The 144,179-nt window shown below is 41.8% G+C and overlaps 1 protein-coding gene across 3 annotated transcripts; it reads right to left on the bottom strand.

The window, feature by feature from the left end:
• Positions 1-28,061: 28,061 nt before the first annotated feature.
• On the bottom strand, positions 28,062-137,310 carry LRGUK (leucine rich repeats and guanylate kinase domain containing). Of its 3 annotated transcripts, XM_019452784.2 has the most exons (20): positions 136,958-137,309; positions 129,610-129,717; positions 127,026-127,107; positions 123,522-123,622; positions 119,885-119,966; positions 109,517-109,641; positions 104,815-104,958; positions 98,721-98,801; positions 96,996-97,082; positions 95,339-95,445; positions 89,143-89,262; positions 83,151-83,247; positions 79,284-79,397; positions 76,189-76,390; positions 75,238-75,333; positions 53,015-53,154; positions 41,272-41,360; positions 39,061-39,183; positions 32,207-32,358; positions 28,062-28,360 (listed from the first exon to the last, which is right to left on the bottom strand). In XM_019452784.2, the coding sequence occupies exons 1-20, from the start codon at positions 137,252-137,254 to the stop codon at positions 28,215-28,217; spliced, it is 2,493 nt and encodes an 830-aa protein (XP_019308329.2). In that variant the 5' UTR covers positions 137,255-137,309; the 3' UTR covers positions 28,062-28,214. The 3 variants fall into 3 exon arrangements, with proteins under 3 accessions (XP_019308329.2, XP_053753551.1, XP_019308328.2); XM_053897576.1 differs by lacking the exons at positions 28,062-28,360; positions 32,207-32,358; positions 39,061-39,183; positions 41,272-41,360; positions 53,015-53,154 and adding an exon at positions 58,269-58,853 and having other exon boundaries at positions 136,958-137,310; XM_019452783.2 differs by lacking the exons at positions 28,062-28,360; positions 32,207-32,358; positions 39,061-39,183; positions 41,272-41,360; positions 53,015-53,154 and adding an exon at positions 65,067-67,265 and having other exon boundaries at positions 136,958-137,310.
• Between the last annotated feature and the right edge of the window lie 6,869 nt (positions 137,311-144,179).

The raw sequence follows: 144,179 nt of genomic DNA, 5'->3' as shown, positions 1-144,179 counted from the left end.
AATTAATTCTCCTTTTAAAACAAAACAAAAAAAAAGTCTCCTTCCTTCAATCAGTGTCAACAGCCAATTGCAATCTTTCATCACCCAGTGTAATAACACAAATGTTATCAAGGAAGAAAACAGTTGGACCGACAAGATTAGCAATTCACCCCTTCTTTCTTAATCTTGTAATCACACGGGATGCAGTTTACAATAATATACACCCAAGTTTGCCAGTAAATTACCCCATAGAGGCTGTGCGTAAATTCCCCATCATGTCATGTCTACTTTTGGCACAGAAGCACGTGTCTTCCTGTAGGAGACATGGGATAAATTAAGACCAACTCCTCAGAGAGCTTTTTCCTCATCCATTAACCACTGCGGAAGGTTGTTAATTATGTAAAGAGGGGCCTACTTGGGGGAATATATAACCATGGATGACATTTAGGGGCAACAGAAAACTGAGGCATCTGACAGTGACAGAAGGTATTTTGCCACTGATAAGATTAGCACTTTGCTGTCATGTGCTAGAAGACAAAAGGCTTCTTGCCTTGTTGGGATTAAACATTTGTTGACATGATTTGGGGTTTTTTTCCCCCCCTGACATTTTGGTTATCACTGCTCAAAAACCATACCCCCTACCACCCCAGCGGTTGTGAGTGTAATGGGCGTGAATTGTAGACCACAAGCTGCATTGTGAAAGCAATGTCGCTTAGAACTGATCTAAAGAAATTGACTTAAAGAACTGATTCCCAACCCCATTCCTGTTGGGCTGGTGGGTGTGTCTCATTCTCCATCTTGGTTATGGCTCCTGCATCTCCTTGGGGTTGAACAAAAAGACCCAGGAGGCTTATGTGATGTCTAGAGAATGGATGAGGGGTTCTGATCTCTGTCCATCCTTGGGTGTTGGGGTTCCCAAAGCCCAGTGACCCTACGGTTCCAGTGCCTGCCCTGGAAACACTGTCTTCTTTTCCCCTTGGCTATGTTACTCTTGGTATTTCTCGGGGCCAAATGCCTAGATTAACCTCAGGCGGGGGAGCACAGGACCTGGAGGGGTAATGAAGGAAAAGACTGGGAAGGCAGAGGCGAACAAGACTCTGTGAAACACTGTGAAAGTGCAGATGCTGTTTCTCCCACCTTAGGAGAAGAAGAGCGCTTGGTTTAGAGCCCTCTGTCTGCCCAATACTCTCTTAGCTTCCAAGAGAACTCTCACCTTCACCGTCACCTCAATCAGAGCAGGGTGCAGCTAGTGCCCGGTGTGGTCCGGGGGCCCCTCGGCTTCCGCTGCTGCATCCATACTTGACTGTAGACCTTGAAGGAGCATTTCTCCTTCCTGAGCAGCTAGAGGAATTTCAGATCTTTTCTGAGAGCCACACTTCCTTCAGACCCCCTGTATCGGGGAAACTAGAATACAATTCCTACTTTCCCAAAGTCCTCCTCCCCATCATTTCTGCCCAGAAGGACTTGCGATCTGTAACTGAAAAGCCCAGGAACGCATGAAGAAGCCGACCCCACAACCAGCCACCGTTGGGAGTCACACGCTTTCCACACAGGATCAGATCCTAGTTGTGTGAAAGAAACATCAAAATGGATGGGGCGCCTGGGTGGCTCGGTTGGTTAAGCGCCCGACTTCGGCTCAGGTCACGATCCTGTGGTTCATGGGTTCGAGCCCCGAGGCGGGCTCTCAGTGCTGACAGCTCAGAGCCTGGAGCCTGCTTCAGATTCTGTGTCCCTCTCTCTCTCTGCCCCTCCCCTGCTCATGCTCTGTTTCTCTCTCTCAAAAATATATAAATGTTAAAAAATTAAAAAAAAAAAAAAGGAAACATCAAAATGGAGTCAGCATTGCTAAGAGAGCCATTTAAAATGGAGCCAGGAAGCTATTCAGGAAGCCGAGTTTATGCACATCCTCACCTGAAAGAAAAGATAAACTTCAAAATATAGGTCGCTGCCAAACCACAAAGATCCCAGGGCACCAGAGGCAATGCTGCCATGTCCAGAAACGAACTTTTTTCTTCTACTTAGAAACAGACTTTTTGCTTAGTGATAGCCCTTAGCAACCAACCACGTAGAGATAAGAATAGATTCAGCTTGTCAACACCAATCGGAATTCCTGACATACAGTTCTACGTGGCTTTAGTGAAAGTCTCCTCGTTGCCTTTATAAGCCCGCCTCTTTTCTCCCTGCTTTGGAACAGATTTTCAATTCCTGCTCATCTGGGTGTCCCAAACTGCAATTCTCGGGCCCCAAATAGAAGCCTTTAGTTTGCCTTCCAGTCTTGCGGCATTTCTTGTTCTACAGCAGTCAACGGGTAATACGACAAAATCAGAATATTTCTTAATGAAAACATATGTCCCCAATCTCCAAATCATCCTTAAGTAGCCAAAACGCCATCACCATAGATAATTTATGGAAGGCATTGCAGAGCTCAGCACGCTTAGTGCCTTGTGTTTGACAATCTCCCACCAGAAATGAATGGAAATATATCTATTTCCAATCAAAGATGCACACGCACCGCATGCTGAGTTCATTTCACACAACTAAAGCATAAATTCCACAAATACACTTTGTGGTGACAGCCTGCAGGCATTCAAAGGCTGGTGAAAAGTATGTGATGTGCCTCTGTGCCTCTGCCATTTCCAGGATCCAGAATGCCTGGGTAGATGTGCCTGGCATGGCCCACCAACCACCTGTCTGCAAGCAGAAATATATGATGAAAAATGAAGTTTAAGAATACGTGATCAATGACAAGTTATTGATAATGGGCTCCAACGGATTAAGAATTCTTACTGTTTTTAAGTGCATTATTCTAATTAACCGTTGAGTACCCTAATTCACAAGTGCAGTGCTTAAACTAGAGCAATACCAAGCTGTTAGAAACTTGGTACTAATTTTAAGGCGTTTACAGTCTAATGCGGTAATCATGCTTACTGGTGATTCTCACCACCCAAGACAACTACTGAAAAATATTGGTATATTTCTTTCCAGTTTTCTCTATGCCTGCATATCATATACCAAAATGAGGATCGTGCTACATATGCGGTTCTGTGTTCTGTGTTATTTACTTAACACTGTTTTGTATGCATTTCTTGTATTTTTTTGGAAACATGAGTTTTAATGACATCATGACGTTTTATTATGTGGATGTCCTGTAACTATTTGAACAAATCCCTTATTGTTGAACATTTCACATTTATGTTTCCAAACTTCTCAATAGGGACTGTATAAACATCCTTGTACATAAATCTGCCCGCGTTAATCAGACTTCTTTCTTAGGATACATGCCTTGAAGCAGATGTATTGGTTCCCAGCCTATGAACAGTTTTAGATTCTAAAAGATAAATGGCCAAATTTTTGTGGCTCTAGACTGCACATAGTTGATTAGGCAAGGATTTTATAAACCAGCTATTATGTGCTGCAGCACGAGGAATACATTAGTGAAAAAAATCAACAGGGTCTCTCTCCTTAGAGAATTTATAGTTCACTGAAAGAGAGTTTAGATCTAACCTGAGAACTGAAAACAAGAATCTTTGTAGATTTCATGTTAAATTTCATGCAGAATTAAGAACTTGTCAGAAGGAAAAATAAGAACAAAATGAAAACCTTGACGCTCAGAATGCCACTTATGCAAATGACTCTAACAAATGTTATTAAAATTTGCTAAGCATTATACAGCTGTCAAATCGCCCAAAAATTATGCAATCACCCATAAGTTATGTGTTCAGTTAGTTAAGGTTTTAGAGGAGTATTAGAAATTGGTTTAATCCCAAATGGTACTCAGCGAAATAAAAAAAATAATTATTTTACTTCCACAATTTAAGAATGAAAATGAATAACTCACACACGTCCAATAAGTTGTCTAGTTTTCCAAAACGTTATCTAGGAAAGGCTGCCCAAAATGCTAGGAATGGGAAAATTTAAGAGGCAGAGTCTACTGGGAATTTCTGTATAATGTGATGGGTTGAGCTGACATGGACTGTTTCCCCTCTTGTTCCAAACCCGTAGATATTTTGGGGAACAGTAACAAGGAAGGAAGGGAGGGAGGGAGGAAAGAGGAAAAGGAGAAAGTAGGGTAGAAATGAGGAGGACATGTTTGTAATATATTTAACCGATAATGGATTAATATCCAGCATTTATAAAGAGCTCTTGAAATCCGTAAGGAAAACACAAACAACTGAATAGAAGAACAGATGACATGAACGGTATTTCACAGAATAAAAAAACACCCAGTGGCCCCTAGACATGAAAGGATGCTCAATCTCATTCCTAATTAGGGTAATGCATCCTAAAAGCAGACTGATATATCATGTTACATTTATCAGACTGACATTGAAAAGTCAGAAAAAAGCCAGTGTAGACAAGGGTTGGTACAGCTGCAAATTGGTACAGCTGACTTGGAAGATAATTTGGCATTCTCTTTTAAATCTGAAAACGTGTCTATACTAGGACCAGAAATCACTCCTGGCTATACCTATAGAGAAACAGAATAGCTTTCCCTGCCTTTACTGTGTTTCTTTTTTTTTCTTTTATCTGGCTTTCTGAATCAAATATTGATTGGGTTTTTAAGAACCTGCCTCAATTACAAGCGAACAGAGTTCTTATTGAGGTAAAATTAGTGGCCCAAGCAAAACCTTTATTTAGCAAAACTCATGGTTAGATCAAGAATTTTGCCACAATTTACAAGGACTGCAATTTCAGGAAAAATTAGATTGGATCTCGGCACCTAATCTCAAAGATCCAGTAAATATAGAACTTAAATATTCCACAGTGGCAATTGAGGATATTTTTGACTTTGCATTTGGTAGGAATTGCTATTTCTTATAGGAGTTAGAGAATTAGAGGTATGCATTAGGATAACAGAATTTTCAAGAGAACCCTATAAACTAGGGTGAAATTAGATTTGGGGCTTTAATGTCTCGGATTCTAATTTAACATGCTGCAGAATTCACCTCATCAAATTGCTGAACTAATCTCTCATGCCAACAACTGCTTGGGTTAATAAAAAACCGGGAGCTTTTCACATGTTAAGAAATAAGAGAAAATATAAAATCGGAGACCTTTCTCCTCCTTAAATGCAAGCAAGTGGTACGTGACCTTAGCTGAGCCACTGTGATTTGATGGAGGCATTCTAATTAGTGGATCAAATTGCTCTCATTTTACATAGTTCTTCTTCAACAAAACTTGCTGCGTATGCTTTTTTTTTTAAAAAGCAGCGATACACCATAGACTCTGTCTGGTGCTAGGCGGATTATTATACTGAGGAGTTTTTCTTTATGTGTCAATTTCACCATCTTTGTAAACAACTTCATTATCAACACAGTTTGGGATTGGAATGCTTGCATTAATCAGACACTTTAGGTTTTTACACACGACCACTTTTCAAAAAAGTCTGAAAACAAAACCATACGATACCTATGCATTTGGAGATCAAAGCAACATATATGCAAATATGCAGTGTCTCACCAACACCGTTATGAGAAATCTTTAAGATGTTTAATGGAATTGGGGAGAAGAGACCATTTGATTCATGTACAGCCAGGGAATTTTATTCTGCCAACTATGCCAACTGGTGAGGAGGAAGAATTTCCTCTGCCCTTCAAGGTCCTTCCAGCTGGATTAAGTATCAGATTGACATGAGACAGATTAACAGAAGAAAATCAAATTTAATTTCCTAAGTGCAGGGACTCCACACCGACATGAGATTCCAAAGGCAGTCAGACAGAATGAGGTATATGTGTCATTGTGAACTAAGGAGAAGGGGGCAGAGGTCTGGGACTTTAAAGGGAAGGAATATAATACATACACAGGAAGAGGAAAAAGAATAAATGTTTGATGAACACATGTTTTCTGGGGCATAGAAGACTTTGACCAGACAGGCCTTGCTAGGTTCCTCCCTGTCTGCCATAACCTAGTTTTATATCATAATGTAGTTATCTATGGTAATGGCTGTCTTCCTTGAGCCAGTCCTTTTTTTTTTTTTTTTTTTTTTTTTAATGTTTATTTATCTTAGAGAGAGACAGAGTGCAAGCAGGGTAGGGGCAGAGAAAGAGGGAGACACAGAATCCAAAGCAGGCTCCAGGCTCTGAGCTGTCAGTGCAGAGCCACGCAGGGTGGAACCCATGAACCATGACACCATGACCTGAGCTGAAGTTGGACGTTTAACCCACTGAGCCACCCGGGTGCCCCAGAGCAGGTCCTTTACCTAAGTTATTTTTACGCAGTTGAGGGAGAGGTAAAGAGCTTTTGCTGAATCTTCTAGGTTTTGATTGTTTTTAACTCAAAAATAATCTTCATGCCAAAGTGGCCCATCTTGGGGCAGCCTTTCCTTGACCCCTACAAGAGCCAGGTCATTCTCTGGGTGCCCTTATGCTACTTCTCCCCCACCAGGGACTCTGCTTGGCCCCTGCACTGTGAGAGAGCCCCCCTGACCACAGAGTTGTTTGCTGTTTGCTGACTTCCAGTAATGCCCTAGTTTTTATTTTTTCCCCATTCTCTTTTAGTTTTTGGCTTATTCTACTAAAGAGAAAAATATGATGTATATATAAATATATTATAAATATAAATACATATGTGTGTGTTATGTACCAAGATATGTATTATTTTAGTGACTTTTTCTGGACCTATTTTTATTGTTTTGTTTTCTATTTATATTCTTACCCTGTTTTACAACTTATTTAATCCTTGGGTACTTTGTCTTTTAATATTTATCATTACATGTCTTAATGTAACACTTTAAAAACACTTATTTTGAAATCTTATTAAAATTTTTTTCTTTTAGTGTCTCAAATGCTTTTCATTTAACAAGTCCAATGTGAAAATTTGTCTACTATGGTATTTCTTATTTATTCTTTTCTTTTCAATTTGTTTTTCTTATTCCCAATTTCCTGGTTTTGAAATTCTTGTTCTTAAACTTTTAAGTATCTTCCTAATTTAATTTTTATCCTTCTATATTTAAATTATTTTATTTCTCACCTTGTATTAATGGAAGTGGAAAAACTGACCCCACATAACCCACATGTAGAGTGATCATTTAAATTAGTATCTACGCTAGGATGATTTGAGAGTGAAGGTGTGCCCCACTTATAATTTTGCTGGGACAATAGGCATAAAGTGAGACTGCCCCAAGCTGAGACACTTGATCACTCAACCCACAAGGGAATTTTTAGGTCTTCCCCTACCCCAGCACTCCCAGGCACCACGAAACAGAACAGTATTTCTGGTTTTCCATAATAGAGCCTTCCTATCTTCCAAACTGTCTTACCAAAAATACTTCTAGAAGTAAAAATAGCTATGTTTATAGAGCATTTATCATTCGATAGACACTTTACGTGGACAATTCTGGAGGGAACAGGGTGTAAACGTCCCCTGAAGGTAGATATAGCCTCTTTCCAAACTGAGACGTATAGCTATTCAGTCTGCCCTTCCCCTGCAATGTGGGGTTTTGTGTGCTTCAACACAGTAGTCTCTGATATTCTTCCTGTTTGACTTGGGGCCAGCCTTGCCAACAATGTGATACCACACAAGAGGGAAAAGTCAGAAGAAAAGTCTACTGGCAATGACTTCTCAATAGTCCTGGCTGACTATATATATATAAATACACACACACACACATCCCACCATAGGGAAGTGACATTGGAGAGGACCCAAACAGGCTGTCCACTTGCTCTCTACCTTCCTCTAATCACATATTCTTGTGTTTATTTGTGGGTTGGCTCTCCTCCCTTGTTGACAAAAGGAGTTTCCTGGTACATGCAATTCCTTCCCTTCATTATGAGGGGCTTGGAAAAGATGGACAACACACGACTTAGCCCCAGCAGGGCTTCTTCATAAAATGGGAGAGCTATGTTTCTGAACACCTTCTCTGACAGAATCCTAACTGGACAGCTGCAGCCCTCTTAGATTGCCAGAAGTGAAGAGGGATCCATTCTACCTCCCCATACAGATCTTGGCTGCCTCTGAGGAAAAGCTGGTCTCTTACAATAATTATTACTACCATATTTTATTGAATCTAAGATGTTATAAATTATAATATATAACATCATTTTATATTCCACCAAGAAAGAAAAATAATGCTGCCAATTCAACAATGGCATGCCATCAATTTTAAAATGTGCTTTATTTTAAAGATATTAAAATGCAAAAAATGTGCCTCCTAGAATCAATACTTTTTTTTCCTTCAATTTTCCACCACCTGATTATTAATTGTCTTCTAAAACCCACCATGGGGGATTGGGGACTTGAGGCTGGAAACCTGCAGTTTTGTACAACTGATTCATTACATCCCTTCACCCTGCCCCCATGCCACTCTCAGTTCTGTGAAGTGACATTTCCCTCAGTCCCTCCATGACTGAGCCTAGCAGTTGAAGAAACAGAGTTGAGTAAATTGTCTAAGGTCAAGATGACTTCACAGGTGAAAAGAAGAGTTAATACCTTTTCCTCTCAAAGTATTCCAAAAATAGAAAGAAAGGAAGCCTTCCAAATTCATTCTATAAGACCGGCAGGACCCTGATACTAAATCCAGACAAAGATACTACAAAAAAGAAAACTACAGGGCAATATCTCTGAATATAGATACAAAAATCCTCAATAAATTATTAGCAATCTGTATCCAACAATACATTCAAAAAATCATTCACCACAATCAAGTGGGATTTATTCCAGGGTAGCAATGGTGGTTCAAAATTTGCAAAATTAATCAATACAATATATCACATTACAAGAAAAAGGATAAAAACCATATGATCATCCTAATAGATGCAGACAAAACACTTGACAAGTTACAACATCCATTCATGACAAAAACTCTCAACAAAATAGGTTTTGAGGAAACATATCTCCATTCATACCTACATCCCTTTTCTACAAAAAAGAAATACAGAAGTCATCCAAACTGGAAAGGAAGATGTAAAACTTTAACTATTTGCAGATGACATGATACTATATATAGAAAACCCTAAGAACTTTACTAAAAAATACTAGAGTAATAAATGAATTCCATGAAGTAGTGGGATACAAAATTAAAATATATAAATCTATTGTATTTCTATACAGTAATAATGAGATGGCAGAAAGAGAAATTAAGAAAACAATCCCAATTACAATTGAGCCAAAAATAATAAAATACCTAAGAATAAACTTAACCAAGGAAGTGAAATACCTGTACTCCAAAAACTAGAAAGCCTTGATGAAATAAATTGAAAATGACACAAATGGGTATTCCTTATTCATGAATTATAAGAATCAATATTGGTAAAATGTCCATACTACCCAAAAGAATACACAGATTTAATGCAATCCCTATGAAAATAACATTTTTTACAGAGCTAGACCAAATAATAGTAAAATTTGTACCAAAGCAATAAAGGAGAACAAAGCTGGAGATATCATTATCCCAAATTTCAATATATCCTACAAAGCAGTAGCAATCAAAACAGTATAGTACTGTCACAAAAACAGACACATAGATCAATGGAACATAATAGAAAGTCTACAAATAAACCTATGCTTTTATGGTCAATTCATCTACGACCACGGAGGCAAGAATATGCAATGGGGAGAAGACAGTCTCTTCAACAAATGGTGTTGGGAAAAGTGCTCAGTTATATGCAGAAGAATGAAAATGGACCACTTTCTTACATTGTACACAAAAATAAACTCAAAATGGATTAAAAATCTAAGCATGAGACCTGAAACATAGAAATATTTTCCTACATATGTCTCCTTAGGCAAGGGAAACAAAAGCAAAATTAAACTATTGAGACAACACCAAAATAAAAAGCTTTGTACAGTGAAGGAAACCATCAACAACACCAAGAGATGCCTACTGAATGGGAGAGGATATTTGCAAATGATATATCTGACAAGGGGTTAATATCCAAAAAATATAAAGAGTTTATACAACACTACACCAAAAAGACAATCTGATTAAGAAATGGGCAAAGGACCTGAATAGATATTTTTCTGAGGAAGACATACAGATGACCAACAGACACGTGAAAAGACACTTGACATCACTAATCACTAGGGAAATGCAAACCAAAATCGCAATGAGATATCACTTTACACCTGCCAGAATGGCCAGAATAATAAAAAAAAAAATCATTAAAAAAAAAAAAAAACTGTTGATGAGGATGAGGAGGAAAAGGAACCTTTGTGCACTGTTGGTGGGAATGCAAATTGGTGCAGCCACTTGGAAAACAACATAGAGGTTCTTCAAAACATTAAAAATAGAATCATCGTATGACCTAGTAATTTCACTACTGGGTATTTACACAAAGAAAATGAAAGCAAGAAATCAAAAAGATACAGGTGCCCCATGTTTATTGCAGCATTATTCACGACAGCCAAGATACGGAAGCAGCACAAATATCCACTGATAGATGAATGAAGAAAATGTGGTAATATACATACATCTATATGTATATGCATATACATACACACACACATGTATTACACACACACAACACTCAAATACAGAGCATAGAGAACAAACTGGTGGTTGCCTAAGGGGAGCTAGGTGAGGGAATGGGTGAAATAGATTAAAGGAGATTAAGAGTACACTTATCATGATGAGCACTGAAAAATGTATAGAATTGTTGAATGATTATATTGTACACCTGAAACTAATATAATGCTGTATGGTAATTGTAATACAGTAAAAATATTGCCTAAGGTCAGAACCTAGCAAATGGCCGAATCAGAATTTGAACTCAGGAATTCTGACCGCAGTCTCACATCACTGTGCCAGAGTGCTTCCCTACATATTTAGACAACGCTTCTAAAAATATGTTTTTGTTCGAAGGGGAGGGTGGCATGCGGGCTTTATGATTCTGTATTACATGGTCTACACTGGAGGATATCACAAGAAATAGCTGCGTCACATTCAAGACTATTTAATGCCTGGAAACCTGGAGGATGTGGCCCACGTTTACACAGTGCCCCCTTTGGGAGAAGTGGGGAGAAATGTCTCTGAAGTCTCACTACAGAAAAGCTGTGCTCCCCCAGGCAACCATTTGACTTCATCTTAAGGTCACTGCGAATCCTGACACTATGGAGGTGATCAGGCTTCCTTTTTCACAGTGACTACTGGGAAGCTTACTTTTGTGACCCATCTCTAATAATGTGGGCTTGCATTTGATGCGTTAAACACGGTCTCTTTTTCTCTTTGCCCTAATATCCTTACTTTTTCATGTTCTGTTGATGGAGTTGCATGTACCACGATTTTCATGGCCTCAAACCTTTTTGGAATGCAGTGGTATACAATACCGACAGACATTCTCATGAGCTCTTGAAAAAGGTAATGCTTTCTAGAAATGGAAGTGCAGGTGTCCAGGTTAATATGGTAGCATATAAGCAGCCACCTATTCTAACTTCGCATTCAATGGATTCTGAAAGACGACCCCCTTATAAAATCCAAACAAAACAACAATAACAGAAGTAACTGGCACTAGGAATAAAATCTAAAGGTAAGCCCACATGCCCAAGTCCTGTTCTTATCCACTGCATGCAGCATCCTGGGGAGACCAGAAAGAAAAGAGAAAAGAAAATATACCCCGGGAATAGAATAAATGTTAGCAAAATGTTAACAAGTTCAGTCACCTGTCACCTCTCATTTCTTCTACTGGAATACAGAAATCAAGCAGATTCTTCCATTACTGGAGGACTATTTTCTGAAATATTCCCCTTCCCTCACTTTCCCTTTGGGCTTTAAGAATTCGACAAGGAGAAAATCATCATATACAACAACTGGTAGTAAATACTGAAACCCCTGAAAAATCCAGAGAGAAATAAAAGAACATAAATACTGAATATAAGGCCGAAACAGCTCTTGAAGATTTATTTGGCAAAAAGAGGGGTCATCGCCTGTAAACTGAGTCCTAATTAAATTTATAATTATGGGGATAGTAAAGGACGGGGCGAGGGGAATAAAAACATTTTAAATTCCACGAATCACGTCAGAGTAGTGGAAAACATACCTTCCAAATCAGTGTAAACGGAAAGAGCAAAATAAATAGCAAAAGACATAAACCCACAAGTGAAACAGCAAAAACACACAGTCTCAAACTCACCATAAAACATATAAAATGAAGTGACAGAAATAGGACTGCATTTATCTGCATTAAAAAGAAATAAAAATAGCTTTGCTTCATAACTGAAGAGTCAGAGACTCCAAATGAGTTAAAGAACATCCAACTGTGTGGTTCTTACAACAGTGAGACTAAAATCAAATTACATAGAAAAAAATTAAAAAGTGGAATAAAATGTATCAGGCCAACAAAAATAAGAGGTGGCACCAATATTGTCAAAGGAAAGTTCAAAGCAAAAAGGATTCAATGAAACAAACAAGGATCCCCTTATATTGTAACAAGTTGAAACCCGTAATAACATAATAATCCTGAGCATTTATGAGTTGATTAACGTAACCTCAAAATTTACGTAGCAAAAAACTATTTGCTAAGAAGAGACAGAAATAAAACTACAGTGACATGGTAAAATGCCAGTATCATCTATGACAGAGCAAGTTAATAAAGAAGATATATCTTAGTATAAATAATGTAATTAGTAAAATTGAATGTGTAAAGGTAGCAAAATTTTATACCACATTTGGGCTCTTTCCATACTTTGGCTATTGTCAATAGTGCTGCTATAAACATTGGGGTGCATGTGCCCCTTTGAAACAGCACACCTGTATCCTTTGAATAAATACCTGGTAGTGTAATTGCTGGGTCATAGGGTAGTCCTAGTTTTAATTTTTTGAGGAACTTCCATACTGTTTTCCAGAGTGGCTGCACCAGTTTGCATTCCCACCAGCAGTGCAAAAGAGATCCTCTTTCTCTGCATCCTCGCCAACATCTGTTGTTGCCTGAGTTTAATTTTAGCCATTCTGACTGGTGTGAGGTGGTATCTCATTGTGGTTTTGATTTGTATTTCCCTGATGATGAGTGATGTGGAGCATTTTTTCATGTGTCTGTCAGCCATCTGGATGTCCTCTTTTGAAAACTGTCTACTCATGTCTTTTGCCCACTTCTTCACTGGATTATTTGTTTTTTGGGTGTTGAGTTTGATAAGTTCTTTATAAATTTTGGATACTAGCCCTTTATCTGATATGTCATTTGCAAATATCTTCTCCCATTCCGTTGATTGCCTTTTAGTTTTGCTGATTGTTTCCTTCACTGTGCACAAGGTTTTTATCTTGATGAGGTCTCAATAGTTCATTTTTGCTTTTGTTTCCCTTGCCTCTGGAGATGGAGATATGTGTTGAGTAACAAGTTGCTGCGGGCAAGGTCAAAGTGGTTTTTGCCTGCTTTCTCCTCGGGGATTTTGATGGCTTCCTGTCTTACATTTAGGTCTTTCGTCCATTTTGAGTTTATTTTTGTGTATGGTGTAAGGAAGTGGTCCGGGTTCATTTTTCTGCATGTTGCTGTCCAGTTTTCCCAACACCATTTGCTGAAGAGACTGTCTTTATTCCAGTGGATATTCTTTCCTGTTTTGTCAAAGATTCGTTGGCCATACGTTTGTGGGCCCATTTCTGGGTTCTCTATTCTGTTCCATTGATCTGAGTGTGTTTTTGTGCTAGCACCATACTGTCTTGATGATTACAGCTTTGTAAGACAGCTTGAAGTCCGGGACTGTGATGCCTCCAGCTTTTTCTTTTTCAGGATTGCTTTGGCTATTTGGGGGCTTTTCTGGTTCTATACAAATTTTAGGATTGTTTGTTCTGGCTCTGTGAAGAATGTTGGTGTTATTTGATAGGGATTGCATTGAATATGTAGATTGCTTTGGGTAGCATCGGCATTTTAACAATATTTATTCTTCCTATCCAGGAGCATAGAATCTTTTTCCATTTTTTGTGTCTCCTTCAATTTCTTTCATAAGCTTTCTATACTTGTCAGTATGTAGGTTTTTTACCTCTTTGGTTAGGTTTGTTCCTAGGTATTTTATGGCTTCTGATGCAATTGTAAATGGGATCAATTCCTTGATTTCTCTTTCTGCTGCTTCATTATTGGTGTATAGAAATGCAACGGATTTCTGTGCACTGATTTTATATCCTGCAACTTTGCTGAATTCATGGATCAGTTCTAGAAGTTTTTTGGTGGAATCTTTTGGGTTTTCCATATAGAGTATCATGTCATCTGCAAAGAGTGAAAGTTTGACTTCTTTCTTGCTTATTTGGATACCTTTTATTTCTTTGTGTTTTCTGATTGCTGAGGCTAGGACTTCCAATACTATGGTGAATAACAGTGGTGAGAGTGGATATCCCTGTTGTGTTCCTAACCTTAGTAGGGGGAAAGCTCTCAGTTTTTACCCATTGAGGATAATATTAGCGGTGAGTCTTTCATGTATGGCTTTTACGAACTTGAGGTGTGATCTTTCTATCCCTACTTTTTTTGAGGGTTTTTATCAAGAAAGGATGCTGCATTTTGTAAAATGCTTTCTGTGTCTACTGAGAGGATCATGTGGTTCTTGTCCTTTCTTTTATCAATGTGATGTATCACACTAATTGATTTGTGGATATTGAACCAGCCATGCATCCCAGGTATAAATCCCAATTGATCACAGTGAATAATTCTTTTAATTCATTGTTGGATCTGGTTGGCTATTATCTTGTTGAGAATTTTTCATCCATGCTCATCAGGTAAATTGGTTTATAGTTCTCCTTTTTAGTGGGGACTTTGTCTGGTTTTGGAATCAAGGTAATGCTGGCCTCATAGAATGAGTTTGAAAGTTTTCTTCCATTTCTATTTTTTAGAACAGCTTCAAAAGAATAGGAGTTAACTCTTTTTTAAATGTTTAGTAGAATTCCCCTGGAAAGCCATCTGGCCCTGGACTCTTGTTTTTTTGGGAGATTTTTGATTACTAATTCAATTTCTTTACTGGTTATGGGTCTGTTAAAATTCTCTATCTCTACCTGTTTCAGTTTTGGTAGTTTATATGTTTCTAGGAATTTGTCCATTTCTTCCAGATTGCCCAATTTATTGGCATATAGTTGCTCATAATATTCTCTTATTATTTTTGTATTTCTGCGGTGGTGGTTGTGATCTCCCCTCTTTCATTCTTGATTTTATTTATTTGGGTCCTTTCTTTTTCTTTTTCATCACACTGGCTAGGGGTTTATCGATTTTGTTAATTCTTTCAAAGAACCAGCTCCTGGTTTCATTGGTCTGTTCTACCGTGTGTGTGTGTGTGTGTGTGTGTGTTTTATTTCGATATCATTGATTTCTGCTCTAATCTTTATTATTTCCTGTCTTCTGGTTTTGGGTTTTATTTGCTGTTCATTTTCAAGTTCTTTAAGGTGTAAGGTTAGGTTGTGTGTCTGAGACCTTTCTTCCTTCTGAAGGAAGGCCTGTATTGCTATATACTTCCCTCTTATGACTGCCTTTGCTGCATCCCAGAGGTTTTGGGCTGCCGTGTTATCATCTTCATTGGCTTCCATGTACTTTTTAATTTCCTCTTTAATTTCTTGGTTAACCCATTCATTCTTTAGTAGGATATTCTTTAAGTTCCAAGTGTTTGTTGTTTTTCCAAATTTTTTCTTGTGGTTGATTTTCAGTTTCATCGCGTCTAAAAATACACATGGTATGATCTTGATCTTTTTGAACCTGTTGAGGGTTAATTGGTGACCCAGTATGTGATCTGTTCTGGAGAATGTTCCATGTGCACTCAAGAAGAATGTGTATTCTGCTGCTTTAGGATGAAATGTTCTGAATATATCTGTTAAGTCCATCTGGTCCAGTGTGTCATTCAAAGTCATTGTTTCCTTATTGATTTTCTGTTTAGATGATCTGTCCATTGCTGTAAGTGGGGTGTTGAAGTCCTATACTATTATGGTATCACTATCAATGAGTTTCTTTATGTTTGTGATTAATTGATTTATATATTTGGACGTTTCACATTGGGAGCATAAATGTTTATAACTGTTAGATTTTCTTGGTGGATAGACCCCTCAATTATGATACAATGCCCTTCTTCATCTTGTTAGTCTTTATTTTAAAATCTAGATTGTCTCATACAAGTATGACTACTCCGGCTTTCTTTCGGTAACCGTTAGCATGATAGTTCTCCATCCCCTTACTTTCAATCTTAAGGTGACTTTAGGTCTAAAATGGGTCCCTTATGAACAGCATATAGACAGATCTTGTTTTATTATCCATTCTGTTAACCTATGCCTTTTGATTGGAACATTTAGATCATTGATATTTACAGTGAGTATTGAAAGATATGAATTTATTGCCATTGTGTTGCCTGTAGAGTTGGAGTTTCTGGTAGTGTTCTCTGGTCCTTGCTTTTGGTCTTTTTTTGTTTTGTTTCATCTTTTCTCCTCTCAGAGAGTCCCCCTTAAAATTTCTTGCAGGGCTGACTTAGTGGTCACAAATTCCTTTAGTTTTTGTCTGGGAAACTTTATTTCTCCTTCTAGTCTTAATGACAGTCTTGCTGGATAAAGAATTCTTGGCTGCATATTTTTCCATTTCAGCACATTGAATATATCCTGCCACTCCTTTCTGGCCGGCCAAGTTTCTGTGGATAGGTCTGCTGCAAACCTGATCTGTCTTCCCTTATAGGTTAAGGACTTTTTTTCTCTTGCTGCTTTCATAATTCTTTCCTTGTCTGTGTATTTTGTGAATTTGACTATGATATGCCTTGTTGATGGTTGGTTTTGGTGAATCTAATAAAAGTTCTCTGTGCTTCTTGGATTTTGATGTCTGTGTCTTTCCCCAGGTTAGGAAAGTTTTTCACCATGATTTGCTCACATAAGCCTTCCACTCCTTTTCCTTTCTCTTCATCTCCTGGTAGTCCTATGCTTTGGATGTTATCTCTTTTTAGTGAGTCACTGAGTTCTCTAATTCTTATATTGTGCTCTTTGCCTTAGTTTCCCTCTTTTTTTCTGCTTCTTTATTCCCCATAATTTTGTCTTCCATATCACTGATTTGCTGCTCTGCTTCATCTATCCTTGCCACTGTGGCATTGATTGAAGATTGCATTTCAGTTATGGCATTTTTAATTTTGTCCTGACTAGATTTTACTTTTTTTAAAATTTCTGCATAAAGGGATTCTATGCTTTTTTAAACCCCAGCTAGTATTCTTATTATGATTCTGAATTCTAGTTTAGACATCTTGTTTATATCTGTGTTGATTAAGTCCCTGGCTGTCATTTCTTCTGTTCTTTCTTTTGGGGAGAAGTTCTTCATTTTGTCATTTTGGAGGAAGAAAAATAATTAATAAAATAAAAAATGAAATTTAAAAAGATTAAAAACAACACAAAAAATCAAATCAAATACCTAGATCCTAGGTATATTTTGGTCTGGTTGTTAGAAGAAGTTCAACTGAATAGAGAAAAAAGGCAAAGAAAAGAAAAAGAAAAAAAGGTAAGAAAACATTTAAGAAAATGTATACAATAAAACAGAATGAAATGAATTGGAGAAGGTAAAATAACATAAAAAATAAATTTCTAAAAAATAATAAAAAATATAGTAACAACATTTTTAAAAAATTTTTATATAAAAAAAGAAAGTAAAAATAATTTTTCTCTTTCTATATCAAAAAATAAGAAAAGAAAAAAAAACACAAAACAAACAAAAAACCCCAAATAGATGGCCCAGTGAACAGAATGAAATCTGAATGAAATTACATCCAGTTTTCCCTAGAAGTCAAACTTTGAAGCACTTTATAGTCTATACACTAAGCAGACGGAGAGACTTGTGGTGGTCCTCTAGGGCTTGGTTGGTGCAGGTGGATGGCGCTTGGCGTAATGGCTCTGTTCTCCATTAGGTGGTGCTGCTTAGCTTGCTGGGACAGATGGGTGTGGTACACATGTGCATGTGTGCACATCTGCAGTAGAGGTGAAAATGGCGTCTCCCAGCTTCTCAGTCTCTAGCATCAAAACTCTGTGGTCTCTCCCACAGCAATCAAGCACCCCTTCTGTTTATCTGGCTTCCGTCCACTCCCCACTTTTACACTGTCTGCCTCTAAGCAGTCAGCCTGTCAGGTGGCACCTCCCTTCTGAATTTTATCTCAGATGGGGCTGTGTTTCCAAACTCCTCACTTCTGAGGGCTGTGCAACTTGGGCTCGCTCCAACCCTCTTGGGAAGGGACTCGCTGAGCAATGATGGGACAGGATGCTGCTGGCTTGCCCCCAGGAACATTCCTGCAATCACGCTGCTGTAGAGGCTCAGAGGTTGTGGCTGGATGCTTGCCCCAGAATAAGTTCATGAGATCGTGTAGTGGCAGAATTTCAGGGATTAGGGTAAATCACAACACACAACTCAGGTTAAGTTTCACTGCACCCTGGCGTTTTTGTTCCAATACCAGCAATGGTGTTCTCAAGGGACCACTGAGACCTTTGCCTGTGGGGAGGCCATAGGGCCTCCACTATCTGCCCTCCTAGCAGAGTAGCAGGGGAACTGCTTCTCCCTGTGTGGCCAGTGGGCCCCTCAGACCTCACTTTCAGCTCCTGGGGATTTGCCTCTCCCACCAGAGCCCTGCCAGGTATTGGGCTGTGGATTTTCTGATGATCTGCCCTGTTCATAGAATCCTAATGATATTGAAACCCTCTCCTTTCTCCTTTCTCCCTTTCTTGTTCAGGCACTTGTGGGTGCTTCCACTCTTTGTCTCCAGCTACTTTTGGGGGGAGTACTTTGCCTGTATTCTCCCCCCTTCTCTGTCCTCCTTCTGCAAATACTGCTCCCCACCCTCCGCAGTTTCTCTCTCTCCCCATTTCTGTGCCATGTACCTGCCGAGTTCTGGGGCTCAAGTTGTGCAGATTATTGTGTTAATCCTCAGATCAATTTTCTAGGTGTGCAATATGGTTTGATGCTGATCTAGCTGCATTTCAGGGATGAGAGAATCAGAGAACTTCCATGCTTCTCTGCCATCTTGCCCTCCCCCCACCCCCCCAGGCTCATTGATGATTTTTAAAAATTGAGTACACGCCAGGGCATAATGAACATGGATAAAGTTTGTAAAATATAGTAACATAAAACATATTTTCATTTCTTCATTATAATTCACTGAAACTACAACTTCTAAGGGAAAAAAAACCTCTCAAAATAACTGTCAGGCCAATAAAACCCCAAAATGTGATGATAGACCCTTTTGAACTGTACTATTCCATATGATAACCACTAGTCACATGTAGTTATTTACATCTAGATGAACTAAAAGTAAAATTAAAAATTCAGTTCCTTAATCACACTAGCCACATTTTAGTCTTTAACCATATCTTAGTCACTCCATAGCCACACGGAGCAGTGGCTACCATATGGGACAATGTATACATTTCTGGGCCTTTCCATCATCACAGAAATGCTTTTAGAAAACAGAATTTATGATAATTAATGGGGACCAAATAGTTAATATTTAATAGACATAGCTCTCACAAGAATATAAAACACTAACATCTCAGGATAAAAATGTAACAAAGGCATGAACAATAATTCATAACAAGGAAATACTAACCAAAAATAAGCATACGAAAAATATTAAACATAATCCAAATAACAAATCATTTGGCAATTATCCAACGAGTAGTGATAAAAAATTATAACACACTTTATACTAATTAGAGTGTGGTAAAACAGTCACTTGTAAATGGATGAAGGCAAATAAAAACTTTTGAGAAAATCATTCCAGAAAGCACCCCCCCCCCCCCATACTCCTCAGTCATTCTAGAAATTATCACTCTAGGAGCAGTGGTTCTGAAATCTGGCTCCACCTTAGAACCACTCTGGGGACTAAAAAAAAAAAAAAAAAAAAAAAAAAATACAATGCCTGAGCTTCCATACCCACAAATCCCTATTTAAATGACTTGAGATGGAGCCTGGGCATGAGAGGTTTTCAAGCTTATGGCAAGTAAGCAGACCATGGTGTAGAGTTATAGAGATATAGAGTTATATAGAGATATAACCTCAGGGTCTGGGATGTAATAAAAATCTCATTTGAGTGCGAGGCACTTATGCCCACTGTTTGGTTTCCCATTATGAGCTGTACCAGGTAGCCTGTCCATGGAGTCTCTAGTATCCCCGTGTGGTGGGAGCTCATCAGGAAAAAAAGACTGTGAATGTCAAGGCAGAGAAGGCCTGAGACAGTCCTCTAGCCCCGGAATGACACAAGGAAGAAGCTGGTTTATTACGTGCTTTCATGAACACAACAAAGTTACATAAAAAAAAGATGGCTGACATACCTGGAGCGGCCAGAATGAAGGGTTTCAGCAGGAGATACAGGCGTGGACGCTGGAGAGCAGGTAACAACCAAGGCTTTCATATTAATGCAGGAACAGATGCCTCCTCCCATGTCTTGAAACTCTGTAACGTCTGGAAGTGGGATGCAATCCCAGGTTAAAAAAATAAATAAAGGGGCGCCTGGGTGGCTCAGTCAGTTAAGCGACAGACTTCAGCTCATTATCTCATAGTTCGTGGGTTCAAGCCCCACGTCAGGCTCCGTGCTGATGGCTCAGAGCCTGGAGCCTGCTTCAGATTCTGTGTCTCCCTCTCTCTCTGCCCCTCCCCTGCTCATGCTCTCTCTCTGTCTCAAAAATAAATAAAAAAACATTAAAGAAAAATTTAAAATGTTTTAAAATAAATAAATTTTAAAGAAGCAAAAGAGGAGAAATGGAAATGGTTGACAGTGTTCTGATCTGACTGAGAATAAAATAAAATTTCTTTCGCTTTGGATGTGGGCTTAAAATGAAAAGTTTATGGTCTGAGATATTCTTACTCAGTACACATTATCTAGTTTACTCATCACAAGAATCCCAAACAGGCGCTCCTGCTTTAAGATGATAATGGTTTGATTCAGATAGAAAATAACTTACATTTCTAACACTTTTTGCTTTATATACTTTGATGTTATGTGATTCAGTTCATAAGGACTCCTGACTGTTATATCTTAGTAATGGGATGCACCTGGTTTAATGTAAAGGGTGTTTTATGTATCATTTAATGATTTTTATCCTGACTTCTTACTTTGATTATAATATATATATATTCTGATTATTTTTTTATTTGTGGGATGTTACTTTTGATGCTTCTATAAGCATTTCTTTTATGTACCACTAATTTTTTTTTTTTTATAGTCAGCAGATAATCCAGGAAGGGAAGGAGGGAGGGAAGGAAGCGACAGAAACCCAATCACTGTAGGTTTTTTTTTTTTTAAACATCTCAGTAGGAGTAGAAAAAAACTAAAAGGAAATAAATGGTTTGAATAATTAATATCATTAAATCATTAAATCATTAAATCAATAAATGGTTTGAATAATTAATATCATTAAATTAATACATTTCTCATTTTTTATACTCTAAAAAGAAAACTTCTTTCCTATACTTCTTCATGGTAAAATTCATAGTAAACCAGGAATTAAATGAGGAATTAAATGAAACATTTTTTCCAAAAAAGTTTATCTGCCAAAAATCTAAAGCAAATCTCATACTTAATTGTGAAGCATTAGAAATATACATATTTTAAAACCAGAAGTGAGATTAGAATGCTCACTATCAATGTCTTGTATTCAACATTGTATTGAAGATCCTCTCCAGTGCAGTTTTTTAGAAGAAAAAAGAAAAAGGAAGAAGAGGATTATAATAGGAATAGAAAGAAAAGGGGGACAAACGTCATTTTTGATGATGCTATGTGGATGGAAATCCTAAAATAATCTACAAAAGTGTTGTTAGAATAAATACCCATGATTTCTATACACCGTTCACAGAAAATATAATCAAAGGATATTCGAATTACAATAACCAGAAAAAAAAAAAGGTACCTAGGAATAAATCTCAATCTCACTAAAGATACATGTGTCCTTTAAAGAGAAAATGATACAACTTAAAGAAATTAAAGAAAACCTACACAAATGGAGCATGTTTATAGACAGAGATATCCAATATCATAAAGAAGACAAGCTTCCTCAAATTTATGAATGAAGTGTAATCAACTCCAAGCCAGGGCATTTGCAGACTTTGAAAAACAAATTCTAAAATTACTTGGAAAAGCAAAATGCGAAGAACAGCCAAGATAATTTTAAAGAATATGAATATTCTTATTGTCCTACCATGTTGTAAGCCTTATTACAAATACATAGTAAATACAAGAGTAAGTTAGAGCAGAGAGCCCAAAAAGAGACCCAAGCATTTATGAAAACAATATATGAAAGAAATGGCTTTACAGATTAGAGAGAAAAAGGGATGGGACAACTGGGAAAAAAAAATTCAATCCTACCTCATATCATACACAAAAATCCACTCCATGGAAAGTATAGACCTAAATGGGAAAAGCAAAATTAAAATAAAAAGAATTTAGAAGAATATCTGGGAGATTATGACTATGGGATTGGGAAGGAATCCATAAGATATAAAAATTAAACATGCAAGCCATATAGAAAAACACAAATTCAACCATATTAAAAACCTTTATTCATTAAAAGATACTATTTTAAAATGAAAAGACAAGACATAGCTTTGGAGAAAGACACCTGTAATACACATAGTTAACAAAGAATGAATAACCAGAATTCTGAAATAAATAAATCTTGCAAATTGATAAGAAAAATATAGTAATCCAATATAAAACAGGCAAAACATAAATAGGCAATTCACAGAAGAGGAGCCATATGGGGCCACTAAACTTACAAAAAAATATTCAACTTCATTAGTAATTGGAGAAATTCAAATTATATACAAAAATGAGTTAACATTAACAGTCAATGGACTAGCAATAAAAAGACTGTAAGTTCCACTTACTAGTGAAGATGCAGGAAAATAGGAACTCTCTTAGATGTTGGGGAAGGTGCATTAGAGTAACCAACATGGGAGTATCTGGTAAAGTTAAAGATTTGCATGCCATCATTCAGCAACTCACCTCCTAGACAAGAATGTTTTTAGCAGCATCTTTTGTAATACGGGGGAAAAAAAGAAAAGAAAAGGAAGCAAATTTAGCATTAACAGGGAAATGGATAAACTGGTGTAGTCTTACAGTAGGAAAAAATAAAAGTCTTACAGTCAGAAAAAAATTAAAACTAAAACAATACAATCTACATGGATTAATTCCACACATATAACGTTGAGTAAAAAGTTAATTGCTGAATATATACAGTATAATATGAAGTGTAAAATCTTAGTGAACAAAAGTATATATTGTTCAGGATAGATACATATGTACAAAAGTCTTTATCAAGTTGAGGAAGGCCTCCTCGATTTCTAGATTTTTACAAGAAGGTGCTAGACTTCGTGAAATTTGATTTTTCTCATTTAGCCTCTTATTACAGTGGATTCCATTGGTTGCTTTCAACTACTGAACCAAGCTTGCATTCTTGGGATAAACCCCACTTGGTCACGGTGTATAATTCCTTTTATGAATTGCTGAATTTTATTTGCTAATATTTTGTTAAGGATTTTTTCATCTATATTCATGAATGTTAGTCTGTGGTTTTCTTTCTTTGTACTGCCTGTATGATTTGGTACCAGGGTAATAATAGCCTCATAAGATAAGTTGGAAGCCTCCCTTCCTTTTCTTTTTTCTAGAAAAGACTGCAAAGAATTTGCATGAATTCTTCTGTAAATATTCGGTGGAATTCTCCAATGAAACCCATCTCCAATGAAGCCTGGAGATTTCTCTTTCAAAATTTAATTATAATTCCTCAATTCAGATTAATTCTTCAATTTCTTTAATGTATTTTTAGGATTATTCAAATAATCTATCTCCTAGTGTGTGAGCTGTGGTTTGAGGAATTGGTCTGTTTCATTTAAGTTGTCAAATTTATGTTTGTAGAGTTGTTTGTAGTATTATCCTTTTGATGTCTGCAAAGTCTGTGGTTTCATCCCATTTTACTTCCAATGTTGGTAATCGTGTGTGTGTGTGTGTTTTGTCAGTTTGACAAGAGTGGGGCTGTCAATTTTACTAATCTTTTCAAAGAACCACCTTTTTATTTTACTAATTTTCCTCTATTGTTTTCTGCTTTCATTTTCAATTATTTCTGCTCTTATCTTCGTTATTTTCTCATGCTTACTTTGGGTTTATTTTGCTCTTTTTCTAGATTCTTGAGGTAGGATATTCTTGATTTGAAAATCTTCCTCTTTTCTAATGGATGCATTCAGTGTCATCAATTTCCCTTTCAGCACTCTCTTAGCTGCATCCCACACATCTTGATATGGTGTATTTTCATTTAGTTTGAGGCAGTTTTAAATTTCCTTGAGAGGTTCTCATAGACCCACGGGTTAAAAAGGAGTATGCTGTTTAGTTTCCAGATGTGGGAGATTTTTCTGTTATCTTTCTCTTACTCTAGTTTGATTCTATTGTGATCAGAGAACATACGTTGTAGGATTTCAATTCTTTAAGTTTGTTAAGGTTTCTCTCATTGTTAGGTAATAGACCTCTCTGTCTCTGGTAGAAATCTTTGCTCTGAAGCCTACTTTATGGGATACTAATATCACCACTCCTGCTTCCTTCTGATTAATACTTGCATGATATACACAAACATCCTTTTACTTTTGACTGACTTACCTTGTTAAGTTTCAAGTGAGTTTTTTGTATAGCATATAATGGGGTGATGTTTTTTAAAATCTATTCTGTCAATCTCTACCTTTAACTGGTTTATTTAGACCATTTACTCTAAAGTTAATTGTTATTATATAAGGGCTTAAGGCTGCTTTTGGTTTTTTGTTTTTGGTTCTCTATTTTCTTTTTCCCACCTTTGTGTTACTAAAATGTCTTAAATTCCATTTTATTTATCTATGGTGCTTCTTGAATGTAACTCACAAAGTAGCTTTATTAGGTAAGTATTAAGTATTACATTATTCATATGACTTACACAGTCTATCAGTGTTAACATTTTAAGAGTTCCAGAGAAATGTAGAATGCTTACCTCCATAGGTCCCTTTACTCCTGTTTATAGTTGCCTTAAATTACACATAACTTCTACATATACTGGGAACCACATCAGATGTTATCATTTTTCCTCAATCATCCAACCTAATTTAGAATACTCAAGATGAGAAGAAACTTCTATTGCATCTATCCTTATTTTTACTCTTTCTATTGTTCCTTTTTCATTCCTGGTGTTCCAACTTTCCTTTTATCATTTTCATTGTTTCAAGAATTTTCTTTAGCTTTTCTTTTAGGATAGGTCTGCTGGCAACATAGTCTCTTCATTTTTCTTCACCTGAGAATGTCTTGATTTCTCTTTCTTCCTAAAGGACATTTTCACTAAATATAGAATTTTAGATTGATGGGTTTTTCCCTTTTAGCACTAGCAAATGTTGATCCACTTCCATGGTTTCTGGTGGTACTGTGATTTCTAATGAGAAATCCACTATTATTTGACTTGTTATTTCCCTATAAGTAAGATATGTTTTCTCTCTCATTGCTTTAAGATATTTTCCTTTGTCCTTAGTTTTCAAAAGTTTTATTATGATGTGCCTTGTTGCAAATTTATTTGGGTTTATCCTGTCTGGGTTTCATCATCTTCTAGAATTTGTAGATTTTTAGCTCTTGCCAAATTTGGGGAATTTTCAGTCATTATTTGTTTGAATACTTTTTTAGCCCCATACTCTTTTTTGCTCCTGGATCTTTAATGAGATAAACATTAGATCTTTTCATGTAGTCCTACAGGTCCCTGGGGTTCATTGTATCTTTTAGTCTATTTTCTTCCTGTTGTGCAGATCAGGTAACTTCAATTGCTCTGTCTTCAAGTTCACTGAATGTTTTTCACCTCCATCCTTTCAATTTTACTGTTGAGTCCATCCAGTGAGTTACTGTGTTGTTCAGGTATAAAATTTCCGTTTGGTTCTTCTTTATACCTTCCATTTATTTGTTAAGATTTTCTATTTCTTTGCTGAAATAGTCTTTTTCATTTTTTCCAATGTTTATAAGTGCTTCCTTCTTGAAGCAGTTACATGGTAGCTGCTTGAAAATCCACCAGATCATTCCAGCGTCTGTTTCACCTTGGCATTCACATATGTTGATTCTCTTTTCTCATTCAGGTTGAAGTTTTCTTGATTCTTGGACATTTGGGACAGTATGTTATGAGAGTCTGCATCCTATTTAAATCTGTCTCAGCAGACCTTCTCTGACACCATGACTCATTCCTGCCAAGTGGGCATGGAAGTCTAAACTCTCTACTTGGCCTCTCTTGACACTTAGGGTGGAAAAGGGGGAATTATGCCTTATTGATACTGGGGGGCGGGGGTAGAAGTTTAGGGTCCCCACTAGGCCTCCAGTGACACCACCTTGGCTTAGAGGAGGTGGGCACTCTTTACTGTTCTCCAGATAGCCTCCTCCACTGATGGTGCAAGAAGACAGATCAGTGGTAAAAGTCCTGGATATCCACAGGAGCTTCTCTGATACTATCCTCCTGGGAAGGGAAAGAAGTGCCTCATTACTATAATGTAGGGAATGGAAGTCCAGGTCCCTATATGACCTTCAATGACACTGTGGGAGGTGGCTCTCATTAATATTGGGTAGTCATGCAAGGGCTGGCTGTCCAAAAGAACTTCTCTGACATTATCACAGCAGGGAGGAGAGGAGCCTCATTATAGCCAGAGAAGCCTTTGCTTACAGGGTAGGGAGTAAGGGTGGGGCCACAGTTTTATCCAGGGTGTTAGACTAAAGTAGGCAGTTACTGTCTAAAAGTTTTCTGTCTTGCTAGGCTGCCTGTGTCCTAGTCCTTTAGCTAGAGAGAGGGAGCTTTTTGCTGGAGATTTTGTTGTCTTTACCATTAATGTTTTGGGATTGTAGCTTCTCCAGCACCCAGTTCAGGATATTTGAGCTTAAAAAAAAAAAGAAAAAGAAAAAAAGAAAAGAAAAAGAAACCCAAGGAACTCACCACTGTGTGTTACTCAGGCCCCAGGCTCCGCAGCTCATCTGCCTTCTTCCATCCACCTCTCCATCTCCTAATGTTTGTTTTAGATACAATTTCTAGGATTTGACTGTACTTTGTGGAAGAAATAGGGACAAGTACATCTCCTCCATGTTGTCTGAAATTGGAACTATTATTTTTATATCTTCTGGTATGTCTAAAATATTTCATAATAACTTTTTAAAAGATTAGATGATCCTGGTGAACATTAAAATATCCCACTCTCTCCCTCCTTACTTCTTCAGAGAGGATTGACTCCCTTTTCCTGCTCAGCCTGTCCTTTTCTTCACGTTCTGCCCTTCCCTCCCACCCCACTCCTGTCCCTTCCCACCAAGCCAGAAAAGAACTTCAAGCGGCTTCTGTTGAGACTGCTTAGGGCTAGGTGGAAGACACGCCAACAGCAAATCATGTCACATCCAAATGTGATAATGGGAGAAAGGGTTATTAAAGGGGGTTTTGATATTTTTAAAAGGGAAGTCATTAGAGGGTTTTTGGTATTTTAAGTATGTAACAAATAGTATAGTACTATATGAAAGCTCCTGTTCCCGTGAATCATCATGTACAGAGGATTCAGAGAGGAGACAATATACCAATCCAAAGATGTGTTTCAATGTTTTACGAACCAGGATAATCTTACTGGCACATTTCAGCTGAATACTAGCCTTATCTATAAGTACCCAATGTTTTGTTGTTGTTGTTGTTTTTCTTTTTTTTTCTTTCTTTCTTTTTGCTGCAAACAGTAGGTAGTGAAACTATACAGATGATGAAAATTGTTTAGAAATATGTCTAATGACGAGAAGCACATAATCAGAGTCAGGAAAGGGTGAACTAAAATAAATATATGATAGTTCTTATTCCTTCATATTGCTAAAGCAAGTCAAGAACCATGAACCATGAAAAAGACATGAATTAATTCCCTTTGAGAGATGCAGTCGATATCCTATTGGTCACAAGTTAAATGGAACTCTACAACACTTTCATAATCAGAAGAACAAAATATTTCAATCCCCCTAGAGTATACACTAATGTTCTAAATGGGCGCATTGAAATTTCAAAAGCAGAATCCCAGTTGGATATATCCAAAAATCACTATGTACATAGCAATGCAGAGATCTTGGGAGATTTTGCCACCTGATGTTTCAGAGCAGGAAGCAGCTGGAGAAATCATTAACAGCTTAGGAGAAAAACTGAAATTACATTTCTAAAAGCTAAGAATAAATAATTTACATGAAAAAAAAGACACTACTCAGAGAATCACAAAAGAAATTGATTGAGAGAATTAAGGCATACAGAACATTCTTTTGTAGGTAATTGGTTGAGTGGGAAACAGGATCCATGGCCAGGTAAGACAAAGGGATTGGACATGATCAGAACAAGTTTTACGTGTTAAGATCAAATGTCAACCACTGGTCCACTTGCAGCCCTGAGGGATTGGAGGGAGGATGAGTTTGGTGTTGAGACCTGGTTGACTGACAACTGAGGTCATCATGTGTCTTCTGTGTTCGACAGACGCTTTTTCATGTGGAAATGACTGTTTATGTAGCACTGTAAAACATTAAGAAAATAAGACAGTACATGTAGTTAACCTCTTGGTACACTAAACAAAAGAAAATAAACATTGCAATGTTGTAAGCACCACAATATTGTTTAGAGTTAATTCAAAACAAACTACAGGGAACAAATGATATCCAAGCAATAAAAAATCAGAGTTTTAACATATACCCTGTGCATGGTTAGACGAGACTGAGGTTGTGTAGACTTGCCCAATGATCAGAAGGTTGCCAAAGCAAGTAATTCCTATGCTACTCTTGTATCCTGCTCATACCCTCTGTAACACTGCCTGGCATCATATTCTTTTACAATCATTCTTAACCAGACTTGGCACAGACATACAAATGCAGACATGCACCTATATACCCTGAAGTCCTTCCTAGTAAAATCTCATATACTGTGCTCTAAGGTTGGTCTGTTCACCAAGGATGAAGACACCAAGGATGGGCCACGGAGCTAGGTTCCACTGGAGACTGTGGGAAGCAAGAGGACTTTGGAAGATAGAGACTGAAGGTTGAGCATGGTGGCTGCTGGCCGAGGAAGCTGAATTTTCACTGGGGAGAAGCAGCATAGTGGGGATTGAGAAAGTGAAACACGGTATTCTACAGAGTGAGAAAAATGGTGTGATCTATACCAAAAGATCAAGAAGACTATCTATGGGGCATATGGAAGCAATCTGAATCACTGAAGGGAAATGGGCCTTTTTAAGGTATATTCACAGCAAGAATGTCATGCTCTCTGAGATACTATGTTAGCAGAGGACCAAAAAAAAAAAAAAAACAAAAAAAAAAAAACAAAAAAAAAAACCGGAAACCTCCCTCCTTGTTTGCTGTTTCTTCTTCTTCCCCACATACCGCCGCCCCCTCTCCGCCTACGTGGAGGTATTTTTTTAAACTGGAAAGGGTGACAAAAACATCTTAAGAGAAGAAAGGCCCTGAAGAAGAAAGAAGACAGTAGAAGAAGCCTCCTTTCTAAATCAGTTCACATTTCTACACGCAGGTAAGTTGTATCCCACGGTGCTGAAATAACTCCAGAAGTGCTTTTGGAGTGTTTGGTCTCAAAGAATGCACGAACAGTGAGAAAAGTACTGGAGACAAATAACATTGCCATTTTTAAAATGGGAAGGAACCAGGATTTATAAACCAGTACACTTGACTTTAAACCTTAAGCATAACCTCAAGTTTATGCAAGAAATGGTTGGTGCATTTAGAAAATACCAGAGTGAGTAGTAAGTGCTGGAAGGGATTTGCAAAAAAAAAAAATTATTTCAAATTAACTTAATTTCCCTTTTACTTGGGCAGGGGTCAATATATTTATAGCCCACAGGTCTGCAGTATGTTTTAGCAAATAAAGTTATTGGAACCCAGCCCATGACCATTAGTTTGGTCCATACTGTCCATGGCTGCTCTCACACCACAACGGGAGGGTTTAGTGCTTGCAGAAAAGTCTGATCCTTTACAGAAAACTTGCTGACCTCTGAGTTAGAAAACACCACTGAGATAGTCTGTCTTAATTTCTGCAAGGCATATATCAAAGTTTCTCACATAAAGACACTAGAGAGATATGATTAGGAATCACATGCCAAGTAGAATTGAGTCTCCAGACACTTGTCACAGGGCACTACCCTTGGCCAAGTCCTGGATCCTATTGTTGACAGAGACTATGACAAAGGCATAGAGAGCAAACATGCTGGTTTTACAGAAACCCATGAAGTAATAAATATGGAAGATGAATCAATATCCAAAATGATCTAATTAAACTAAAATGTGGGACTGAGACCAAGATTATAAAAAGATGAAAATAGAAGTTGCATCCACGTAAGAAAAAAATAGATTAGATAGATTGATTAGATGATGGAAACCTGGTTTGGCAGTTTGTGTGGAAAAGATATGAGAGCTTAAGTGACCCAGAACCAGTCGTGTGATGTATTGCTAAGAAGACCACCCCAGAGAGACAATGGCAAGATGGCAGGCTGGGAAGCTCCAGGCCCTTGTTCCCCCGTGCAAACACTGACCGACAAGACGAACGAAAACAACCCTGTAGGAGCTCTGGAAATCAGTGGAAGAGCCATAGCAAGCAAGTGAATGCCCAATCAAGAAAAAAGCCGCATTAAGAGCAGGAGGGGGGCACCTAGGTGGCTTATTCGGTTAAGTGTCTGACTCTTACTTTCAGCTCAGGTCATGATCTCAAGTTTTGTGGGATTCTGCTCCGACTTGGGTTCCGTGTTGACACCACAGAGCCTGCTTGGGATTCTCTCTCTCCCCCTCTCTTTCTCTCTGCCTGCCCCCACCAACACACACACACACACACACACACACACACACACACACACACCCCAGTAGGAAATTTCAAGGTTGGTCTGTTTGTTTTAATTCACCTTTGTCCCACCCTCCTCCTGCGAAAAAGAGAGAGTAGACCAATGTTCTGACCTGTCTGGGTCACCTAACTCGGGTTTCAGAGGGCCAAAAGTGGCACAGCTTTTGGCAGATCTCACACAGGTGAAGCTGCAGGAAGCAGTGGGCATGGCTAGTTAAAACCCACAAGGTGGTCGTGGGGAAGACAGACCCACGTACGCCTAGCGTAAGAAATTACTACTTGAAGAATATAATAGAACATCTTCATTAGGCCCAAGAAGAAGCTGGGGTGAGACTCTTAAGGGGTGAGGGAAGTTAAGACTTGAAACAGTACCTGTGTACAGCGGAGAATTGGAAAAAAAGTACACACACTGGTCCGGGAAAGGTACATGCCCGGAAAAGGACTGGAAGGACCATAAGCCTTCACACTGGGCTGACCCCGGGCTCAGAACACGCCCTGCTAATTAGTGACGGTCTTCTCTGGCCCTCAGTGCAATGTGCAGAGTTGGAGAGGTGGCTGTTTTTTTCAAATGCTCAGTTTTCAACCGAAGATCACGTGGCACATAAAGAAAGAGGAAAACATGGCCCATTCAAAGGAACAAAAGAAATCTCCAGACACCATCCTGCAGAAAATTACCACAATCTTCTGCTCGTGTGTGTACAACGTTATAATCATAATGCCTGGTATCTAGCACTTGACTTCTTTCTCACACCACATCCAGAGGGCTTTCTTCTGGGCTCAGGCAGAACTTGGCCACCTACCCCGGGCTACAAATGGCGGCCCCGTGCCAGCTTGCAGGTCCTCCAGAATCCCCCAGTGTACTCACGGCCCTATCTGCTGCTCACAGAGTATAGCCTTCTATCCCAACCCTGGGTTACTCTCTCCCTTTTTCACATCCCCTCTAGGCCTTCAGTCTCCTCGCACCGTTCAGGGTCTTTACTCGCTGTCATTCACGAACACTGCTGCTATGCCCACAGACAAAAAGGCAACGCCCATCTTGTTGGTGCCTGCAGATACCCGTTCACATGTGTGTTGAGGAGGAAGGGGCACAGACGGGGTGACGTGGGTAGGCCAGAGCCTTAAAATCTAAAACCATCGGGATTCTGCCAGGTTCCCAGAGCAGGAGATGGGCCGGCAATCTGAAATCTTCCAGGTTTTTCTTCACCTTCGCTGAAAGAGGCCTAAGTCATCAAAGCCCTGCCGCAGAGAGCACAGGCCCCTTGGCCCCAGAAGACCCCTGCGGGCAGTGTATTCTAAGCCCATTCTGAGCAGCCTAAGTAAGTGACCCTGGACATATTCCCGACCTTTCTGAACTTTGTTTCTCATCTCTAACAATGGGAGACAAAAACCCAGTCCACCTCAGAGGAGAGATTCTGACTTAAAACACTCATTTAATTAAAAAAATAAAAAGCAGGAAACAATGGGAAATAGATATAATTATAACATTAATATTTATATGAGAACCATACGTAAAATGACTCATACCTTTTAGGGTCTCATCTGCCTCACTTTCGCTTATTCCTGATCCTACGTATGAACAAATGCTGCCCTCTGGAGGCTGAAAAGACATTTCTTTGGACCACGGATAGGCACGAAATAATGTAGAATAGCTCTTGATGATGTGGGACTCCTTGCCACTGAAAAATGAAAAGTGAATGATATCTTTGAGATGAGAAACTACCAAGGGCCATACAATCTATGCCTGTGGCTTCACTGGGTTACCGTTACTGGGTCCTTTCAGTAGTCGGTGCACATCCCTGTCGAGCTAAAATTTTCAGCGGTTTCTGTAGTAGGAGGAACTAGATGGCAGAGGACAGAGGAAACACTGCGCGTATCAGCATAAACTTCTCCTACAATCTACAAACATAACCGAACACCTGTTAAGAGCAAGGCATCGTGGTGGATGCTGGGGTGTTCACAAGATGAGCAAGACACAGATACTAATTGCTAGGGCTTCGGAATCAAGTGCAGTTTGTATATGGCGGCTCCTGCTACTTCAAGGATAGAGGAAATGAAAGTGTATTAGGGGGCCTGATCTGGATCACGCAATGGGCACACCCAATGCTAGTTTTGGGGGGCTGTGATTTTGTTGCCCTTTCCGGGATAAGGTTGGGTGGGATTGGGGTGTCCGATGTTCCTGTCTTTGGGCCAGTGCACATCCTGCCACCAGGTTACCCCCCTTTGGGGTTCGCCTGCTTCTTGGCTTCCTCCCAGGGGAGGCAGGTCCATGGAGGGGAGGGGAGGGGCTCAACATGCAGAGCACTGGGACGTAGCTGGGCTTTGCTGCTTTGTTCCCACCAAGATTCAACAGTCTTTCTGCATTTTAAAATTTATCCATTTGTGAATTAGTTTGTCTCCTGTCATTTGTAAACTGTCTTCTCCTCATTGATCTTTGGATGATCTATCTTCCCGTTTGCCATATCAATTTGCGTGAATTCTACAGATTGAATGTTAACGCTTGTGTTATATTTTAAAGAGTTTGCTGTTTCCCTTTTACATTTGTTTTGGACCTAGAGAAACTCGAAATGTTTATAAAGTCAAAATGTACTCATCTTGTCCTCATTTTTTTTCTTATTTCTCCAAAAACATTTCCTTAACATTTTAAGCAACTTACTACAGCTGACCCTTGAACAATGTGAGGGTTAGGGGTGCTGACCCTCAGTGCGGTCGAAAATCCATGCATAACTTTTAACTCCACAAAAACTTAACTACTCACAGCTTACTGTTGACTGGAAACCTTACTGATAACACCAACAGTTGATGAGCACATAATTTGTAGGTCTTATGTATTATGAACTGCATTCTTACTCTTCCAATAAAGGATCATAGAGTAAAGGTTATTAAGAAAATTATGGGGTGCCCGGGGTGGCTCGGTCGGTTAAACGTCTGACTTCGGCTCAGGTCATGATCCGCGGTCTGTGAGTTCAAGCCCCACGTCCGGCTCTGTGATGACAGCTCAGAGCCTGAAGCCCGCTTCAAATTCTGTGTCTCCCTCTCTTTCTACCTCTCCCCTGCTCACGTTCTCTCTTAAAAATAAATATTGAAAAAAATTAAAAAGAAGCTAGTAAGAAAGAGAAAACACATTTACAGTGCAGTATACTGTGCTGCAAATAATCCATATATAAATGGGCCCATGTAGTTCAAACCTGTGTTGTTCATGGGTCAACTGTATATACATATAATTAAAACTAAGTGATATCATACAGAAGGACTTATAATAAAAAGCGACAATCCAAGCCCTACCTCTCCCGATATCACTTTTACTCTCCTGAGAGCCAACCATTTCTAACCATGTCTGTTTTTAGATATTCTGACAATAATCTTATTGCTAAATGTTACTGACCTCTTTTGACTTACTGGTTTTAAACTTATCTTTGGCAGATACGGATTTCTGCTATGATCGGAAAGGATTCATCCTTTCCCCTATTTTCCCCCCAAATAGCTCTACCACTATTTTCACTTCTCCCGTCTGTCAGAACTACATCTCCATGTACTGAATTTAAAATCTCCATTTTCTTGTTCCATCAACAACAGATGATGCATATTAACTTTCCACCCCACCTCCTCAACTGTCATTAGAGCTCTACGTTTCACTGCCAATGTTAATGAGATGAAGTTTTATATTCATAGTTTTGTATTTTTATGATTTAGCCAAAGAACAATTTAAAATGTTGAGGGGAGCCTGGGTGGCTCAGTCGGTTAAGCTTCAGACTCTTGATTTCGGCTCAGGTCACGAGTTCATGGTTTGTGGGTTCAAGCCCTGAGTCGATCTCCATGCCGAAAGCATAAGCCTGCTTGGGATTCTCTCTCTCCCTCTCTCTGCCCCTCCCCAGCTCATGCTCACACACACACAATCTCTCTCTCTCTCTCTCTCTCTCTCTCTCTCTCTCTCTCTCAAAATAAAATAAACTTAAAAAAAAAACCCTAAAAAATAAATAAAATGTTGAAAACTAGTAGGTAATTATTTACTGCAGAGCCTGGTAGTTGGCCATGATTATGCTTTCTTCTCTGCAGTTCCAACGTGATAACTACTATCTTAGCACAGAAGTACATTTCTAGGATCAAATGTCAAATTCAGGGTGACCTCCACTCATTCACACGTCACATTTAACTTACGTTCACATCTGGTAGTAGCAAAGGCTGACGCAAATTGGGTCTATTCAGGACACAGCTTGTCATTTAATGAGGGTGCCTCTGTCTACCAGGGTGATATTATGATAGTAGCAGAGATCAAAAGTGTAGAAGCGAGTTTTAATGAGGTGTCCCCAGGAGTTCAAGGCCCCCCTTCCTAGGAAGCGCAGTCCAATTAGTTGCCTGGGTGTGTCCCTGACCCAGGAGGAAATGTAGTGGGTGACGTAGGCATACTGAGGGACACGTCCAATGTGAGGACACTCATGCTGTCTGTGTTATGTTTGAATGGCAAGCAGAGGCTGTGGCACTTGGGTGGTAGTCCACGGCTGGAATCCAAAATCAGCTTTCCCACCCTGGGCACAGACACCGGCCTTCTGCTTAACCTTTCAAACCACAGCTGGGGCTAGATGGCCCCAACGTTCCCAGGCAGAGACAGTCCAGGACGGAGCAATGTACCTGCAGCCAGAGTTCTGCTTAGAAGTGTTGGGTACTTGTTATCAACAGATAGAAAAGTTGAACTCTTTGTTTGAAGGAGCAGGTCCCTCTTATCAGCTTGGACTGAGTTCTTGGGTTTGTCTTTTTTTGTTAGACAACAGTTTTTGGAATCCCTTCACAGAATACTAGTCCCCCTTCAGGTAGATACCCATGCTCCTACAAGACTTTGTTTTCCAATGTCTTGCTCCCACATAAGGTAACTGAGCTTATCTAAGAAGCACTCCCTAAAGAATTGAGATCAATACTTTTGGATTTCCCAGTGACTGAGCAGTTCTTTCCTCTTGCAGTGGGCAAGTGCCATTATTAACCCTGTTTGGGCGCTTCTGTCTAGAAGTATAATAAACTGAGTATTGTTCTCCTAAATACAATGTTAGATGCATTTATGTTTTATAGGCTAGATCTTCTATTCCAAACTATAGAAGCATAAAGATATTCTTCCTTCTTTTAGGAAAAAACACAATAATCCATAGATCTTATGGCCAAATCTCTAAAGTAATACAAATGTAGTAAGTTGAAGGAAGCACAGAAAGAAAATATCAAGAAACACATCACATGGATTTTTAATACATATCATATTAGTTTGTTAGGGCTGTTGTAACAACATACTGTGAACTGAGTGGCTGAAATGCATTGTCTCACAGTCCTGGAGTCTAAAAGTCTCAAGATCAAGGTATCAATAGGACTGGTTCCTTCTGAGGGCTGTGACAAAGAATTCTAGGCCTTTCTTCTAGCTTCTGGTGGTTTTCTGGCAATCTGGTGTTCCTGGGCTTCTACATCACCCAAGCACTCTTCTGTGTGTATGTCTGTGTCAAATTTCTCCTTTTTATGTGGCCATATTGCATTAGGGGTCTACCTTACTCCAGTATGACCTTATCTTAACTAATTACATCTTCAACAACCATATTTCCAAGTAAGGTCACATTCTGAGGGGGTTAGGAATCCAGCAGGTAAATTTGGTGGGAGGCAGGACACAATTCAACCCATAACACATGTTTTGGTCTCTTATTTTTGAAAAAGAGTATGTGTACATTTAAAGCACACACCAGGGGCACCTGGGTGGCTCAGTTGGTTAAGCGTCTGACTCTTGATCTCAGCTCAGGTCTTGAGTTGTAAGTTCAACTTACAGGGTTGTAAGTTCAAGCCCCACATTGGGCTCCATGTTGGCCATGGAGCTTACTTAAACACAAGTAAACCTTTTTAAAAAAAAAAAGGGGGGGGGGGGGTTACAGAGCAAGTTCTGTCTCTCAACAATTACTCTTCCTTTGTATCAAAGAAAGCATTAAATGAAAATGCTTTGAAAGACAGATGTAAAAGAAGTATAAAGAAATATCAGAGTTGAAAGACACACGTCTATTACCACAAGTGAACATTCAGACTTGAGGGTAGGCCTGACCCACCCTTTTCACCTGGGGGACAGACGATGAATAAGCCCAGTGCAGCCTGTTAAGTACTCTTTTTCTCTCTCTGTCATGGTCTGAACGTGTCCACTCCCCTCCCTTCAATTCATATGTTGAAATCCTAATGCCAATAAGATGATTTTGGGGTGGGGTGGGGGTGGGACCTGCCGGAGTTTGTGAGGAATTGGATCAGAGCCCTAATAAGAAGAGACACAAGAGCTCTTGCTTCCTCTCTCTGCTCTCCACCACGTAAGGAAGAGGCAAGACGGTGGCCATCTGCAAACCAGGAAGAGGACCCTTACCAGAATGTGACGATGCTGGTCCCCGATCTCAGACTGCTTAGCACCCAGAAGTGTGAGAAATGAATGTCTGTTGTTCAAGCAACCCAGTCTACAGTAATTTGTTACAGCCGCCTGAACTAAGACCTTCTCTTTCTCACTGGATTCTCATCAACCTAGTGCACTAAAACTTCAGAGCTTGAATAAATCCTCACAGATCCACAGTTTCAACACTATCAAAGAAAGTTAACTTGCTAATCATAATACTAGGTCCCCAGTATCTAGCGAAATGTATAGGCTTGGAGGAACCATTTAGAAGGGATGGTTGTTTTTCATCATCAAGCTTATGAAAGGACATCCAAATGGTACAACAATGGAACTCAGAAATAAAGGAAAACATCACTCATTCTTTAAACTGTCATTCTTATCATGATACATGCCCTTATAAAATATCCTTTGCTGTGGGCAGAGTTTTAAAATAACTTTTTAAAGTTATATTAACACTTCAAAATTGATTAAATGTTCACCATTGAAAATAAGGGAGAAGAACAAAGAAAATAAAAATTGATCATAATCTCATCACCAGAAGATACTGTTCGGATATTTTCAGTATTTGTTTTCCTATACATACGCATGAATATCTTTAAACCTAATTATGTTGGATATACATATGCATTTCAATTTCAACACTTATTATATCATAGGCATTGATTTGTATTTAACTCCTTATACCTTAACTAACATTTGTTTTAACATGTGAGAAACTTAATCGTGTGTAATGGGCCAATTTTTTCCACTGACGAAATATTTCATCAAATCATCATGGATTCTTAATAGTCTTTTTAGGATATAAATATAAAATACATATCCAGTGCACACAATTTAGAAGGTACGGAAAAAGGATAAGAAGAAAATAAAAATAACTGATAATCTTAGAGAAATATCCACTGTTAATGTTTTAGTGCACTTCGTTCCCATCACATTTCTTGTCTATACATTGCCATGTATTCAGACACTCCAGAGAGACTGCCAAACCCACACACCCCGTCTGAAGAGTTCTCTACTTGGTTCTCTGTCATTGGTCTGTCTGGCCCGGCCACAGATAATCGGATAAAGGGTGGGTGCTTGATATAGGTGCAACCAATGTGTAGACCAGCTTATTTCCTACAGATCTCTATTCAAGAGTGGCACCCCTGCCAGGTGGTTATTGACCCAACCAGCCAGATCTTTGCTTGGGAAGTTTGGATTCAAGACCGATGGAGAGATGGTCAATTGTAGAAATAGACGTGGCTGAAGAAGCAGCTTTATTCTGTCTATTACAGAATATAATAGAATGCTTGCTAAGGCCAAGCATTGAATTCAGTGGGGGAGTGTCTGCTGTGGTCTATATGTAGTCTTCACCTTAACACATATTCAGCTTTTGAACCACACTTTGACGCATTAAGCAATGGAACCCTGAAATGCCCCCCTTTTCCTTTAATGTTAGACATCGGCTGGTAAACATTTAGAAACACAGCACTACATTAATCAGAGATGTTGATTGCAGATTACAAACACCAACTCTGGCTAATTTTAATATTTAAAAGAGAGTTATTGAAAAGCTATTGCATAGTTTATAGACTTAATGGAAAATGGAGAAATCACACCTAAAATCCAGGCAGGAACCAAGGTAAGCCAGGTACCAAGTTCACAGCCAGGTCTCAATATGGGAAGAGATTGGTAGATCATCACTGCTTGCACTCCACCATGGATGCTTGATCTTCCACGACTGGTGTCTTGAATGATCTCTAACTGCCCTGCATCTTTGTGTCACTCCCTTAAGATTCAAAATCCCAGAAAGAAGCTTTTAACCGTATGAACACAGGTTATATGCCTGTATCCTCCCTAGAGGGCCAGGATCTACTCCTCTGAAATTCCAGAGTGGACGGTGGGGCCCTGCTTCCCAGTTTTAGGATTTCTCTGAAGCTTAGGGATGAGTGCCATGATTTTAACTAATCATCAGAAAAGAGCCAATTATATCCAACAAAACTCAACTCACCTCTTTTCAGAATATGGTCCAAAGGGGGTTTTAAAATAATCTTCAGAAAGGTCAAAATTTTTCTGTAATTCGAAAGCTGTAAAATAATGTAGACTATTGATAATAGGTGCTGGTACCAGACCCCTGAAATCAGAAAAAGAAAACCCGCAAGAATTTTGTAATGATACCAAACATATACACATGTAATACCTAAATACTGACCAATGTTATCCACATAAATGCAAATGCTAATAAAATCTATTTGGAACAATGTACTATACCAACTGCAACATTTACTCCAGAGCTTGTCTTAAAACACTAGCGTTATTATTCTAATTTGTAGATTAAGCAAATTTGTATTGTTTTGAATCTTCCTTATCCATTAAGTCACTAATATAAGCAAATTATCTTCCTACTGATAGGACGTATTCTACGCATTCTATTATAAATCCTAGTCCATTTGTTATGTGAGGCCCAGCAATGTATCAACTGCTATTAAAACTGAAATAGATATTTTTGAATTTTGTTTACAATCCAATGCTTTGAAATGATACCAGAATAAAATATCTCTAAAAATGCTAATGTTATAATCTCAACTGAACTTTAGCGGAAATATTTTTTCATCTCTACTAGCCTGTTTCCCCAGAGTGACTTGAAAGAATCATTAACCATTTTCAGCGAAAAAAATCCCATCTCTATTCCCCTCAGACTTGCTAAATAGAGTTGCTGTGTGCAAAGTAGGCCAATTGCACATAAATGCATGCAAATTCAAAGCATCTCTCTGTCCTAGTATGACCCATTTGGAGCTCATATTTCAAACTGCTTAGTTGTCTATCCCCAGTGTTTTCATAAGCATGGTCCTGCTGCTGGTCAGAGGTCACACAGACCCCAGTTTTGATGCTCTGGAGGACACTGCCTACCTCCTGGCCATCACCCCCCTGGCCCTTCAGTAGAACTCCATATATACGGCACAGCCAATCTTTTGAACCAGATTATCCAAAGATAGCCTACTAAGATGGAGAAAATTCATCACACTTTTTGGATAGGTAACAAATAGACAAAACTTGGTTTCATTTATATTGGTTGAAGACTTTCCACAGCTTAAAATTATAGACAATGAAAAGAACTGAAATTGAAAAAAAAAAATTTTTAATGGCTTCTTTATTCTGCTTCCTTGAATCACTGCATTCTAAAAAGCTTTTTTAAATGCTATAATTAAGGTCTTGTCAATGTTCTTCCTAACTTTCTGAAAACAGGGACTTCACTTTATTTCTCAAATTTTCTAAAATGACATAGAAAAGAGAATTCAGAATATCAAAACCTGTAACATTAAGGGGTGCCCGGTAGCTCAGTAGGTCAAGTGTCGGACTTTGGCTCAGGTCATGATCTCAGGTTTGTGAGTTTGAGTTCCTCGTCGGGCTCTGTGCTGACAGCTCAGAGCCTGGAGCTGCTTCAGATTCTGTGTCTCCCTCTCTCTTTGCCCCTACCCTGCTCATGCTCTGTCTTTCTCTCTCTCTCTCAAAAATAAATAAACATTAAAAAATTTTTTTAAATGAGACTACCATTACTTAAAAAAAAAACAACCCTGTAACATAATGAGAAAATTGCAAACATTTTATAGCCATCATGACCTAGTTATTCATTTTGAGTAAATATTAAAGCCTAAATATGCCTCTTAATACACAACAATTAGTAGTACAGTAATTACTATAGCCATAACATCACAAAGACTACTATGCAGAATGAACTAAATAAAACCTTTCATATTAAGAACTGAGAATTCATAGATTAATAGAGACAATAATTCCCACCCTCAGGGAATTTGCAGTTTAATATGGGGAGGATGCATTAAATAAATGACTTCACAAATAATTAATTACTATTGTTTTGAGAATCGTGATGGACGAGAACAAGATATTCAGCAAGATATAATTAACCTTCAGTTATGAACAGCTTTGGTGAAGGCTGATATATGTATTCAATTCCATCTGAAATACCATTTTTTAAAAAACCATCAGTTTCTAGGAGCTGTGAACATATTACATCTTCTTTAAAAATATATAAATGAAAGGAAAATACCACTTATAGAACAGTTTACTACTCATTCACCGGATCTACTTTAGTACAGAGGCCCCCGGTTAGGTCGATGATCTGGGATTCATGGGGTCTATTTGGATCCTAGAGAATCAAGGTAAAGATGCCCAGGTGTAAATAAATGTGATAAATCGCTACCTTTGAAACAAAACGGTGTGATGAGGAGGAATCTTTCCCATCAGGGCCTGCCGGGCTGTCTCATATTGTCTCTCTATAGAATCTCTTTCCTAGGCAAGAAATATGATGAGAAAAAAATTATACTGCTGGTAAAAATACGTCAGATGGTAAAAGTACCCATAATCACTGTCTTCTTACAAGAGATTGTCAAATATGTGGAAAGAAAAAGGGAAAGAAGGCCTAAATAAACAACTGGTATTGGTTCAGTGGAAAGAAAAGAAGTTATAAATAAAAAATAGTTTTATGAAGACCACAGTTTAATGTATCGACTTTATTTGATATCTAAATAATAGTGTAGCAATTTCTTATTAATGTTTATACATATTTTTTTAATCTTTCCCATGAGATTATCTCTCAAGGATATATATTATTATTGTCTCTTTAGTCTTCCCAGATCTTGGCACACAGAGTAGTTAGCAGATGGGCTAAATACGACCCTGAAATAGGACAAAGCAAGAGGTCTTTCTCCCATGTTTCACCATCACATCACCATCATTATATACTTAACCACTGGATGGGAATACAAAAACATAAAAGACACAATCTCCGCATTCAAAAGATTTATACTTTGGTGGCAAAAGGGGATTTAAAAAGATGGAGAAAAGGGGCTCTTGGGCGGCTCAGTTGGTTAAGTGTCTGACTCTTGGGGCACCTGGGTGGCTCAGTCGGTTAAGCGTCCGACTTCAGCTCAGGTCACGATCTCACGGTCCGTGAGTTCGAGTCCCGCGTCGGGCTCTGGGCTGATGATGGCCCAGAGCCTGGAGCCTGCTTCCGATTCTGTGTCTCCCTCTCTCTCTGACCCTCCCCCGTTCATGCTCTGCCTCTCTCTGTCTCAAATAAACGTTAAAAAAATATTAAAAAAAAAAAAAAAAAAGTGTCTGACTCTTGATTTCGGCTCGGGTCATGATCTCACGGTTCATGAGTTCAAGCCCTGCATGGGGCTCTGTGCTGACAGTGTGGGTACTGCTTGGGATTCTCTCTCTCCCTCTCTCTCTGCCTCTCCCCCACTCATGCTCTCTTTCTCTCCCTGTCAAAATAAACTTTATTAAAAAAATTAAAAAATTAAAAATGAAATAAAAATAAAAAGATGGAGAAAAAAGATAGCACATGCTGTTTTATAAATAGTGCATGTATCTACATACAGATTATCTAACAGAGTGTGATCTTTTTAGCAACCGTCCATTTACAGGATTTGCTCACTTAAAGCAAATCTGACATAAAATTCTTAATTTACAGGAGAGATAGATTAGCAGGTGCTTATTTGTTTTACATAAAAGACCCATTTGTAAAGGGATTTATAATAGCATTTGTTTAAACAGCAATCTTCGCTTGCAGAAACTTAATATGAAATAAACCTGTTTCGACTTTAATGTCACTCCCAGCCTTCTCTCTACCTTGATATTTCGTTAAAATCTCATAGGAAATGACAACAAACCAGTATCCCAGTGGAAGAATAACGCCCAAGGCATGGTCGTGAGCCCATACCTCCAGGCTAACACCTAGTTTAGCCTTGGGGGCCAGCATCATACCAAGTGGTTGCATGTGTTTGGGGGAATTCTTCAAGAATCGATTTTTAGGGGTTAAGTTGATGTGATTCTAAAAACACCCTTGAAAACTGCTTAAATAACTCCACAAATACACCTAAATTGTTTCATACTACTATAAAATTACTATATATGGACCAACTCTGCTGTACTATTCACTCCCAGGTTATTTTGTTATTATTTTTCCTCAAATTATCTCTATAGCAGCACATATATTTTCTATTGTGGTTTTGCTTTATACCATCTTTATTTTTTTTCTATATTAATTAGTGGTTTAAATTATATCATGACTAGGAAGATGACAGTACCAGTGGAAGCACAGTTTGGATCTTTCAGAATTCCCACACAAAAACTAGTTACAGCAAGCAGACAGCAAACTAAAAAATAGATCAAAATATTTACAAGAAAATTAGGTGGCAAGATATCCCTACAACCCCTAAATAAAGGTGATCATAGCCGCAACACCGCACGGTACCAGTGTCCATGTGAGAGGAAGCCAAAGGAAGCAACAGGGGGACTAAAAGAGCTGAGAACAGGAGAACTTCAAAATGGCCAAAAGTATTCACTGGAAACAAAAGCAGCACCATTGGGCGCCACAGCTGGAATACAGGGGGGCCCGTTCTCACTCCAGTAGTGGGTAAGGATAAAGGGTCCGCAGTGAGTCCCGTAGGAGCTGGATCAACTGTGACTTTTTTGTAATGTTTTTATATGTTTGTGTATTTTTGAGAGAGACAGAGCAAGAGTGGGGGAGGGCAGAAGAGACGGAGACACAGACTCTGAAGCAGGCTCTGGGCTCTGAGCTGTCAGCACAGAGCCCGAGGGGGTGCTCGAACTCACAGATCGTGAGATCACGACCGGAGCCGAAGTCAGATGCTTAACCAACTGAGCCACCCAGGTGCCCTTCAACTGTGACTTCTTGACACTGACCCATTATGGTTCTTTTCTAAGACAGGACTCCACACTAAAGAAAAGCTGATGGGAGCAGAATAAAAATTAGTTAGGACAGAGGAAACAGAGACAAAGAAAAGAGAACATCTAGACCAAAGTGGTGGAGGGGAACAGAGCCAGGAAACCCCTAAAAGAAGACTGCTGTATATTTTAACACAACTTGAAAGAACCATGCTTCCTTATAAATGTTTGAGAGAACTAATTTCCCATAAAAATGAGAAACTTTTGGGACGCCTGGGTGGCTCAGTCGGTTAAGCGTCTGACTTCGGCTCAGGTCATGATCTCGTGGTTGGTGGATTTGAGCCCCATGTCAGGCTCTGTGCTGACAGCTCAGAGCCTGGAGCCTGATTTGGATTCTGTGTCTCCCTCTCTCTCTGCCCCTCCCCTGCTGTAGCTCTGTCTCTCTCAAAATAAATAAACATTAAAAAATTTTTTTTTAAACTTTCTAGTAAAATCCCAAAGCTATTATTTTAAAAAAGAGAAAATGGAGAATAACACTTCTACATACAAGGAAAGCATGCTCATGAAACAGATAAAGTCTGTAATCTACCATTTCAAAATTAACTAAAAGACATTAAGGAAATGACACAAAACATTAAGGAACAAATAACTTACAAATTTTAAAAATGTTTATTTTGAGGGAGAGGGGCAGAGCAGAGCCTGACGCAGGCCTCGATCTCACGAACCACAAGACCATGACGTGAGCCAAACCACGAGTTGGACACCTGACTGAGCCAGCCAAGAGCCCCACAATTTTTAAAACTTCTAAGTGAGGTGACAGAACTCAAGAAAGAACTAGAAATAGGGGGGAAAAAAAAGAGTCACCTTAGAAATGAAAACTAAACCAGAAGGAATATAAGAGTGAATAACACACACACATAATGCCTTCAGAGGAACAGAAAGTGAATGAAGGAAATTTTTTAAACTCAAAAAGAAATGAAGAAAGAGGTAAAAAGATTCAAGAGAAGATGACAAATATTAAAGACAGGCAAAGAAGATCCAACATACACACAGTAAGAGCCCTTGTGAAAGAAACCAAAACAAGGAAACCCGTTAGGTCGTAAAAACTACAATTCAAGTCTAAAGTATGACAGATGCTCATCAGCAGGCAATGCTGTCCCCACAGTCCCTTCTGGATCTAGCAGAGAATAAGCCTCGACAACAAAACTAGTAAAGACACTGGCCTGAGGCCTAATGGTAAGTATCAAGTGTGCGCATACTTGAGAACTAAGACAAAATGAGAATTAAAAGGGAGCGAGCACATGACTGTGCACTGAGAGTGTCGCTGCAGCCCTGCCATAAACAAACTGGGGTGGAGAACATTTGCAAACAAAATGCTTTTAACCGTTTTCCGTTTTTATACTGGGGGCTAGTCTAGTAGCATTGGCATTGTCATCCTGAGACTCTTCTATACGTGATCTAGAAAAAACAAGGGAGAAGTTTAGTGACATTGGAGTTCTATCATCTCCCACGTCTTTCAGAATCAGGATTCTCAGTGTGGAAGAAAGATATGTCATAGAGGAGAAGATGAGTAAAAATCCTCACGTCTTGAATCTGAATTGGAAATATTAAGTTGAACTCATGAAATATTTTATCTATCCATAGAAAGGGCCTAGAAACAATGACCACCCCAATAGCAATGAGCACTCTGCTCTTAGCGACTTGCATTACCATCTTCTGCTTAAAGGAACCAGAGCTTCTTGGAGAATAGGGGGGTTACGGGTTGGAGTAGGTAATGAACCAAAGAGCGTAGAATATCTGGTCCTAACAGAAAGCAGGACGGCAACCCAAGTCGACATAGGTCATGTTAAAGGACACAGGAGCCAACCTGAAGAAGCTCACACTGGCCAAAGGGAGGATAATTTGAGTTTCGATGAGGTTACAAAATGCAGCAGGTAGATACCGTTCAATATGCACAAATCAAGAACAGAATGATCACAAATAATATTTAAAAATTAATTGGTCACCTTCAGAGACTAATTAATAGGAAACCATTATCTTGAAAAAAGCACTTAGACTGCTGATCCTATCTGACCGGTGTCACTTGGTGACCAGGTGGCAGAAGAGAGTAGCATCTCTTTGTAGTACTATTGCATCTAATAAATCCGGTGGATGCAGAAAGCGCTTTTCTTTTGGAGTCAAAACATTGCTAAGCTGTGTGATCTTGGACAAGCTCTCTGAGATGAGCTTCCTCCCAGTCTCGAAAGGAAGTGGTGCTTAGTGGATTCTGGTGCCCAATATTTTGTCACCACAGATTCCCCTTGTCACTGGCTTTCATACAGTCAGGTACTTTGTAGGACTGGACTGGCCTCGTCTGCCCCACGCGTACATTTGCTAAATGGGCTTTGAGTGAATCAATCATTCAGCAACTTCTTTTCTGGAGAATCGGCTCTCAGTAAGCCGGCCTGCCCCACGAGTGAGGGTGTTCCCTAAGAGAGTCAGAAGACCCGGCTGAAGAAACATACAAGTGAAGGCCAAGTGAAGGTTGAAAATCGAGCTGCTTCTTTCTGGAAGGCAAAGATGTCACCCCAGTTCCAGAGCAGAAAGTGTTCACCAAGCCATCATAACCTTCACGTATGCGTTCCAGGGAGCCAGCCATTGAAAAAGGGGTTGTGTCAGCGAGGGAAAATGAGGTATAGTGTTATCTGACAAAACGCAAGAACTCTGACTTCTGTAATCAATAGTAATAAAGTGAGTCTTGTATAAACAAAACCTCTCACTGCATAGGGTTTGTTATGTACTTTTTGCAGCAGTAAGAAAAGAGCTGTGCACCTTTTTTTTTTTTTTTTGTACTCAAACCTTAAAAGAAAATTGTGTTTAAGAAGTAAGGTTGATCAAAATTTTATTTACAGCTCTCCAGGAATCTTTCAGAGAAGTTCAAATTAATATGCTCTGGGAGTCACTCAGAAAAGTAAGTACCATTTAAGCTGAGAAGAGAGAAGAAATAAAGCAACAAGGATTGTATAAGCAAGGAATAAGGAAATAAACTGAATACTTTATTACCATTTAAACTCCTGTGAAATTATGGTCATATTCATTGAAAGCATTTTATATTGATAAGCTGTTTAGAGTCACAAGCAAGAAAAATGATGTTAGCAGATGTTTTTCAAAGTTGAAGAACAAAGAATACTATTCTTCGACATTTCTTTTCTAACAAAGACAAGCCATTTGGGTCCCAGTGATCCCAGAGATGAGGAACAAAAAACAGCCGTCAATATATTAAGCAGAGGTAATACTGAGACTATCTCCATGCTCCGTTGGCCCATTTTCTACTCAGAGAAAGAAGGCAGTAGTAGAAGGGCTAGAGATACGCTGACGAGAAGAGACTAGAGGGGTCTCTACCAGATGGTACGTTCGGTAAGCACAGGGAGGAGTTCTACTTCATTCTAGTGTCTAGAACAGGGTCTGGTAAGCAAATACCTGATATGTACTGAAAAGCAAATCCTGATCCTATATACCTGGTAGGAATTCAACAGATTCAAGACGTGTGAGAAGAACAGAAGATGTACCAGTGAGAAGGAAGGCAGGGGAAGGGAACGCGTTAGGGCAGGAAAGGGGAGAGGAAGGGAGCCTTCTGCAAATGGGAACGGACTGGATGGCTAGGACAGCAAAGGCTCTTCCCAGGCTTGCTAAATTCGCAACGACAGACTGAACTCAGCCTCCAACAACTATCACTCAGACTATGGACACTACTTTCACACATGGCCACACTTCCCTCAGCTCATTATTCCCCTTCTCCCAGATCTACATCCAGTGGGACAGGAAAGTAAATCCCAGGTCTTAACCGCTCCCCACCCTACTGTGGCCTACTGCTGTGGTCTGGATTCCTGACTCTCTTCAAACCCTTCAGCCCGATTGTGTAGTTGGACCTTGGGTTTCGATTTTGCAGCATCACGCTCGGTCTACCCCCTTGTAGACTGCCCTTGATTTTTCAAGCTGCAGGAAATCCCACTCACCCCCAGAGAAGTTAAGTAACTCACTGAGGCTTGTCCAGCTAACGAACAAACAAATGACATTCATTCTACTGCACCAGGTGCCCTCCTAAACCCCACAAGTGCCAGCATCCCTCACATCTTTTTCAACCTTTACCACCTTCCTCCCCCTCCCTAGATAAGCACTCTCCCGACTTTATGGTATCCACCTTTTTTGTTATACTTTTAGCACCTAAACACCCTAAGTATTATGGTTTACTATTGCCAATTTTTTTTCAAAAAATTTTTTTAATGTTTATTTTTGAGAGACAGAAAGAGCACGAGCAGGGGAGGAGCAGGAAAGAGCGGAAGACACAGAATCCAAAGCAGGCTCCAGGCTCTGAGCTGTTAGCACAGAGCCCAATGCAGGGCTCAAACACAAGGACCACGAGAACATGACCTGAGCCGAAGTCGGATGCTTAACCAACTGAGCCACTCAGGCGCCCCTAGTATTGCCAACTTTTAAACTATGTATTAATAGAATCATACAATACGTATTCTTTAGAGTCAATGATTCTTTGGCTCAACAGCATGTTAGCAAGATACATCCATGGAGCCAAGGTGGATCACTTTCATTACTGCACATATTTCACTCTATGAATATTCAAAATTTTATTCGGCCAATCTACTGCTAACGGACACTTGAGTTTCCAGTTTGGAAACTGCTATGCACAAGGGTACCATAAACATTCTTGCACACATCTTCCGGTGCCCGTAGCCGCACATTTCTTTTGGAATACCACTGCTGAGGCGTAGGGTACAAATGCCCACCTATTCGCTAAAGCGTACAACGTGAACCTTCTATCAGTTGTCTTACAAGAATTTCCACTGCTCCACATCTCAACAGTCAGCTCATAATTTCAGCACTTCTGGTTTATGCATAATGGTATCTCACTGTGGCTATAATTTGCATTTCCTGATAATGAGGTTGCCTATCTCTTCACCTGATTATTGGCCATCTAGATACTATCCTTTGTGAAGAGATTCTTCCCTGAGCCATTTTTTCTTAATAGTTTATAAAAGTTCTTTATATATTCTAAATAAAAGCCTTTGGCCAGTTTTGGTTATTGCAAATATCATCTCCCTCTGTGTCGTTTGTCTTTTTTTCTCTTTAATACTGTTTTTTTTTTTAATTAACAAAAGTTTCTAATTTTAATGCTCCTCAACATTTTAAACGTTTAAACTCTTCCTTCGTAATTAGTATTACGTTTAAGGAATCGACACCTGCCTCAAAGTCATAAATATCTTCTTACATTATCTTCTAGCAATATTATTGCTTTGTCTTTCACATTAACATAGATAATCCACCTTAAATTTTGTAATCACACCTTGCAGTTAGAAACCGTGCTCAAGAAAAGGTGGAGTACTTGAATACAGGGATGAGACAGAAAGGCGTCGTGTGCACGGAGAGTTTGGGTGGCTATGAGCACAGAGGAAGACCACGGTCTTCAACATGAGAGGGAAGGAGCTTCAGAGAAACAGGACCCAAAAAGGAAATTTCCACCTATCCATTACTGTCAAATGGCTCCCTTGACAGTTTCTAAAGGCGAATATGAACACATTATATCTACAGTTAAGAGACACCAAAAAAGCCAAAAATTTCTACTTTTTTTTTTTTGAACAATTTACGATACAGGTTTTTGACAGGAAGTTGCAATTACTTTCTTCAATCCACTAAAAAAGGCTTCAGAAATACATGGAAATTTATGTTGGGAAAGTAAAATGAGGAAAAACAACATCTTCTCCAAAAGGTTACAGTGAAAGGTATGGGAGATCATTTACATGAAAGCCCTTTCCAAATTACAAATGTGTGTCGGGGCTATTTATGTTCTCTAACATAACATGGTAACATCTCTATAGGCTTCTGCTGTCATGTTGCTCCTTTTGCATTGTTAACAGCAGTGCAGAAGGTTAATAACCTAAAATCTGATAAATGCTTACAATTTAAAAATAGTATTGAATTCATAAGCTTTAAAAGAAAATAAGGCACTAAAAATAACTTTAAGCGCATTCGCCCCATATATATGACAGCGTAGTTTAGTATTTTGCTAGTATTTTGTGTGTATTTCTGAAGAATGTAGCTGTTGGCTGTGGGGGGATGTGATTTGCTTCTTTGTGAAGCCATTGTTACATTGTATCTCTACCAGCTCCCACGGAAAAGATACCAGAACCTCCAGGCTGCAAGGGGTTTGAGCGATGTTACCATCCTGGATGGGTCACTGCCAACCCTCTAACACCATACATGTTCCAGACCAGACCACGGATGCTCTAGATTACAGGGCTGAATGGTTTCTCAGGGAGGTGACTGCAGGTAAGGAACGACCTGCCTAAAAGTTCACGAGGCTCCTTTTGACCACAAGTGGTAGGTAACACCTGCACCCCTTCTCCATGTACCACCATCAAGGTGGCCCCTTCTACCTTCGCATTGCCTTTTTATCATATCCTTCCCTCTCCAGTTTCTCCATACTGTTCATTAATTTCATACTGACATGTTGGCCAGGAATTATAGCTAAGAACACATAGTGGGGGGGGGGGGGGATTCCCCCCCTCTGTTCTTCTTATCCTCTCTTCTCACTCCTAAATACCTGAGTGCCCCTGACCAGACAAAAGCTATCTTTAATGAAGCCTGAAAGTTTTCTAACAGGTAAAATTCAGACTGGTCGTGTTGAAATAAATCATGAATACCCACTAACTGGCAGAGAGGTGTGAGTTTCTCCTCCGTGTATGTGAGGTTGTTATGGCAGGACAGCAGAACTGGGATGCGAGCCGGTCGGTGACGCTGCCAGGACATGGCCCCATCGTGAAGGAGTAAGTACGGCCAAGGATTTGTGTTCTAGAGTTTACACTATGGATACGCCATGTCCTGGGGACACAAAGGAGAACATACATTTGAAAATCTAAGCCCCAGGGGCGCCTGGGTGGCTCAGTTGGTTGGGCGTCCAACTTCGGCTCAGGTCATGATCTTGCAGATGGTGGGCTCGAGCCTCGCGTCGGGCTCTGTGCTGACAGTTCAGAGCCTGGAGCCTGCTTCAGATTCTGTGTCTCCCTCTCTCTCTGCCCCCTCCCCTGCTTGAGCTCTATCTCTCTCAAAAATAAACATTAAAAAAAAAGAAAAGAAAAAAAAAAAAGAAAATCTAAGCCCCGACAAGCATAAAATCATACTATCCAAGGACAGGATAACAAGGGCAGAGAGAAAGGGGTAGACTGAGCTGAAAAGAGCTGGATTTCCCAGGATGGAAGGATCGAGGCTGGTAGGCTCCTCGTGGAGAGAGAGGAGGTAACTCCTCTTCCCCAATTTTCCAGGATGGGGTAAACCTCAAGATCCTTGAACTTGATCCAAAGAATGGGAGTGATCCCGGCTGCTAATGACTGATATTTGACTTCCCACAGATCCTGGTGAATGGGAACGATTCCAGATCTAATCTATTTTGGATAAATATGATGTTTCCTGCACTTAAGTCTCATGACACGAATTCCTTTTTTTTTTTTTTTTTTTTACATTTATTCATTTTTGAGAGACAGAGAGAGACAGAGCATGAACAGGGGAGGGGCAGAGAGAGAGGGAGACACAGAATCTGAAGCAGGCTCCAGGCTCCGAGCTGTCAGCACAGAGCCCGACGTGGGGCTCCAACTCATGAACTGCGAGATCACGACCTGAGCCAAAGTTGGACGCTTAACCGACTGAGCCACCCAGGTGTCCCAACGAATTCCTATCATTTATAAATGTTTGGAGTGCACCCACCCTCTGTGCCTTTTAAGAAGCCCTCATCCATACCTGTGCCTTTTGCCCTGCCCCAGGTGACTGGACAGTCAGGTTCTCTTGCCTGCTACAATATGAATTCAAGAGACAGAGAGAAGTGGCCAGGAATTGTGAGCACACAGCCAAGAGGCCATGGAGAGTCAGGGCTGGTGTGCGTGAGAATGAGTTCATGTTATGTGCGAGGGAAGCCCGAGTGAGTGGAGGAGGCTGGCCAGGAGAGAGAAGACAACAGGAGAGAGAAATAGGGGCAGAGATGACAGGAACTTGATGCCTCTGGAAGGCGGAGGAACCCCAGCGCCTCACTTTCTAATCCTAGCGCTGGTCGGTTCCTGTGAGGTCTATACCTCATCCATGCTCCTGACGCACTGTGAATCCACTCGTTCATGTTTTTTATATGGAACTACCTCTTACTGAAGCTGACTTGAATGGATATCTGTGTCTTGTACCCGCGACACTGTCATTTTATGACTTAATCCAAGTAGGCTGCAGAGCTACGCCTGTATACACTGCAGCCCGAGACTTTTCGTCTGAAGTAACCAGTCTGATTCTCTTGAACTGCCCGTGGCTCTGACTTTAGAACGTGATATAATTATTTGCTTAGAACAGCCTAGCCTTGGGGCACTTGGGTGGCTCAGTCAGCTGAGACTCTGACTCTTGATTTTGGCTCAGGTCATGATCTCACGGTTTGTGAGATCGAGCCCTGTGTCGGGCTCTGTGCTACATACAGCCTGCTTGGGATTCTCTGTCTCCCTCTGTCTCTGTCTCTCTCTCTCTCCCAAAAGTAAATAAGCAAACACTAAAAAGAGGAAGAGGAAGAACATTTTAGCCTTAAGGAAAAACAAACTAGGACCTGACAACCAAAAGCCAAGTCCTGTGGAATCGGTGATGACGGCAGTGGCCATGATCTAGGCCTCTTCAGATTCCCAGATTGTCCTATGAAACTATTAGGTGGAAAATGAGCACAACCTAATTTCCATGCAGAGCCAACAATGCACTCCATACTCCCGCACACACTGATTTTTCTGAGTTGTCAAAGAACTGAACTGGGGCAGAGTCACATGACGGGCTTGTGTGCTGCCAACTTCTACACCATGGCCTCTGAGCGGGCTCGCTCTGAAGGCTTGGCACGACAACACTCAGAAACTTACCCCAACAAGAAAGCGAATTTTCTCCCGAAATGCGTATTTTACCGCGTTTATTCTGTTGCAGCGCTTTTTCTATTCTTGTAACTAGGAGAGCTGAGTTTTGCCTGGGAAGCTGGGGAAAGGTAGTCACCAAAGCCACACTGGATGCCCTTTGTGGAGCCCACGTCTATTCTCACAAGTGTAGAAAGAGGCCAAAAATTTGTCTTCAGCTGACACCAGAGAAGAACTTTGGCGAAAGTTGGTCTCAAAATGCCAAATCTCCTCCGGGCCCGACCCGTGCAGTGTTCAGTAGGGGCCCAGCCCCCTCCACCCCTCCACCCCTCCACCCCTCCTTACCACGGGGGTTTTTTTGGTTGAAAGTTTGGCCCACAGTTTCACAAAGTAGTTTCTGTCTGTAGCATCCAGGAAATCACACAAACTGGTGGCAGTGAGCTTGCTAGAAGCCTCTTCAGATTTCAGCTGGGGTGTCTCCACATCTGGGAGAGAAAGAAGCAAAGTTTAAAAATCAAAGGCATGAAGTAAGATAAGGGAACTTTCTGAAGGAAGAGAAATGCCTTATCTCTGGATGGGTCTAAAACACAGCAAAACTGAATATTGAAAGTCTGTGCATTTCAACCTGAAAAGTGAGATAATTACAGAAATGTCTTAGAAAACAAGGTAATAGTTATCACTGAATATAATAAAGTCAGGCCACAGCACCTAGTAGACGTGCCCGGGAGTATACTTAGTACTCATCAATGCAGGCATATAAAGGGCATTGAAGTAAACCTTGGCTCATACAATACCTTCCAGATATGTAACTGAGAAGTCACACTGATAATTACTTTCCATTCAACAAAATTCTTCTAAAAGGCTAGAAGAAAATAAAGCATGCAATGCTGAAAAGAAACTTAAAAAAAAGAATGCAATGGATACTGATGGGGTCACCACTTAACAGAATTTACTCATAAATAATGCTGAAAGTTTCCTTTACAACATTAGAATGTCCAGCGACCTAGAATATAAAGCTAAAATTTTATTACCATTCATCTATAGAGAGCCCTAGTGTAAGTGCCTTTGGATATATACAAACATTAAAACTTTCAGGAATATTGCCTTAAAAATGCTAATATAGGGGCACCTGGGTGGCCCAGTTGGTGAAGCGTCTCGACTCTTGGTTTCGGCTCAGGTCATGACCCCACAGTTCCTGAGATTGAGCCTCGTGTTGGGCTCTGTGCTGACAGCTCAGAGCCTGCTTGGGATTCTCTCTCTCCCTTCCTCTTTGCCCCTCCCCCACTCATGCTAGTTCGGGTCTGCTCTCTTTCAAAATAGATAAACTTAAAAAAAAAAAAAAAGAAAAAGCATTAATTTTTTTTTAAATCCTAAAATAAATGATTTCCACACGTCCACCGTCTGCTCTGAGCAGACGTGGGAAGTTCTCCTCACCCAAAGACAACAAAACACTAGATGATGTGTAACAAGAGACTTGTTTTGTACACATAGCGAAGCTGAGAAGCCAAGAAAGAAAAATTTCCTCGTGCTGGAAGTAAAAGTCCCAAGTCAGAAGAGTGGGAATCAATGCCAAGAAGTCGGAGTGCTTCGGGGACTGAGGGAGGCCAGTCCGTGTTCTTGATGCAGAAGACCTGGGCTCTTTGATAAGGGGGGGAGCTGGAAAGGGGGCATCTGGAAGTTTCGGCCCACAGACCCAGGGACTGTACTCGGACAGAGTCTCACCTGGACCAGTGTCACCTGGACCGAGGGTGGAAACACCTGGGGGAAACCAGGCCTCTGATCCTGTGTTGCATGCTGGTATGGAATCTGAACTCGAACTCCTACCAAATTGTGTGGCTATCGTGTGCAAATAAAATAAGGAAAAAGCTGTTGCAGATGAGTGCAAGTAATCACGTAGGGGACGCTCAAGGTCCACACTCCAGCACCTGCCTAGAGTGAGAGAGACTCAGGAGGTGCAATGAATGAGCAAGTCTACACCAGAAGGATTTGTCTTCTTTGTTAAATCTTCATGATGGAAAAGCGATTCGATCCATATTTGTCGAGCATGTGCCAGACAGTGCTCTGGAGGCTGGGGATATAACAGTAGACAGAAGGTCCTGACCTGTGGGAATTACATTCTAATATTGGACACAAATAACACATTCAGATAACGTCAGGTGGTAAGAAGTGCAACGAAGCAATGGGAAGCCAGATAAGGGGACAGAGTGAGAGATGGCACGATGGTCACAGAAGTCCTCTCTAGAGGAGCGACATCTGGACAGCGATCTAAAGTCACAGGAAAAGCATTCAAGTAGCTGAGGCAAAACCATCTCACATAGAAAGAGGTGCTTTGTATAAGGACCCAGAAGCGTGTTTAACATAATTGAATAACAGTAAAAAAAAAAAAAATCGACATGGCTGAAGCAAGAGGGAGAAAGTGGGGTGGAGAGGTTGGATCCTGTGTTCATTTAAAAGAAAGAGAGCCAGAGCCAGAGAGAGAGAGAGAAAGAGAGAGCGAGTGAGTGAGCTTGTTCCCTGATGGGACCCTAAGAACAGAGAGCATTGTGGAAAAGACCAGATGAATTTGAGAAAAGTTAAGACAAAAATGAAATAGAAGCTATATTCATTGAGATAATTTCCACAAAATTACCATACGTATGTACGTATGTGTGTGTGTATGTGTGTGCGAGAGTGTGTACACACACATACACACAACATACACACAGGCACTTGCTCAAAATACAGTATTAGTGTCAGGGTTCCTTTTTCTACCTTTCTGAGACGGAAGCAATCTGTATTATGGTGTGCGAACAAGTTAAGTTCAATCCGATGATACAATGTAGCTACAATTCCAACAATATAATGGCTTTATGGTTTCTCAATAATCAAACATTTGGGGTAACGATAATGTGTTTACATTACTATTAAACTACTTTGTAATGCCACCACTTTAATGACTTGGAACTCCCATAATGAAGAGTTCCATACAGTTCTTAAAGGAGTTTCTAATGTCTTAAGAGATCCTGCTTCTCAATTTAATATCTGTGTATATTACCAACGTCCTAACACCTTGCAACAACTCTTCTTAACATAATCTTCCTCAAAGTATCTAAATTAAAGACAACCTTGAGGCAACATTAAATCTATATATACAGTCCATAAAAACAACCAAGTTCTTCAGTATAAAGGTTAATTTTAACACCTACAATGAAGCACAACTGAATTCAATGATGCATGACAGATTTTAAAGTTATTTTATGGATTAGTATCATTATTAAATGCAGGAAAATATAAATGAATTACCCGGAACAACCAGAAGTACATCTCAAATTAATTCTAAGTGGCTTAGACCTTGTATTTAGACTTCTATCCCTTTGCAGTCAAGTGAATTAAAATAATTTGCATAAATTTTAAAAGAAGCATAGAATCCAACCTGAATAACAAATGCGATGTGAGCCATGTACCTCAGAATAAAGCATTTTGAGTATATATTTAGTATCATATCATCACATAGACTAAACAAGGGCTTTTACTGCATAAAAGAGAAAATTAAAAATGTTGATGATCTGACATTACTGGCACAGAGCCATGTCAAGAGTAATAAAATTAGAATGTGGGGATCAGACAGTGAATATTTTGAGAAACAAAAATCCCTATTTTAATGGCCAATTTTTCTACATTCATAAGATTACTTATAGAGCAAAACAACTAAGTCCTTTTCCTGTTCAAAAATATGAGACTAAACACTTTAAATTATAAAGGTTTTAACATTTTTTTTAAATTTTTTTTAACGTTTTATTTTATTTTTGAGACAGAGACAGAGCATGAACGGGGGAGGGGCAGAGAGAGAGAGGGAGACACAGAATCCGAAGCAGGCTCCAGGCTCTGAGCCATCAGCCCAGAGCCCGAAGCGGGGCTCGAACTCACGGACCGCGAGATCGTGACCTGAGCTGAAGTCGGCCGCTTAACCGACTGAGCCACCCAGGCGCCCCAAGGTTTTAACATTTAAACGAGACCTTGGGGAAAAAATGAATCAACACTAGAATTTGTCTCCTTTTGGAAACAATTAGAAATGCATGTCTTGGAGGGGCGCCTGGGTAGCTCAGTTGGCTGAGCATCTGACTTTGGCTCAGGTCATGATCTCGTGGTTTGTGGGTTCAAGCCCCGTGTTGGGCTCTGTGCTGACAGCTCAGAGCCTGGAGCCTGCTTCAGATTCTTTGTCTCCCTCTCTCTCTGCTCCTCCCCTGCTCATACTCTGTCTCTCCCTCTCTCTCAAAAATAAACATAAAAAAAATTAAAAAAAAAAAAAAAAGAAATGTATGTCTTGGAAATAGGCTTTTTCTTTCTAAAAAAATTGTTTTTAATGTTTATTTATTTTTGAGACAGAGACAGAGCATGAACAGGGGAGGGGCAGAGAGAGAGGGAGACACAGAATCTGAAACAGGCTCCAGGCTCTGAGCTGACAGCACAGAGCCTGACGCGGGGCTCGAACTCACGAACCGTGAGATCATGACCTGAGCCGAAGTCGGATGCTTAACCGACTGAGCCACCCAGGTGCCCTGATAGGCTTTAGTTTTCAAACAAAAGTTCTCAGCCAGATTTCAGTATCATTCATCTTTTCCCCCCACTCAAATGGGTTTTAAAAAAATGTTTATTTAGTAACAGTGAGGGTATTTTTTAACAAGAATAATATACTCCTACCATGATTAAATACATACACATACATAAAATATAAATACTTGTAAAATCACTGTAACAGAGTCTCAATACTTAAATATGTAACCATAAAAAAGGCCAAAACCAAATTAAAGCAAAATAACCTGTGATACAGTATTTATTTATTTTTAATGAGACAGTTACATAATTTGTAGTGGAAAATTAAAGAAAATCTCAGTTCATTAGGAAGTATTATCACAAAAGTAAATGTTCTGAAAAAAGCTATTTTTCTAGGACAGAATTAAATCTTGAAAGTCTTGTCTATCTGTGCTTCCAAGAAAGGAATAAAAGCAACCAAAAGAAAGTCATTTCACACGGTGCCCATAATAATTTTCCATAGCAAAATAAGGTTTTATAGTAGGAAGCTACCACCCCAGTCTAAGGAAGTAGAGTAATAATGTTCATGTAAAATGAATACACTTATTAAGATATTCTAACAGTCAAGTGCTCTTTTCTTCAGTTTCCAATCAAAGGAATAATCAGTGACTTAAACAGGGAACGGCTTCTGTATCAGGACAAAGCAAAGTAGGTGAATGTGTATTCTCACCCAGAGAGAACGAGGAAAAAAATAAAATGTTTCCTTACATTGAACTTCACACTTTCAAACCTCCTCAGTACAGCTGAACTAATGGACATAGTACTTGCATCCTGTATTTAGAATGTCCTGATTAGAACATAAAACTGGGGTGCCTGGCTGGCTCAGTGGGAAGAGCATGGAACTCTTGATCTCAAGGTTTTGAGCTCCACGTTGGGTGTAGAGCTTACTTAAAGGTAAGTAAATAAAGTTAAAATAAAACATAGGACAATAGTACCCTGAATTTCAGGGTTGGTTTTTTTTAGTTTTCTTAATGTTTACTTATTTTTGACAGAGAGCGAGAGACAGACAGAGCATGAGTGGGGGAGGGGGAGGGAGAGGGAGACACAGAATCCGAAACAGGCTCCAGGCTCCGAGCTGTCAGCACAGAGCCTGACGCGGGGCTTGAACCCACGGACAGCAAGATCATGACCTGAGCTGAAGTCAGGTGCTCAACCGACTGAGCCACCCAGGTGCCCCAGGGTTTTTTTTTTGTTTTTGTTTTTATTGGATGAGTTTATTGTGGTAAGTTTCAAGAGTGGAAACATGATACATAAGATCTGCATGTGTATAGCGTTTGGGCAAGAGGAAGGAGAATCAGGAAATAGGAAAGAAACCTTCAGGGAGCTTGAATACACACGAAAGACTTCTTCTCCTTTAAGTATGATGTTTGATGAGGAGGCTGGTGATGGGACTTCCACCCAACTCCACGCTCCAGCTCCTGTTAAGTGTGAGGTACTTCCTGAAGGCTCATCCTTGAAGAACAACTCTTTCAAAGATGTTACTTCATTGGTCAATTCCTCTAGGAAAGACTTTTTGGGGGGGGGGGTTTCTTCACTTTACTTTTCTTTGTCCATGGAAACTGAAGGTCTTTGGATGGAGTAGCCTGTAGAAGTCAGTCTTTGTCTCAACCCACTACAAAAGGCAAATAAAACGCCTACAGTCTGGTAGTCCATTTCTGAGTCAAATAACGTGACAGCATTTACTGTCTAACCAGACTGAAACATAGAATATAAATGGCTTTGATTTTACCAATAAGGAAATAACAATAGTAAAGATAATAGATAACATTTATTAGCAGTGGGTGTTGTATGGAAGCTAATTTGACAATAAAGTTTTTTTTTTTAAAGTTCATATCTGATACGAAAAAAAACCATTTATTGAGCATGTACGATGGGCCAGGAGCTATGAAAAGTGTTTCATGTGTGTATCACAAGTAAATTTCATAATAAGCTCAGAGCTGGTGTTTCCCTAAACTCACTTCTCCAAGCTGCGTGTTAACGCCCATGAATCTCTTGATCTCAGTTACATTTTGCTTCTTCCCAATATTATTCTAATTCTGTTTAAGCTCCTTAATTCGATCAGGGTTGTTTAAAGTTGTTTTTTTTTTTTAAAGGATTTTCAGAGAAGACCATCCTTTTTGCCAAATATGTCTGCCTACTTTGACCAGTGTTGTTAAATCCAATTCATGATAAAATGCTATTTAAAATGTTCTTCCTGCTTCCATGTTAACACTGACACTCATACTAAGGCTGTGCTCTTACTATGTGCCAGACGTTGGTTTTCAATATATGAACTCATTCAATCCCCACAATAATCTTGAGGTAGGTAGTGTTACTGTCCCTACGTGAGAACTTTGTAACTTGCCCAAGGTCACAACGCTAGATTGTATTAGTGCTGGAATTTCCAACGATTGACTGCTAGTGTCAATTTATGAATTCCTAAGGTTACAAACTTAAAAAAAAAAAAAAGGCCTCCAGCTTTTGCTTATCTTTCCTGCACTCTCAAAACCAGATTTGGTGGTCTGACATCATTGATCTATCATCAACACAAAGAAATGGTTAGGCTTTTCTCCTCTTTTCTGAATGTCTGGTCAATAAAGAAAAGTGATTTCCAGAATTATGTCTTTCACATTGAACTAAGCTATTAATTAAATTCATTTATGAACACATTGTGCTAGGTAGTATATAAATAGTGCAATTATCTAAAGTGGAAATTCGGGGCATCTTTTATATTAACAAGATGATTTCAGGGAGCAAAAAGTCATTTTTTCAGGGAGCAAAAGGAAAGGGAGTCAACTAAGTACTTAGTGCAGAAAACACTATTGATCGAGATTTTTTTGGAGGTTTTTTTTTTTTTTAAACTTTACCTAAGAATTTATTTTTTTGCACGTGAAGTTTGGATACATTTTCTCTGGGGCCTACTACTGACAAAGACCAAAACTGCCAATACACTGGATCCTTGCTATTGTCCCAGAGAGAATTCCGCAGAAATCATGTCAACCCATCCCACTTCACGGGGAAGCATCTGGTCAACAGCCTCCAGGAACAGCAGCGGAGCAGAGCTCCAGAGACCTCAGGGTTTTCAAAGTGCAGGTTGCAGCCTGAATATAGAATCTATTTAGTAGGTTACGTATGACCAGCAGTTTGAAAAGTGAAGACTGAGGAGAACAGAAAATATCAGGGTGTATCAGTGTAGTGAGGATGTTTTATACTTCTGTCTCCTACGTGCGTCTGCGTGTAGGTCATGATATTGTAAAATCTATTCCCGGTTATGGATTTTGGATCTGAAAGTTTGAAAGCCACTGTTCTAATGAGTACTAACTGTGTGTGATTTCCTAGTAGTAAGCCCCGTATTCAATAAGAGAGACTGCTGGGTTCTTCAGAGCCAGCCAGAAGAGCCAGTTGTAGTAAATGGATCATATCAAAAAGGGAACCTTAGATTTTATCCAGTGCAACTAATCAACCAACATACGGAGGCTTCCTGTACAATTCCCAGCACAGAGCCTGTAAGTTCTAGAGAAAGCCTGTTTGTTCCTTTGCGCATGACTTCTAACTTCTAGAAAGTTCTTCATTACGCCAGATTGAAATAGAACATAAGGTTGCTCTTTCACACTACAGATTTTCATATGTGTGAATTTAATTCTATATAACCTTTTCCAAATAAACACAGGTTCATAGACAATTTAGAAAATAGTAAACAGCATAAAGGAGAAAATAAAGATGACCACTAATCCAACAACAACAACAACAACAATCCAAGAGCTAACAACTGGAACCATACTGGCTATTCCTCCTTAACCTGCTTTCTCCGTAATCTTGGAACAAATATTGAACTCTTCTCTATATTCTTCTACAACATGATTATGATGGCAAATAGCATCCTCGCATAAGGCTATTCCAGAACTTTTCCCCATAACTTATTTTTACAAATCTCAAATGACTAGACTATTTCCAGATTTTAGTATAAAGACTATTTCCAGATCTCATTATAAAGACATTAATGATGCTTCTACATCAATTTCTTCCCCATAGTAGGTCTTAGATTAGAATTACGAAGTTAAAGACAGTCACAATTTAAAGGCTCTGAGGGGCGCCGGGGTGGCTCAATTGGTTGTGTCCCGACTTTGGCTCAGGTCATGATCTCATAGTTTGCAAGTTTGGGCCCCGCATCAGGCTCTGTGCTGACAGCTCAGAGCCTGCAGCCTGCTTCAGATTCTGTGTCTCCCTCTCTCTACCCATCCCCCATTCACACGCTGTCTCTCTCTCTCTCAAAAATAAACATTAAAAAAAATTAAAGGCTCTGACAGATATTGTAAAACGGCCCCCCTAAAAGCTGCACCCATTTACTTTCTCCGTGATGATATGGAAAGTGTGTTTACCCTGTACTTCACCAAGAACAGGCATTAATTTGCTTTCCATCTTTGCCAGTTTGGTATTCCCCCAAAATTTTGTTTTAACTTCTGGAAGGAGTGGAAGTTATATACTTTTTGACATATATTTTGGCCATTTTTCTTTCCTCTTTTCGGAACTACCCAATCATACCCTTTGCCCAATTCTCTTTTGAGGCTTGAAAATAACTGATTTAGTTCCTTACATATTCGCAGACGGTTCTTATGCCCAATAGAACTATTATCTCTGTTGATCTGAATACTAGGTGCCAGACTTCCCTGAAAAAGCTAAAGATTGTATTAGCTAATAGTGACTAATGCTTGCGAGGCTTTTGTTTTCCCATAGAGATCATTTTGCCGAGGAATATAGCAAATAGATGTGATACGAGCTCTGTAAATGTAGATGGAACATGACAATTCTTAGACAACTAAAAACCAGAGTTTTCCATTACACTGAGAAAGTCAATACACGCAGTAAAAAACGCTCACCATGGAGGAGTTGATGATCTTTTTGACTCCCTTCCTCGGACTACAAACGCAATGCTGCCCAGCTGCACTGAATTGGGGACACTTTTATATACTAACAAAACACAAAACTTAAACCATCATGAACCCCGCGAAGGGAGCTAGAGCTTCCTGTAAGTCAAACAAAGGGAAACTTGGCTTCTCATTTCCCTTTAGAACACTAATAAAAATGCAATCCCAGGGGTGCCTGGGTGGCTCAGTCGGTTGAACGTCCGACTTCGGCTCAGATTATGATCTCACGATTCGTGAGTTGGAGCCCCGTGTCGGGCTCTGTGCTGACAGCTCGGAGCCTGGAGCCTGCTTCGGATTCTGTGTCTCCCTCTCTCTCTGCTCCTCCCCTGCTCACACTCTGTCTCTCTCTCAAAAATAAATAAAGATTAAAAAAAAATAAGAAAAAAAATGCAACCCCAAATGTTTAAGGAGCCTCAGAACCAGTTGCCCAGGGAGGAAACCTAGTATTTTTCTCAAGTTCTCACCTAAGTGAGGTATCGGTGGGTGTCTCTGAAATGCCCCACTCACAGCTCGTTAAAAAAGGGGTAATTATCCTTTTTTCTACCTCCCTTTTACCATCTGTCCTCCTCCTGGGTCCAATCCAAATACTTCCTCAATCTGTCCATTCCTGCCACAGTGCCTTATTTCAGGCCCTTACCACCCTGTTAGGACTATTGCGATAGCTTCCCAGCCGTGCTTCCTACCCTCTGTATTGACTACCTTAAATTTATCTTCTATACCAAGTCTAGACACATGCCTCTAAGATAAAAATTTAACTATTCAATGGTTCCCCCTCGTTAGAAGATCAAGTTTCCAAGCTCGTTAGCATAGCGCAAAATGCCCTTTGGATCTACCAATACCTACCGCTCTCCTGACATCCAGGTCCTTATAAGAAACGCTGTGCCTGCTCTTACCACCATGCTTAAGCACACGCTGTTCCCTCTTCTAAGAAACCATCACTCTGTCCCATCAGTCTAATTTTGCAACCTTGATGACTTAGCTGAAAGAGGACCTCCTCTTGGAAGTGTTTTCTGATCCAATTCTCACATCCCAGGCTGAATCCAGTGTCCTTTCTTGATAACCTTATGACATTCTGGAAAAGTTAATAAATGGATTTGCCTGTCTATTGGACCCTAAGCCTAGCCCAGCATGCTGCGAGGCCTCCTAGTGTCCTGATCACATGGTGTTGTAATCGACCCTCTTAGGTCTCCTTTGACAAAAGAGCTCCTTGAAGTGTCCTTATCATCCCACTATGTCTAGCAACTATCATAGTGTCTGGCACATAGTAGATGCTCAATCAACGTTTTGGATAACTGAACTAAATAAAAGTTATGACATGTTAAAAAAAATTCCTTATTACTGTCATCTTTGACAAACCAGATAAATCAAACGGTAATTATTGGTATAACAGAGGCTTTTCCAAGAGGATTTCTGCATCCTGGATTTTAAAAATATCAATGTCCTCTCCTGGACTTGAAATAATATTTGGCGTGCATACAACAGTGTGGACACGTACCTCGTGTATATGGTAAGAACCATTTCTACAGGCATTTAGTCCTCAAATTTTTGTATTTTCTAAATACAGGATGCCAAACACAGTTTAGGATGCTGCTACACACATAGTAAGCACTCATTAAATATCTTTGCAACTTTTTAGGAGCTAAACCTTGGGTTGGCTGCTTTGGTCGTAATTACCGTCTTCTGGGAATGTAGTCTCCGTATACCTGACAGGGGGCGGGAGTGCCTGATGGTTACATGTATGTGACCCTGTCTCTGGCCAGAGTAGATTAAGAATATTTAATTTAATTCAAGCCAGGCCCATCTGTCTTTCGCTGAATTTTTTTTTAAATTTCAGGATTAAGGAACATGTAAATTAATCCTTTTCTAGTAGTGGGAGCTGCCAGATGTAAAACCAGATGTAAAATTTGAAAGGTATTGGCAGCTATGTTCCCAGCCATGAAACAGAAATGAGAAATGACGAGAGTCCAGTCGGCGACAGAAAATACCGGAGATGACAGGAGTCCGGGTTTTTCGAGAACTTGTCCCCACTCGGAGGCTCTGGTGCACCTCCGTTCTCCCCACGGTCTGCTGGTAGGAGATTTTCCACTCCCTTCCAGTAGCTTCCTGTAAGCTGGCTCAGGCTGGATTCCTGTCCCTTGCTGATGGTATGAGTCCTTAAAGAAAAAGGGATTCCCCTGAATCTTCTCCCCAGGAACCCTTTAAACTGATTCAACCGGGTGGTTTGGCATAATGAAGGCAGGGGCTAATTTACATGAGGTTCCTGTTCAGGGAGAGAAGGAAGGTATTCATTTTGAAATACATTTCAAGCAAAAGTAAGTTTCAGGTAACACAAGCCAAGCAAATCTGAAGCTCTCATCAATCACGGTGTCATATGCGTAAAGAACTTGCCCCGCTGCCCTTTCGAAGACGCTCACAAGTTAACTGTGGGTTTGGAATCTTTGCGGAAGTGACAAAGACCCAGAAACTGCGAAGGCTCCCTTTCTCGGAGCTCCCGGACCCCTCGAATATGCAAGCGGCATGCGAGAATGTTCTCGTCTAGAAGTGAAGTTTCCTAATGAGTAACACAAAACGTAACGGCCACACGACATTGCTTCAGCCAGAGTCGGCACGCATATTGGAGTTCATACGAGTGTAGACACAAGGGCTCCCGGCTGACCCTAACCTTCAGGACCAGCTCTCCAGCTGGCACAGGGACACGACTGGCCGGTGGATCCCACTCTAGGGGCTGCCCTTCCGGACTACAACGGCAAGCCACAGGAAAGGCACAGAAACGCACAGACTAAGAACCCAGTGGCTGGGACGGTGCTGGAGCCCACCCCCACGCTTACTGGGGGCTGCAGAGGGAAGCTGGGGTACAGACTCACAGAGCCCTGGCCATAGGTTTCCTTCCTGTGGCCACACTGGCGACATTAAAGACGGAGTGTCTCCGGCGATGGCTTAAACCTTGCTGCTCTGACTGCCCCGAGCTCGCAGCCTCCCCTTCCGGCTGCCCGGCTCCTCGGCAGACACCTGATTCTGGGCTGCGGCAGAGCTTCCGTCCTTGGGTGCTCCCCCGTGTTTCTCGGTGTGTTTCTCCTTGGCTTGCCGCCTGGAGGCACCATCCCTTTGGACAGAACTCTCTCTGGTCTGACTGGGCCTTCGATGGGCTTGGGTCTCTCTGACAGGCTGCTGGGTGGGGGCCTGCTCTGGGGAGTCCAAAGACGATTCTCTCTTCTGAAATCTTCCCCTCGTATGAACCTCTTCTCTTCTCCCTGGATGCTCCCTGGGAGCAGAATCATCTGGTCTTGACTCTACAGAGGACATTGCACTCCGGAGAGGACCCCTGTGCAGTTGCCTGCCACTGAGGGTGGCTTTATTTCCTTGAGATGATCCTTCAGAATTCTTTTTCAACGATGGCCCTTTTTTGGACCCAGCTACCTTCTGAACCGGGTCATCTGGGGGGAGGCTGGCACGGGCCTCTTCCCTGGAATAATGCACCTTTCCCTGTTTCTCTTCTTGGAACTGGGGATCCGCAGGCAATGGTTCAGCGTGGGGTGGCTCAGGAATTTCTGGCGCGTTGACTTTTCTTCTCTGGGTCCCCTGAGGACTCTGAGGAGGGCTAGGGTTCGGGTGAGGGGGTACCTTTGGGGGAGTCGGCTTACTCTGGGATTCTGGCTGCAAGGCTGTCTGATGGCTTCTAGGAGGTACCTTTTTCGGATGCCCTGGTCCTTTAATTGTCTCTCTTTGGATAGGGAGTTTTTTTTCCCTAGCTCCTGTCTGCTGCACCGGCTCTTGGTTTGGGGGTAAGGCCTGCACATCTGAAATCTTCTTGCTGGAGGAGCGGCCTGCTTTGGGGGCCTGCCTTTCCTTTGCAGGCCTCAAATCACGGTGAGCCCCCGTGTTGTGCGGCAGCTGCTGTTCGGAGAAGGGGGTGGGAATGTGCGGGAGCCTAACCACCCGAGTCCCCTCTTCCTCGGGGGGATCGGGGGCGGGCTGCGGTGCATGCTCCTGGACAGGGGGACTGATAAGAGGGAGTTTCACCTCCCTGACCTTTTCTTCCTGGACTTGCTGAGGACTGTGGTCCTGATGGGGACTCAGACTTTGTGGTGGTTTGGAATGAGGAGGGCTGATGGGAGGAAGTTTACTGGGGTCTCCTTCCTGAGCTAGTGGAGGCCTCGACGAGGGAGTCACGGTTTGGTCTGAGGCTGTTCCGAAAGCTTCCTCCCTGCTGGGTGAGAGGAGTCTGGGTGTGGGCCTCCGACTCTGGAGCGGGGCGAGGACCCGAGGCTGGGGCAGCCTGGTGGGAGCCAGCCGGCTTCTGGGGAGCAAAGTCATTGGGTTGTCCCTGCCCGGGGTCTGTTCCATATCTGTTGAGTCCTGAGGATGTGGCACTTCTGGGTAAGGAGTGCTGACCCGAACAAATTCTGCCTTTGGGGATCCCTCCACCGGAGGTTGCCGAGAATCTTCCAGAGGTGGTCCCGGTATTTTGGCCCCGTTAGGGTGGGAAGGGTCTCTCGGAGGCTCATGATGGGCACCGTCGGGTGGCACATTGGCTGACTCAGTTTCCTCACCCTGGGTTCTCTGGGGGCTGAGGGATGTTGGGTCAGACTCCTGTAGAGCCTCAGATGGCGGAGGGAGAGCGAGGGTCCCCTCGGCCTCCCCTGACTCCTCATCCTGGTCTGGCGGAGCTCTGTGCGCTGCAGGCGGCTCAGGGTGCCGCCCCTGGTCAGGGCGCCCTTGGGAAGGAGTGATGGAAGCCTGCCCTATGTTACCTGCTTTCACCTCAGATGTCCGAGACTCGTTTTCAGGGAGATTTGTAGTTACGATTTGTGAAGAAGGATCCGGTTGTTGAACACCCCCTCCCCTCTGGTCTGGGGATAAGTCTCGGGCCTGCGGGGGAGGCTCGGCACTGACGCGGCTGCTGGGAGAGAGCGCTTGGCGGGCGGCTCCCTCCTGAGTCGGCGGCGCTTGGTCCTGGGAGGGAGCCGCGCTCTGATTTTCGGGGGCCTGTGCACGAATCTGCATTCCAGGGTGATGCTCGGTTAACTGGCCATCCGCCTGCAGCTTTGCCAAGCGCCTTGGGGATGGGACCAGGTGGGCGGGCACCCCAGAGGGGGTCTTCTTGCTAGAGGGAGCTCCTGCTTTAATATAAAAAGAAGTTAGCTAAAGGCATCTGAACACATACTAAGTAACCATGCAGCTTTAGAAAGAACAAAGAATATCTTTTCCTTCTCGGATGCGCATAGGCCCTTGGAAAGAATAAAATGACACATCCAGGAGCACTGTCACCGTGCCTTCCCCTTGGGGATACTAGGTGCCTAGACTCCTCTTACTTAGAACTTGGAAGCACCGTAGTCAACCGAAATCATGAGCTTCAATAAATAAACATAAAGAGGCTCATTCACAGAACCAAACCTTACATCCAGGGCTGAGAGTGGCAAGAACAATCTTTAAGTGAATGGGATTTAAAATTTTCACCACCTTACGTGCCACTGCTGCTTGTGGGGGTAGAAACTAGAGGATGGACATCTGAGCCGGGTGAAGTCCCGCTAGTGTCCTTGTTTAATGGCAGTCCCCTTCAGGAAACTGAGCTCCAGGAAGAATGATGTCAGTTTACCAATACCCAGGAGGCACGGGAAGCTGGACGGGCACTTACTTATGACGGAAGCCCTGCCATATTCTGGTGGCCCCTGTAACATCCTAGCCCGGTCCCAAGGACATGGCTCCGAAAGGCCACTGGTCAGAGGTGGCACACCAGTGTGGAACAGCTTTGAAGAAACTAGTCCCCGCTCACTCTGGGGGGAGACCTGATACTCAGAGGCTGCAAACCAAGTCAGACCTCCAAGGCCACCCAGGGTGGTCCATCCCCAGAAGCGAACCAGGCTCCTGGCCACTTTCCCCTCTCCTCCAAGAAGCAGGATGACAGCTTGGAATACTCTGGGCCCTCACTGAACCTCCTAGTCTGGGCATGTACCCTGTGCCTCCAGTCGAACCACATTGTCTCTGGAGAGGGGCTGGGGAAGAGTGGGGACAAGGAAAAGCTTGCTTCTTGGTGGGGTTTCCGTGGGGCTGCCCTGCTCATCATTCCCGTCTCCCTAGTTTATGACAGTTATAAGTTAAACACAAATTTAGTCAAGAAACAAGGTCAAAAAAATAGAAGAACAGTGAAAATATCTAGAGTCGGCAAAGTCACAGAGATGGAAACAGATTAGAGGTTACCAGGGGCTGGAGACAAGTCATTGCTTAATGGGAATAGACTTTCTGTTCGGGAGGAATGAAAACTTGTGGAAACAGGTAGCAGTGATGGTGGTTATGAAACACTGTGAATGTAGTCGAGGCCATTAAGTCATATACTTAAAATGGCTAAAATGGCTAATTTTATGTGTTTTTGGTTTTTTTACCACAAAAAAGTAATTTAAAAAAACAGAAAGATGTAAGAACAGCAAAATCCAATGCTAAAGGCTCTTTCCATTTGTAAGCCCTCCCGGTTTCCCAGGATCAGACATACAAGGATTTTTCCCCCCATTTTTACAATTTAACAACTCACATCATTTGGCAAATGATACCCTGCTCTTTATTAGAGATAAAGGCACCACTTACAGACTAGTAAATTGCTCAATTTCCCCGTTTGACTCATCATCACCATCGTCATTTTCCTCCATCATTAGTCGGAATTCTGAATAATGATTTGCAAATATAATTTTATTTTATGATCTCTATAGCAAGAACTCAAGGTGGCTTTTTAAAAGCTTTATTGGAAGCACCAAATAAATATTCCAGAAATAGGTTGTATAAAGACAAACGGAGGGGAAAGACATCCCTGATACTGAAATGTGAATAGAGTGAGCTTTTTCTTTTTTATAAAAACTGTATTGTTTGCTCAGGATTTTTTTAGTCTTCATGCTTTAGAAATGAGTATTATCTAAATTACTATAGGGGAAAAAATAAGATAATCTGTACCATGGTTGATAAACATTTTTAATTAATGGTATATCTCAATATCTTGAGGTTTTATAATCACTCTGTAGCTCAAGTTACTATTTTGTACGTGCATCTAATGGAGAAGCAATGTATTATTCCAAATAACTAAAAATATTTTTCAACTGGTATGATACAGGATTCCTGCTTCCTTGAAAAAAATGCCATTGGCCACCAAATTTCTATTTGTACTGAAGTCTAACATAAAGACAGTCTAAGCTAACTGGGAAAAACCTCAGCAAATTCTAAAATATTCCGTAATATTTTACATAGCTGGCTTTGTTTTTTAGAAATGGGAATTCGGGGCACCTGGGTGGCTCAGTCAGCTGAGCGTCCGGCTACTAATTTTGGCTCAGGTCACACTCTCATATTCATGAGAACCAACCCCCTGTCAGGCTTTGCACTGACAGCATCTCCGCCCCCTCTCTGCTCGCTCGCTCACTCTCTCTCTCAAAATAAATAAATCTAAAAAAAAGAAATGGGAGTTCTAAGTGATTTCTCTAATCAAATTAATGATCACTGGCAAAATTTAGAATACAAAACTAAGGCTTCCCATTTCTGGTGCAATTTTCTAATCGCTTGGACTGTCTTTCAAAGAATTCTTTTTATTTTCTTACCTTTGACAGCTCAATTATATATTGAAAAATATTCCACTCTACTAAAATGATCTTTTCTTGTAGGGGTCCCATTTACATCCACGTAAGTAATGTATGTCTTTATGTAAACCTACCTAAACTACAGAACTTAAAATCAGAGTGACCCAGCTCAGAGCGGAAGCAAGATAGAGGGGTGATCCAGGCCTGTGGCGGTGACCCTGCTGGGGCTCTGGTCCTTCTCAGGGAGTCCTGACGTCATTTCCAGGAGGTTATGGTTGGGCCCCGCTCTCCTGTGGGGAACCTGTGAACATCTGGCCCGTCTCCACAGCATGTACTTCAGAGCCCAGAAACTCAAAGAGGCCACTGGCTCTCCTCTTGAACCACTAGAGATCCTTTAACAGGTTACTCCTCATTAGAATCTTTAAATACTCACTTGAATAATGTCCAGACTTCACAAAGTCACTTTATGTGCAAGTTTATCCTTTTTTTTTTTTTTTTGAAAAGTTTATTTTTGAGAGAGTGCGCTAGCAGGGGAGGAGCCAAGAAAGAGAGAGGGACAGGGAGTATGAAGCAGGCTCTGCACTGACATCAGAGAGCCCGATGTGGGGCTCGAACTCATGAACCATGAGAGCATGACCTGAGCCGAAGTCAGGTGCTTAACTGACTGAGCCACCAGGCGCTCTGTGTGCAAATCTATCCTTAAACCATAAAGTGAAAAAGGTAACTTCCTCCACAGATTAACTGTTTAAATAAAATGAGGTGTCTGGCTTCTTGACACATTATTTTCCAAAACACTAAACCTGCCAGGAAAATGGGGGTCTACTGAGGCCAGTAATTGATACATTAATTATAGACCCTCACATCTACTCTTCATTTAAAAAAAATTTTTTTTAATCTTTATTTTTGAGAGAGAGAGAGAGAGCGAGCGAGAGCGAGCAGGGGAGGAACAGAGAGAGAGGAAGACCCAGAATCAGAAGCAGGCTCCAGGCTCTGAGCTGTCAGCACAGAGCCCAACGCGGGCCTCGAACCCACAAACTGAGAGATCATGACCTGAGCCAAAGTCGGACGCTCAACCGACTGAGCCACCCAGGCGCCCCTCTCCCATCTACTCTTTGAAGCTGAGACTCTATTAGTTGATAACCAAGAGACCCAGTTTCCGTTATTAACTGTATCGGAGAGGGATAACGTTTTAACAAGCTCTGTAATTCATACTTCCCATGAAATCGGACAGGCCTAACCTAATTGGTGCAAATAAATGAAGTTTCATTATACCCTCTACAATGGGAGTCTGTTTTCCCATGCACACATGATCTGGTCCACTGATCCGCAAACGGCACCTGTCCCCGAGAACCGGCGTCCTGGTGGGTGCAGAGATGGGAGCGCTGGAGCCCCACTGGCTGTAGAGGCAGAGTCCCTATCGAGCGCCACAGCTCAGAGGCGCCCTCCATGCGACTGACTGGCAAACACCCTCCCTCAGGTACTCAGAACTGGTCGGGCCGCAGGATACAAAATCAATGTACAGAAATCAGTTGCATTCTTATACACTAACAATGAAGCAACAGAAAGACAAATAAAGAAACTGATCCCATTCACAATTGCACCAAGAAGCGTAAAATACCTAGGGATAAATCTAACCAAAGATGTAAAAGATCTGTATGCTGAAAACTATAGAAAGCTTATGAAGGTAATTGAAGAAGATATAAAGAAATGGAAAGACATTCCCTGCTCATGGATTCGAAGAATAAATATTGTCAAAATGTCAATACTACCCAAAGCTATCTACACATTCAATGCAATCCCAATCAAAATTGCACCAGCATTCTTCTCGAAACTAGAACAAGCAATCCTAAAATTCATATGGAACCACAAAAGGCCCCGAATAGCCAAAGTAATTTTGAAGAAGACCAAAGCAGGAGGCATCACAATCCCAGACTTTAGCCTCTACTACAAAGCTGTCATCATCAAGACAGCATGGTATTGGCACAAAAACAGACACATAGACCAATGGAATAGAATAGAAACCCCAGAACTAGACCCACAAACGTATGGCCAACTCATCTTTGACAAAGCAGGAAAGAACATCCAATGGAAAAAAGACAGTCTCTTTAACAAATGGTGCTGGGAGAACTGGACAGCAACATGCAGAAAGTTGAAACTAGACCACTTTCTCACACCATTCACAAAAATAAAATCAAAATGGATAAAGGACCTGAATGTGAGACAGGAAACCATCAAAACCCTAGAGGAGAAAGCAGGAAAAGACCTCTCTGACCTCAGCAATCTCTTACTCGACACATCACCAAAGGCAATGGAATTAAAAGCAAAAATGAATTACTGGGACCTTATGAAGATAAAAAGCTTCTGCACAGCCAAGGAAACAACCAACAAAACTAAAAGGCAACCAACAGAATGGGAAAAGATATTTGCAAATGACATATCGGACAAAGGGCTAGTATCCAAAATCTATAAAGAGCTCACCAAACTCCACACCCGAAAAACAAATAACCCAGTGAAGAAATGCGCAGAAAACATGAATAGACACTTCTCTAAAGAAGACATCCGGATGGCCAACAGGCACATGAAAAGATGCTCAACGTCGCTCCTCATCAGGGAAATACAAATCAAAACCACACTCAGATATCACCTCACGCCAGTCAGAGGGGCCAAAATGAACAAATCAGGAGACTATAGATGCTGGAGAGGATGTGGAGAAACCGGAACCCTCTTGCACTGTTGGTGGGAATGCAAATTGGTGCAGCCACTCTGGAAACCAGTGTGGAGGTTCCTCAGAAAATTAAAAATAGACCTACCCTATGACCCAGCAATAGCACTGCTAGGAATTTACCCAAGGGATACAGGAGTACTGATGCATAGGGGCACTTGTACCCCAATGTTTATAGCAGCACTCTCAACAATAGCCAAATTATGGAAAGAGCCTAAATGTCCATCAACTGATGAATGGATAAAGTAATTGTGGTTTATATACACAATGGAGTACTACGTGGCAATGAGAAAGAACGAAATATGGCCCTTTGTAGCAACGTGGATGGAACTGGAAAGTGTGATGCTAAGTGAAATAAGCCATACAGAGAAAGACAGATACCATATGTTTTCACTCTTATGTGGATCCTGAGAAATTTAACAGAAACCCAAGGAGGAGGGGAAGGAAAAAAAAAAAAAAAGAGGTTAGAGAGGGAGAGAGCCAAAGCATAAGAGACTGTTAAAAACTGAGAACAAACTGAGGGTTGATGGGGGGGTGGGAGGGAGGGGAGGGTGGGTGATGGGTATTGAGGAGGGCACCTTTTGGGATGAGCACTGGGTGTTGTATGGAAACCAATTTGACAATAAATTTCATATATTGAAAAATAAATAAATTAAATTAAATTAAAAAAAAAAAAAAACAAAACTGGTCGGGCGGGGGAATGACTCGTGCTTATCTAAATCCCCGAGGGGCTGATTTCAAAGCCAGAACACCAACTTATTAATTTACAATGGGAGATGGGTCTGGCTCCAGGATGGGATGGGGGTGGGGGGTTCTAACATAGGAGACAGCCCCCTGACAGGGACAGGTCCACCCGGGGGACCAAATTAAAGATCAGAAGGTTGCTGGGTTAGCAAAGATTTAAAGCTGAGAGTATGATTTCCCCAGGAGAAACTTCCATCCGGCTACCAGAGCCTCACGAAATGTAACGTGCACCTTGCCGGGCACAGCTTTCTAAAGGACCGGTGCCCGATGCCCGATGCCCGATGCGGAGATGGGAGCAGTGCTGGGTGAGCACGCCGACGTGCTCCTAACCGAATGTCCCCTCTTCTAGCCTGGGCACAGCCCTCCGCTCCCCCACTAATGCCTGTCTGCACACAGGGCACACTTCACTCAGGTTTTCTCCAGGCAGTAAGTTGTCCCCTGGTCACCTGTCTCCTATGAGACACGCGGAGGGACAGCCTCACTCTGTTTGTTACCTGCTGTTGTTACCAGTTTCACACTGACCTCATTCCAGAATTCCAGGGGTACCTGACCTGAAACGAGTGTGTAAGATTGCAAAACAGCACAATTAGTTTGAACTCTGGCAAAATCATGACCTGGCCTGCCTCAACCTGGCCAGGATACAACGTGGCCAGCAAAATCCTAACTGGGCAAGGAGTCACAAAGGCTACAGCACGTGAACACACAAAGTTGCAGAGTATCTGCACAGCAAGCAAGGGTCTCACATTAACATTTTACAGTATTTGCTCTGTGAATGCACCTCAGTCCGCTGGGGAAACTTTTTTTATTATCGCTATGGTGGTACAAACACACAGACATAAAGTTTGCCATCTGAACTATTTTTACCTGTACAGTTCAGCAGTGTTAAGTATATTCACAGCGTTGTGCAACCAATCCCCAGAATTCTCTTCATCTTGTAATTGTGAAACTGTGTAGCCGTTCAGCAAGGACACTCCGTTCTCCTCCCTCTCCTGGCCCCTGGCAACCATTCCATTTTCTGTCCTGATGGATTTGACTAGTGTAGGTCCCTCATAAAAGTGGCATCAGATAATATTTGTGGTTTTCTGTGACTGGGTTATTTCGCTTATCAGACTGTTCTCAAGCTTCATCTCTGTTGTACCAGATGGCAGAATGTCCTTCTTTTTGAGGGCTGAATAGTATTCCATTGTATGTATAAACCACACCGAGTACAGACCCAGAAGTGGAACAGCTACGTCATACGGTAATTCTATTTTCAATGTGTTGAGGAACCATGACATTGTTTTCCATAGGAGCTGTACCATTTTCCATTCCCAGTTTCTCCACACCGTTGCCAAGACTTACTTTTCTATCATCTTTTCCTAGTAGCCACCTTGGTGCGGGTGAGGTGGATTAGGGAGAACCTTCCAAATGCACCTCAAAATACTCATGCACCAAAATTCTAAGTTAGGGCTTTAGAATTGCTGGATTCCAAGGAATCGTACGCCTCTACAGCCTATGTCGTTCGCTGCACGTGCTCCGTGAGGCAGGTGGGGAGCATTCACTCCGTCTAGCAAGACGGTCTGCCAGAGCTCAGAACAGTGAACCAGCTTGCCCGAGGGAGTGGGCGACCAGCCTCACCTCCTCTGACCACACGCGTCCACCACACTCTCTGGTACGACATTTGGAGGACCGTGGCAACGCAAAGAAAAGGGGAAAGAAATCGACCAGATTGCCACAACGCTCAATACGAACCTGCCGAGCAGAACGCCGCCTCAGCTCCCTAAGGGAGTCAAACTTCTGGAAGGCTGAGTTCTGAACCCGGAGGCTGATCCTTATGTACCATGAACCTCGAAGTCACTGGCCAGCATGTCCCTGAAGGACAGTCCCCTGAGTTCCACTATGGCCACTGAGACAAGTAGAGGGACAGACCCGGAGGGCTGATCCACACAGCTCGTTTGTGGGGATAATCACACCGCAGGAAGCGTAGGGATTCAAGAGTTAGAACCAGCTTTAGGCTGGGCGATGAGCACCCACAGATTTGTTCTCCTCTCCACGAAAACAAAAAGTTCTGGCACAAAAGGGACAGGGTAGTACCTGCGGTTGGAGCCAAATCCTTGGACGTTTCCTCGGACAACCCAAGGTACTCTCTGATGAGATGACTCAGCTTTTGGTAGGCAGCATCCAGATCATCTACAGAAAATGAGAGAAGGTACTTTTAAAGCAACAGAATCATATCTAAACACAGTCAGTTTGCCACTGTTGGTGGTAATGATTTTTCAAGCTCCCTCTAACTTTATGACTATTGTCATAGGCAGGATTCTAAGCCCCTAATAACACGTCCCCTTCATATAACTGCCTCCCGTGAGCAAGGGCAGAACCTGTGAACATGAAGAGATATTACTCCCGTGGTCATGTCGTGTTAAACGGCAAAACAGATTTTTGCAAATGGGATGAAGGTTACTTATCAGCTGAGTTTGGATGAGTCAGAAGGAAGACTACCCAGGTGGACCCACTCTTTTTTTTTTTTTTTAAATGTTTATTCATTTTTGAAAGACAGAGCGCAAGCAGGGGTGGGGCGGAGAGAGAAAGGGACACAGAATCCGAAGCAGGCTCCAGGCTCTGAGCTGTCAGCACAGAGCCCGATGAGGGGCTCGAACTCACACACCATGAGATCATGACCTGAACTGAAGTGGGCCGCTTAACCGACTGAGCCACCCAGGCGCCCCGGGCCTACTCTTAATCACATGAGCCTCATAAAGGAAGCCAGTTTCCTGGTAGTAGAAGAGGAAGGCAGAGGCTAGAAGCATGAGGAGAGTTTGATGTGCCATCACTGGCTAGACGACAGAGGGGCCCCGTGTGTAGGACGTGGGAGCAGCCTCGAGGGTGGAGGGCAACCCCTGGCAGAGAGCCAACGAAAGCAGCAGGGCCCCCAGCCCCACGGCCACAAGGAACGGCAGTCAACCAGCAGTGAGATTACACTCTGGAGCAGATCCCCCCCCAGTGACCTTACATTTCAAAAATAAAACCTTGCTGAAAGTCACTGACCTGCATTGATCACTGCGTCGAAATATCCAGGAAACTGCTGATTGATTTTAACATAAAGGTCCACTCTGGAGACAGCAAATTCAATCTCTAAACGACTGAATAATCCTTTTCTCCGCAAGTATCCTTCATATTTTTCCTTGTTCATGGGCACCACCAGGATATATCGAGGCTCAAAATAGGAATATTTCAAACTTCTGACACCCTGTTTGTTTAAAGAAAAGGTAATAAATTAGAAACAGATATACAATTTAGGTATCATTTTGGAGACATCTGACAACGTTGGCAAAATAAGTAGTCTTACGTTGAAGGACTTATTTGTATTATTAGCTATTATTTTCCTGTAAATGTCTCAAAGTTGGATTATTCCCCTTTGTTCATCAGGGGATGATGTATTGTTATTGGAAATAAAACAGCTCATTCTACCCGATTATCCTTTAACTAATCACCCTAATATACATGATGGTTCAAAAAGAAAATGGCTAGGTACAAACAGGTACATTCACAGCACTGTCGCATCCTCATTTTTTTAAAGATTTCATTTTGAAGTAATCTCCATTCCTAACGTGCGGCTTGAACTTACAACTCTTAAGATCGAGAGTCACACGCTCTAGAGCCTGGGCCAGCCAGGAGCCCCACTGAAATGTACTTCAAGTCTACATTTCCAAGAGCAGCCTTTCAGCACCAGGAGATAAAGATCTTACCGAGAAAAAAAAACGCTACTCTGTTACCTGTGCCTTCGCCTTGGGACCCTTCTTATTCCTAAACCAGCAACCTGGTTGGCTGGTTCCTATTACATCTCACAGCTTCTACCCAGAGCAAGGGACAGCCAAGCTCAAGCCACCGTGCAGCCAGCAGGTCCCAGGGAGAAGCAGGGCTGGATGGTGACTGTGGCTCCCCAGCTCCAGCAGACTGCGAGCAAATCCTGCAAACACTCCCTGAGCACCAGTTTCCTCACAGGTGCAACACAAGAGCCGCTCCAAATGAACTCTGCACTTCCTCCCCCCTCCATCCCATCATCAGTAGTTTAACTCAACGTTCAAAATCTTGGTTTTAAACATTCAGTGGGGGAAGCAATACAGGCTCTTTAAAAAACAGCTTCTGTAAGCGTCAGTGACAAGAGCAGTTTGGAAAAATGCTTTCCCTCGGGAGCATCAGGGAAATGAGACCTGGTTTATATAGAGTCGACCTCTTGGAAATGAGTCGGGGAAAGCTCACAGGGAGGAAGAGGACAAAACAGAAGCCAGTGCCCAGAGAAGAAGGTAAAGGTCAGCAAGAGGCGCCAGGGAGTTTCTGCCTTGCCCGAGGAAGATATTTTTGGGAAAAGAGGTCTTTTTTTTTGCTTATTAGCATTGAAAGAAAGAAAACCTCCTTAAGGATGCAGAAGCAATCAACTGCGGAGAGGTGAGGACTGCAGGATTTTGAAGCTAGAAAAATTAAAGGGCTGGAAGAAACATGACCAGTCTCACTGAAGCGAGGCTACACACCAACACCAGGAGCCAAGAAGGAATCACAGTCCCCCGCTCGGCCAAGTCACAAAGGAAACCAGTTCTAGAGAAGGCTCAGCAGCCATAGGAAAGGGCTGTCAGACCCGCCCAGATTTTGTTTTCTCTAAGCTTGACCTAAGGGTATCATTTTTGTAACTTTTTTTTTCCCGACTACAAAACTGTTAGACCGCTCAGTGAGCGTACCTTAAATAGACAAGCAATGGCCTTTAAAGATTTCACATGTTTAATAAAGCTATATATACATATTTTTTAATATTAACTAATTTATTTGTTTTTTAATTTACATCCAAGTTTGTTAGCATATAGTGCAACACTGATTTCAGGAGTAGATTCCTCCATGCCCTTTACCCATTTAGCCCATCCCCCCTCTCACAACCCCTCTAGCAACCCTCTGTTTGTTCTCTATATTTAAGAATCTCTTATGTGTTGGGGTGCCTGGGTGGCCCATTTGGTTAAGCGTCCGACTTTGGCTCAGGTCATGATCTCACGGTCTGTGAGTTTGAGCCCCGCGTCGGGCTCTGTGCTGACAGCTCAGAGCCTGGAGCCTGTTTCAGATTCTGTGTCTCCCTCTCTCTCTGACCCTCCCCCGTTCATGCTCTGTCTCTCTCTGTCTCAAAAATAAATAAACGTTAAAGAAAGAAAGAAAGAAAGAAAGAAAGAAAGAAAGAAAGAAAGAAAGAAAGAAAGAAAGAAAGAAAGAAAGAAAGAAAGAAAGAATCTCATGTTTTGTCTCCCTCCCTATTTTAAAGGTATATATTTTAATTTATTTTTTTAATTTTTTTTAACACTTATTTATTATTGATAGAGAGATAACAGAGCGTGAGCAGGGGAGGGGTACAGAGAGGGAGAGACACAGAATCCGAAGCAGGCTCCAGGCTCCGAGCTGTCAGCACAGAGCCCGACGCGGGGCTCAAACTCACGAACCGCGAGATCTTGACCTGAGCCGAAGTCGGACGCTCAACCGACTGGGCCACCCAGGCGCCCCAAAAGTTATCTATTTTTAAAACAAATAAGTGAGGTAGTCACGGTTTTACCCTGGATATGGATTGGAAAGAAATTTCTGTATATTCCAATTGCAGGAGATCACTGGGGAAGACAGGGTACGGGGGCAGAATCCTGAAATCTGCAAGTCTACACTGCTCACAGCCTGGAAAGATCATAACCGGCGAGCAACTGCAGTCACTGCCAGCATCAGCCACACATCTCCCACGGAGGATCAGAGAGCACGGCCAGCTGCACAGAGCCCCCGGGCAGGTCCGTAGCCTGCGAGAAGGAACTTTCCCTAATAGCACTTGAGATAAAGAGAGACTGCACCCTAAAATAAAAGGGATACTTTAGTGAGGAAATAACTTAGGAAATAAATCCTGAGGGGCACATCTATTCATAGTGTATGTGTGCTATGTCTCGTACTATAACTCCTGTCATCGAATTGTTCGTGTCTGGCCTCCCCCATACGAACCATAAGCTTCCCCCCACCCCCGCGCCTGGCAAGTGTGCGACCTGCACACCGTAGCCCCTTCCTCAACCCCAAATATATACATACAAACTCACACACACACGTTAAAAATACAGAGTGAAAAAAACACTTACTTCTATTTCCATGTGAACACAGCTTGCTAAACCGTCTCTTGCAATGGCTTCTATGGTGTCCCTACTTAATCCATAGTTGTGATTCCCATAATTAAATGTTAGAATGAACTTCCCCTGAAATTTGAGAGGTACAAAGATTTTCATGTAACAGCTGCCATACTCAACTTTAATATAAATAAAGTTATTTGATGTCTTACTTTTATATGCTTCCGTAAAACCTATGAATATTAGCAATTATAGAAGGCTGACGATGGGTTTATGAAACTTAACACCCAAGTGTGGTAGAGAATTTAAACAGAATTCTCAGCTGGCAAAAAAAAAAAAAAAAAAAAAAAAAAAAAAATTAAGTTTCTGGAAATACGGTCATCTGCTGACAAAACATCCAGGGAGAGTAAAGGTCTCACCAAAGCTTATGGTAGAACAGACCATTTTGCTTACTTACCTGCTTCCTTGCCAACTGGGCACCATAAGCTGCCGTTGCTGAGAAAGCAAAACTGATAGCCTGCCTTTTGCCACGGCCACGTTGGCTACGCCAACATACCAGGTACCCCAGAGAAAGCTCCCATTCTCCAAAGCCTTGCATTCCCAGATAAGCCTGAAGGCCATGAATTACAGGGACATCCGAAAACCTTTGCATCCTGAGATAAGCCATGAAAAACAGACCCTTTCTGCTTTTCCATATAAAACATAGCTTTGTATTGAAACTGTCCCAAATGTTATTCAAGAGAATTGCTGTGTGCCCTCTAGTCATTTGAGGTTTAAAGGCTGCCTTCTATCTGTATTCTGGAAGCCCAGTTCTTCCCAAAGCTGTACTCCTTTGCAGAACAGTCCAGGTAAAAAAAAAAAAAAAACAAAAACATGGCTCTCAAAATTGTCTTTTTTCCTTTGACAATATTAGATTTATTAAACCACTAGGTGTAATCTAAACTGGAAAGCTCATGACCAAAAAAAAAAAAAAAAAAAAAAAACATGAATGATCTTGGCAACTGTGATTCCTCGTGCACAGGATTTTCACATAAATGATGGAATGAAAATCTGCAAGGCTGAATCCCGTCAATCGAATCCCATCGAAAGGCAGTAGCAGTGAGGGGCGCCTGGGTGGCTCCGTTCGTTAAGCGTCCGACTTCAGCTCAGGTCACGATCTCACGGTCCACAAGTTCAAGCCCAGCGTCGGGCTCTGTGCTGACAGCTCGGAGCCTGGAGCTTGCTTCGGATTCTGTGTCTCCCTCTCTCTCTGCCCCACCCACACTCCTGCTCTGTCTCTCTCTCCTTCAAAAATAAAAAAAGTTACAAAAAAAAAAAAAACCAGTAACAGTGAGGAGTCCTTTATACTACCTGTGCTTCCTGGGCCCAGAGGTTCTGGAGATTGGGGGGGATGGGAGACAGGCTATCTGTTGGAAGCCCGTGAGACACAGAGTATCTCCTGGGGTAGGTGGGTCTCTAGTGAATGAGTCTGCTATGGGTGATGAGGAAAATCCACACACCCCATAATCCAAAGAAGTTTATATCATACAGTCTAAAAGTTTACAACTCAACAGTAAATATCCTTGATATTTTACTCCCTCAATGTCATACCTTCTTTGTTCTTTGAAACAAATACTACGTCATCTTTTAATATATATATTGTCATCTATATAGATAGGATAGATACCTGAATGTCCCATCAGGTATATACTTTGTCTTGTTTACTGTGACTCACCCTGTTTTCAAAATGTGTTCTTGAATCACTCTTCAGATATATACTATGAATTTGTTTACTTGTGTGTACAAGGGCCTCCCTCTGTGAATCCCAAATGTATTTTCTGGAAAAATGCAAGGTCGGAAGGAAGCCAGCACTGTACTTTTATATACAAAACAGGCCCTGTCGAACTTGTTTGTAAAGAACTGAGATGAAGTGGTCCTCCAGCTTCTGGATGGTGATCTTCCATTTCTTTCTGTTCGCGGACATCTTCGTAAACAGCAACAGTCCTATTGCAGAAGCCTCCTCCAATAATCCTATTTCCACAAGTCAGGGAGTATATCTGCAGGGAAGTGACTGCATTCATGTGTTTAAAAAAGATTCGCGTGTCCGTAGGCATGCGACACGATGACCCTCGTGTCGGTGCTGGGGGATATGCAGCAGTAAGTATGTGAGAGGGTGTGCGGCTCTGTAGGTCAGAGTGCATGGCTGTGACTGTCCACAGCAGGTGTCCAAGGCTGGGGCATGCCATGGTGGGACAGGCTGCGTGGGTGGGGGAGGGTTCTGCGTACAGAAGGCTGCGTGTGTCGGTGTGACTGGCGACGCTGACAATGTGTCACGAGTTTATAACCTGTATGTTTGCCTCTTCATGAAACAGTCTTAAGCTCACTTTCAAGAAAAGGAACTCAGGGGCGCCTGGGGGGCTCAGGCGGTTAAGCATCCAACTTCGGCCCAGGTCCTGATCTCGCGGTCCGTGAGTTTGAGCCCTGCGTCAGGCTCTGTGCTGGCAGCTCGGAACCTGGAGCCTGCTTTGGATTCTGTGCCTCCCTCTCTCTCTGCGCACCGCCCCCCCCCCAACTCACGCTCTGTCTCTGTCTCTCAAAAATGAATAAACATTAAAAAATGTTTTAAATATCAAAAAAAAAGGAGCTCAGAAACAAAATTCAAGTTGAAGAAAATGACATTATTTTGAAGTGATAGATTTTAGCAGAAGCAGTAAAAACAAGTACTTCTCAAACACACGAGGATTTTGCAGAGGGAGTCAAACTGTACGAGCAAATATGGTGTACAAGTACAGCGATTTCTTAGACTAGGGATTGAACCAGACTTCCTTATTACTGATAGGATAAGGTAATAACATCAGGGAATAACATAAGGGAATAAGGTATATAAATAAGTTATTTATTTATATATATAAGGTTATAAATAAGGTAATAACATCAGGGAAGCAGACGGGGTACTGAGAACAGGTGAACTGAGCCAAGAAAAAATGTCTCAGACTCTAACAAGAGAAACCAACATGAATTTCATGAACTAGCTGCCTTTCAACCCAAAGAGCCCTAAAAGGATGCTTCTTACTAACGCTACTTACTAATAATGTTTCCTATCTCTATTAAGGCTTTTAGAAATATAAAATCCCAAAGTACTCTTGATACATTAAACTGAATTACCAAAATACAGCCCAAGGAGAGATTATAAAGAATCTCTAGGATGTTCTTTTGACAACGTTAGAGGGGAAACGGCCTAGGGATTTGTAGGACTTAATCACTTGGGTTTCTCTGTGAACACAAGAAAAACACACACACTATGTGTAAAGTTGGCCATTCAAAACTAAACTCGTGGAAACGGCAGATCCCGTGCTTACACGGACCACAATCATGTGCACGCAGTATAACGTGGAAGGTCAGGGCTGTATGTGTGTCCTACCAACTGAATGGGACACACCGTGATGAAATGGTGCTTAGGGTGACGACCACGAGAAAGCCCCAGTTTTAGCAAACGGGAGCGGTCTCTGGACAGAGCACTCCAACGCCGAGGGAGGCTCAGTTCACAAGTTTCGCACATCAGATCGGGTCTGTGAGAACTGCCCATCTTGAGTGAAGCCTCATCAATAACAGCAGCACCTGATAAACACAGATCGCGAGAACTTTTCGAAGTGCTCTTGTATTTCCTTAAAATGTCTACTCATGTAGCTTTATTGAAAAGTTACAATATTCCCTCCAAGATCAAAAAATAACGCAGCACGTGCACAAGGATGTGGAAGTGGTTTAAGAAAAAAAAAAAAAAACAATCCTAGGAGAACACCTCTCTCAACAGACACAAAGCGTTTCTCGATTTTATCGCTAGTTCCTCATATTTCTAGCAGAGAACATGCATTTCTTGTGCAGTACAAAGGGGAACATTCTTACCATGTTTACCATTTCATCAAAAACTTCTTGAGAGATAAAATGATAATCGACTCGATCCCCCTCTCCAAAGTAAGGCGGTCTTGTGGTGTGACAGGCCCTGAAAACAGAGGAGATAACCAGTCTACTTCTAGCAGCTTGAGATTCGAAATGGAAAAGGTTTTGGTAAAAGTATGTTTTCAAAAGTTGAAATTGATCTGTGGATTGTGAATTGGGGAACAACATGGTTGTGAAAACGCTGCGGTTTCGAAGCTCTAGGCTACATTCAGCTGCTCTGACTCTACAGGGATTGTAGAAATTTGAGATCATCAACACCCGATGTTTACTTGTTGTTTACCACCTTGGAACCAGCCCCTCTGCTGCCACACTACTTTCGGCAATAGAACGATGTCTACTGCTCATATATTTCCACCCAAGTGTTTTCGTGTCCTCTCTGCTCTGTGGGCACTTTCCCACGCCCCTCCTCATTCCTCCACCTGGCTAGCCCACTTGTCTTCCAGGACTCAAGTTACATGTCCTCCCCAAGCCCAAAAGCCTTCCCACCCCCTATCGCTGATTACGCACCTCTTCTGTACGCGCCCATTACCCTCATTGTCTGCCACCGATTGTATCGCACCCAGGTCCCTGTTCAGGACCCCATCGCCTCCGTGCTGCCAGTACTCGATACCAGGGATGAGCCTCGCACGGGAACCCGTGAATGGAGTTCTCAGCTAAGTTCTCTGATCACTGACTGCAACAGCGCCCCCATCCGGTCCCCAGCTCCCACTTACTCTCTGTCACCAAAACTGCCTTCTTTTATCCACATGTCTGGCTTTTCCCTGTCCTCCCCAGCGGGATGTAGGACTCATGAGGACAGACCTTTTCTTGTCCATCTTACGTGCGACTGTATTCCCCATGCCTGGCTCATAGCAGGCATTCACTAGGTATCCATAACATGAATGAGTAAATGAGACCTGTGGAGTGGATAACAGGTGTGATGAACTCTACTTTGCGGAGGACAATAAAAATGGCCAGTCTAAGGCCACAGAGCAGGCCAGTGTCAGTCCCAGAACTAGATGACAGGGTCCCAGCTAGCCCAGGACTCTCGATTTCCTCCCATTCTGACGTCTCGTGTTAAGTTCTGGGAACGCAGGCTGACTTTTATTATCCTGTGGTTTTAAAAGAGGAGATGAAAATAGCTAGACGTTCAACGTGTTATTTCATTTATTCCTCATAAGAAAAACCACGAGGCGGGGATTATTGTTTTCATTTTACAGACGATGAAACTGAGGCACAGCAATTAAGTGAGTGACTAAGTAGCAATGCCAGGATGACTCCCTGTCAATTCCTGTTACGATCATGCTAAGTGGGTAAAGTCACAACCCTCAAAAGCCTCTCCATTACAAAGCCAAAGCCAAGTTTTTATAATTCATCCCACTGTTTCCCTTCCATTATAATCAAGAATTAACTAGACTGGTAAGTTTTAAGGTCTTAACATTACATTTAAATTATATACCTGGGAAAGAGAGTATATTCTAAGACTGTCAAAACACCGCGACATTTGTTTTGTTGTGCGAATACACTGGCATCTCTTCACACACCTCGGCAGGGCCCTGAGACCCTCTGTCTATCGGTGTCCTTGACAGTCAGGAAAGATAAATCAGGGACTTGGCATCCCGTGCTGTACACCCTTAGCATAGCCTTTACGCACCATGCCGGATTTGCATTTTCCAACAAAGGGATTGAGCGGCAGGAATTTTTTCAGAATTTCTAAAAGGAAGACACGGCAAAGAAGTCATCTGAAGCTTCTAGGCAGGTAAATAAAGAGAAGGCTTCACTGACGTGGAGCATGAGGATGACAGAGCCTGTATCCGCCATGGAAACTTCTATTAAGAAGGACCTAAGATGACCTGTGGATTTTTGAATCCTGTCATCCAGTTTTCACATGAAGAAATGTTCGCTGTGAAGCATGCTCCCCAAATGCGAACATCTGAAAAAGGAAATGCTGCAGAGTGAAAGCACGGTTGCACTAAACTTACTTAGCAAAGAAATGATGCCAAATTTTAGACAAAGAAATTTGCTCGGGCCATCACCTTCAGTAGCCTTCTTCTCCCCTAAGGGCAATGCTATTCCATGAGTTTATTATTTACTAATGGATTCACTAGTTAAGTCATGGTGAACAGTTAACTCATGGTTTGCAAAGGGAGCCACACGAAAAGAACGGAGTTAGACACTGGTCCTGAGGGTTACGAGTGAGGTTAGACATTCGAAAGGCCCGTTCATGGGCCAGCTGTCGTGAAGGATCCTAACAAACCAAGTCTGTGGAGAGGAGACGATCAGGAGGGGAAGGGATCCGCAAGGTCAGACCCAACAATGGAATGGTAAAATATCCAGGGAAAAGTAACAGGAAGAAAAGATGTCTAAGACGAGCTAGCAGTTGGATGAGGAAGTAGAAATGTTTTCAGTTTGATTCAGAAGCACAGTTTCAGAATCTCAATTCTGGACCAGATTGCCTCAGGAAATAACAAACTTCTTGTTACTGCAAATACTGGGGCAGAGGTTTGGCTGTGAGCACATCTAAACTCAAGCACGTGATAGCATGCCATGTGTTGGTAAGTGAACTCTTTCAAAGGCTACCCACAAAAGCCCAGGTCTCCCTAAGGCATCCGGTAGGAAATTTAAATTGGTCCTAATGCTCAACGCAAATATGCGTCAATTAACTGCTGGACATTTAAAGAGATCATCAGCACATATGATTCCAGCACACGCTGTCTGAGTATCAAATCCCAGGAAGCCACTGTCCTGTCCACTTGCCCGTAACTACACATCACTCCCTAACTCATGCCATCACCGGCCGTTACTGTACCCCAGCCGGTCTCCCTGTATCCAGTCTTCCCTGCCCCACCCTCTGCCAAGCTTCCGGCAGGGTGCACTTTCTGGAACGCAGCGGTCGTCATGACACCTCCTACTTGCAGAGCCTTTACGATCAGACTCCTGTCTACTTTTCTGGTCTTCTCTTCTGCCGTCTCCCTCTGTGCTTCCAAGTCTTGCCGTATTTCAGAGCGTACTTTCAGTTCAGCGAATACACCCATCGTTCTTTCTGTCTGGAAGGCACCCGTTCAAGTTCCACATCCCATTTACCTTCTACTCTTCCTATCCCAGAGGCTCTTTACTTCCCTCATCATAGCACCCGCCAAACTCCCTTGTTAGCCAGCATTTACCTGTCAGAATCCCATGCTAGACTGTAAGCTCCCAGGGCAAGACCACGTCTGTTTGTTTTACAGCTTACAGCCTGCACATGGCCCGTGCTCAATAAACAAAGATTAGATGAATAAATGAGTCATTCTACTAGTATGTCACATCTGTATAAATAGACATTAGACTAGACTGAATTTAGGTAACTGTAGTTCATAGATCTCACGTAGCTAAGTAGCTATGGTCTTTTACTTTACTGGACTCTAGTGCTAAATAAAAGCAAAATAAACTTGGTAGTCAAGATCATGAAAAAGGTTACAAAATGGAGATTGCTGTAAATTAGAGGTCTAAGAAAGAAAATAAGGTTTTCCTTTCATGACTATTCCTATCACTTTCAAGGCTTAAATCTGGAAGGTGCCCAGGTATACTGGCATCGTTTTACGTTTCTCTCATTATTCATTACTCGTCCAGGGAGCCACTGATTTGTGTGGTGATATTAAGGTTGGAAAGAGAGAGATTTTGAAGGCTGTCAATTCATATCTCCAGGCCACGTATAACTAATACAGGTAAAGAAAGAACATGCAACCTATTTCTAAAACCAAGAACAAACAGAAAAATCAAAACCTAAAACAAGTCCAGAATCTCTCAGCCACACCAACACTTGTTATATCATGATGTTTTCCTTTTCATATTTTTATATCTGGATATGCAACTTGGTGTGTGAGAATTTCATTGAATGTCTCCGTCATGGGTCAATGTAATGTAAAAAGGAAGACAAAATACCAAAAGACAATGAAATAGAAGGGAAAGAAAAGATTCAGGCAAATGACAGAGAAAGTGCCTTTGTGAATACTTACGTGTTTCATGATGAAACTGTATTCGTGCCTTTTTTTCCATGTAATTAAAAATCAATAAAAAATTACGTTGGGTAAAGAATAAAAAGATCTACACAAGAGCAATGACTTGCCCCTGAGGATGTGCTTTGGTTTTATCATTTGGTTTAATTAGAAAGTTGTTGCATATAAAGTAGTACTATCTTACTTTCCCAACAGATGAGATTTCTAGCTATCTACTATCTCTTTTTTTTTTTAATCCAACGATATGATCTTTGATCCATGCCTGGATGGAATTCTTACAATGATGGGCCATTGAGTGAATGGAAAACAAACATTAAATCAGTCACAAACATGATGGATAAGTATCCTAATAAGTGGAAAACCAGGATTTAATAAAAATGAATAATTAGAAGGCCCATCCAGGCGAGAACACAGAAGCAGACTGGATCACAATCTTGGTGAGGAGTTAACGAACACCTCCGAGAACACATCCAATCCAGCATGACCCACAACGTGTATCACAGACAAATATGAAGGACCTGGCTCCCAACATTCACCACATAATTAAAAGGAAATCTAATCAGAGAAAGCCTTGGTTCCTGGTATTTGGGTTTGATAAAAGGTTCCAGGTTTCATACTGGCACAACAGTCAGGATACATCTTTTCTGCCCTAGGTTGACCTTCCATTCATTGTGTTCCACTTATCATTTAAAACAGGTTCGGCACCTCTCTACAGGCAGCATGGTACACTATGCTTTTTTTTTTCCCTACCGTTAAGTTTAATTTATTTTTGTTACTTCAGGGTGCTTAAAATACATTAATGAATAAATCATCCTATATATTTGAATCCTCGAGTTGTTCAAATGAGGCATGTAATTTTAGATATCTAAATAAATGGACCTGTTTAAAATAGTATTTACATTGTTCGAACATGTATAGCTTAAGGGAATGGAAGGCATTAGAAAATAATTTGTATGTATTTCTCTGGCTGTCCTAAATATCTTCGCAGCCACCTCCTCCGGTCACCGACAAACATTACTAATCTAGAAGTAATTGCTTTGCCATATGTCAAAATGAAGGGGAAACCGGTTTAAAAGACCACAGTGGTTAACTCTGACTCCCAGAAACCTTTAAAAAGTCTGTAAAGCCAGCTGAAGACTTTTTGAATGGTCCTTTTTTTTGGGGGGGGGGGGGGGGATTGTCCTCTATTTTAACCAGACCATTAGGGAATCACAGAGCAAAACATTTGCTCCAGAAAACTGGAGTGTACTGAATGCTGACCCAGATGGAAAAATGCTGCCCTTTCTCTTTCCTTCCTCCTGAAATATCCCTCCAAAGAGGAAGATCCATGGGGCGCCTGGGTGGCTCAGTCGGTTAAGCATCCGACTTCGGCTCAGGTCGTGATCTCGCGGTCCGTGAGTTCGAGCCCCGCGTTGGGCTCTGTGCTGACAGCTCAGGGCCTGGAGCCTGTTTCGGATTCTGTGTCTCCCTCTCTCTCTGACCCTCCCCCGTTCATGCTCTGTCTCTCTCTGTCTCAAAAATAAATAAAGGTTAAAAAAAAAATTAAAAAAAACAAAAACAAAGAGGAAGATCCGTGGGGAGGGAAGCAAGTGGACGGCAGAGGGTGGGAGCAGCGGTCCCAGGTACACACACCAGCCCACACACCTGGCGGCGCCGATCCCGAGCCGCGCGGTCACGTCACGTGGTAACAGGATGAGCCCGTGTTCTAACGCCACCAGGCTTCACCAACAACACGTGTGTTTTCGAACCTTGGAGAGTGATTTCGGCTGCCAGGGAATGAAGTTAAGCGTCTGGGGAATTGAAGATGCAGGGTGTATGGCGGTGTAATCAACGGCCAAGAAGCTGATACGCCTCCTATGGACCTTTCGGAGCTCGCTTAAAATTAACAGCCGAAATGAGCAAAAGCCTTACCAGCCCATGAACATTACCATTTCACAGCCTTACCAGCCCACGAACAAACTCACCCGTATCTGAAGTAAGCGCTGAGCTGTCTGCAGAGGCGGTGAGCGAGCTCTCGTTTGCCACAGGCTTCAGGACCGGCCAGCACCAGCATGGGATAAGGGGCGTCCAGGCGAGGAAGAGTGCTGGAACACAGGCAGTCAGTGGGTGAGGGCCTGGGCCAGTCGGATACATACCCAGGGGGCGGGGTCTACACCACAGTCACACTAAAGTCAATGACTGAGCCCTTGCTGCATGCAGGCACTGGAGAGAAGCCTCATCCTACTTTCCCGAGCAAGTTGATGATAATATGCCCAAAATAGCATTCACAGCGTAGATAACAAACAAAATCCAAATGTATGTCAGTTTACTTGAACATTTTTTTTAATGGTCTTTATTTTTTTTATATGTCTGTTTATTTATTTATTTTTGAGAGAGAGTGAAGGCACAAGCAGGGGTGGGGCAGAGAGAGACAAAGAATGTGAAACAGCCTCTAGGCTTTGCATGATCGGTGCAGAGCCTGACGTGGGGCTCGAACCCACAAACCGTGAGATCATGACCTGAGCCGAAGTCGGACACTTAACCAACTGAGCCACCCGGGCGCCCGAATGATATTTATTTTTGAGATGGGGATGAGCAAGGGATGTGGCAGAGAGGGAGACACAGAATCTGAAGCAGGCTCTAGGCTCTGAGCTGTCAGCACAGAGCCCAATGCGGGGCTCGAACCCATGAACCGTGAGGTCATGACCTGAGTGGAAGTCAGATGCCTAACCAACTGAGCCACCCAGGCACCCTTTGAACAACATTTTTAAAAGGAAAAAATATGGTAAGATGTATTAGTTCTTGGTTGATAAAAGTATTTCCTCAAGAACTTAAAAACGAAAGTTCTGTGAGAAGTTTTAACACCCATACCTACTGAATTAGAACACAGACATGCAATGAAAATGGTAACAATTAAAATTGACCTGAGCAATCACTATGTGCCAGGCACTATTCTAGGAGTCCTACATACATTACCTTCATGTAATTATTACAGGATGATAATGAAGATATTTCTATCATTATCCCCGCTGCACACATGAAGAAACAGAAGTCCAGAGAGGTTAACTTGCTCAAAGTTAGCAGCTAATAGGTAAGAGCTAATACAGGAATCTGGGCATGGCTTCTGGGCCTGAAAGACTAGAATAAGGAAGAAAATCTCCGGCTACCAGCTGGGCTGAAGTGTATGAATTCCACTCGTGCCACAACTATAGAAATACAAAATAAAATCTACTTTAAAAATATAAGGCTGAGGTGTGGATTCTATGAAGAAGAATGGAAATGGTGGCAGCATAATTTTTCAGTGTCTCTGAACATCCACAGAAAAAAACAGAAAAAAGCTGAGAGCAAACACCCATGGCTGACATGTATAACAAAACCCGATGAAGAAGTATCTGCATGCACCACAAACCCACAAGCCTTGCACAGTGCTGGAACCTGTGCAGGGGGGCAAAAGGGCAGCAAATGACAGGCCTGAAAGAAAGGGAACCCCAAAAGAGCCAGGGGCATCCACTGCAAAGCAAGCAGGCTGAAACTACGTGAACAAAAATCTGTACATCAACGGTCATAATACCTGGATTTGTAATAGTCCCAAAATGGAATCACCCCACGTTTTTCAAGAGATGGAATGGCTAAACTCACTGTGGTACCTCCATGCGAGGAATATGACTCAACAATAAAAAGGGCTGAACTACTGATATATCCAAGAACTTGGATGAATCTCCAGAAAATAAGGCTAAGTAAAAAATTTTTTAAAAAGCCAGTCTCAAAAGGTTATATACTACATGATTCTATTTGTATAACATTCTTGAAATGACAACAGTACAGAGATGGAGAATAGGCCACCGGTTGCCAGGGGTTGGGGGGAGATGAGTAGGGAGGTGGCTAAGGCTCTACAAGGGAAGGACAGGGACCCTTGTGACAAAACTCGTCCTTACTGATGCTCATATGATCTACACGGGTGATAAAATTGCATAGAACTAAATGAACACACGAGTCAACGCAAAGCTGGTGAAATGTGATCAGATTCGTGGACTGCATCAATGTCAATTTCCTGGTTTTGATATTCTACTATAATATAATTTTTTTTTTTTCAACGTTTTTTATTTATTTTTGGGACAGAGAGAGACAGAGCATGAACGGGGGAGGGGCAGAGAGAGAGGGAGACACAGACTCGGAAACAGGCTCCAGGCTCCGAGCCATCAGCCCAGAGCCTGACGCGGGGCTCGAACTCACGGACCGCGAGATCGTGACCTGGCTGAAGTCGGACGCTTAACCGACTGCGCCACCCAGGCGCCCCTTGATATTCTACTATAGCTAGGCAAGATACCACCATTGGGGGAAACATACAGAATTTCTCTGTATTATCTCTTACAAAATCATGTGAATCTAAAATGACCTCAAGGTAAAATTTTTGTTAATGATCAAAGGGGAAAAAATTGAAAAAGTGACAAATACTGAATATAGGCAAAGGATATCTTCTTCCTAAAAGAGAAAACCAAAGCAGAGGAACAGAAAAAATATTAAACACTTAATTCATGAATACTCTCCTGAAATAAAAAATAGTAATAATAATTACAAAACTATACATTGAAAAAATACACAGCATACCTGGGAGTATTAGCCCAAAATGACCAGTAACGAATAACACTAAGACCCAGTCTAGTACATGATCAAACTTTAAAGAAAAAGAAACCTATTCAGCTAGAAAAAGAGAATACCTGACTTACAAGGGAAAGAACACCGTGTATCAGATTTTGATGGCTGTTTTGCATCCCCCCAAAAAAGCGTAACATCTTTAATATATTCAAGGAAAATAGTGTGAGCCATGGACTTTAAACATAGCAAAAATGACTTTCAAGTATGAAGGGCAGAGGATATTATCAACATGCAAGAGTTCAAGGGATACCGATCCATCCCATAGTGCATCCTAAGGAGTCTACTGGAGAACAAGCTTCACAAGACCAAATACGGGAGGAGACCTCAAAATAAGGACTGGCAGTGAGCAATATACATGCGGTTATCCATACACCTGAGACCAAATGACAGCAAAGGAGGAAGTATGGGGTGTGATGGATATACGTTCTGACAATATAAATACGGTACACTATTTTTAAAGCAGGTGATTGACACTTACATAAAATATATACAGTAGGCAAATTCATAAGGCTAGAAAATAGATATGAAGTCTCCGGGGACTGGGGGTAGCAGGCAGCGGGCAGCTACTGCTTAGTGGTTATAGCTTCTGTCTGGGGAGATGAAAAAGTTCTGGAAATAGGCAGAGGTAATGGTTGCACAATAGTGTGAATACAATTCATGCCGCTCAACTGTAACTCTAAAATAGCTAAAATGGCAAATTTTGTTATATATACTTTACCACAAAACAAATGGGGGGGGGTGATGGGAAGAGTATAGGTGAAGTGAAGTATGATTTCAATGTTTTCAGTAATCGCACTGGTGGTAGGATTAACACTGATACTGCTGTGCTGCGATAGGGGATTTTCAAAAAGTAATTACGGGATATTCTCAATCCATCTTCCTATTGTGTCTCTGGCTTGGGAGGAAAGGATGATACAGATGTGATAGAGAGGAGAGAGGATAAGTAAAAGTTCAATCAGGGGCGCCTGGGTGGCTCAGGTGGTTAAGCGTCTTTTGGCTCAGGTTATGATCTTGCGGTTCGTGAGTTTGAGCCCCACGTTGGGCTCTGTGTTGACAGTGAGGAGCCCGAAGCCTGCTTCAAATTCTGTGTCTCCCTCTCTCTGTGCTCCTCCCTTGCTCACGCTCTGTCTCTCTCCCTTTCAAAAATAAATAAAACATTTAAAAATTTTTTGAAAAAAAGCTCAATCAACAATCATCTTGAAATTGGATTGTAGGGGCGCCTGGGTGGCGCAGTCGGTTAAGCGTCCGACTTCAGCCAGGTCACGATCTCGCGGTCTGTGAGTTCGAGCCCCGCGTCAGGCTCTGAGCTGATGGCTCGGAGCCTGGAGCCTGTTTCCGATTCTGTGTCTCCATCTCTCTCTGCCCCTCCCCCGTTCATGCTCTGTCTCTCTCTGTCCCAAAAATAAATAAAAAATGTTGAAAAAAAAAATTTAAAAAAAGAAATTGGATTGTATCAGTAGGAATTCAAGAGATATTTGTCATCTATCTGTAAATAGATACAGATAGATCTAGTTCGATATAGACTAGATATAAGCAGATTGAATAGACGTAGAGATATATAAATAGATAAACAGGATAGATAGAATACACCAATAGGCGGATGCATAGATGGGTAGATGAAGGAAGGAAGGAAGGAGGAAGGAAGGAGGAAGGAAGGAAGGAAGGAAGGAAGGAAGGAAGGAAGGAAGGAAGGAAGGAAGATGGAAGGAAGAAGGAAGAAGGAAGGAAGATAGAAGGAAGGAAGATGGAAGGAAGGAAGATGGAAGGAAGGAAGGAAGGAAGATGGAAGGAAGGAAGATGGAAGGAAGGAAGGAGGAAGGAAGGAGGAAGGAAGGAAGGAAGGAGGAAGGAAGGAAGGAAGGAAGGAGGAAGGAAGGAGGAAGGAAGGAAGGAGGAAGGAGGAAGGAAGGAAGGAAGGAAGGAAGGAAGGAAGGAAGGAAGGTGGAACGAAGATGGAAGGAAGGAAGGAAAGAAAGAACACCTTCCTAGATCTGTCCGCTAAAAAGCCTAACAACAGACAACTCAGTAGCAGTGATTACCTCTAGCCACCCAGATTGTGACTGAGAAGTACCTTTTCTCACTAAAACAAACCAGGGCTTCTGGGAGAAGTGGTTGATTGCAGAGTTTGGACAGGGCCTGTACAACACGAGCCTGGAGAACTTTGTCGTAGCAGAGAGCAAGAAAGCTATCAGCGACTACAAGGCTAGAGTCAAGATTCTGCCAGGTAACTTTAATGTTGCGTCCTCACCCCAGTCATGCCAGGGGAAGGGACAGTGGCTCCCCAATAATGCAGTGTAAAAGTCCTAAGGTCAAGAGTTAGGGTTCCCTACTGGCCCAGCCTGGGAAGGGCAACGGTAGGCCTGCCCCTGTCTCCATGAGTTTGTCACAGTGAACTCCGCTCCATTCTGGAGCATCTGGGGCTGCTTGGCCATTTGCTCTTGTCTATTCGAAAGCCAGAAATGATGAAGAAATATGTGTTTTTCAGACAGTGGTGTAAATTTCTTTGATACATATTTTTATATAAATGTACCCGAAAGCATGAAACAACTAGCAATCTCATAAACTAGGAAAGAAATACAATGAAGACATAAATGCCCTTCTTTTAAATCAAATGCGCCTTTCCAGATGTATGCAAATAAATGATAAATCATTTCACCTAGAGGGCTACCATAAATATATAAAACTGTCAATGTCTATATTATTAAATTACATGTAAAAACTCATGTCCTGGATGCAAAATAAAACATCGTGCTCTCTGTGGGAAACCAACCACGTGAAGTAGAGAAGCAAATACCACATAAAGAAGAGAAGCCATTTATAACGAAGAGATTGTTACGAGTATTTTTTAAATGCCTTCGGGTATTGACAGAATTTCTACAATGTACTTATAGCATAAATGGCCAGCTGCTCCAACAGACTGTTTAAAAAGAAACAGAGAAACTGTGGCAAATCTGTCTTTGAACTCAGAGGTGAGAGATCTGTTCATGTGCTCTAGCAAGCTGGGTGACTCACAAGCACAGTGGAGCCAGTATTAAGTCTATCGCAGGTTTCCCCTCAGCTAGCCGGCTTCCTTCGATGGACCCTCCAATAATCTGCGTTCACGGATGTTCTCTGACAGGCGTATCTAGCATTCATTCACTCATAGCTAAGGAAAAATTCACAGCGGATAGAAATCGGCACGATTCTCTTTTCATGACACAAAGGTCTGTGGTTCTGTCCGACGGCAGGAAAGGGGACACATTTTGAAACGTCTCGTTTCACGGTCCTCTGTCCTAGGCCAGCCGCCATTCAAGGGGCCAGCTGAGAAAGGGAAGACGAATGTACTCTTCCGCACACTTGGGACGACACCGATGAGCGAACCCCGTACTCAAGCATATGATGACCATCACTCTGAGTCAGCCAAATAAAGACCCTTCCCTCGGAGATGAGAAAGGGGTGAGTCACAGAACGGAGGGCTAAGGCAGACGAGGACGTTGTCCTGAGCTTTCCGCCCTGAGTTTTACCCCGGGGACCCCAAACGAATACCTGTCAAAGATCCTCTGTGGCTGCATCACGCTGTTGAGGACATGGGTCAGGTGATCCTGGGCTGCGACCACTTCTGGGGGAGGGTTGTACCTATTCACTGCCGCAACCTTTTCCAGAATTAGAAATGCAAGAGGAAAAACATACATGTCTAAAAAGAAGACAAGTCTCAGATTTTAACAAAACATTCTAGACATGCAACCAGGAATGGAAAATAACTCATGCTCACGGACCTTTGTGCTCAGTCTTCACGTCTACTCTAACTTTCCTAAAATCTAAATAATGACAATTATTTTCAAATATGAAACCAGAGGCGCCTGGCTGGCTCAGTCGGTTGAGTGTCCAGCACTTGGTTTCAGTTCAGGGCATGGTCTCGTGGTTTGTGGGTTCAAGTCCCGCGTCAGGCTCTGCTCTGACAGACTGCTTGGGATTTTCTCTTTACCCTCGCTGCCCCTCCCTCACTTGTTCATTCTCTCTCTCTCTCTCTCTCTCTCTCAAAATACAAAAAACAAATAAACATTTAAAAATAAAATAAAATAAAATAAGGAGCTGGAGTCTTTGAGTTCCCTACTTCTTTATGCTTCCTGGTTTGGGAGGGGAGAAAACGAAAACAAAATCTCTAAAGCCTGAGATTACACTTTTAATGCGAGTTGCAGGAATGAAATACATAGTTCTAGATTCCAGGTCGTGGATACTGCAGGGATGTTTTTCTCATGCCATCTCATCAAGAACTACCTCAAAGATCTCAAATTCTATCCAGATCTCCTCTTCTTTCAGAAAGCGTCCTCTGTTCAAAGATAGGGGTCTTTCCCCCTTATAACGTACACGTCTCTATGCTCTGGTCCTTGTCACCCTCAAAATACATTAGCCTCGTGTACCACACCTCTACTTAATGCATACTTTCCAACTGCATTCCCTTTGCAAAACGTTACAGGGAAAATCTAGTAAGCGCCTCTGAGTTTGAGAATAATGATACACTAGCATCCCTAACTATTTTTAACCGCGATTTCAGAAAGGCACTTATGAAATGGAGTATCTGCCCCTCTACATATTTATACCTATTTTCATTCTCATCTCAGATTTGCATTTAGTGTAAGAAATCCCTCATTAGTGCAGATTTCAGCTGTCACCAGTCACTAAAGCATGACAAAGTACCACCCCAGGTAAGGTGGCGGGGAGGCAGGTGCATAGCATTTAAGGTCTGGTTACTCTGGAACTGTGTGTCCAGGGGGATCATGATTTTAAAGGGCAGAATTAAGGGTTTAAAATATCAGGACAGTGACTCATTTGAGTACCTTTTGATTATACGCAGCAGTATAGAATAAATTTCATCATTAAGTGACTGTTTAGAGCAACACAGAATCACACACTCTCCAAAGACGACAGTTATCCAAATTAAGAGACGGCCATCACGCAGCCACGCGCACACGCGGGGCACAGCGTCTGCCCCCACCGCCAGTCTACTCACTGCAATGGCAGGGCCCTGGCCACAGCTGCGCTGATGCTCACAGCTTTGCAGGGGGTGAAACAAGAGAGTAAGGAACCGCTCCCTAAATCAACAGTCAATTCACGTATCATTACGTGTGCCATTTACCGCTGACATTGATCCTGCAGTGGGTAGCGGAGCCTCATAAACACAAAGAATGACATGATTACGTACCTTTTCTTCCACTTTAATTTTCTTCTGATCTAATTCTGTTAATTGTAGGAGCATAAAAATCACGAACAACCAATATTCAGACTTTTCCTATTTAAAATATCAAGAGGAATATTCAGTCGCCTGCCTTTACCACATGAGTTAGCACCAGCACGCTGCTCTCCTGAGTAGGTCTTTGGGCTGCTACCCCACCCTCCACACACACACACACACACACACACACACACACACACACACACACACGTATCCCTCAAGGTGTCTATAGCTTCACGCTTACCAGTCCCCTTATTAAATGCAGACCGTGCCTTATAGCTTACAAAGCTCTTCAAACGTGCCATCTCATCAATCTCCCTGTGACATAAGCAGGACAGGTATGATCACCTCCATTTCTAGCCAGAAACAAACTAACTAAGCCTCAGAGTGGTGAAGCGTTTCATCACAGATTTCACGGCCGGAGATTCAAACCCTATCTTCTAACTCCAGGGAGTTTCGTTATTGCAAATGATGAACGTTACTTATGATCACTTTGTCAGTTACTTAGTATTATTTTGAATTAATTTATATCATTTGTTATTATTTTGTTTGGCAATCATAAATAATAGTATTTATAGAACAAATTCCTTGTTATTCCCAACCATCTGCTGTGTCAGGATTATCTGGCTTTTAAAACATAATTAAAGTTTCGTATCAAGAAGTTACATCTTTGAAGCGAAAGATATTTGTGGGTCACGCATTTCATAGATAAGAATGCACATGAAATGAATCTATAAAGGTATCTTTTCTGTCCTTCAATGTGTGAGCTGGGAGTGGGGGGGCTGTGTATATAAGTGAGTTAATGTGTGTGAAAGGGTTTGTGGTGTTGATTTATGCACACGAACAAATACTCCCCGTGCCTCTGAAACTGGGGCCTGATGGCCACTCTGTAAGTCCTGCTTGTTTCTTAACCAGAGACGCTTTTAGGTTGCCTGCCACTATTCCCATACCAAGGAGTGAATTTACTTTTTAATATTATTTTTCATTTTCATTTTTGCTTTTGTTTTATTTTTATTTTTTGCCTGTCTAGACATGTTCAGCATGATACACACAAACAGGAAGGTACTCAGAAGATACATACAAATTCAACAGTCTCTGGAAAGCTCAGTAAAGGGTAGAGGCAGCCAAGTGGAATGAAGGACAAATGGACAAAGAGGGAGGGACAGGAGAGCCAGGAGGGAGGATCCATTGATGAAAGAGAGGGGCTTGGAAAATAGCAGTGGAACTTTGAATACCAGAGGGGAAGAATCCCTAGGAAATATAGCATTTCGTCCTATAATCATTTCAGGGCACCACCAACTTCACGACTATATACAGACAAATTACTTTAGGCATCTGATCTTAGACTTTCTTGCCCCTGTTACAAAGCAGGACCCGGAGCCTGTCTATGCCTCCAGCATCGTGCACTCTATCATGCAAAAGGGCATTGCTCCAATCTTAGTAGCTCTGTCCTGTAACCTTTTATCACCAGCCCGAATGAGTCACATGTGACCACAGCAAGCAAGGAACTAACTCCACGCTCCCCTGTCACTGACGGCCGGTGCTACTTTGCCAAACCCTCCTGTTTCCTGAGCGACAGAGAATGAAGGTAAATGCAGCCTATTCACGTTTCAGATGTTCCTTATGAAAAGTACTTCTTGAAGAATTCCAAGAAGGTCCTCACCCCACCCCCACCCCCATATAAATATCTCTTACCTGAACTGGATTTCTTAGAAAGTTGACAACTCGAAGGAGAGGTAGATTTTCAATGTAATCTATCTCACCCAGCTCAGCAATCTGTGTAATCAAAGAAGCAAAATATTATCAAGAGACTAAGTATACAACCAATAATATAAAACAGTGTAAGAGAGCTAGTATGGATCCTCTAAATTCAACTTACTGTAGAAACTGCTCTGTTGCTGATCCAATTTCCTAATGCAGAACGAGAAAATTCCTGCAGGCCCCTTCACTAAATGTGAACGCACAGGGCCACATTTTCTTTTTTCCTCTCTGGCTAAAGAATAGTGTGCTGTTCCTCATCTCAGCCATTATTTATTCTAAGGCAGAAATCACTGAGTATGCAAAATCAGAGGAACAGTACCAAAAATGCATGCAAGGGCTCCCTGGTTCTCCTCACCCCTACTCCTCCCCAGCCCTCCCTCCCTAGGGCTGCCTCTGCTAGACCGGCCGTTTGTGACTGGTGAAGCCTTCTTACTGAATGTGCACATGTAGCCAGCTCCATTATTTTTCCAATAAGAGAGAGTTATTTTAAGGAAAGATATAAACAGAAAACCGTAAGACACATTTCTCGACATGGGTGTTGACCTTAAAATTTTTTGTTTAAACTGCACCCTTAGGTTTTATACTCTTTTCTGTGTGGGTTACGTTTCACCACTTTAAAAAGTGAGAGGAAAGGGGTACTTGGATGGCTCAGTTGGTTGAGCGTCTGACTTTGGCTCAGGTCAAGAACTCACAGTTCTTGAGTTCCAGCCCTACGTCAGGCTCTGTGCTAACAGTTCGGAGCCTGGAGCCTGCTTTGGATTCTGTGTCTCCCTCTCTCTCTGTTCCTCCCCTGCTTGTTCTCTCTCTGTCTCTCTCTCTCAAAAATAAAAAATAAAGATTAAAAAAAATTTTTTTTAAGTGAGGGATTGCTTGACAATCCCTTAATTTGACCAAAGTAGAGCACAGATTGCAGAATTCCTGAATTTCCCACTAAAGACAAAGAGTTTTACTTAAATTTCCTGTAATTAGCATAATTCCAATTTTATTTCAAATGTAAACATTAAACTTTAAAAATTACTTAAAAAATTAATAATCACATTTTCATTTCTATTTCTCCCCAAGCCATTTCTGCGTGTACGTGAAAGCACTCCAAAGGCAGTCACCAATAATTCCTGAGCTCTCCAAACACAAAATGCTAAAATTAAACTACTCCCAAAGCTAAGTCGGGGGAAAAAACATAGGCACCATGTTCAAAGGATGCCATTTTGAAAGACATAATATGAAAGGTAAAATCCGAGTTACCATACAGAAGCTGCACACACTAATCTGCTGACAGTAGTGTTATGCTATTGGACACAACTCTTGTCAATACAATGACTAGATCCATTAGATTGGCATCTGGATCATCTACAAGACAACAGGATCATTTTCTAAATATTGTGATATTCAGGAAGGTGGAAAAATACAACTGGTTCACCCTGCTCGGTCAGAACTGTTGAACAGTTGGATTGATTTTCCCGTAGCACACGGCTCTTATGCTTGGACCCGACACAAATGTTAGGTGGAGATGTTTTCCTGCAGTGAACGTGTCTCACTAACGCGTGCACTTAACACGCACTGCTGATGGGAGTGGAAATTGACATGTTCTTCTTAAAAAGGCAAGCTGATATGTTTCACGTGCATAAGCCATGAACCAACTATCCCACCTCAAGAGGTTTACAGTGAAGATCATCAGACAGGCAAAAATTAGATACAAGAACGTTCAGTCTAACGTTTTTTTAGTAAAAGTTCAAAATTTTCTAAATTCCTAAAAACACTATCATTATGCAATTAAATGAGTCACGGTACAGTCCCATAATGGGAACGCTGTGCACCCACTTGAGATGATGGTGTCATCTACGGTGATTGACATGCAAAGATCTTGAAAGGTTGCCAACAACATGAACACCATGATCACGGACTACATAAAATTATATTATAACTGAACTGTCAGACCAGGGATCACCTGGTCTTTTGAGAGTCAACGGACAGGGATCCAGCTTCCCCCCTGGTCCTAGGAAGAGGCTGTTAAGGGCAGAGGACAGCAAGTATGCAGCAGCCTGTTCCCACACATGCTGAATTAGCAATGTGCATGGTGGTCCTGATGTGCCCTCCCTCTCTCAATGACCTCACCCCAGAGCAGAACCACCCTCATGTCTTCTCAAATGCCAAGACCCAAGGCTGTGTGTGTCATAGACCATTACAGAAGGTGTAGGGTACAGCACTCCAAACGACTTAAAGTAACATTGCCAGAAAGATTCTATTGTTAAAGGAACATCACCCATCTGCTGCTAAGAATGTCATAGCACAGTTGATCCCCAGATTCCAGATGCCCCTCTTCTCCTCGGCCCTGTTGGTTACTCCCCACCCTTAACGGCCTGTCAACTTTGAATTCCAAGGGAAAGCAGTTTAATTAGTTCCCATTTGGCCATAGCCTTCTAGGCTATGCTTTCCAAACCCAAGCATCCAGACCTAAAGCCACCTGTTCAGGTTTTTCATAGGTAGATAGATAGACTTGTGAAATAATGACACAAAGACTCAGAGAAGTAAAACAGCATTCCCGACGTAACTCCAAGACCAATGTCTTGCTTCTAGAAGAAAGGACTGAGGTTATAATAGAGTTGACATTTTGGGGATAAGTTTTAAATGGTAGAAATGACATCAAATCTAACAAGGACTAGAGAGAGTGATAAGGGTCCTCCAAGTAACCAGCTGTTTATAAACATTGGCAAAGAAAGTTAAAAGAGATGTTGAAATGATCGTGTGAGGGTTTAGCAAGGTGTTAGCAGCTAAAACCAAGTAAATGATACTGATGAAAGTGTTAAGGTACAACATCAAATGAATCATATGAGAAGCAACAGCTATGTTATGTTTCTGTCAAATGATAAATTTTCCATCCCTGACATGGTATTCTCAGTAGTCCTGGAGAAATCTCTGAGGAAATCTTTGGAAGGCTCACAGAACATTTCGAAGCACTGTTGGTTGCTCCCCAACCTGCCTGTGGGGAGCCAGGGAATTGTGTTATTGTTACGGACTCCTTCGTTGCCAAAGGGTTTCCCGCTTTGGGACACATGGCCATTTTTCTTTAATGGGAGGCTCTCTAACATTTGAAAATTACAAACTCCTTTACTCGCTAAATGATGCCCCCTTTTTTCCTTCAACTTTTTCAAATGTAACTTGAAATGTCTCTTGAAATAGAAGAGAACAATATATTTATTCATGAGGTTGTTCTAGACCAGCGCTTTCCAATATGGAAGTTACTAGCCACACGCGGCTACTTAACACTTGGAAGATGGCTGGGACGAACTCGACTGGACTGTGAGTATAGTATATACACCCGTTGTCAAAAACTTAGTATGAAGCAAGGGGTTATAAAACGTCTCATCGATGATTTTTTTTTTTTTTTGTAGATTACATGCTGACACGATAATATTTTGGAAAAACTGGGCTAAATAACATAAATTATTAAAATTACTTTCACCTGTTTCTTCTTACTTTTTTAGTGTGGCTACTAGAAAATTTAAAATTGCTTGTGTGGCTCACCTTTATGGCTTGAATTATACTTCTATCAGAAAGCCCCCTTCTAGAGCACTGCACCACGTGCTTTTCTGAAGGAAGGGACGTTAGCATTTCATTTGCTGTATTATCTGTCAGGGTTGAGAACACTGAGTCCGGACTCAAACTATTCTATATTTGCATCCTGGCTCTGCTATTTGCTAGATATAGAACGTTGGGCATGTTACTTAACTTCTTTGTGCCCCAGTTTCTTCATCTGTAACATAGTGACAACAATAGGGTTATAATGAGGATTACATGAGATTATATACGAAAAGTGCTTAGAACAGTGCCTTGTGCACAAGTACTCCACAAGTATCTCTAGATTATTTTATGACTGCAGGATTACTGTTATTACCATTAACCATTACTCCTTTTTCCCGAAGTCTGAGATGCATTCAGTTGGGATTCGATGAATGCATCCCAGCTTTGTAACACTCCTTGGACATACATAACGGGAGAGCCATTTTCACGGCAAGTTCATGAAAAGATACTAGAACCGTACAAGACAGAGACTGTGCTGACTTCGTAGGATATGCGGCATCGTGAACAAAAGTGGAATTAACTTTAGGAGTTGACCAAACAGTTTAATATACAAATCAGGTAAAAATAAGGAGGAACAGTTTTGTCAGTGATTAAAAATCCACCTTTGCCCAGACCTAAAGATGGCCTTTTCTTGCTGTTTAAAGTAACAGCAAATTCATCAGACACAACTGGTAAGCACTATCACACCTGAAGACAGCAACGTCCCCACAGCATCACATCTCACCCCAGGAAAGAACAATGTCCCTTCCAGGGTCAGCCAAAGTTTGCATTTTCAAGAAGAAATAAACATTCAACTTCCTTAGGAAGTCTTTCCAAACAATATGATGAAGTACTCAGTTAAGAAGAAAATTGTTTCATAGACCTTAATGCATAAGTGGTCAGACATACTGGGATTACAAGCACAAATGCTTTACTGAAAATAAAGTGTAATCTATTAAGAGTGAAAGCCAATTTACATAACCTGTGAAATAAAGTGGGTGTTCAGCCAGATATGGAAATTTGAGTAAATCCAATCCTCAACTCCTACAGATTAGGAACATACACTATTGTTACCAACAGAAGATAGGAATTCACTTCCTGTGCCTCTTCTATTTAAATGACAGGCCCGGGCAACACCAGCCTAATTTTTGTTGATGTTGTTGTTTGTTTATTTTTGAAAGAGAGAGAGCACTAGCGGGGGAGGGGCAGGGAGACAGAGGATCCAAAGCAGGTTCCACGCTGACAGCAGAGAGCCTGATGCGGGGTTGGAACCCACAAACTGCGAGATCATGACCTGGCCTGAAACGGGACGCTCAACCGACTGAGCCACCCAGGCGCCCCCTGAGGCTCCTCTCTTGTCTCCAATTTCCCTGCTCTGACATCTCAGACATTCCCACTGGCATCCTTCTACACAAAATTTTACACAAACACCTCTGCTTCAGAAAGTCATGTCCACTTGGTTGCAGCTTAAACCCTTAAAACAGTGTAATTAGGAATCATCAGATTTTCAAAAATCAAGAATTGTATTTATTACAAACAAACAAAACAGTCCTGCAACTACTGCTCCAGGAGACTTTATAGAATAACTTTTTTTTTAATATGAAATTTATTGTCAGATTGGTTTCCATACAACACCCAGTGCTCATCCCAACAGGTGCCCTCCTCAATTCCTATCACCCACTTACCCCTCCATCCCACCCCCATCAACCCTCAGTTTATTCTCAGTTTTTAAGAGTCTCTTATGGCTTGGCTCCCTCCCTCTCTTTTTTTCCCCCTTCCCCTCCCCCATGGTTTTCTGTTAAGTTTCTCAGGATCCACATAAGAGTGAAAACATACGGTATCTGTCTTTCTCTGCCTGACTTATTTCACTTAGCATAACACTCTCCAGTTCCATCCACGTTGCTACGAAAGGCCATATTTCATTCTTTCTCATGCCAAGTAGTATTCCATTGTGTATATAAAGCACAATTTCTTTATCCATTCATCAGTTGATGGACATTTAGGCTCTTTCCATAATCTGACTATTGTTGAGAGTGCTGCTATAAACATTGGGGTACAAGTGCCCCTATGCATCAGCACTCCTGTATCCCTTGGGTAAATTCCTAGCAGTGCTATTGCTGGGTCATAGGGTAGGTCTATTTTTAATTTTCTGAGGAACCTCCACACTGCTTTCCAGAGTGGCTGCACCAATTTGCATTCCCACCAACAGTGCAAGAGGGTTCCGGTTTCTCCACATCCTCTCCAGCATCTACAGTCTCCTGATTTGTTCATTTTGGCCCCTCTGACTGGCGTGAGGTGATATCTCAGTGTGGTTTTGATGTGTATTTCCCTGATGAGCAGTGACGCTGAGCATCTTTTCATTTCTAAGCCGGCATTTAAAGTAACAGCCCCTTGAGAAACCAATAACGGGTCCTAATGTGTCCTCTGACACATAGACACTGAAACCGTGACAGTTCAAGTGTGACATTACCTTATTATCCTCGAGGTTGATCACTTCCAGGAAGTCGTGGTTTTCTAAGCCCTGGAGGCTACTGATCTGATTGTGGGACAGATCCACGACCTGCAAGGCTTTTAGTTCCTCCAAACCGGTCATCTTCTCAATCTGGTTATTGCTCTAAAATGGGTAAAATACATTCAGTGCCTTAAAAGCTTCAAGTAGGAAAAAGTGCAAGGCCCAGTTTTCATTCTCGATACCGCCTAAATGTCTGAAAGTCAGCAAGCCGTGCTTGTTCCCTTGCCCTCCACCATTTCTACCAAACACTTCCCTGAACACAGAGGCAAACACCCCAGAAAGAAATCCCAGTTTTTCAGCTGGAAGATTCAGAATGCAATTTTCACTAAAGTTAATGAAAGATGAATGTTCAAACAGTAGGAAAGGCAAAAACCTAGGTGGTGTAAGCTTTTAACATTGTTCGCCTAGGGGCGCCTGGGTGGCGCAGTCGGTTAAGCGTCCGACTTCAGCCAGGTCACGATCTCGCGGTCCGTGAGTTCGAGCCCCGCGTCAGGCTCTGGGCTGATGGCTCGGAGCCTGGAGCCTGTTTCCGATTCTGTGTCTCCCTCTCTCTGACCCTCCCCCGTTCATGCTCTGTCTCTCTCTGTCCCAAAAATAAATAAAAAACGTTGAAAAAAAAAAAAAAAACATTGTTCGCCTAAAGCCTAATGACAGCATATCTCCATGTTTATCTTCAGAAACAAAATATAGTGCAAATCTTTCATTGCCATCACGTGAAACCACCTGAATAGCGCGACTCTCCCATATACTTGGTTTTCAGAAACATTCTAAATATAATCACTTCAAACCACGAGGGCTGTGGTAGTCCGATTCATGCCTTGAGTTACTCATGCTCTTGTGCTGTGTCCCTCCCCTTGAGTCTAGGCTGGACCTCTGACTTGCCTTAACCAAAAGAATACAGCAGAAGGGTGTCAGTGCCCAGTTTAAGAATTGAGAAGGCCTGGCCACGTCTCCTCTTGTGTCTTGGAAACTGCCATGTAAGGACCCCGCTCTGTTTGGGAAAGAATGTGTGGAGAGGTCACATGGAGAAGAAGCCGTCACACGGAGAGGGGCCCTAAGACTAAACAGGAAAATTCCAGCCATCCCAGCATCCACGCTGAGCCCAGCCCCCAGCCAACCTGCCAGCTGAATGGGGCAAGCAGCAGCAGCAGCAGCAGCAAAAGCACCCTGCTGAACCCAGCTCAGCTTGTAGAACTGTTAGTTAATAAAATTTCTACAGGCCACTACACTGGGGGTGGCTTGTTATCCAGTAATAGATAACTAAACCTGGTTCTTCAATGATTCACACATAGGCATCTTCCCAGACAGTGAGCGTAAAACAAAGCAAGATTCAAAGATCCCCTTTCCCAACCTGCATGCCCCCATAACAACACATTACAGTGGCAACAGTAGTCTGCATTTTCGTGAGCATTTTCCAACATACGATTCCTTGGGTTCCCTAGCCTTAAAGAACATGCCACAGTAAAATTACACTTTTAGAGGAGAATGTGTGTATGTTTACTGTGGTAGAATATACGTAAAATCTACCATTTTAACTATTTTTAAGTGTATAGTCAGCAGCATTAAATTTTTTACAGAAAAAAAAAATTACACTTTTAGTTTGAGAACCATAAAGACAATTTTGAGGTTTCAATTAATACCATATGATGCCCATCTTTAAACTCAATACTTTTAACAAGTACATAACTGAAAAATTAAATTATAGCATTGTCTTCCAGCTACAATGTTTCCTGGTACATTTAATAGCAAGAGCTCATTTTCATCCTATCTTTCATAACATTTTACTTCAATAATGAGCAAGATTTGCATTCATTAGTTTAATTCTGTGGCTCTTTATAATATGTTCAGAGAATGTTGATAATCTACAAAGCTGGGTGATAATACATGGGGGGCTCATTAAACTATTCCCCTTTTTCATATGTGTTTGAGAAATTCCATAATAAGAAGGGGAAAATACTCATACCCCCATTTGCCTAAGTTAAGCAAAATTTCCTACTGTTCAGAGTTCAAAAAAAGTTCCAGAAAGTGTAACAGAAAAGGAAAAGAAAAAATTGCACTGAAGTTAACATAATATCCATACTAATTTAATGTATTGAAATAGGACCTCAATATCCTATTTAAAATATGCCCACATATAAAATTTATATACAATACACTTCTTCCCGAAGAACTTTGAAGTGCTGTAGCTGTGGAAGACAGACTGTAATAATTCTTCACAGCACCTCTCATGGCTTTCAAAGTGGTAAATGCATGGGCACAGGGTAAGGCAGAGAAACGTTTAATTAGCTAGCCTACGGCCACAAAGGAAAGCAGAACTGAGAAATATTCAGGATCACAGAATTTCTGAGTTTAAAGTCGTCTAGTCAAACCCTTTCTCCCACGCTGAAAACAGACACGTCGCCCCTCAAAGTGGACACCCAGTTTTAGCACACGCAGTTCTTTTCGCCTTTTTTTTTTTTTTAATCGTGATTAGCAGCGGAAAGGGGGCCTTTAGAGAGAAGCTATTTCCTTTAAAAGACGAAATGAGAAATATTCCTCATCTCCCCGGTTTGGAAAGGAAGAAATAAGCGGCTCTTACTAAGACAAAATGAATTTTAAAGTGTGGAATGCATCGCCCTTACTTGCTAAAAGAAGTGGTTGATAGCACAGCCCATAAGTGAACCACATTTCCCCCTTACATTTAGTATAAAAGCTGATGGTAGAGAATTAACAACTGGTTTGTATAGCAAGTTGTTCTTTTTTCTCTCTCTAAAAAAAAACAAACAAACGTAAAATGAATTTTTGCAGTAGTAAAGCAACTGGTTTTCTCATTCCACAAATTAAAAGATAAAAGCATTAACTATTGAAACAAATGTGTATCGTTTTATTTTACATATTTTGGTAACATTTGTAAAAAGAGCCCTTACTATTCTCAAAAATTTTAAGGAAAATGAATGAGGGCATAATTTGTATTTTCTGATTCATCTTGGGTGATGGGGGTGGCAGGGATTGGGAACAATCCCCTTAATTTATTTGTAGAAAAAGTCTTTTATGTTTTTTTTCTAAAAAGTGCTTGAGATGGAATTGTCAAGGTGGATTACTTTACTTGTTGAAACAAACTCTTACGATAAAATTGCTATGTGTTGTTATGCTTAATCATGGGTTCAGCTCTCCTCCCCTTAAGCACGTCCCCATATCTCTTTCCACATGGCAAGCTCCACTCAAAGTTAACGGGACTGCGGATACAAAGAGAGATGTACAGAAAGGCTAAGGTTCTTTTTTTTTTTTTTTATCTTTTTTTAATGTTTTTATTTATTTTTGAGACAGAGACAGACAGAGCATGAGCAGGGGAGGGGCAGAGAGAGGGAGACACAGAATCCAAAGCAGGCTCCAGGCTCTGAGTTGTCAGCACAGAGTCCGACGCGGGGCTCGAACTCACGAACCGCGAGCATGACCTGAGTCAAGTCAGACGCTTAACAGACTAAGCCACCCAGGAGCTCCTCAAATTCATTTTCTTTCATGCTTTGCTAACATGCCTCAGGGGGACATAAAACATAAAATCTTAGGGAAATTATTAAAACTCTCCATGCCTGTGGTCCATTGGTACTAGAACCAGTCCTTGGCCTTCACCTACCTCGCTGTAAGGAGTGAAGCCTCTTGAAAAAGCACTTCATGCTCCAAGCTCGGGGAAAGAAAATTAACACTAGCCAACATCCGCTATCTCTGGTTAAATAAGACAGGTATAGTATATTTTAAATGTCGCAGATAACCCAAGATGTCGTTTCAAACAGCAGTTCAACACTCTCCTGTGGGATAGTTCATGTAAGAAATTAATAAGCTACCAGCCTCGTGGCTTAAAATCCTCCCTTGCCCACCAAGGGCAAGATATAATAAAAAATAGCAAAGCCATCCAAGGGTAAGAAGTAGGAGAGAGGAAGAAAGGAAGAAGAATCCTAAATAATCCACAAACTGTATTATCAGCTCCCAAATTAGTGAGCTATAGTATGATTTCAAAAACACTATATGTATCTTTGGAACTCTTATAATTCTGATTTTTAAATACACTATCTGCATTTTCATTCATAGTCACAGAGCACATCATAGAGCTTAAGAAGAATGCTCTCTATGGGAAAACACTTAACAATTTCCAAGTTCTGACTAGAACTGTTCCTTTATTCTCAGCTCCAGTTCTGGTCTCCTAGAATGGCCAACTAGCATATATTAGTACAAAAGGGTTGCCAAAATTCAGTGCCCAGAGAACATCTTGTGGTTCATTTGAGAGCACTCAAGTATTAATAGCAATAAATATTATGCTTAAATGTGCTTAAATGTTATTTCTTCACGGAGACGTTATAAAATGTGTTTTTAAAAGTTGTTCCAAGTATTCCTTTCTTTGTCAGTGTAAAACGTGAATCCTTTAAAAAACTGACTTTGGATGCCAAATTAGAAAATCATTTTACCATAGCAGGAAATATTGACCCTACACACATACACAACCACACATAACACACACACACACACACACACACAGCATGGAAAGGAACACACAAAACTGAAGACAGTAACATTTCCTGAAGTGATTAGCTCTTTATACATTCGAAAAACCCGAGGTATCATTCATATACTTAACTGAAACATTAACTAGAACCTTCCATCAAGAACGACTTTTGCTTAGACTCACCAGACAAAGAATTTTGATGGGCAACATGCCTAAGCCATTAATTGACGTGATCTTGTTCTTGGCCAGACTCAGGTGCATCAGGCCACTGCACATCTCCAGCCCGCTGATTTCCTCTATCTCGTTGCCTATGCACCGTGACTCCGTTTAAGGAAAATGTTATTAGAAACATTTTGAAGACAAGAATAATCAGTGTGAGTCCATCATTAGAAAAATCAGACAACAGCATGAATAAAGCAGTAACGTATACTCTATACAGGATGAACACTGTATCTTGAAATAATTTTTTTTCATGATAGAAGTGAATACTGGCACTGCTTAATTTTTTTTTTTTAAGACACAGCTTTTGAGTGTGCTCAGTTACATTTGCATTCACGCGTGACTCATTTAATCAGTGAGCAAAAACATTTCAGGGTGCTTCGAAGCTGCCTTGTTGGCAGTGTTTGCCCTTGGTTCCTAAGTGGTCTCCATGAGAAACTCATGTGCTTTCCCACAGGCAGGACTTCTGAATACAGGGCACCCTGTGGGCGACACACCAAGTTATCATCCTCATAACCAGGGTACCAGCCAGAGAGAGGTCATCTGTGGCAAAGGGGTGATAAAGGAACCAGTATCCTGATACCGACAGGAATATCCTTTTCTATCCATACTGGCTTCTCCTCTCCCTTTAAAATAAATGAGGCCTAAACTTAGTCTTTATTCCCTCATGTTAAGTTTCTAGTCATTTTAAAGTTTATTTATTTATTTTGAGAGAGAGAGAGAGTGAGCAAACAGGAGAAGGAAAGAGAGAATCTCAAGTAGGCTCCCCGTTGTCAGCACAGAGCCGGACATGGGGCTCGATCTCACAAACCATGAGATCATGACCTGAGCCAAGATCAAGAGTTGGATACTGAACCGACTGAGCCGTCCAGGCGCTGCCCCACCCCACCCCCCAATCATTTTAAAATTTAATTTCTTTTCTTGTATTCCATCTTTATGGTCACCGAAAATTGCAGTCCCAACGTCACCAATTCTATTCACCTCTCTCTGGTCTCTATTTGGCAAAGTTCCAGGATTTGGTATCATCTCCCCATCAAAGCTCCTGTGTCCCTTCCCAAGTAGCCAAAGACATCACCACTCTCTCAGCCACCTATAATCTTCAGGGCATCCAATCAATCAGCAAGACTTAGCATGTTTCGCTTTTAAACACCTCTTTAATTATTTCCTTCCTTTTCATTCACTCCTCTGCCAACTTAATTCAGCTTTAGCACCGATGGGTACTTCTAACATCCATTTCTTCCGGCCTCAAATCACTTTACACGCTGTAGTCAGGTTACTTTTTTCAAAATATCGATTGGAAATCTTGTTGCAATCAAATTCTCACCGGACAAATTCCAAATTCCTCCCTCTGGCATCTAACGCCCCTGACTTTAAGCAAAGCCTATGGCTCCAGTTTCATCTCCATTATAATCCAGTGAGGATTCCCCATTTCTGCCAGGTCGGTCTTGTCAGTAGTTCTGGAATGTACACCAAGGACTTCCTGACATAGTAGTGCATCTTTTTTTCACATTGCTTTCCTACCCTTTCTAAATCCTGCCCATTCTTCAGGACTTGATTTCAAATTCCACTTCTTCTCTTCCTTTAACATTTACCTCTTTAGTTTTTTAAAGATTTTTTTTAATGTTTATTCATTTTTGAGAGACAGAGCATGAGTGGGGGAGGGGCAGAGAGAGAGAGAGAGAGAGAGAGAGAGAGAGAGAGAGTCACAGAATCTGAAGCAGGCTCCAGGCTCTGAGCTGTCAGCACAGAGCCCGATGTGGGGCTTGAACCCACAGACTGTGAGATCATGACCTGATCTGAAGTCAGACACTGACTGAGCCACCCAGGCGCCCCTTAAGTATTTCTTTTTGAAAGATCACCTTATCTTCTTATTTCTTACATAGGTACAAATGATAGGCTAGGAGAATATATTTGCAACATGTATAGTAGATGAAGGATTACTATTCAGAATACATAAAGAATGACAGTAACTTAATAGAAAGAGAGAAAAAGAACCACCCAATAGAAAATGAGAAAGAATACGTTGAGAAAATTCCCAACAGAGCATATCCAAGTGGCTGATAAACACGGGAAAAGACACTCTGCTTCACCCTTAATCAGGAGAATGCAATTCAAGATGCCATTTTCACCTATCAGTTTAGCCAGGATTTGAAAGGTTCTCAAGAACAGATTCTTTCCTACTCCTGAGGCTTTATTATGCTAGAGCCACTTTGGAAGAAACCTGGGAGTATTGCTGCAATTGTAAAGTTGTCACAGTAATTTCAATTCTTGACAGCCACTCTAGACAGACCATTTCTTCCTCGAAGCCTCTTCTGGTCAACTTCCAACCCCCCCAAGTATCTCCTTCCATTAACTGAAGAATCAAAGAATTTTTTAAAGGGGAAGGAAGGGATCCTTAAGTATCCAAAAAACATTATCTTGCCTCATAATTCTTTGTAGTTATCTTAACTCTACTAGTTACTCGTTATGTGACTTCTCTATGCTCAGAGTTTTCATCGGTAATGTGGGAATAACACCAGGTTGCTAGGAAAACCAAAAGTTTGACTACGGGAAAAAAATCAGAAAGTATATATGAATGAAGTTCACAAACCATAAAGTATCTCATAATTATAAGGCATTGTTATCATTACCAAATTACAAGCACATGAGGCCAAGGAATCACATCCTCTACCCGTTGGCCAATGGCACAAAATGGAAGATTCAAGGCCAGGATCTTTTCTGAAAAGACCTAGGCTAGAGAAAGAGGCAAATCGGAAACTAGAAGCAATGGGCAGAAAATATTGCCAAATGAACCAGAAATTCCTAATTTTTCTTCATCGGTTCCAGATCCAATCCTTGGGCTGAAGTGTAGTTTTGCTGGTCATCAAATATGCATTTTCAAATCTTCTTTCATAAAGCTTCCTGCCAGAATAGCTCCACAAATAAACATTTATGCTCCCAAACACCATGCCCTTTCTGCTTCCATGTTCTTTGGGCTGCTTAAATAATCATTCTAGAGCTAGAACAAAGACCAGATTTTCACAGATACAGATGGTAACAAAGGATGTGAAATGGGGAAACAAGAGATTAAACTCACACAGAGCTATAAATGAAATAAAATATCCTCGGAGTAGTGATCTTTGGCAAGAAAAATTAGGCAAGGAAAACTTCAAATGACCACCTGTCTCAGTTTAGCAGAGGAAGCAATATAGTCGTTAAGTCCTATGTCAAGGGCACTGGTGTCCTGGTAGCTCTGCTCCAACCAAAATGAAGATACTCTAAATGATGGCGACGAGTAAAACAAATGCTTGTGGGTAGCTGGGTCAGGAAGCATTCCCGCGGGAAGGAGGCAAGGATCAGAAAAGGAGGAAACAGGAATCCTGAAGCCATCAAGAGACGGGGGATCGAAAAGGAAAGCTGGTTTATTGTATACACAGTAATTTTCCAAGACACTGGAGACTATCCCCAGTTCTCTTGGTATCATCCGGCTTACTCTCTAGCTTTGACTAACACAACAAATCAATTTTATGAAGTTAGTACTGCAAGGGCCCAAAGGAGGAGGAACACAGATGCCTCATGCAAACGTGGCCCTGGCTTCTGCAGCTACCGTTGCCATCACTCACAGCCCTGGGACCAAGGCTTGAGGAACTGACTGCATGTCTCTGTTGAGACATAAGTTCATTTCAGAAGAACTGTCTATTTCCCAACTCTTCGCTCCCCTTTAGATTTCGAGGAATTTCAATCACGATAAATTAATCAGGTTCTTGAGTGAAGAGTAGTTTTTACAGTGGCCCAACAGCTCTCCCCACCCCACCTCCATAATACCACGGTCACATCATCTGTGACCACCAGCAGGGATAATAGTCAATCTATAGGACTGGTCCCTACATAGCTCTGAGTTCGCAGCTTGTTTTCAGGAATATCTTTATCTCTCTAATCTCTCATTCTCTTATTTTAAGGACCTTCGCGAAATGTTACTTGTCCTTCCTCTGAACATTATTCTTTTGTATTCTTTCATGTAGGTCTTGGGACTTTCCAATAAGAAATATAATCTGATAAATCACTAAGCCATTACAATGAATTAGCTTACTGGCTTTACCCTTTGAGGTATGTTTTAATTTCCAAGGGCCACTGTCAAGAGAAAGGGACTCAAAGAACTCAAAATCATTATACTGCATTCCAGCTCTAAAGTTTTACATTTCTGTGAATAAATCTTTTACAGTGGAATTTTAGGTCCTCAGAAACTGAGTGAAGAAACCCAAAGGCACGTAAGCATAACTTTACAGTGAGGGAAAGGCCCCACAATCTATTTTTACATTTTGGTAATGATGTCAGCAGTTTGCAGGGCTTGACATGAATTATTCACCAGTTCAGTATTCGCTCTCATTCATTTGTCTACAATCATAAAATATGGCTCTGGTGTACAGAAAACAGTTACTGAGAAATAAGTAGGAAATCCATCACAATTCGCTTAGTAGAGAGAACCGCAATGATGGCTTTAATCAAAACCAATCCTGAAAGATCTATATCACCTTACCACGTGAAAAATGTTCTTCGCTATAGGAGTGAATCTCTCTGTGAAACACACATACACATTAAATGGCTAGAGGATAAAAGTAGTAATTACTCAATGAATTGTAGCCTGGGGGAAACAACGGAATTCAGAAGACTAGTGTCAGTTCGACCACTGACCAAATAATCTGGGACAAGTCACTGAGCCTCCCTGGGTCTCAGGAAGGGGAACAAGTGCACTTTTGCTTAAAACAAAAACTTCCGTAAAAGAACAGTTGGTAAGAATCTCTAAAGTCAGTCTGGATCTTAAAATTCTGTGATCACTTTTTAAAAATTCCATGGTTCTATAGTCATAAGACAAATTCCAATGAACAATCAATATTTATAGGTAAAGAACACAGAGCATTCTTTCTCAAGACTGAATACATTGACTTATACCTGCCAACATTTACCTCTTCTGATTGAGACGATTGGCAATCAACCATCACTTCACCACATAGGGAATGACAAAATAGCATAAGATAAACTAAAAAGTTGAGGTCTTACAGTTAATAATCCATTTTGAGGCATTAGTATGTTGGCATTACCAGCTTGATTAACCGATTTGTTATTATTTTTTTAATGTTTATTTATTTTTGAGAGAGAGAGAGAGAGAGAGAGAGAGAGAGCAGGGGAGGAGCAGAGAGAGAGGGAGGCACAGAATCTGAAGCAGGCTCCAGGCTCTCAGCTGTCAGCACAGAGCCCGACGCGGGGCTCGAAACCACAAACCGCAAGATCATAACCTGAGCTGAAGTCGGCCACTCAACCGACTGAGCCACCCAGGCGCCCCTGATTTGTTCTTACTTTAAATAAGTGCTTTTTAATGTTGGTAATTACAATTTTATTTACGTTTTAAACAAAAGCATGCTTGTTCCCCTCAAATAGAAAAGACATTCTCACTAAGGAAGGCTCGAACAAATATAAAAAGCACAAAAAAGAGCCAAACTTCTAAAAAGGGCACACAGAATGGCTGCAGGTTAGGAGAGCCTGCCATGCGGGGTACAGCAGGGAGCACTGGCTAGCTCAAAGCTTCGGGTCTTCGAGGGCATTCCTCAGTCCAGCAATAGCAGCATCACCTGAGAAGTGGTTAGAAATGCAAATTCTCAGCCACCACCCCAGACCCCCTCAGCCAGAAGTTCTGAGGGTGCAGGCCAGCAAGAGGTGCTTTCACAAGCCCTCCAGGGGATGCCGATACGGCTCGGGTTTGAAGCTTGGCAAATAGCTATTTTCAAAGAAATTAATAATCTTCAGATTTAAAACATGTTTGATGGACACAGGTACAGCATTTGCCCCCACATGGCCTGTTTATATTTATTTTTAAAAATCTAATGAACACTTTTTTTTGAGAGTGAGTGATCAGGGGAGGGCAGAGGGTGAGGAAGAGGAAGAGAGAATCTCCAGCAGGCTCCAAGCTCAGCGAGGAGCCCCAATGCAGGGCTCGATCTCACAAACTGTGAGATCGTGACCTGAGCTGAAATCAAGAGATGCTTAACTCACTGAGCCATCCAGGCGCCCCAAAAATCTAATGAACACTCTTGAAATCACCCCCACCCCCACCTCCAGCCCAAGAAGGAGAACATGAGCCATAATCTCCCTCTGCATGCCTCTCCTGTTGTACCCGCTGCCCCCCTCTTGGAGACCACCACTGTGCAAACTATTTCCTCTTCCTTTTCCCCTTTGGTTTTACACGAAAATTGTACTTAATTTTATTAAGATGCATCCCTATTGCTGCATGGAGATCTATTTCATTTTCAGTACTATATGATATGCTAGGATGAGTATAACATAATTTGTACTTTCTCTTATCAACGAGCATCTGGGCTGTTTCAATTTTTTGCTATTACAAGCAGTGTTGCTCTGAGCCTTCTTATTCAAGCCTCCAGATACACGCGTGCTCTACTGCCCACATGTAGGATTGAAAGCGCTAGGCCATGGGGAATTTGGATGTTCAACTTTATAAAAAGAGTATAAAATTGCTTTCCAAAGCAGAACTAATTTCATACCCAAAGGAAGAAAAAAAAAAAAAGATCCTTTTGACCTACATGTTCTCCAACACTTGATATTTTTAGATTTCTTAAATTTTATCAATTGAATGAATATGGTATCTCAGGTGGTCTTGGGATGCATTTCTCTGAACACAAATGAGACTGACAACTAGTCATATGTTTATTAGCCTTATCTGATTCATTTTCCGTAAAGTTCTTTTTATACATCTTCTCCAGTCTTCCGGTCTGGAAACACGGAATATATTTCTCTTTAGTTAGGTCTTTAACGCTCTTCAATAAAGTTTTATTATATTTCCCCCACACACAGGTCTTATTCATTGTTAATAAGATTCATTTTTATTGCTCTTGTAAATGGCGCCTCTCTTTTAAGTTGTATTTTCTAATTGCTTGTGATGTAGAGAAATGCAATTCACTTCTGTCTATTGAAGTCACATCCAACTGCTTTGCTGAACTCTCAAAACTATTATTTCTAGTAGTTTATTACCAGTTAGTTTTGATATTCTCTATGGACAGTCATATCATTTGCAAAAAAAATGACTTTAATCTTCTCCTTCCAATCTTTACACTTTCAGGTTTTTTCCTCTTGCTTTAGAGTGCTAACTAAAACCTCCAAAACAATGATGGATAGAAGTGGCGACGGTGGTGATCTTTGGCTTGCTCCCAATTTTAAAGGATGCTTAGAACATGTCCCCAGTCAGGACAAAGTTTGTTTCAAATATGTTTGTAGACATTACCAAGTTGAGGAAACTCCCCATTACTAGCTTACTAAGAGTTTTTTATTGCAAATTAGATTTTATTAAATTTTCTGTATCTATTGGAGTTTCTATATCTACTGATCATATGGTTTATTTCTCTTAATCTGTTAATGTAGTTACTGACATTTATGGCCTCTCTAATATTAAACTATCCTTATATTCATAAGATAAACCAAACTTGGTCATGGTATATTAACTTTTCTCAAATACTGTCAGATTCAGTTGCCAGCATTTGTTTAGGATTTTTATATCTAGATCATGAGTGAAATGAGTCTGCCATTTTCCTTTCCCTTATTCTTCTTTGTCTGCTTTTGGATATCAAAGTAATCTCCTTAGAATCAATTGTGAAAATTCCTTCTATGCTTAACCTTGAAAGAATGTGTTCATTATTGGAAGATCGGTTCTTAAAAATTTGGGTCTGGTGGATTTTTTTAATATGAGGGTTTTAATTTAATTAATTTATAATGAACTGCATTTATAGTTACAGGACTACACAGGGTTTCTATTTCCAAATCAGCATTTTGGTGATTTTTCTAGAAATTTTTCCACTTCATCTAAGTATTCAAATGTACTGGCATTAAAAAAGTTGTTTAACAATTCTTTTTTATTGTAAGGCTTTTCATTCTTTTCAAAACTCTAATCACATACGCAGTATGACACATTTGAACAGAACAAAAGAGGCATATTTGGTACTGTTTAAAAAACTAGCTTGTCTTTTCAAAATGGTAAGCTAAAAAGTTTATTTCATTAATAGTTTACAAAGAGTAGCTTGTTTTGATTACTTGCATTTGCATTTTAAAAAACACAGGTGAGGGGTGCCTGGGTGGCTCAGTCAGTCAAATGTCTGACTCTTAACTTCAGCTCAGGTCACAATCTCATGGTTCAGTTTGTGGGATTGAGCCCCACATCGGGCTCCGTGCTGATAGCACAGAGCCAGCTTGGGATTCTCTCTCTCCCTCCCTCTCTGCTGCTCGCTCTCAAAATAAATATATAAACTTAAAAAACCCACAGGTGAGAAATGACACCATGTGACATTTTGATTATGTGTCCATGTTCTGAATTTCAATTGGTTCTAATGTAATAATTACAGCTTTTTATACTTTGGAGATAAGCCTGAATTGCTACATCTAAAGTCAAGTTTAAAGAACGAAAACAAAAAACAAACTCTAATTCCTTTCTTCATATTTGATATCAGTTTTAGGTTAGTCATAATAGTTTAATAGTTTAGTTTTTTACAAGGAAAGATAAATGTATATAGAACTTAAGACTTTCATGATAGAAATGCTTCAAACTGCACCCTCTATTTTGAGCCCACAGAGCCCAGACTGTCAACTGACAGAGCTCATTCAGGGTACCCTGAAGATTAGACAGAACTCTGGAAGCTCACTCCCTTCTGGCTGGCATGAGTTTGGGGGGAAGCCGGCTTCTAGACCAGTCCTTCCCAACGTTAATGTGCACTCACATCACCTGGGGGTCTTGTTAAAAATGCAGAGTCTCATTTCAGGGGTCTGGGGCAGAGTCCCAGAGCCTGCATTTCTAAGAAGTTCCAGGCAATGCTGATTTTGAGGCCACCAGTCTTCCTGGAGCAGTGTTCTTCGAGGCGGCCTGAGTGGATTTCTGAGCCAGGCGGCTTCTGGACCGTCTGCCTCCACCTCCCTGCAAATTCAGTATGTACGACTGTCATAAGTCAAGTGGAAGTTCTACGGCCAGGTGCTGCTCGTGTGTACTACTTGTAGTTTGCCATCAAAACATTTCATTTTGATCATTTTCTCATTAGGCTACATTCAAGAGAACTTGCCGTCTTCAAGAGCACCATCTAAATGCCCACTAACAGTTCATTCTCACACCCCAGTTCTAAAGAGCGTGGCGCTATGTTTTAAGTGTCCCATCATACGTGAAAAAGGGTTTTGTTTTTGTTTCCAACAAAATACGTCTTCAAGAAAACACATCTTCTGTTCTCCCCACGTCTCGGTCTCATTACAAGTGTAGTGTTCTAACTGCTGCTCTGTCCCTGGAATGAGGCACCCAAGGGCAATCAATCCATTCCCCGCTCGACCCTGAAAAATCCTCAGGTGGCTAGAAAGATACTGAGAAAGAGAAGGCGCTGCTCCCTTCTCAGAAAACATCAGTCTCTGGTGTAAAGAGGCTGAAGCTCATTAAACTCACAGATCCCCAATTAACCCCTTAGGCTCTTGAGGCTGGAGTGGGCCTGCTTTAAGGTATTTGCTCTGTTTGCACGGGAGCTTGACTCATGCAAAAGAGACGGTCCTGAGGCTGTTTGCTCATCATAAGTTGTTGGTTTTGCTTTTTTTTAAAAAAATGAAAGTATATTTTAAATGCAATAGAGAAGCTTGCTATTCAAAGGGAGCTTACTATAAATGCTTTCGTAAAATAAAAAAAATCACTTATATTCCTTTTGGTCATGGCTGGATTTTCAGATATTGAATTTAAATAAATGAGGGCCCAAGTTTAAGTAAATTTGAAGAGTTAGTTAAAACAGAACTTCTTGGAGCGCCTGGGTGGCTCCGTCAGTTGAGCATCCGACTTTGGCTCAGGTCATGACCTCATGGTTCATGGGTTCGAGCCCCACATTGGGCTCTGTGCTGACCGCTCAGAGCCTGGAGCCTGCTTCAGATTCTGTGTCCCCCCTTGCTCTCTGCTCCTCCCCTGCTCGCGTGCACGCGAGTGCACGCACGCTCACGCTCGCTCTCTCAAGAATAGACAAACATTAAAAAAGCAAAAAAAAACCCAGAACTTCTTATCTGGTTCTAGAAATAAAAATAAACCTATGTTTATCAGAAGAATAACTGTCTTACTTAGCTTTTTGGGTGTAAGAGGCTCTTGACAAGCCTGGCTTACGATCTTACTCCTTGGTAAATACACTATCTTTCTTCCTTTTGCGAATATCAATTCTTAATCCCTCAGGTGCGTCAGCCATCTCTAGCAAATTGTGTATCTGCCGCCACTTCACGTCATCGAAATATACGCTTATTAATGGGCCTATGACGCCCGAATTTCCCCTTTGTACGTTCAAAGGATACTGTCCAAAATGAGTTTAGTGAGAGCCTGGTAAGCCGACAAATCACACATTTCAGAAATTTGGTTGCAGGAAAAATCCACCTTCTGATGAGAAAAAGAGAACGGGATGTCAAAGTTTTTTTTTCGTTCACTTAATCACAACAATTCATCGCACAAGAAAAATACCCTCTGGGTGCGGGGTTAGAGTTTAGAACTGAAAATATGCCACGGCTAACACAGCTATTTCCTTACCAGATCCTCGTCTGCTCACTCTGACGGGTACTGGGGAGGAGCCCCTTCCCTGTGGCCGGTGCAGACACCGCGACAACCCAGACGTTCCTCTCTCCCTTTCCAGCAGTTACTTCAAACTTTCTTAATCTCCCTTGAAGACTCCCCTCGATTTCACTCTTACCACCTCGCCTTTCATTTTGTCTACTGCCCAGGAAGCTGAGCTCACTGAGCTCACATTTTTATCTTCCCTGTGCCTTTTCTCCTCCACGCAAGTGCCAGAAAAATCTTTCCCATTCATCCCTCAGGGCTACATCTCATCCACTTAACACCCTTTCTCAAAATTGACTATTTTAGGAAAGCATTTTCAGCAACATCAGTCGTTCCTATTCAAAAACCAGGGGACTGAAAAAAACGTGCAAGGACTTTAACTTCTCACCCACTAGCAAAAGATGAACAAAAATGATTAAGAAATAAAACTTTTCAAAACACTCATCCCACCCCCAAACAAGTACTAAGATTATTTTATCAATGTATTAAATACGAAATACTTTAAATATTAAAACTTTTCCATACTGAATACTAAAAAGCATGTTGGAAACACAAGTGGCAGAAGAAAACGGATCAAGTCAATTACAGACACCATGGCAACAGGACCACATAGTAAAACACAAATGTGCAGACCATGTGAAGAAATAGTAACGTGCAAACAAAATGCTGTTAGCATGAAAAAACAAACAAACAATGGGAACACCACGTTTTATGCATCCATAAATTCCAACTAGGTAAAAGGCAGACCATGACCAAAGTAAGAAGTCAGTGTGGCATGATGGAATGAAGTTCCATATTCGCTTTTGTCTTCTGTCTAGTTGTGATGGACTTGACATAAACATAATGATCTAGGCTTTCTTGTAATTAACGCTTTTTATTAACACCGTTCTTCTCATGCCACAGCTGCGCCTGCTCATCTCTAACTCTACCCCTGTAGGGGTGATACGCCAATATTGGGCCCTCTATGCGGCTATGATGCCAGCCTGGCTGAGAGACCTTAAAGGGTCCTGAGATCGCGGACTCCCCCTGGGAGTTCCAATGGACCTGAAGTCTTGCCTAAAGTCCCATCCGTCAAATGAACCTTGTGTACCCGCTAAAAGCAAAAGCATTCTGGGAAATACCAAGAGCGTTTGAGAACAAGCCTCTGTTCTTCAGAGGTATGCCTTCTTGGCTGGTGGCACAAGGCTCACAGATATTAAGTGGAAAGGAAGCAGAGCTTTTCAAGGGGGTGGCCTGTTGAACACAGGCCTGACTTACTGGGAAAGCACAGGGAGGATTACATAAGATAATGTACTGAAAACACAGGAAGGCTGTGGTCATTGTCCCCAGGCTCACGCAGAGTTCGTGTGGGGCTGAAGCACCACGCCAGGGCAGTCTGGCAATTTGCAGGCACTTCCCTAAAGTTACCAATAGATTAGCTCGTTACTCTTGGGGAGCTCAGAACCTTAAAGATGGGGTATCTGAGATGCTTTTGTTCATTCGTGAAGCCTCCTTGGGGGAGGAGGAGGTAAGGATGTGAATGGAAGAACTTCCAAGGAAGTTTTTCTCAGGGATGGGGTCACGCTGTTGCCATGACTAAGTGGCCTGGGGCTTAGGACAAAGCAGAAGGGGGCAGCAAAGGAGGGAAAAGAAAACAGCCCTGCAAATACAATTCAAGATAACCTGGAGACCATGTGGCTCCACACCTAGTACAAACAGGTACCTCCTGTGGCTTATTTGGACAAAGGAATGTCACCTTGGCAATCACTCTAATTTCGAAGGAGGAAAAAAAAACCCACTACTGATAAAAATGGAGTGAACAGAAGAAAAATTAAGAAAAGTGTCTCACTGGCAATACAGGTGATGTGAGGTTCTTGATTTCACACAAATTTTCATATTTGTGCAAGCTTCGGCAGAATACTTAGGATCTAAGGCAATTCGGTTTGTAAATAAAATAAAATAGATAATAAATGGCAATAACTGATGCCCATTCCTTAAACTACTTAATGAAATATTTGAGTCTACTAGATTATTAATCCCAAGCTTGTGGCAATGGTTCCCAAATTTGCTGGTACATTAGAGCCACCTGGGGTTGTTTTAAAAATTCCACGTCCGGGGGGCACCTGGGTGCCTCTGTCAGTCAAGCATCCCACTCTCAATTTTGGCTCAGGCCTTGAGATAGAGCCCTGACTGGAGCCTCATGTTGAACTCAGAGCTGAGGGTGGAGCCTGCTTGGGGTTCTCTCTCTGCCCCTCCCCTGCTCATTTTCTCCTTCTCTCTCTCAAAAATAAACATTAAAAATAATAATAATAATAAAGTTTACTTATTTTGAGAGAGAGAGAGACAGAGCATAAGTGGGGGAGAGGCAGAGAGAGAGGGAGACACAGAATCCGAAGCAGGCTCCAGGCTCCGAGCGGTCGGCACAGAGCCCGATGTGGGGCTCGAACCCATGAACCGTGAGATCATGACCTGAGCCAAAGTTGGACGCTTCACTGACTGAGCCACGCAGGCCCCCAAATAAACTTTAAAAAAACAATAAAATAAAATTGGTGACAGTTAATAATTAAAAAAACAAAAAAAAAAATTCCAGGCCTGGGCCTTACCTTGGACCTCTTGAATCAGACTCTCTGGCACCGAGATCCAGCCATTAGTTTTGAGAAGTCCCCAGGGGACTGCAATGTGCAGAAAAGTCTGGGAACCACCAGTCTATAACCTCTCTGCTGAAGTGTGGCCCATGGACCCCCAGCAGGGGCATCGCCTGAGGTGGTTGTTAAACACCCCAGTCTCAGGCCTGACTTGGGATGTCCTGGCTCAGAATCCCTAGTTTCACGAGAGCCCCAGGTGGTCTGTGTGCACATGAATGCACGAGACACGGCATGGGACAGGCTGCTCATAGGGTTAAGTTCAGTGTCAGAGGCAGGAGCAACCTCAGAGACGGATGCAGATCTGAAATCATTGCTCAAAAAAAAAAAAAAAAAAAAAAAAAAAAGAAGAAGAGAAAAAGAAAACGAGGGGGGAAAAAAAAAGGTTGGATCAATAAGGAGGCAAAATTTGAGCTCCCAAGGAAATTTTTACAGATTTTCCAGGTATAAAATTTTATACTATGTTAAAAATACACAAATAATTGCCAGTATTTAAATGTGGGGGAGAGACCGAAGGAAGTCTGTTGCTTCAGCCTGAACACTATGCTTTAGCAAAGCTTCCTGAAGAGATTATCTGCAGACAGACCACCTTCCTTTTCCATAAATGATACACACATCCCCTTTTATTTCATTTCAGGCCTTTATACGATTTACTCCCCTATCTTATGCTCTCAAAATTCCCTACTTTAGTGCTGTTTTGCTTGTGAATGTCCTTTGCAGACCGGTTAACGTATGTAATTAATGTATTGATAAACTCTACCTTGAGATTTTTGGGCGGCTTGAAATTGAAGAACGTAGTCAGTTTGTTGTGAGAAGCATTAAGTTCTAGAAGGTAAGGCATACAACTCACACAGGACAAATCTGAGGGGAAAAACAAATACAGAACAAGATAAGCCAATAAAATAAAAATTAGACTAAGCCGTTAAAAACAGCATGTGTTACATCAGAACATTTTTTAATTACACCAGTTGCAGGCACTAAATTATTCCAAACAAGTGAAATGGAGAAAAATAGGAATGTGTGAAACATACCAAGTGTAGAAAGCTCTCCATGAGCTCCTAATTTGAACCTTCTTCCCCAGGGCCTCCCCACCACTCCCATCCCCCTTTTCAAGTGACCAGTGCACCTTCCATGTCCCAGCTCGCTCTCCCGTGCACTAACAGCCAAATGCTTCAAAAAGTACCAGCCTTGGAGCCAAGAACGAGAAACGAAAGCCTTAGATAATCCTCTTGATAATAGCCCCTAAGTAACTGAATTAAGTCTTTTCAGAAAGACCGAAAATGCCCCAGTTAGAGAACTTTCTTTGATATAAATTCAATTTTGTTGTAGTTGGACTGAATCCTAAACCTCATTAATTATTTGAAGTGATTTCAATTATTGCTATTATTTTACTTGGACTCTGGCTTGGTTTGGAAGCATGTCAGAGTTTTCCATTTTATCCCAAGCAAAGACTCTAAACCTCAAATACCAGGTAAAGGGTTGGGCTCCGACACTGGTACACATAAAACACAAAAACGGTGACGTGCTGTGCGGCCTTTCTCTGCCCCCTTAGGGCAGAGGCTCGCTTCTGGGCAGCAAGAGTTAGAAAAAGACACAGAAGACTCCTAGGAGGAGGATTTAGCAGGAACACCTGTTTCCACCTGAAAACAGTCATAATAACAGCACCCCCTGCTCTTTCTCTCTTTTCATTCTATGTCACAGGAGCAGCTATTAGGATCCCTCAGAGGAAGGCCCCTGGTGGGAGGATGGAGCCCCCACACCTGAAGCTGAGCCCACTGCTCCGCCCTGTCACCGGGTGGCAGACACACCCAGAGAAGGGGGCAAGGCCAGCAGCGAGGGCCCTGCCCAGGAGCAGGTGAAGCAGGCACCATGAGCGACAGCCACCGGGCCCGCCCCTTTCACAAGATCCCCACCAAATTCGACTTCATTCCTCTGCTCTAAGTCACACCCTTTGTTAGCCTGTCTTTATGGAACTGTTCTAGGACAGACAAATACAGAGACTTTAACACTTTGGTGGCAATTGATGCCGTGAAGGAAGGCCGCCCAGAAAAGGACACCTGAGAAACGGTCATTACTTCGCAAGTCTTGCCCATTTGTCCTTCTGAGCTCAGCTCCATGTCTAGCAGTCAGTAGTGGCCTCAACACTATAACCGTCCAGCAGCCCCCGAACCTCCCTGGAGCTGGTCTTTCTGTGGGCAGGTAGGTGCCGCACGGAGGAGCTGTCTTAAGCAGAAGCAGCAGCTACCACGCAGATGGAGATAAGGAAATGGCGAGTACGTCTCACGCTTTATGCACCACCAAAGCCTTCAAATCACTCTGACAGGGAAAAAAAATGCATGGTCTAGGTTGCTGGGCTTCTGACCCACGCAGGCCCAATGATCCCCACTCGGTGCAGTGACCCCCGTGTCCACCAGATGGCAGGAGTTCCTTGCGTCTACGACGGTGGTTCTCAAAGTGTGGTCGCGGACGGGGAAACATCCGCTTCCCCAGGGAACTAATTTAGAAATGCAAATCCTCAAGTCCCACCCCAGAGCTACAGAATCAGAAACTGAGGGTGGGGCACAGCCATCGGCGTTTTAACAGGCCCCCCAGGTGACTCTGATGCAAGGTGCAATCTGGTCTACATCATAACGTTTCAGAAAGCTGCGCCCTACAGTTGGTTCTCAAACACTTGATGAGCTACAAAAATGGGCCGTAAAAGATTAAAGAAGACTGATGTGAGGAAAGCGCCATTCGCAACTGTGGATGCCAGGGTATGAAGCCCCCACGGCTACACGGGGCAATTCCTTATCCAGGAAAGGAAACCAACCTTGGAGTGGTGGGGGGCGGGGCAGCTCCTGCCAGAACGAACGCTGAGAACTGTTTCCCAAGATTGGATACCTGGATTTGCTTTAAGATAACCCTGGGGAGGGACCCTAGGGTGGCCCAGCCGCCCCCTCCTGATCTCTGCTCAGGTCCTGATCTTTGCTTCAGGGATGGAGCCCTGGCCAGGCACTTCACTGACAGTGGGGAGCCTGCTTGAGATTCTCCCTCTCTCCTCTCTCTCTGCCCCTCCCCTGTTGGTGCAGGCTCGCGCTGTCTCTCTCTAAATAAATAAATAAATAAATAAACAAACAAACAAACATTTAAAAAATAAAACATTAAAAAAAAAAAAAACTAAAATAGCCCCCGGGAAGGTGGAGAGAGAGGTATAGGTGAAACCAGACGGGCCATGAGCCAATAAGTGTGGAATCTTGAATGTTCATTACAATAGTCTCCGATTGCACTTTTGTAATTTTCCATTAAAAAAAAAAAAGATTTAAAACAACTAGAAAAAAAGTAATAAGTCTTTCAAAACAGTAGCATTTGAGGAATAAACAATGCTGGAATATTTCTTAGCCACTGAAAAGCAAGGCTGAATTTTAATTACTGCTGTCATAGGAGGGGAAGAAATCAGACACGAGCCAGGGAAAACCGCATCGGCAACATTTAACTGTCACAATAAAGGCCAAAGAAGCGAGTGGAAAGACAATCAGTGAAGAAAACAGGTTCGAAGTAACAACTGCTGACTTCCACCGAAGTGTAAACAACACAGACACTGGCCACTTCGGCTTCAAATAAGACCAGAGAATTAGAAACAAGAATCAAGTTCCGAAGAAGATGTGACTAATTTCATTAGATGTGAGCAAGAGGTCACAACAAATACGTGACAGGGAACTACAAATGGTGAGAGTTGAGAGAGTCAACCACATGTATAGAGACGGCAGAAGAAGAGAGGAAAAAATAAATGTGTGAATCCCTGGTGCTCAAATAAGAACAGAGGTAACTGGCCAGAATTAAAATGTAGAAAGGCAAAATAAAGAAAAGAATCCATTAAAGGGGGAAAAAAGGGGGGGGGGGGACGGTGGGGACCAATTCATCTGCATTGAATAAACTAATAGTGGGAAAGACAAGGGAATCATCAAATATTCAGGAAGCATTTAAGAAGTAATGAGCCATCTCTTTCAAGGAAAAAACAAAGCAAACATTCAGTGGGCTACTCTTCAACATCACTGAGCGCATTTCAACGGTAGCATAACGTAATGTTTGCTGACCGGTGCCTCTTTCTTTACTCATCAGTCATGGTGACTTTTTTTTATATGCCAAGTAGAGCATCAATATGCAAATGAATCCACAATAGCATTTACATCAAGTTTGGTGGAATTAAACCATATCAGGTGCCGCAAAGCTTACATTTGGAAATAACTGAATGATCCATCAATCTACTAGAATGAAAATTACATACCTTCAATTTTATTTAGCGAAAGATCCAACTTTTGTAGGTGAACATATTCACAGAGAATGCTAATGTCAATTAAACCACAACCCTGAGAAAAGAAAAGGAAAAACGCTTTAATGTTGCTTCAGCCTTCTCATGACACGTAGAAATAATAGATGACAGAAAGAAATCCAGAATTTCTTTCAAAAGTGTAGTAATTAAATGAAAGAACTAAATCTGAAGCCTACTACTAACAGGATCTCAAAGCAGACTACAGACTCCTTTTAAAAATGCATTTCTCTGAAGCAGAACGTAGCTTGGAAAATTAGTGGTATTAGCAAGAACAAATACAACATGAAAAGGCAAATTAAAGCAATGTCACATAGACCTTTAGAGCAGAGTTTTATTATTAAAAAACAGAAACAAAACCAAACCAAAAAAACACATCACGTAATAGCAGTAAGGCCAAAGCCTTTCTCTAGTAGAAGGCAGATGCCTGGAATTTAAATGAAATGCTAAAGAGATCTCCTGTGTAATCAGGAGATCATTAATGACATTATCACCTACACTTAGACAGGGTCCTCCTATTCAAAGCTCCTCCTTCACGGTGATCTCCTCTGTTCAAATAAAACTGAGATCCATAGGGCAGACTATTCCCAATTTGGAGATGAGGAATATGAGGGACAGACAGGGATGTAAATAATTTAAAATCACACAGCAAGTTAGCATCAAAGTAGCTGATCCAAGTCTCCTCAATCCTTCTCCAGGATTCTTTCCACAGAATCTTGCTTCTAGAGAACTTCAGGATGGAGTGGAGGGGAATGTGGTCCCTTGGAACAGACTCTTATTACTGGTTTATGTTGCAGTGTCAGAATCAGAAAAAGCCAGCCAGTGAAGTATCATGATACGCAAGTTCTCTAATAGAATGATGATAAAAATGTTCAATGAAGGTGTAATAAATATGTACTGAAGGGGCGCCCGGGTGGCTTAGTCGGTTGAGCGTCCGACTTCGGCCCAGGTCATGGTCTCACGATTCGTGGGTTCGAGCCCCGCATCGGGCTCTGTGCTGACAGCTCAGAGCCTGGAGCCTGCTTTGGATTCTGTGTCTCCCTCTTTCTCTGCCTCTCCCCTACTTGTTCTCTCTCTCTCCCATGCTCTGTCTCTGAAAAATCAATAAAAACATTTTTAAAAATTTAAAAAAAAATATGTACTGAAAACCTACCAGGTACAAGGCATTGTGCACAATGAGAATTACAGTGCAATGGTGGAGTAGACCTATACGGTGCCCCTAAGAAACTCAGGACTTTGGGAGGAAAGCCTATGTACATACATAATAAGAAAAATTAGAAAATAACATGTAACCTAAGATATAAGGCGGGGGGGAATCACTAAACCAGGAAACCCTAAAAAAGTGTATTCAGTAAGACAGGTTATGAAGGCAACGTAATTCAACATGTAATATCTCAAATGTAAGGAGGTCAGCGGCAAAGTAAGTTAAGTGTCAGTCCATCTTGCTGAAATAAATTTCAAAGGATTGCTTTTTTTTTTGTAGATCAATTTAAGTCATAGCACTACGTACATAAGTAGAATACTGATTGAAATGGACTTGTATGGGGATATATTGGATGCTGGAATGATGTACCATCCCGATGCCTAACATAGGGCAATGCACATAGGATGCTCCCTGTAAGTTATTGCCTAACTGTCTGAGTCATCCACAAAATGTTATAAAGTGAAAAGAGTAAAAGATTACAGCCTTAATAGGCTGTCCTCGAAGGATAGGCAATAGAACCGGCACGGAAGAAACGAGCTTAACATTTCTTGGATAGTTTACTAGTTCAAATCCAAGACAGAACAAGATTGCGACTGTATATGCTTTGTTTGCCGTGAATTATATTTAGCCAAATTATGGTACAATAGCAAAATTTCAGTGTGCTTTTTTTCACCTATATGTCTGCATTTATTGTGTGGATCTCCAAGGAATATTTAATACTTTACAATATAAGGAAGCAAAAAGAGTTAAATTATTTCTCTCAGACTATAAAGAAACAAAAGCAAGAGTCTGTACTTTGCTCTTACAGCTTCTCTTATGATAAAAGTGCCAAGATTATGTGTTAGTATTGATATCTTGAAAATTGATGAATAACAGTATGTCTGGAAAGTGAGTTATAGCTCAAAGCTACTTGTTTCTTGATATGCTTAGGAGTGGGAGCGGAAAGTCAATACCAAAATACTTTGTTCCCTTGGATTTAGATATTAATTTTAGTCCTGGCACTGATCAGAGAGAAAATTCTTAAAGAATTTTTGATTGGTTTCACAGAGTTAAATTCAACTTCTGGAAAGAAAGCATTGATTACTATAATATAGACTACTTAAGATAAAAGCAAGAGTCTAAAGGGAATGGAAACAAAGGAATTCAGGGCCTGATTACTGGATTGCCCAGGGCTCTTTGATGCCTAACATTACAGAAATAACTCTTCTTGTCAGTCTCCATCAAATGCAAGACTCTGAGATCTAGGGCCACCCCAAAAGCTATGAGTATCAGGAAAAATAGATATGGTCCAACCAGTATCAAGACGTAGCCAACCCATGGTGATCTTGTCATACTCACTGATAAAGTTAGATTGAGGTAGACCTGCTCAGTGCCAGAACCTGAGCGCCCCAACTGGTGAAGGGCGTTGGCCACCACCTCCTCTCTCAGGACCCCATCAAATTCCTCCTGCAAAAAAACCCACAGACAAACAAACACCAGAGAGGACAAAGGACTTCCATTAGAAAAGAAACAATCCACGTCCTTATAGGCAGCACTTACCTTGTATATTACATACTCAGGAGCTGACCCCTCCAAAATTTACCAGCCCTGAAGAAAATTCTGTGTTGAGGACACATACATAGGACATATAATTAAATAAATATCTATCTAATCCGTGCTTTCATTGCCACTGCATTTCCAGGCCATCACTTGCTTTAGGTATTCACAGTGAATGAACACAATGGCAGTGGAAGCGTCACCATTAGTGGTGACAGCTACGTCGATTGCTTCTCTGTTCCAGGCACTAAGAGCTCTCAGTAAGCAACTCATTGAATCCTCTTGACAACCCTGAGGTAGGTACTCTTCGTTCCATTTTACAGATGAAGAAACTAAGGCTTCCAGGGGTTAACTTGCCTGAAACCACATAGCTAGTATATGACAGAAACTGAGGACAAACTTGAATCTGACTCCAGGGCAATTCCAACCACTGTACTAGACTGCTTGCCTACACCCAAAAGGATGGTTACATCCAAATTAAGGCAATTAAAAAAAAAATTTTTTTTTATGTTTATTTTTGAGAGAGAGAGAGAGAGGGAGCGCGAGCGCACGTGAGACACAGAATCCGAAACAGGTTCCAGGCTCTGCAGAGCCTGACTCAGGGCTCAAACCCAGGAGCTGTGAGATTATGACCTGAGCCGAAGTTGGATGCTTAACCAACTGAGCCACCCAGGCGCCCCAAGGCAATTACTCTTCTAAATCTGGTATTCTTGCTGGAAAAAATGGGTTCTTGATTTGCTTTCTATTAGCCAATTTTGCCAGATTCATACAATTTACAAGATTTATTCAAAGGATAATAATCATTTCCATAAGGGGGTTGGCCCTTGGTCCATAGAAAGCCATGAACCAGTGGTGACTCCACATGCCCTCTCCCCCGCACCCCCCCCAAAAGAAAACAAACAGAAGAGACAACAGGTAGATCAGTACTATGTTTGAACTGACTTCGACTCTACAATGACCAACACTTTAACACTAACACCAGCATGAGGACACAAAATCCAGTAATCCCATCAATCACACCAAGATAACTAACCATGACCAGCATGGGGACCATGATGGCAAAACACCCTTTCCAGCTCTGTACTCATTCAGGAATCAACAATGATGCTCAGGCCGCTGGTACTGAAGATGCAAGTACATAGGTGTATGCTACTAAAAAGAGGTTCTCCCCTGCCCCCAGCCCATTTCCACTAGCCCAGAGGAGCAAATATCGCTCATATGAAGATAGGGCACAGGCTTTGGGGCTGGGCAGGCTTGGCTTGAACGCCAGATCTGCCATTTTGAATTTACAACTTTGCCCATATTCTTCATCTATAAATAGGAAATTTTATTACCTTGTCTCAATGTTTTAGGGAAAATGAAAAAAAAAATAGTGCATATAAAGCTCTTAGTGCCTTGCCTAGAACTGTAGAAGTGTTCCCAATAAATGAGTTGTTTCTACTAATTGATGAAGTTAGAAATTCCACATCTTCATGTTTCATTCTTCCTTACCCATCAACCTGTTTACAAATGGAGGAAAGACACTCACTTTTCTTTTTTTTTATTTAAATTTTAGATAGTTAACATACCGTGCAATAGTCGTTTCAGGAGAATTCAGTGATCCATCACTTGCATATAACACCCAGTGCTCGTCACAACAGACACTCACTTTTCTAAATAAAGTTCTAACTTCTTATATAAACCCTGAGTAGGATTAGAGGTGGGGGTGTTACCTTCCCTCCCAAACTTTCCATCTAAACCTCTTATGTTTACCTGACCCACCCCTCTTTTTCCTGGATGTGAAAAGATATTATACCTCTGACTGATAGGAGGTAAATGTCTGTTTTTCAACATAGCCACTGATACGGAGACTGGCCACACCGTCAGCATGTTCCCAGATTCCCATAGCAAGCCTCCCCATGGCAACCCCCTCACACCTTCTTTGAGGTTCCTGCCATTTATCAGTATCACACCTTTCCCTTCTGATCTTGGGTCATTTTCAGACCTTTACAAGCCCTACCTTTATCTTGGATGGCTTCAGAATGCCTGAGGATGGCCATTCACCCCTACTACTCCCAAGCACATGCACGTACACATGTTTCTTTCTCAGCTCCAGGCACTTTAAATGATCTCTACTCAAGTTCCGCCACTCACTCCCATGGCCATGCCCTGGACTGGGCCATACCCAGTTAGTCATCATGCTAAACTGTTCCACCTTAGAAACCTCAGACCCTAGTATCCTACTCTGTGATCCTACAACTACCTGTCCTTCCACCTTTCCAACACCCACGCCCCCTGTTCTGTGAGGATGTCAAGATCTCCAGTTTGTTCCTCTTTCCCTTTCTGAGTCTATCTGTCCCCTCCTCCTCCCTTCTCTACTTGGTATGCCATGGGCAATTTCAGTGTCTCTCTACCCTCAAGTCTCTGACTGCTTGTCCCTTGACTGAAACTACCATGTACACGCCCAAACCTGAATCAAGTTCACAATCAACTACTGTGCTGAGGCGGGACGGTGTCATGTTCATCATTCATTTGGGATAAAAATCTTTATAGCAGGCCAGGCACATGCCAGCCAGGATGCTGGGCTCAGTGGACAGAATTATGAATAAGACATAGTGCCTATCCTTAAGGGATTTACAATTCAATCTGGGAGCCAGACAAGTACACAAGCAATTTCAATAGTTTGATAAATATTACAATACAAGTGAGCAGGGTGCTTTGACTATAAGCAGGGCATCCATTTTATGTCAGTTCTAGTGGGGATTAGGAGGTTAGCAAAGGCTTGCTGGGGGAGAAAGCAATGAGGTTGAGACCCAAGTAACTGAGTTGTTCTGGCGAAGGGGAAGAAAGGGCAGGAAGGAGGACCAGGAAGGGTACTGCAGGCAAAAGGGGCAACGTGTACAAAATTCCAAAGGCAAAGGTGTGCATGGCCCACTGGGGAAACGATGAGCAGCTCAAAACAGCTGAAGCATAAAGTGGGAGGGGGAATACAGTGCATGGTAGCTGGTGGGCGCTCAAACATGGCTAAGTGAATTCATAAACCTCTCCTGCCTTTGAGCTGAGTGGGCTGGGAGAGGCCTCACAACCATGCATGCTGGTACCACTGCAGAGTCAACTCTTAGCTTGGCCTGGTGATATTCCAGTCCTCTGCTCTGTATCAGCTGCCTTCTACCTCTGACCTTGGCTACCGAGTCTTCATCCATTCCTCCAGCCTTCAGGTGCCTCTACTCCTTAGTCCTTGCTCTCAGCAGGTGCACTTCTCCGTTTCCAAGGCAAAGCAGAAGCAGTCAGGCATCAACCCCCTCAGCGTTCTGCACCTGTTCCTGGGCAGTGTTCTGCCCTTCACTGGGGTCTCAGAGGCAGACTGCTTTCTTGTCCACACTCAGGGCCCCTGCCTCCTGTTTCCTCAGGGACCTGGCTCAGGGACCAGCCACTTACCTGGGCCCAGGCCCTGTCACTTCTCCAGCTGTACAAGTCTGTGAGTCTCTTCAATCCTACACACTGCTTTAGCTATAGTTTCCCTAAATAACCAAGCTAGAGCAGAATTGCTTTTTCATCCTTTAGTGCCCCCTTGCTCACCCCCCTGTCACTCTTCAACTCCCTTCAGTTGGGCTTCTGCCTTCACCACATTACAAAACCACATGAGCCAAGGTCTCCAACTGCCCTCAAATGGGCAAAGCCAATGAGCACTTATTAGACCCCTTCCCACTTAACCTACTGGCAGCACAACTCATTTCCATGGTCTTGAGACTCTTTCTTGCCTTGGTTTCCCATCACACAGCTCTTCTCTTCTTCTCCTTCTCCTTCTCTTACCATTTCTTTCCACCTTCCTTCCCTGATTCCTCTTCATCTGCTGGCGACTTAAATACCTATACCCCCTGGGGGTCTTCCCTTGGCCCTCATCTCCTCTTTCTAGATGGCCTCACAGACTCCAGTGCTGAGTATCTCAGGTCTCCTACACTTAGGCCCCCTCCCCTGATTTCCAGACTCATGTGATGCATAAAACCAACCCATTCATGCACAGCTGCACCTGTCCCCGTTTCCTATTGTGGTCAGTGGCCTTAACACACCCCCAGACCATGCCATAGACCTAACAGTCATCCTATACTCACAATATTTAATAACTTAAATATTTTAAATGTCTTCATTTTAAGCTCCCTTTCCATCCCCACTCCCACTGCTTTGATCCAGACTCTTGTTTCTCCTCCATAGACATTGCTAGAGTCTTCTCATTGACATCCCTGTCTCCAGTCCTACCATCAGGGCAGTTCTAATCAATCTAATCTAATCTAATCTAATCTAATCTAATCAGGGAGGCTCCTCTCTGCTCAGACACCCAAGTCTACAGTCTGTAAAACAGCATAAAACCCTCCACAATCTGACCCCCACCTCAGCTGCTCTCACCTGTAAATCATCAGTAGGAACAGCTGCCATCTCCCTGCCCACACAACCCCATCCACCAGGACAAGGGTCTGCTTCCCTCAAAGTCTCCCATGATCCCTGCCATCCAGGTGTCATCTGTACACAGCTCTGTGGATAACGCTTGAGATGCTGAAGAGCTGTGACTTACATTCTTATCTGACCTTGAGAGGAGGGACCACGAATGTCCTCAATTATGTTCTCATCTTCTGTCTTTACTATTGCTATTATGCATTACCTCTATAATTTTTAGGAACCTACTCTTCATCAGACACTGTATCAAGAGTTTTAACAGACTTTCTTATTCAATTTGCTATTTATAACTGCCCCATGAGTAGGTATCATTTACCCACAGTTACTAGCAGAGTGCTTTTGATGCATCAGACACCTGTCGTGGGCCCAGATGCTTCTGCCCTATATAGTCAAAGTGTGCTTCCTACGTAGCAATCTTTCAGTGAATGTGTGTTCAAAGTCAGCTAAATTAACCAAATCACTTAATGAGCTATACTTATCAGATAAAAAACATGTGCATTATGACTTGTATCAGTAACAGTAAAAATAATGTATTTTTAAGTATTTACACACATAGGTTCTTGTTTAATTCTCACATCTCCTGTGAGGTAGGTATTATTAGAATTCCCAGATTATAGATGAGACATAGAGGTGAAATAAATTGCTCAAAATCTCAAAACCAACCGAAGGCTGTACATAAATCTTTGACTGCAAAGGCAGTGTTCTGAACAGTCTGTCTGTGCTACCTCCTTACCTCCTTAAGTTCACCAGGGCTCCGGAGACTAATCACATTATAGGCACTCAAGAACCACTGGGACCATCACAGCATTATAAACCTTAACCAGGCTAGCAGATGGACATAAATCTCTGAACATGAAAGTCTAAATCTTTGCTTTTATAAGCTTTCAGTTTATTCGGCATATTAAAACTTATTCGATACCATAAAATGCTAAAGCAGGATGTCAGAACACAAAATAAATATTAATACTTAGAATATGAGTGGAGGAAATAATAAACTTTTCCACACACAGCCTACAAGCCAGGAATAACCAGTTCAAGTCAACCCCCACTATGGTTTGTTAATGGCATACTGAAGACAGATTAACACCGGCACTAATGAACCCCACAGCCCAAGAGCATGCGTTAATTAGAATAATAAAGTAAACCGGTGATTCACCTGCGAATTCCTTTGGGGGAAGCTGGTAGAAACCATGCAAACATCTCAAAGTTGTAAAAACACTGCTACAGTTTTGCAATAGACACGGTGAAGGGTAGCGAAGTACATCACCAAAGGATGAATAAAATAAGAAATAATTTTCTATTGCCCACTTTAAGAAAAACTAATTGTGTAACAAGCCCATATAGGTGGAGGTAGAAGAAGAGGAGAGTCTAAATGGGAGGTAAGGGCAGGAAAATGAGCCAAATGTTGAAAGTGGGCAAAAGGATGTTACAAAAGAAGGGAACCTAAGTAGGAAAAGAGTGCAGTTCATTAATGGTAGGACTGGAATAACACGGGACCGCGCAAATTACAGAGGCGTGAATAGGAAGAAAGAGGACAAATGAGGAAAGGAGTCTGTGAAAGAGAACAGGAATAACAAAGAAATACATGCTAAGAAAATGGGCAAAGATGAGAAGTGGTGAAGCCAGAATGTCACATAATGTCACAGGGGATACTGGGAACATTCTATTTCTCTGTAGTCTATCTACTTTGGAAAAGAATTTGGAGCAGTTTATACTATGAAGGAAGAGGAAAGGGGAGAGGAAAAACCTTAAAAAAAAAAAAACTATTAAAATTAAGAAAAATACTGATTCTGAGTTTCCTGGCAGCCAAGACAAAGAGGAAAATCCAATGGTTTATTCAAAGCAAGCCAATCAATGTGTGTTTTTGAAGGAAAGCAAACAATGTCTTAGAGACCAAGGGAAGGAAGTGATAAGAGGTAGAAAGGGACCAACTCCCCACTCCTCCCACCCCTGCAAAAAACCCCAAAACCTAGGCCAGGGGGTAAAAAAGGAAGAGGATGATGATGAGTGTAGGAAAGAAGTAGAATTGGGTAATGTTTAGAAAAGGTATTGTAGAAAAGAGAGAATTTATATTAAGGTGAAGGCAATTAATGTGAACGTCAGGCAATACAGATGGGAATTTAAGAAACATTCCCCACCTGTGAAAATACTACCACAGTGAGCCAGCTGCTCGAACATTCTAAGGGTCTTTCTCTGGTGGGTGGACGGGTGGGTGTGTGGGTGTGCGTGTCTTGCATAATGCATTATACACCCCTGGCAGAAGCAATACATTAAACTTCTAAGTCACTTAATGTTTGAGTTCGCGCTTATCAGATTACATCACGAGAGTAATTTTTTGTTTCCTCGAGGAAGGAGGATGAAGGGACTGCAAGCTGGAGAGTGTTGGAGCACTTCACAAAAATCACAGAAAAGGGTGTAGAGGATGCCAAAGACGAACTCTGCCTCTTCACCATACTGTCGAAGCACAACTTTTAAAAGCTAAATGTAGAACTCCTATACAAATAGGTGGAAACTGTTTCATGAGGACGCTGTGTAACTTGACTCTTAAGAAACCAAAAGTGCTACTGAGAAATAAAGGAGACGCGGGGAAATATAACAGGCCAAGGGTGAGGAGGGAAGAAAGGGGCGGGAGCCTAGGCGCGGGACATTGCCGCCTGAGTAGCAGGGCCGGACGCCCGGAGAAGGGAGCGAGCGGGGGAGGGGAGGGGGGAAGGCACACCTCCAAATTCGGCATCTCGGACTCTGAGGACTCCTCGGATTCCACTTCGCCCTCGCCCTCGTCCCCGCAGTCCTGTCCGTCCGCGTCCGACTCCACAGAGCGGTGAACGAGCTGCGGGAGCAGGTAGGAGGAGGCTCTGTGGAAAGTACCTTTCCGTCTCTGCCCCATGGGGGAAGAAGACCAGCAAGACTGACGCTCTTTTTCTGAGCGCGACAGTATCGACTGGGCTCCGCGTCGTGAACTACCCTGGAGAGAGGAAGGCATCGGCCACTGGGGATCGCTCCCGGCGGTCGCCATCTTGTTTACCGGGTTGCCTAGGAGACTGCCGCCAGGGGAGGAGGAGCCGCAAGGGATTCTGGGCTGTCATCTCCCGCTCCTCCGCGCGTCCTCGCTTAAGGTCTGCGCCGTCCCTGGAGCTTGACTTTTTCTTTGGTTTTTGTTTAGTTCGTTCGGTCGCTGGCTTCGTTTCTTTTTGCTTGTCTTTCTCATTTTCACCTTTTTTCTCCGCACTGCTTTGGTCTCCAGTTGTTTTCTCCTGGCCTGGTGGCCCCTCTTAGAGAATTTTCATCCCCCCCTAAGATCACCTGTGAGCCTCCTTCCCGCACCTGCCTCATTCACAAAGGCTCTTTCCGCGGAGTGGTACTTTGAAAGTGTTAGTCTGATGCTCTCTGTTGGAAAGCTAATTAACACTGAAATTTTACTCTATGCGGACCGCGGTGTTAGGAGACGAGGTCGTGCATAAATGAAATACAAGACATGGTTCCTGTCCTTCTTACTTAATTGCGGGTAATAAAGAGAAACTACCAGACGAGGACTGAGGGCTGATCTGCAATTAATTTACATTACCCGCCCCTCTTCCCCCAAATGATAAGCCATGTCCTTGGGGAGAAACACGGGTTATGGTCTAACAATCCAAAGAAGAAAAAAACGATTGTCAAATTGACACTGTATCTGAAAGCCTCTGAAAAGCTATTAACATCCCATAAATAATTGTATTAGTCAAGTGACCTGCATTGGTAATTATTTTTATCTTGTTGCATAGGTTCCCTGTGCAGTTTCATAAAATACTCTTGCAAGATTACAAAGCATGATTTTATGCTAGTGTGATTTTATGTGACCCAAATCCCATAGCCTTGAGCTCCACAAAGTAGACACTCTATGGAAAAGCAGAATAAAAATTATAGTAACTATTATTGCCATAGCGATGACAATAGAAATCCTTGCAGGGAAGTCGCCCTCATCTTCCTGGCCTTACAGGGCCTTTTCTCCATGCTTCAGTGAAAGCAGTTGCAAATACAAAATGATCCTGTCAATGGCTGTCAGGGGAGAAGGAGAAAAAATCCTTATGGACACCATCCATTGACTATTATCTTTCTCAGTGCTTGAGGGACCGTTAAAACTGACATAAAGCTTTCAGAATTACCTTCCTTCATTATCTTGCTAGTCATAAATGTAAAGGCCACAATGAAAGTATCTCTTTTTGCTTGGCTCATCTCGCTGCTTGCTTATTTCTTTTTCCAGGGGGTAGAGACTCCTCCAAGGGATTTTTTCTTCACTGTCACCCCCGCAGGACCTGGCTCTAGATAACTGACATAGGGAAGAAGGGGGCAGAGAGTATAAAAATGGAAACCCAGTGTAGTTTTGGTTTCTTAAAATAACTTTTTTTTTTAAATTTTTTTTTTTCAACGTTTATTTATTTTTGGGACAGAGAAAGACAGAGCATGAACGGGGGAGGGACAGAGAGAGAGGGAGACACAGAATCGGAAACAGGCTCCAGGCTCTGAGCCATCAGCCCAGAGCCTGATGCGGGGCTCGAACTCACGGATCGTGGGATCGTGAGATCGTGACCTGGCTGAAGTCGGACGCTTAACCAACTGCGCCACCCAGGCGCCCCTTAAAATAACTTAATCAGCATTTCTAGCAAAGCAAGATTTGCCAGTGTTAATCTATTGAGGACAATGCCTTAAGACAGAGTTAGGACATGTCAAAGAATAATTTTCAAAAAACATGATTCTCATACAAAAAACTGAATGAAACACGGGAAAGATTTTATTCAACTCATTAAGTAATGAGAAAACCAGTATGATGGTTACAGGGTATTCAGAATAGACAAAGAAAGGCATTCTGAAATAAGTTCACTAAGTTAAAGGGGGAAAAAAACTGGTTAATGCCCTGCAGGATATAAGACTATACCTTTGGAATCAGGTATTTCTAAGTGCTTTCTTTTCACCTTCACATTTACCCTATGTCTATCCCCATTTGACAGATGAGGTAACTGAGGCCCAGAGAAGTTAAGTGACTGGCCCAAATTCAAGTGGTGGTGCTAAGATCCAAACCCAGAATGTTCAATTACCATTAGTGCAGATGGATAATGTGAGTCAAGGTAAAGGGACACAAGGGGTGTCAGAAGCATCAGTTAATGTTCTTAAGGATAAATAAAAGAATTCACTCGAATGACCCTTTCATATATAATCATAGCATGTCAGAACTAAAAATAATTTAAAAGCTTATCTTACTGAATTTTCCCTTTTATAGAAGAAGGAATTGATGGTCCACCAGAGACAAAAACTTGCCCCAAATCACCTGACTTGTTAGCAGCTGAGCAGGAATTTGGACTTCTCGTTGAGTTTGGACTTCTCGTTGCTCAATCTTTGCTCTTGCTACTTCACCAAAATGCTCCCTAAGCTGGAATTGTATGAAAAGAATCCCTACTTTGGGATTCTGGGCATCAAAAAAGAAGGCATGGGGCGCCTGGGTGGCTCAGTCGGTTAAGCATCCGACTTCAGCTCAGGTCACGATCTTGCGGTCTGTGAGTTCGAGCCCCGCGTCGGGCTCTGGGCTGATGGCTCAGAGCCTGGAGCCTGCTTCCGATTCTGTGTCTCCTTCTCTCTCTGCCCCTCCCCCGTTCATGCTCTGTCTCTCTCTGTCTCAAAAATAAATAAAAAACGTTAAAAAAATTAAAAAAAAAAAAAGAAGGCATTATCTCTATAAAAGTTGTGTTACCAGGTAGAGAAGACAGAATTAGGCAGAGGGAGAAGAGGTGAGGGCAGGGAGTATTTTGTCTAATCTCTTACTAGCATAAAACATCAGTAATTGCTTCCATTTTTGCAGGGCTCACGGTAAACGAGGCCTATGCTCCGTGCTATACATATCTCAGTTTATTATTCCAATTGCTCTCTGGAATAGGAATAGATACCCCCATTTTACAAGGGGAAGAATGATGCTCCAAAACGCCAAGCAAATTGCACAGTCACATGGCTTGTGTCTACACCAAGATTCCAACTCAAGTCTTACTGGATCCCAAGCCTCTGATCTTAACCATTAGTACTCTGCCTTCTCGGAAGTATGAATTAGTTTCTCAGGAAGTAATTGTCAGGCACAGAGAGCCTGGCCTTGGTGAGATACTGAAAATTTTAGTGCATGCGCATACGCGTGTGTGTTGGGGGCCAGGCAGGAAGACCCTAGGGTTCTGGGACCAGGGAAGTAGAGTGGGGTGGGCAGGAAATGGGATATAATAATCCAGGAGAGGAGGGTCTTCTGTGATAGCCCTGGATCCTTTCCACTGTGGATGAGAGGAAGGAGAAAGTGGAATAGTATCACCATGGTGCTGAACGGCACCTCTCTTGAGGACATACAGAATAGGCTACTGGGAGGGCAGAATCAAAGCGGTCAAGAGCTGCAGTCTGAAAGAAGGTGCTAATTAGAGCTTTAGCTACTAGGTAGCTTTGCCCCAATAATATTATTTACCCTTACTCTTAACTTTTCTGTGTGGAACAGGGGTCTCCCCCAGTCTGGAGCCAGCATGCTAACGTAATTGACAATGGGAAGAAAAGGCAGGGACAGACTCTCTGTTTCCTGTATTTAGGGAGAGTACATTCCCAGGAGTACAGATGTCAGACAAAGCAAGGAATGTGTGCCTCTATCCCCTTCATGTACCCAATTTTGCACCCCCTTCCCAATTTTGTGTGACGAAAAACAGGCTGGACAGTGCTCCTCAGGAATCTGAGATGGCAGCACCTTGAACTCATGGTGCTTTTTATGGAATACTTAAATTTTTACAGAATATCATGAAATGGGAGGATAGGCCATAGGAGGCACCATTGCTATGACAATAACAATGAAAACATAAGCACAACGAATGTTTATGAGTACTTACTATGTGCCAGGTATCCTTATAAGTGCTTTATATATATTAACTCATTAAATCCCTGTAAGGACCTTACAAAGTAGAGATTAATATTATCCCCATATTGTAGATGAGTAATATAGGCTAGAGAGGTTATAACTCACTCAACCTACTTTGTCACACAGTTGCAAAGCTAGGACTCCAAAGGACACAGCTTGGTTTCCCAGCCCACATCCTTAATCAAAACACTATACTTCCATTCAACCACTTTAGTAAAAGCTTGTGGGGATGTTATGGATTGAATTTTTGTGCCCTCCCCTTCCCCCACCCAAATTCAAATGTTGAAATCTAATCTCCAATGTGATGGTATAAGGAGGTGCGGGGTCTCAGAGGTGATTAGGTCATAAAAGTGGAGTTCTCTTGAATGGGATTACAAGAGGCCAGAGAGCTAGCTTCCACTGTCTGCCCTCTGAGGGTTCAAGGGGAAGGTGGCAGTCTGCAAGCTGGAAGGTCCTCACCAGAACCTGAACGTGGCACCGTGGGCATCAAGATAAAAGGCATTATCTCTATAAAAGTTATGTTACCAGGTAAAGAAGACAGAATTAGGTAGAGGGAGAAGAGGCAAGGGGAGGAAGTATTTTGTCTCAACCCTTATTAGCATAAAACATCAGTAATTGCTTCCTTTTATGCACTTGCAGCCTTCAGAACTGGGAGAAGTAAATTTCTGTTGCCTATAAATCACCCAGTCTATGGTACTCTGTTATAGCAGCTCAAATTGACTAAGACAGGGGAGACCCTTGAAGTTGAGATAATTTAATTCATTAACATCATACCCTTTTATGTTCTCTTATCCCTTTCTAAGAAGAAGAGACGATTCTTCATAAGGAAGTTCATTATCTAATAACAGCCTAGTGGGACTATAGACATTAAACAAATAATTACACAAATAAGCATTTAATTTCAATTGCCATAAGGCCTAAAGAGGGAAAACACAGGAGCCATGAGAATATAACCTGGGGCTTTGACACAATATGGTGAGGAAGGATCCTTCAAAATGTTAGACACTTTGTACCTCATCATGATTATGAAAAAGGTTGGGGAGAGACAATACAACACATGAGGGACTTCATTTGTTGTCTTTGCAGAAATCAATGGCATCCAGATTATGATGGTAGTAATTAATTGGGCCGGTAGAGCCTGATAAAGTCCAGGTAGGACTTGACTAAGCCAAATAATATCTAAGTAAATATCAAAGGGATTTCGGGGGGTGCCCCACTAATAGGTACTCTGTATTAAAAACTGGTGTTGAGATCAAAGGTAAAAATTGCAGTCTGGGAAGAGATAATCTCAAAAGCTCACAGGCAAGGGCAGACAAATCAAGCCAATGAAAAAATTGTTTGAAAAGGAATTGTAAGCATCAGGTCATGAATAAAATCTGAGCAGGGGGCCAGACAAGGGTTACTGAGAACTTCTAGCTCGGATTACCTCTGCAGACAGAACGGTGGATCTCGTCAGGGCAGTTACAACAACATAAGATCACAATGATTAAAATGTTCAAATGACAACCAGATGGGACTGTGTGAAATCTTTTGGAAGAAGACACGAGGACTTGTGGCTGTTATGCCAGGACGTTCAGAAGAAGATCAAAGAAGACCAGAAGGAATTCAGGAAGACATCATGTCAGGAGGTAGCAGAAAGGAAATAGAGTTTGAGAGACATGAGGTTTAATAACCAAAGCATCTCAGTGGCACTGAATAATAAAACAGAAGGAAGAGCAAATAGGGGACGGGTGAATGAACAGTGCAAGAAATCCCTCCATAAGCCACGCACTGCAAACACTGAAATGCACTTCATCTAGTTAAGAGCCAGCTTGAAATAGTGGTGCTTTGTGAAAGGGCAAATCACGCAGGCTCTGATGGAAAGCACAGGAAACACTCAGGTAGCCGATAACTGACTGATCACACAACCCATGTAAGAGGGCCCTGTTTCAGGCACTGGGATACATCATGATCTCTTTATTCAAGAGATCTGCATTATGGGTAGCAGGATATAGAGATTTAGAAAATGAATTGAAAGTACCCAAGAGAAGGTAAGTCCCACCTGACTAATCTGGAGTTAGTGTTTTAGGCCCTCAGGGAGGGAGGGAGGTGGAGGCAGGTGCAGACCATGCCTTCCCTTTGCCACTCTTGGCAGACAGGGTTCACTCCTCATGGCAGATAAGGCAGGCCAGTCCGTGGGAGTTGTCAGTTGAGACAAATCTGTATCCCCCAAATAGGGATTCTCAGAAACTTCACGGATGAGGTAAGAGACGAACAAGACCTTCAGGGAGAAAAGAGACACACACACGAGGGGGAGTGGGGAATCCACTAATGGGAAGCGGCATAAGCTGAGGCAAGGAGGCGGGCCTGGATGTGTTTTAGGAAGAGGCTCTGAGAAGGAATCGATATGGAATAAAACCTGCTCACAGAAAGTTGGGAAGGGAGGGTGCTGCCTTCTTGGAAGAAGAGGGGTGTGCGTGAAGGAGCCGATGAAATTCCCTCGTGTGTCAAAATATCTTAGGATCGAGGGGATGAGAGTAAAGAAAAAGGGGAGAAGAGATGGGCCTCGCAAGAGATTCTGACAGCCACGAGGAGGAGGCAGGAACTGTAAAATCCTTGCTTTTACACGAAGTCTATTACGCACAGATGATGCTTTCCCATGAGAGTAACGGGAGGCTCTTGGTCTCTAACGTACCATATATTGTAGACACTGTACACAATTTACATCTACACCTTGTGGCCAGACTTCCTCAGCTACCTTTCTCCACAGAGGGTCCCACCCTTCGTTGCCAATGTGCCTTGTGCATAATAAGCTTTATAAAAAGTGCTTTATAAAAAGTGCAGGTATTGACTGCTCGATAGCGATTATACTGAATGCAGCTGCTGCTTCGTTCCTCCTGAGCGAAATGACATCTGTGCAGATGAGTGTTTGGAATTAAATTAGCAGGATGCCTGTCCCAGAAAGGAGAGCCTGGACTCCAAAGGTGCCAAAGAAACAAAAAGACGCACATCGGAATTCCAGAATTCAAAGGATCTAATACGACTTCTTTAAGTCACA

Source organism: Panthera pardus, unplaced genomic scaffold (assembly GCF_024362965.1).
Source record: "Panthera pardus isolate Hobbes unplaced genomic scaffold, ASM2436296v1 HiC_scaffold_8, whole genome shotgun sequence".
Lineage (NCBI taxonomy): Eukaryota > Metazoa > Chordata > Mammalia > Carnivora > Felidae > Panthera > Panthera pardus.
This window is presented reverse-complemented; position numbering and strand designations above follow the sequence as displayed.

Excerpts from the sequence above, each read along its gene's own strand:
- LRGUK (XM_019452783.2), bottom strand. The coding sequence starts at position 137,254 with ATGGCGACCGCCGGGAGCGATCCCCAGTGGCCGATGCCTTCCTCTCTC. Across the intron at positions 97,083-98,720 it reads TTCTAAGAAATCCAGTTCAG|GAAAAGTCTGAATATTGGTT; the intron begins GTAAGAGATATT and ends TATTTTAAATAG. Across the intron at positions 67,266-75,237 it reads GGATTTGGCTCCAACCGCAG|CAGGAGCTCCCTCTAGCAAG; the intron begins GTACTACCCTGT and ends TTTATATTAAAG.